The 119,993-nt window shown below is 40.9% G+C and overlaps 1 protein-coding gene, 1 long non-coding RNA gene, 1 other non-coding gene and 1 pseudogene across 13 annotated transcripts; 2 read left to right on the plus strand and 2 right to left on the minus strand.

Moving 5' to 3' along the window:
- Positions 1–44,890: 44,890 nt before the first annotated feature.
- Positions 44,891–44,997, plus strand: LOC112649569 (U6 spliceosomal RNA). Its single transcript, XR_003129630.1, has one exon. It is a non-coding gene; the product is annotated as a U6 spliceosomal RNA (small nuclear RNA).
- A 5,340-nt stretch (positions 44,998–50,337) lies between these two features.
- Positions 50,338–61,396, minus strand: LOC112649087 (uncharacterized). Its single transcript, XR_007409377.1, has 3 exons — positions 61,257–61,396; positions 60,576–60,658; positions 50,338–51,868 (listed from the first exon to the last, which is right to left on the minus strand). It is a non-coding gene; the product is annotated as an uncharacterized LOC112649087 (long non-coding RNA).
- Positions 60,926–116,792, plus strand: LOC112649057 (X-linked inhibitor of apoptosis). 11 transcript variants are annotated; one of them, XM_049107495.1, is made up of 10 exons: positions 60,948–61,079; positions 79,842–80,001; positions 80,705–80,778; positions 83,676–83,824; positions 92,500–93,408; positions 94,470–94,569; positions 95,572–95,638; positions 96,731–96,773; positions 102,804–103,004; positions 112,066–116,792. In XM_049107495.1, the coding sequence occupies exons 5-10, from the start codon at positions 92,532–92,534 to the stop codon at positions 112,257–112,259; spliced, it is 1,482 nt and encodes a 493-aa protein (XP_048963452.1). In that variant the 5' UTR covers positions 60,948–61,079; positions 79,842–80,001; positions 80,705–80,778; positions 83,676–83,824; positions 92,500–92,531; the 3' UTR covers positions 112,260–116,792. The 11 variants fall into 11 exon arrangements, with proteins under 11 accessions (XP_025286912.1, XP_048963452.1, XP_048963453.1 ...); XM_049107493.1 differs by lacking the exon at positions 60,948–61,079 and adding an exon at positions 61,348–61,473; XM_049107496.1 differs by lacking the exon at positions 79,842–80,001 and having other exon boundaries at positions 60,966–61,079.
- On the minus strand, positions 86,033–90,061 carry LOC112649086 (partitioning defective 6 homolog beta-like; annotated as a pseudogene).
- Positions 116,793–119,993: the final 3,201 nt, after the last annotated feature.

Consider the following 119,993-nt stretch of genomic DNA (forward strand, 5'->3'; position numbering starts at 1 on the left):
CTTCTCCCTCTGACCCTCCTCTCACCCCCTGCTTGGGCTGGTGCTCTCTCTATCTCAAATAAATAAAATCTAAAATTTTTTAAATTTAAAAATCTTAAAAAATAAAATCAGAATTGCTATAAATTCATAAATCAATTTAGGAGTGATGAATACCTTCACAAAATCCAATCTCTTGATGTCTCTCTGGAAAAAATTAGTTTCCTTTATATAGGTTTTACACAATTTCTTCATTAATATAGTATTTATGGAGCCCTTTAATGTGCTAGGCACTGTTTTAAGATGCTGGACATAAAAAATAAAGTTTCTGTTTTTGTGGAGCTTACAATCTTGTGGGAGAAAAAAATCAGCACTTTAAAAAACAAAAATATAATATGACAATTGGTTACAAGTACTCTAAAGAAAATAAAGCTAGGGGTGCCTGGGTGCCTCAGTCAGTTAAGCATCCAACTCTTATTTTTTTAAAGATTTTATCTATTTATTCATGAGAGACACAGAGAGAGAGGCAGAGACACACACAGAGGGAGGAGAAGCAGGCTCTATGCATGGAGCCCGATGTGGGACTCGATCCTGGGAATCTGGGATCAGGCCCTGAGCCAAAGGTAGACCTCAACCACTGAGCCAGTCAGGCGTCCTGAAATCAAGCCCTGCCTCAGGCTCTATGCTCAGCAGGGAATCTGCTTGAGATTATCTCTCTCTTCCCCTCCTCCTCCACTCCTCCCACCCTGTGTGTGTGTGCACCTCTCTCTCTCTAAAATAAATAAATCTTAAAAAAAGAAAAGGAAAGAAAACTGGATAAGAGGATAGAGAATAAAGGGAAAGGAATGTTATTTTATATATAGTGGTCAGGAAAGGCCTATCTGATAGGTGAAACTTGATCAGAAACTTTTTTTTTTATCAGAAACTTAACAGAGGTAAACAAACCAGCCATGTGAATATCAAGGCATTACATGAAGTAAGTACAAAGCCCTAAGGTACAAGCATGATTGGTTTGTTGAGGAACAGCAAGGAAGCTGATGTGACTGAAGTGCAGGTTTTAATATCTGAGTGGTAACTAAGGGCCAGGTTATATAAGTTCTTACAGGTCGTGGGAAGGATTTTGCATTTTATTCTGAGTGGAATTAAAAGCCACTGGGAGGGGATCCCTGGGTGGCACAGCGGTTTGGCTCCTGCCTTTGGCCCAGGGCACAATCCTGGAGACCCGGGATCGAATCCCACGTCGGGCTCCCGGTGCATGGAGCCTGCTTCTCCCTCTGCCTGTGTCTCTGCCTCTCTCTCTCTCTCTCTCTCTCTGTGACTATCATAAATAAATAAAAATTTTAAAAAATTAAAAAAAATAAAAGCCACTGGGAGGTTTTGTTTTTATTTTGATTCTTAGAAAAGATTTTATTTATTTTAAATATATATATATATATATAGAGAGAGAGAGAGAGAGCAAGAAAAAGAGAGAGTGCCCATACGGGGAGGAGCAGAGGGCTACGGAGAGAAGTAGACTCTCTGCTACTACTCTCTCCTCTGGTAGGGAGCCCAACTTGGGGCTTGATCCAGGACACTGGGATCATGACCTGAGCTGAAGGCAGACGTTTAACTGAACCGCCCAGGTGCACTTTGACTTCAAATTATCTTTATAAATAATTTTCAAATGTGACACCCAACACATAATTAAAGGTAATCAGATCCATAGTGAGAGGCAACACACAATGAACAAGAACCATCAGAAACAATAGACAATAGAAACAGACTCACTAGGATGCTAGATAGTGAGAAAAGCCTTACTCAAACATTTCTCAAGGAACTAGAAATTAGAAAAGCTATAGTACAGTTTTGAAAACAAACCAACTAGAAATTATAGAAGTGAAAATTATAACCAAAATTAAGATCTTGGTAGATAGTTTTCAGAATAGACTAAACACAGGTAAAAACAATCAATTATCCAGAAGAGAAACTAAAAGGAAATTCTTCAAATGGATCTATTTTTCTCAACTGCAGACCAAGGAGCCAGAAGATAATGGAAAGAAATCTTTAAAGTATTAAAAGAAAGTGACTGTCATAAAATCCAAAAAAGAAAAGAAAAAGAAAGTGACTGCTAACTTAGTTGTACCAATTCTTTTTTTTATGTTTTTTATTATTTATTTATGATAATCACAGAGAGAGAGAGAGGCAGAGACATAGGCAGAGGGAGAAGCAGGCTCCATGCACCGGGAGCCCGACGTGGGATTCGATCCCGGGTCTCCAGGATCGCGCCCTGGGCCAAAGGCAGGCGCCAAACCGCTGCGCCACCCAGGGATCCCCAGTTGTACCAATTCTATACAGGTGAAAATATCTTTCAAAATTGAAGCAAAGGGCAGCCCGGGTGGTTCAGTGGTATGATCCTGTGTGTCTCTCTCTCTGTGTCTCTCATGAATAAATAAATAAATAAAATCTTTTTTAAAAATTGAAGCAAAATATGGGAAACATAAAAAGAGCAACGCAGCTTTGTTTATAACTGCCAAACCTTGGAAGCAACCAAGATATCCTTCAAAAAGTGAACAGAAAAATAAACCGTGGTATATGCAGACAATGGAATATTATTCAGTGCTAAAAAATGAAATGAGCTATCAAGTCATAGAAAAGACATGGAAGAATCTTTTTATTATTATTATTTTTTAAAGATTTTATTTATTTATTCATGAGAGAGAGACAGACAGACAGACACAGGCAGAGGGAGAAGCAGGTTCTACGCAGGGAGCCCAATGTGGGACCCGATCCTGGGACTCGAGGATCACACCCTGGGCTGAAGGTGGCACTTAACCACTGAGCCACCCGGGCTGCCCTGGAAGAATCTTATATATATATTATTAAGTGAAAGAAACCAATCTGAAAAGGCTACATACTGTATGAACCTAACTATATATATGACATTCTGGAAAAGGCAATACTATGGAGATAGTAAAAAGATCAGTGGTTGCCAGGGTGCTTGAGGGAGGGAGGGATGAATAGGTGGAACACAGGATTTTTAGGGCAGTGAACTATTCTTTTGTCTGTGTGTGTGAGTGTGTGTGATCTCTACACCCAACTTGGGGCTTGAATTCCTGACCCCAAGATCAAGAGTTGCATGCTCTTCCAAATGAGCCAGCCACGTCTCCCTAGGGCAGTGAACTATTCTATATAATATATAATGGAGGATACGTGTCATTCATTACACATTTGTCAAAAACCATAGAATACACAACACAAAGGGAATCCCTAACATAAACTATAGCCTGCTACAACATAGGTGAGCCTTGAAGACACTATGCCAAGAGAAAGAAGTCAGTCACAAAGGGCTGCATGTTATATGGTTCCATTTAATGAAATGTCAGACAGGAATTGTGAAGAAGAGGGGCACCTGGGTGGCTTAGTCAGTTAGGCATCTGACTCTTGGTTTCAGCTCACGTCACGATCTGAGGGTCGTGAGATTGAGCCACATATCAGGCTCTACACTCGGCAGGGAGTCTGCTTGAGATTCTCTCTCTCTCTCTCTCTCTCTCTTTCCCTCTGCCCCTTCCCCTACTCATGTGCTCTCTCTCTCTCTCTCAAATAAATAAATAAAGTATTTAAAAAGGAATTGTGGGGCAGCCCCGGTGGCTCAGCGGTTTAGTGCCGCCTTCAGCCTGGGGTGTGATCCTGGAGACCCAGGATCGAGTCCCATGTCGGGTTCCCTGTACGGAGTCTACTTCTCTCTCTCTCTCTCTCTCTCTCTGTCATGAATAAATAAATAAAATCTTTAAAAATAAAAAAATTAAAAATAAAAAGGAATTGTGAGGAAAAGAGGAGTCTTCTTCGGGGTACCAGCAATGGTAAAATATAACATTACTTAGAGTTCATTTTCAGGAGAAAGTCACAGTCTGACTAAATAAATACTAAGAACAGGTTTGAGACCTGGTAGATCTGAACACTAAGAGTCAAAAGGAAGGCGCCTCAAAACTGCACTGAACAAAAGGCTTAAGAAAGAAGAAGGCAGTAACTTGGAAGGGAGAAGTATCTATTGGAGAAATGGCATCACAGAATCACAAGTTCAAATGACCCCCCCACCAGCACCATTTATTAAAGAAACTGTACTTCATCATATCAACAGAAGAGGGTGCTCTTGAACCAATAAACCAAATAAGGCCTTCAAACTCCTTTCCGCCTATGGCATCAACTATTATTGCTGAACCAGGAACTCCCAGCACAGTTTATAATGATTTAAAAAAAGGAATCTAACATCTGCACAAAGCTACTATAAGAAAATTCATGGGTTTAATATATTAAACAAGCAATTACAGATATGAAAGAATACTATGAATCAGAAATTCAAAAACTCAGACACAAACAGGAACATGTGAAGTGCGTGCTAACTGAACTCAAGGAAAAAAAAATGAAGAAAAAGACAAAATCATCTCAGAAGACCAAATTACAAAGTAGCCAAAAGAGAATGGATATGATTGACTAATACAGGAAAGAAAGAATGACAATGGAAAAGAGCCTATCGAACCAAAACAAAATAAAGGTAAAGAGGAAACTGCTAGATATATCTGGAATCTCTTGAAAAATCAAATAATGAAGAGAACTAATATTATTAAATTAAAATCTTAACACAACTTTCTAGAATAAAAGAGCACCTGATAAATATTTAAAGAGCACATTTTAGGGGCACCTGGCTGGCTCAGTCAGTAGAATGTGTGACTATTGCTCTTGTGTTGTAAGTTTGAGCCCCGCAATGGGTGTAGAGATTACTTAAAAATAAAATCTTTAAAAAAAATAAAAGATAAAGAGCCCATTCTATAATTGGGAAAATTGACCATCAACTCAGAGATGCAATCTAATAAAATGGACATTAGTGATTTAAAAATCCTTTAGATCTACAGGCAAAAGGAAGAAAAAACTGAAAACAAGTGACCTACAAAAAAGAAAATTGAGGGATCCCTGGGTGGCGCAGCGGTTTGGTACCTGCCTTTGGCCCAGGGCGTGATCCTGGAGACCCGGGATCGAATCCTACGTCGGGCTCCTGGTGCATGGAGCCTGCTTCTCCCTCTGCCTATGTCTCTGCCTCTCTCTCTCTCTCTATGTGACTATCATAAATAAAAAAAATTTTAAAAATTAAGAAAAACGAAAATTGAGTGGCATCAAACTACTTGATAGGATCATATAAAGTAATAATACTTTGAAGAATGCTCTCTGACAAAGTAGAAATACAACCCAAAAAGGGAATGAAGGAGAAACGTAGAAGTAACTCAACGATCGCAATACATGCCATAGGTGAAAGTCAAAGGATATCATTTTTTAAGATGTTTTTTTAATTTGAGAGAGAGAGCAAGCACACAAGGGGGCAGGGAAAGGCAGAGGGAGAGGGAGAGGGAGAATCTCAAGCAGGCTCCGCGCCCAGCTCCATGCAGGGCTCAACTTGGGGCTCAGTCTCACTACTCTGAGATCATGACCTGAGCCCAAACCAAGAGTTGGACACTCAACCAACTGAGCCACACAGGCACTCCTCAAAGAATATCATTTGAAGCTAGCAAACCAAATAGCAGAAACCTAAGTGTGAGGGAAATAGGGACTAAGAGTTGAGATCCTTAGCGATTCCAATATAGACTACCTCATCTATCTTGGTTGATGGCTTCACCTAAGCCTCCTTATGCTCTGACCCTTGAGGTAGCTCTTAAAGTATTTCAAGTATCCAACAGGTTCCATGCTAGACAAGCCACTCTCTCCCTTCTCTCCCACCAGCCCAGGCCATTCATTACATAACACTCCTCAATTCTGTTTTGTAATCTTACGGTGACACTCCCTCTCTCTCACATTCTCAGCCCACAAAAAAAGAATTTTTACCTTCCTGCTTGCCAGCTGCCCCACTTCTAGCCAGAAAATACAGCTTCCTTTCAATCTGCCAAAGGGCTTCCAGCTCAGCTTTATTTACACAGATTTGCACAACACATTTGTCTGTAGGGGCAGCATCCGACTTCCATCAGAGCCAGATATTGAAAGGTTACTCTCTATTCCAGAAGACTGTTGAAATGTAAAGTTGTTTTTTTTTTTAAATTCCAAGCTGAGGGACGCCTGGGTGGCTCAGTGGTTGGGTGTCTGCCTTTGGCTCAGGTCATGATCCCGGGGTCCCGGGATCGAGTCCCACGTCGGGCTCCCTGCATGGAGCCTGCTTCTCCCTCTGCCTGTGTCTCTGCCTCTCTCTGTGTGTGTCTCTCATGAATAAATAAATAAAATCTTTGAGAAAAATTACAAGCTGTAGCCGTTTTCTTTAGGGCAAACCCAGTTGCTTGCTAATCAAGGCATCAAAGAGAAGACAGGAGGTAGGTCAGAAAAAAACATGAAAGATGATGCTCGTTTTTTTGAGGTCAATTTTTCTTGTCATATTAAGGCAATATCCATTTATTCCTGCTTCAGTAAGGTTTTATAAAATATTATCCTAAGGATACATTGAATTCTCTCAGATGTCTTTTTGAGCATATATCAAGAAGATCATTTGTTTTCTACTTTTCCCCTATTAATATAATAAATATTATAATATTAATATATTTCATCATACTGAAGCATCTTTGCATTTCTTTTTTAAAAACCTTTTATTTGCTTATTTGAAAAAGAGTGAGAGAGAGAGAACATGAGAGGAGGGAGGGTCAGAAGAAGCAGACTCCTTGTTGAGCGGGGAACCCGATTCAGGGCTCAATCCTGGCTCTCTGGGATCATGACCTGAACTGAAGGCAGACACTTAACTGACTGAGCCATCCAGGTGCTCCAATCTTCACATTTCTTTTTTTTTAATTAATTAATTTATTTATTAATTTATTTATTTACTTATTTATTTATTCCTGAGAGACACAGAGAGAGAGGCAGAGATACAGGCAGAGGGAGAAGCAGGCTCCTTGCGGGGAGCCCGATGCGGGACTTGATCCCAGGACCCCGGGATCACGACCTGAGCCAAAGGCAGACGCTCAACCACTGAGCTACTCAGGCATCCCAATCTTCACATTTCTAAGGTAAATTCCATGCGGTCATGGTAAATATGTGATGGCATTCTTTTGTTAGTATCAGAGTTCTTTCAGCAGTATTTTAAATGATATTTCATCAAATTTATTTTGAACCATCCCTTTTTCTCGATCAATTTTTTTTCCTTCTAAATAATCTTCTTTCAAGAGCAGCACTCATATGCATACCACAGCCCAGCAACCATATATGGTCCCTGCGCAGTCCAGGATTCCTAGCCTAACATAAAGGAGCCCTCATATAGCCCACAGTCCTTAACCATAGTAGTCATTGAGGTGAGGGATGGGGCCCTCTGTCTAGTTCACAACCCTTATACAGACTTCCACTTCCAAAATCATTGAGCAGACAATCTTCTAACACATATCAGACCAGTAGGATTTCTCCTGTCCATATCAGTACTACTTTTAACATAATAGGACCTACTTAATATTCTCTCTCCCTTGCCTTCTCTCTCTCTCTCTCTCTCTCTCTCCCTTTCAAAAAATAAAAGAAATTCTCCTTGTCAGAAAATACAGGGCAGCCCAGGTGGCTCAGCGGTTTAGCGCCGCCTTCAGCCCGGGGTGTGATCCTAGAGACCCGGGATCAGGTCCCACATTGGGCTCCCTGCATGGAGCCTGCTTCTGCCTGTGTCTGTGTGTGTGTGTGTGTGTGTGTGTGTGTGTGTGTGTGTGTCTCATGAGTAAATAAATAAAATCTTAAAAAAAAAAGAAAAGAAAATACAATAAGGTGAAAAGACAAGTCACAGAATGGAGTAGATATTTGCAATAAATCCAGTAGAAAAAATGGCTGTTTTCCAAAATGAATAAAGAATTCCTACAAATCAAAGACAGCAGAATAGGAAAATAGGCTAGAGACTTGGGTAGTCACTCCACAAAATTGTAAATCCAACTAGATAATAAACATATGAAAATTTGCTTAACCTCATCAGTAATCAGAGAAATGCAAATTAAAACCACAATATGACGCTATTGCATACCCACTTGATTGGTGAAGATTAAAAGCCTGACACTAACAATGGCTGACAAGAACATGAGACTGTAAATTGTTGCAATCATTTTTGAAAATTATCTGATATTATTTACTAAATTTGAAGATATACATATTTCATGAGTGAGCAATTCCATACAGGTATATATTTGGCAGAAATACCTTACCAGGTACCCTATAATATACAATATAATATATGTATGTATATGTTTAATAGAAGCTATCCTTCAAAAGTAGAATAAATAAGACATGCCATGTTCATTCAATGTACTATTATATAAGAATGAAAACAAACTATAGATACAAACAAAAACAGTGTAAAAAAACTTATGGTGTAGAATTGAGTTGTTGGTTCTTGTTTGGTCACCTACACGAGTGAGATTTGTATCACGGCTTACAGGGGCAGAAATAAAGTTAAGGTGCCTTTCTTCTTTTTAAGATTTATTTATCAGGTTGCCTGGGTGGCTCAGCAGTTGAGCACCTGCCTTTGGTTCAGGGTGTGATCCTGGAGTCCCATGATCAAGTCCCACGTCAGGCTTCCTGCATGGAGCCTGCTTCTCCCTGTGCCTGTGTCTCTGCCTCTCTCTCTCTCTTTCTCGAATAAATAAATAAAATCTATAAATAAATAAATCAGTAAGTAAAATCTAAAAAAAAAGAAAAAATAAGATTTATTTATTTATTCTAGAGAGACAGAGAGAGAACACGAGAGAGAGAGTTGGGGGAGGAGCAGAGAGAGAGAATCTATAAGCTGACTCTCTGCTGAGCACAGAGTCCAATGTGGGGCTCAGTTCACAACCCAGGAGATTATGATTAAACTGAATGATGCTTAACCGGCTGATCCACCCAGACAGCCCAAGAGAATTTCTTAATTTTAACGCACTTAAAATTATAGTTTGTTCCTGGACTCTCTGTTCTGTTCCACTGGCTTACTTCTCTTTGTGTTCATATCACACTATTAATCAATATAGTTTTACAAAATGAGTCTTTCTTGATATCTGCCAAAACAATTCCTCCCACCCTGCTCTCCAACAGTGCCTTGGCTATCCTTGGCCCTGTGGATTTCCATGTATGTTTTTGAAGCAGCTTGTCAAATTCCACAAAGAAACCTGCTGGGATTTTAGTTGTAATCTACAGATTACATTGCATCTATAGATCATTACATTGAATCTATAGATCATTTTACTTTTTTTATGATAGGCACACAGTGAGAGAGAGAGAGAGCGAGAGAGAGAGAGGCAGAGACACAGGCAGAGGGAGAAGCAGGCTCCATGCACCGGGAGCCCGACGTGGGATTCGATCCCGGGTCTCCAGGATCGTGCCCCGGGCCAAAGGCAGGCGCTAAACCGCTGCGCCACCCAGGGATCCCCCATTTTACTTTTTTACAATTGTTAGTTCATTCTCTGGGTAAAATGTGAAACCACCCCCTCCCCCCACACACAAAAAGTAGGCAGGAAGAGACCCAGGGAAGAGAGCACTCCAGATTGGTGGGTGGCAGTCTTCATAAGCAAGGGAGTTTCCATATGAGGCTTGTTTTGGGTAGTCATGTCCTTTCAATGACTTTCTTCTGACAACAATATTTAGTCTTCTATTCCTTGAACACAGTATATCTCTTCATTGGTTTAGGTCTTATTTTTTAATGATCCACCTACTTATTTTGGAGAGAGAGAAAGAGAAAGAGAGAGTGGGTATGGGACTGGGGAGGGGCAGAGGAAAGAGAGAGAGAATCTCAAGCAGAGCCCCTGCCAAGCGCAGAGCCTCATTCTGGGCTTGATCCCACAACCTTGAGTTCACTATCTGAGCCAAAATCAAGAGTTGGATGTCCAATTGACTGAGCCACCCAGGCACCCTTGTTTAGGTCTTCAAATTTTTGTTTTGTTTTGTTTTTTTACAGAGAGAAAGATTGACAAAGCACAAGCAGGGGGAACGGCACAGGGAGAGGGAGAAGCAGACTCCCTGCTGAGCTGGGAGCCCAACATGGGGCTCGATCCCAGGACCCTGGGGTCATGACCTGAGCCGAAGGCAGCCACTTAACCAACTGAGCCACCCAGGCACCCCTTCTTTAATGTTTTTAAATAAGGTTTTATATTTTTATTCATAGAGGATGTAAACTTCCTATATTTGTTTCAAGACTTTTCCAACATTTTATTATGAAATTTTTCAAAAGCACGGAAAAGGTGAGAGAATATTACAGTGAACACCCCATATACCCACCACCTTGATTTTTACCATTAACATTTCACTATACTTGCTTTATCATGTATAATTCATGTCCCTAACCCTCTATCCATCCATTAATCCATGTCATTCTTGGTGTATTTCAAACTAAATTGTAGGCATCAGTGTAGAGGCAACTTTTAGGCAACAGGCTTGAGGAATGGAAACATAATCAGGAAAAAGGGCCCACAGTGACCACTGAGCTGAATGCAAACGGGCTCATTAAGCCACCCACCTCAAGATAGTCAGTCATAGGCCTTAACTGACCAATTACAATCAGGCACAATTCCTGAAGTTACCAAAAAAAAAAAAAAAAAAAGGGGTGGGATTTCATATCTGCCCATACTCCCTCAATCAGCCCTATAACCACAGTCCCTCACCAAAGCCTTGCAGTTTCTGCTTTGCTGTCCTGCCCATCATTCCCTTGTGGTATATTCAATAAACTTCTCTTTTGTTCTGCCCTGGGTGAATTATTTCACCATTATGCCACCAGCCTCCACCCTGTTGGGTTGCCCCATGTTTGGTGTCCACCTGCCATCTGATCAGAAGACTCCACATTTGGTGACCTCCATGGTTGGTACACTTAATCCTAAATTCCTTAACATGATATTTCAAGTTTTTTTTTTAAATGACACTGCTGGCATATTGTATCCTTTTTTGTTTTGTTTCCATTTTTCTATTTGTTGTCATTATGTGGGAAAAATTAAATTTTATATATGGATCTTTTATCCAGCATCCTTGGTGAACAGTCCCATTAATTCTCATCATTGATCTATTATGTACTTTTAGAACATTTACATACATAGTCAGGTCATGTGCATATAATAAAAATTCTGGTTTATCCTCTCGAAACCTTATACCATTTTCCCCTTGCTGCACTGCACAGGACTTCCACCATAATGTTAAAGAGAAATGGTGATGATACTGGCGTCTCTGTTATGTTCATGATCGCAAAAGAAAAGCTTTTGATTATTCACTATTAAATATAATGCTGGCTTTAAATTTTTTCAAGATCTTTATCAAATTAAGAACATTCTCATATATTCTTTTTTTTTTAAAAAAAAGATCTTATTTATTTATTCATGAAAGACACATAGAGAGAGGCAGAGACATAGGCAGAGGGAGAAGCAAGCTCCATGCAGGGAGCCCGATGTGGGACTCAATCCCAGGACCCCAGGATCATGCCCTGAGCCAAAGGCAGACACTTAACTGCTGAGCCACCCAGGAATCCCTATTCTCATCTATTCTTGTTTTGCCATTAGTTTTTATGAATGGATATTAATTTAAAAAATATATTTTATTTTTAAGTAATCTCTACACCTGATGTGGAGCTCAAACTTACAACCCTGAGACCAAGAGTCACATGTTCCACTGAGTGAGTCAGCTAGGCACCCCTGAATGGATACTGAAATTTTTATGTTTTTTCTGCTTCTTCTGAGGTTACAAGATTTTCCATTTTAATATGTTGATATGGGATAGCTGAAGCAAACCTGAAAAAGAAAGCAAAACGGAGGCAACACAGTTCCAAATTTCAAGCTCTATTACAAAGCTGCAGTCATCAAGACAGTGTGGGTACTGGCACCAACACAGACACATAGATCAATGGAACAGAATAGAAAACCCAGAAATGGACCTACAACCATATAGTCAATGAATCTTCGACAAAGCAGGGAAGAATATCCAATGGAAAAAAGACAGTCTCGTCAACAAATGCTGTTGGGAAAAGTGAACAGCAACATGTGGAAGAATGAAACTGGACCACTGTCTTACACCATACACAAAAACAGATTCAAAATGGATAAAAGATCTAAACATAAGACAGGAATCCATCAAAATCCTAAAGGACAACACAGGCAGCAACCTCTTTGACCTCGGCCACAGCAACTTCTTGCTAGACACGTCACCAGAGGCAAGGGAAACAAAAGCAAAAATGAACTACTGGAACTTCATCAAGATAAAAAGCTTCTGCACAGCAAAGGAAACAATCAACAAACTAAAGGGCAGCCTAGGGCATGGGAGAAAATATTTGCAAATGACCTATCTGATAAAGGGTTAGTATACAAAAATCTATGAAGAATTTATCAAGCTCAACAGCCAAAATACAAATAATCCAGTTAAGAAATGGGCAGAAGACATGAATAGACATTTTTCCAGAGAAGATATCCAGATGGCTAACAGACACATGAAAAGATGCTCGACATCACTCATTATCAGGGAAATACAAATCAAAACCATGATGACATACCACCTCACAACTGTCAGAATGGCTAAAATTAACAACACAAGAAACAACAAATGTTAATGAGGATGAGGAGAAAGGGGAATCCTCTTGTACTGTTAGTGGGAATGCAAACTGGTGCAGCCACTCTGGAAAACAATATGGAGGTTTCTCAAAAAGTTAAAAATACAACTACTCTCTAATCCAGCAATTACACTACTAGGTACTTACACAAAGGATACAAAAATACAGATTCAAAGGAGTACATGTACCTGGATGTTTATAGCAGCATTATCAACAATAGCCAAACTATGAAAAGAGCCCAAATGTCCATCGACTGATGAATGGATAAAGAATAAATGGTATATGTATACAGTCGAATATTATTCAGTCATCAAAAGGAATGAAATCTTGCCATTTGCAACAATGTGGGTGGAGTTAGAGTGGATTATGCTAAGCAAAATAAGTCAGAGACAGACAAATACCATATGATTTCACCCATATGTGGAATTTAAGAAACAAAAGAGATGAACATATGGCAAGTGGTGGGGAAAGAGAGGGAGGGAACAAGCCATAAGAGACTTTTAAGGATAGAGAACAAACTGAGGGTTGATAGAGGGACTTGGGTGGGAAGGGCTAAATGGGCGATGGGTATTTTTTTTTAAAGATTTTATTTATTTATTCATGAGAGACACAGAGAGAGAGGCAGAGACACAGGCAGAGGGAGAAGCAGGCTCCATGCAGAGAGCTCAATCCGGAACTCGATCCTGGGACCGTGGGATCACACCCAGAGCCAAAGGCAGATGCTCAACTGCTGAGCCACCCAGGTGTCCCTGGGTGATGGGTATTAAGGAGGGCACTTGTCATATTGAGCACTGGGATGAATCACTAACCTGTGTTCCTGGAAAAATATTATACTATATGTTAAGTAACTAGAATTTAAATAAAAATTGGAAAAAGAAAAAAATATGTCAATATGGCCAACTAAAACAATTGCTTCTTTAATGTCAAAATATCTTTGCCTTTCTGGGCAAAGACTCAACCTATTGAAGATATATGATCCTTTCCTCCATATATTGCTGGACTTGGTTTCCTAAAATTTGGTTTAGGAGTTTTGCATCTATGTTGATGAATGGAATTGGCCTATCATTTTGCCTCTCTCAAACTCCTTGTTGTGCTGGTACCAAGGTTATCGGAGCCTCATAAAATAAGTTGGGCAATATCCTATTTCTAATCTCTGGAAGAGATTGGAGCTATTCTTCAAATGTTTAGTAGAACTCAATTGTGAAGCACTCTAGGCCTGAAACTTTAATATTATTTGAGCTTTCTATTTTCTTTCTGCATTAACTTTGATAAGTTGTACTTTCAGAGAATTAATCCATTTTATTTAAATGTAAAATGTCTGACATATGGGGCATCTGGATGGCTGTCAGTTCAGCATCTAACTCTTGGTTTCCACTCAGGTTCTGATCTCAGGGTCAAGAGACTGAGCCTCTTTTCTGGTTCCACACTCAGCGTGGAGTCTGCTTGAGATTCTCCCTCTCCATCTCCTGCTCTCTCTCTCTCTCTCTCTCTCTCAAATCTTTAAAAAATGTCTGATACAAAGCTGGTCATGAAAATTCTCATTACCTAAATACCTCCTAGATCTTCAGCTAACAAAATGCCTACAACGTTAGTAGCTCTTTTGATGGTTTAAAACATTTTTTCATAGACTTTGTCCACCTTTTTTACTGGCCTTTAGAAGGAGGGTTGTTCTGAATTACCTGGTCTGCTATTACCTGATATAGAAGACCTTAGGCAGTTCTTGGTTTAGGGTTTCACACGTGCATTTCAAAGCTGTCCATACAGTCAGGTTGATGGGAAGATCGAGAGTGGTACCCTGGGTCCTCCTTATTTCCTAATTTGGTGCTTCCCAGACTCGTCGTGGTACAGTTGCAGCAAAATTTAACTGAGTAAATTTGAAGAGCAAATTGGCTTTATTCAACAATTCAGGAATCAGGCAGCAACACATCAAACAAGTAGAAAGGCACTATACAACGGAGTTGAACAAAACAGGCTTTTAGGGGCAGAAACAAGGAAGTTATTGAAAAGAAAAGAAAAGAAAAGAAAAGAAAAGAAAAGAAAAGAAAAGAAAAGAAAAAAGAAAAGAAAGGATCATCTCAGGCAAGATCACATTCCCTTAGGAAGAAGCACAGGGGGTCTTATCATGAAGATTACTTCACTTGTGCTGATTAGGAAATTCCAGATTGACTGGTTAAAGGTCACGTTAAGTCTTGCAATTAGTTCTTGGTTTGCAAGTGACTCCATTTTAGACCTTTTTTTTTTAACAGTCCTTCTAGAAACTGATTTTTTAGGGCACACTGTGGCTCATGACAGATGATTAGCTTAGGGGCTAGTCCTTGCTTGGCTGTCCTGAGAACTGAGGACTGAGGAGGGCAACACCTCAGGATCCCTAGAACCCACAAAGGGGCATACCTGTGTTAAGTTGTAAATAATTAGGAAACTCTTCCTGAATTCTTCCCTCCTTTCTCCTCCACAGCTCACGGTTCTCCCTCTTTTTTTTTTTTAAGATTTTATTTATTCATGAGAGACAAGCGCTAGAGAGAAAGCACAAGCTAAGGAGGGGCAGAGGGAGAAACAGATTCCCCACTGAGCAGAAAGCCCAATGCGGGGCTCCATCCCAGGACCCTGGGATCATGACCTGAGTGGAAGGCAGATGCTTAACTGACTGAGCCATTGAGGTACCCCGGTTCTCCCCTTTTAAGTTGTGTCCCATTCATAAGTCAATCCCTTACTCCCATCCTCATACCCCCATCTTTGTGATATATGTTCTCTCTCCACAGGATAATGAAGTCCCTGCTCCCCCAAGCTCTTCTTTAGCCCTGAAAAATCAGGCCTCTGGCTTCCACTGGTTATTAGTGGGTTTAATGAATAAGATCACTACATTTCCTTACTACTTACAGCCCATTGACAAGTCCTTAAAACAGGAAGAGTGACATTCCTCTAGGGACTCAACTGCCTGGATGTTGACACTTTGCTAAGGGCAACAGCCAATCTTAAATCTTAGCCCAACCCTCCAGGATCCTGTGAGTCTACTTTAAACATATAGACATTCCTTTGGAGCTCCCTTTGTCTCCCCCCCTTCCCACGTTAGGAATCATCCTCCAAGCATATGGTCCACTGATACACATCTGAAGGGTCTCATGACTAAGGGTTTACTAAACAATAATATATGACCTTTCTTAAGATAGCTAACCCCCTCAGGATCCTGGAAACTTTGTTTCCAAAATACCTTGGAGGCTTGTTCTGTCCCTAACCACCTCCCAACTTGCAAGCCACTCCTCATAATTCCAATGCAGCTCTTTCTGCGCACGGGTCCTGTCCTTGTGCTTTAATAAAACCACCTTTTTGCACCAAAAACGTCTCAAGAATACTTTCTTGGCTGTCGGCTTTGAACTCTAATATCTTTCCTACACGTCAGTTGGGACAAATCATACGGCCCACAAAGCCTCAAATGTTTGTTATGTGGCCTTTTACAGAAAAAGTTTGCCAACCCCTGTGCTAGAGGACTGTTCTTCTCATTAGTTCAGCTTGTCTAGGAGAATAACAGCCTAAAAGTAACATTAAATTTAGTCTGTGGCCTGAATCCTCTCAACAACCCTTTGACACAGGTTGACACTCTCATCACATCTTGCAGATGTGGAGGGACACTTACACACACAGGTGGAGAGACACAGCAAGTGAGTGCCCCAACCACGATGTGACCTGGGTGGGCTGGCCCTAGGGACTGGCTCCTAACTACTACAGAGGACTGTGTCCTTTGTAGAGCAGAGCTAGGAATGCGAACTTTATCTGGTCTCCCAACTGCTATATCCTGATTCTAGAGCCCCATGAGGCAGTTAGCCTGTGGCTAGACTGAAGAAACTCCCAGAACACCACTGAGAGCCTAGTAGACAGATAATTGCACTATTCTTGGCATCGTCTGCTTTCCTGGATCATGTGCAGCCCTGCCCCCACCAGAACCGTACCCTCCACACAGAGCAAAGGACAAAGACTTTCATAGGTAGCGTCCTACCATTCACGAACAAATTCAAGCATTTTCTTACATATGTTTCAGCATTTCAGTTACTAAGTAATAAAATACAGCCCCAGCTGGAGCTCCCTCTGTACTTCTCTTGGATCTCTACCTTCCCTCTCTGCAGGTAGCTGCAGTACTGATATTGGGAGTTTTTCTCTTCCATGCACGCCAGAACTCTTGACTAGCCCGCCTTTTTAAGAATTTCATCATCCAGCCTGGGCAAGAAATACTAGTTCTTCGGGTTCACAGACTCCAACCATTTTCATCCCTCCTCTGATGAGGTAGGTATCTTTGAACCTGGTTGTTTGGAGTCCAGTGTCTTTGTTCTCAATGATCCTAATCATGGGTGTGGTTGCCTGGCAAGGGGTAGGGGTGGAGGTAAACAGACGTGGAGTGATGACTGAGTTATTAGTCTGACATAAATAAGGGCTTCCCATCTCATTCTGTTACATCCCCTTGCCCAAACTCACAGGGCTAAGACAAGAAATTCTTGCTATGAGGGCCTTTGCTGAAATAGTGTTCCAGAATGTGTGCTGAACTGGGCAAGGTTACCCAGAGCAGATGAAAACATCTTTGCCAAAGGGATGAGGGAGGGAGGAGGGAGGCTAGAAGTCACAACTATGGTGTCTCTCCCAATCGGATGGGGGCCCCACAATGTGGGGCAACCCGATGGGGTGGAAGCCATTGGCACCAAGGCTGAACAAGAGATAGAAGTTTATTGACTACACTGCAAGGGAACAAAGCAGAGATTGCCTACATGGAGGCAGTGGGTGGGGGCTGTATTTTAAGGGATAAGGTGAAGAGGTAGGGAGATGTTTGGGATTTTCCCTTTTTGGTAATTGCGTCTGTTCGTTCATAGCCCATTGGTCAGTAAGGGCCTATGGATATTTTGAGGTGGATGGGCCTGTCCGGATTCAGCCAGGGGTTTGGAGACCCATGGGCCCTTTTGCCTTGATCGAGTTTCCATGGCTCAAGCCTGTGGTCTAAAAGCAGCCTCTACAACAACTAGGAAAAGGTGACAAGCATTAGCTTCCAAAGATGAGCTTCAGTTTTGCATTAGAAAGGCAGATCATGAGATGGTAAGATTAGGAAATAAAATATAAGAGAGGTGGAGTCAAACACTTCAAGACCCAGGCTGTAATGAGAAGAGAGTATTAAGGACCTTGCTCCTGGGGCACCTGGGCAGCTCAGCTGGTTAAGTGTCTGTCTTTGGTTCAGGTCATGAGCCCAGGGTCCTGGGATGGAACTCCATATCGGGCTCCCTGCTCAGCGGGGAACCTGCTTCTCCCCCGCGCCCCACCCCCTGAGAGGCCCCCTGCTTGTGCATTCTTGCTCTCTTTCTCCCTCAAGTAAATAAATAAAATCTTTAAAAAAAAAAAGAATGGGATGCGCACTGGGTGTTATACTATTTGGCAAATTGAATTGAAATAAAATATTAAAAAATAAAACTTAAAAAAAAAAAGGACCTGTGCTCCTCATGCCTTATTGATTTGCTCCTCCAGATCCACTCCCCTCTCTGTTCCACACTCACCTATATACATACATCGGTGAGCTCTACTGCCCTGGCTTCCAGTTGGCTTTGGCCAATGGGGATGACTGGCAAGAAATTGCAGGAATGGAGAACAAAGTTGAGATACCTACTTCTATGACTTGTTCCCTGGGAGGTTTCTGTAGGCTGGCCGGTTATTTCCCTCACCTGAAGAACATAGTTCCTCCCATCAGGTAACCCTTGCCACAAGGCCCTTGTGCTCTCCCCAACACAGGCTCAAGAAATCACTCTTTCCCTCTGCTGCTTTAGGTATAAGAATGTTAACAATCTTGCTAACCGCAGGTTTTGGAAAATCACTTGTGGATTCTTGACATACTACCCAAATTTTGCAAATAGTTACTTTATTAAATACTTCTTTCAAAAAATTTGAGTGTGCCATCTGTTCCCGCTGGTCAGTGATACAGGGCTCATTTCTTATGTTACTGAGAAAATTGCTGACAAATTACTTCTATTACTTCTATTAATGACAAACCAACAGCTTTAACTTTCAATCTAAGGAGGAGATATAGAGAAAGAGTCTAACCGATACTTTTGTAAAACCACAAAAGGTATACACCCAAACTTCCTAAAGAAATAATTTCTAGGAACATTGAGTCTTAAGCCTGGGAAATCTGTTTTTTTTTTTTAAAGATTTTATTTATTTATTCATGAGAGACAGAGACAGAGAGAGAGAGAGAAAAAGAGGCAGAGACACAGGCAGAAGGAGAAGCAGGCTCCATGCAGGGAGCCCGACGTGGGACTCGATCCCGGGACTCCAGGATCACGCCCTGGGCTGAAGGCAGACGCTAAACCGCTGAGCTACCCGGGCTGCTCTGGTTTTTTGTGTTTTTTTTTTTTTAATTTTTAAAAAGATTTTATTTATTTGTCAGAGAGATAGTGAGAGAGTACAAGCCGGGAGAGCACCCGGCAGAGGGAGAGGAGAAGCAGGCTCCCCGCTGAGCAGGGAGCCCAACTTGGGGCTGGATCCCAGGGTCTTGGGATCACAACCTGAGCCGAAGGCAGATGCTTTACTGACTGAGCCATCCAGATGTCCCTGTTGTATCTTTTTAAATTTTTTATTGTTATTTTTACTTTTTAAAGATTTTATTTATTTATTCATGAGAGGCACACACAGAGAGAGAGAGAGAGAGAGAGAGAGAGAGAGAGGCAGAGACACAGGCATAGGGAGAAGCAGGCTCCATGCCAGGAGCCTGATGTGGGACTCGATCCCGGGACTCCAGGATCACGCCCTGGGCTGAAGGTGGCGCTAAACCGCTGCGCCACCCAGGCTGCCCCATATCTTTTTTTTAATGTTGAGTTTTACAAGGGTAATCTTTGATATACTTGTCTAATATCTATCTTCCCTACTACACTGTAAACTCCATGACACCAGAGACATACTTGTTTTGTTCACTACTGTGTCCTCAGTGACCAGGTCAGTATCCCTCAAACAATAGATATTCAATACATTTTTTCAATTGAATGAGTGAGTGAATTATGCTTAAAAAGGTTTTTTTGAATTATGTTTTTTTTTTTTGAAGATAGTCAGAAAGCAGTAGTAAAAACAATTAACCATCGTGGAATACTGATGAGTCATTCTCTTAATTAGAGGCAGATATAATGAGGCAGGCACTTGTTTGGATAGTTTCTTCAGTGAATCATGTGACTTCTTTGTGTGTTATAATCATATCTTATGAAGGTGGTGTGGGAATGTTCATACATTTTTCAGGGTGTCTGCTCAATTACAGAGATAACAGGAAATGGTAAATTTCAACATAGCCCGCACAAAAATGTTTGGGCATTGCTTTCAGAAAGCCTTAATATATTCAGAACTGAGGAATCCATAACACATTGCTCTAAGGAGATATGCTTGTGATATCAAATGAGTCTCAGAAAGAAAGAGGCAATTACATCAAGAGATCTACACCACTGTGGAAAACAGTATGGAGGTTCCTCAAAAAATTAAAAATAGAACTATCCTATGATCCAGCAATCCCACTTCTGGGTATTTATCCAAAGAAAATGAAAACATGAATTCAAAAAGATATATGCACTCCCTATATTCACTGCAGCATGATTTACAATAGATAAGATGTGGAAACAACCTAAGTGTCCATAGATGGATAAATGGTTAAAAAAGATGTGATACAGGGACCCCTGAGTGGCTCAGCAGTTGGGCATCTGCCTTTGGCTCAGGGAGTGATCCAGATCTGGGGATCGAGTCCTGCATGGGGCTCCCTGAGGGGGGGCCTGCTTCTCCCTCTGCCTATGTCTCTGCCTGTCTCTGTGTGTCTCTCATGAATAAATAAATAAAATCTTGAAAAAAAAAGGTGTGATACCTATATATAATGGAATAGTGCTCAACCATAAAAAAGAATGAGATCTTGTCATTTGCAACAACATGGATGGACTTCAAGGGTATTATGCTAAGTGAAATAAGTCAGACAAAGAAAGACAAATACTGTAATGATTTCACTTACATATGGAATCTAAAAAACAAAACAAATGAGGAAAACAAAACACTCTGAAACAGAGGACAGATTGGTGATGGCCAGAAAGGAGGGGAGAGGAGGGTGGATAAAAAGGGTGAAGTAGATTGAGAGGTACAAACTTCCAGTTATGAAATAAATGTCACAGGAATGTAATATACAACATGATGATTATAGTCAATAATATTGTATTGCATATTTGAAACTTGTCAAGAGAGTGAATCTTGAAAGTTTTCATCATTAAAAAAAAAGTTTGTATGACTATGTAAGGTAACCAGACTTAGGCAGTGATCATTTTGCAATGTATACAAATATCAAATCATATTGTACACTTGAAACTAACATGTTATATGTAAATTTTACTGTAAAAAAAGAAATACCACAAAAAAAGATATATTAACTGCAAGAAAAAGAAGCCTATAAGTGCTTTGATAGGAGAACCAGCAGAGACTTCTTTTTTTTATTTTTCTTTTTCTTTAAGATTTATTTATTTATTTATTCATGAGAGACACAGAGAGAGAGGCAGAGATACAGGCAGAGGGAGAAGCAGGCTCCCTGCGGGGAGCCTGATGCAGGACTCGATCCCAGGATGCCAGGATCATAACCTGAGCCAAAGGCAGACGCTCAACCACTGAGCCTCCCAGGTGCCCCCAGCAGGGACTTCTTAACTTGCCTGAACTCTTAACCTAAATATCACCCAGGAAACAACCCTCATCAGCACAACCTTTGTGGGGCATTCATTTGCAAATACTTATGTTCAATCATCAAACATGCATTGCATACCTTCTATATATCCAGTCCTGTGAAGGTACCCACTCACTACCAGGCCCTGGCAATGGTGATTAAGTCTGGGGCACTTGACTGGCTCAGTCCATGAAACATGTGGCTCTTGATCTCGGGTCATGAGTTCAAGCCCGACGATGGGGGCAGATTGCTTAAAAAAGAAAAAGACATAGTCCAGGTCTGTGATTACTCACAGACCAGAGGAGCCACAATCACAATATAATATGACACATACTCTAATAAAGGTACTGTTGTTTTGTTTTTAAACTTTTTATTTGGAGATTTCAAGCTTAGGGCAAGGTGCTAGAGTAAGAATAGTATCAAGGACACCTTTTGTTGGTTTGAAACCTTGGGAATTTTCTGGGTGAAATCTAAAACTGGACCCTGGACACAGAGGGCTGTAAGACACCAAAGAAAAAGGCAGATCACTCTAGATTGGTAGGTGGCAGGTTTACTAAGCAAGAGAGCTTACATGCAAGCTATATCTTGGATGGCTATGAGATGAATAAATCTCTGTACCCACCCACTAAATCTTAAAAGTTAAGAGGCCTTGGGGTTCTCAGGTCATGAGCTCAGGATTATGGGATTGAGCCCTGCCTTGGGCTCTACACTCAGTGCAGTATTCTTGTCCCTCTCCTTTTGCTCCTCCCCCCACTTGTGCTTGCTCTCTCTCTCTCTCTCTCTCTCTCAAATAAATAAATAAAATCCTTTTTAAAAAGTATGTATAGGGGCCTTAATGGGGTTCAGTTGCATGTATACTTTAGATGGTCTCAACAACACCTTATTCTCTCAAGGCTATGTCCTTGCAACAGCTTCCTCTATGAGAACTGTGGGCAGAACATAAATTCCAAGGACAGGAGAGAGGTAAGGAGTTTCCAACTGCCTGATTCTAGCTCATTCTAGCTCAGGGTGCATCAATCAGGTCATACCTTCTCAAAGACCTCCTCCAGCACCTTTACTCAGATTCATGTATGTTAATTTTTCCCCCAAGTGCTTTATAATTTCCATGCTTTATCTACCTATATTTTCCCCTGAACTATTTAAGAGTATTATATATCATTGCCCTTCACCCCTGTATACTTCAGTTTGTGAACCAACATCTTGTCTCTTTAGCTTCCTTTAGTCTGGAACATTTCCCCAGACTTTGTCTTTTTTTTAAGATTTTATTTATTTATTCATGAGAGACACACAGAGAGAAGCAGAGACATGAGCAGAGGAAGCAGGCTCCATGCAGGAAGCCTGATGCGGGACTCAATCCCGGGATTCTGGGATCACGCCCTGAGCCAAAGGCAGATGCTCAACCGCTTAGCCACCCAGGCGTTCCGACTTTGTCTTTTTTGTTAAGATTTTTATTTTATTTATTATTTTAAGGATTTATTTATTTACTTAAGAGAGGATAGGGAAGAGGGGCAGAGCGAGATGGAGAGAGGGAATTTCAAGCAGACTGAACCCTGAGATCATGACCAGAGCTGAAATCAAGAGTCAGATGCTCAACTGACTGAACCACCCAGGCACCCCTTAAGATTTTTTTTAAGTAATCTCTACACCCAACAAGGGCTCAAAATCATAATCCCAAGATCAAGAGTTGAATGCTCTACCAACTGAGCCAGCCAGTTGCCCCCATTCTTTTCTTTTATGACATAGACATTTTTGAAAAATACATCCCCCCTTTATTTTTTTTTATTTTTTATTTTAAAAATCTTTTAAATATTTTATTTATTTATTCATGAGAGATACAGAGAGAGGCAGAGACATAGGCAGAAGGAGGGGCAGGCTCTCCAGAGTGAACCTAATGTGGGACTCGATCCCAGGACCCTGGGATCATGCCCCGAGCCAAAGGCAGATGCTCAACCATTGAGCCACCCAGGTGTCCCACATCCCCTCCTTTAAAAAAAATATTTCTCGGGGTGCCTGGGTGGCTCAATCAGTTGGGCACCTGACTTCAGTTTGGGTCATAATCCCAGGGTCCCGAGATTGAGACCTGTATCAGACTCTCTGCTCAGCAGGGAGTCTATCTCTTCCTATTTCCCTCTCCGTCCCGCTCATGCTCTCTCTCACTTTGTATCTCAAATAAATAAATAAAATATTTTTTAAAAAAATATTTCTCATTTTGTGTTTGTCTAATATTTCCTCATGACTACATTGAAATTATGTTTTGTTTTAAACCTCTATACCCAATATGGGGTTAGAACTCATAATCCTGAGATCAAGAGTCCCATGCTCTCCTGACTGAGCTAGCCAGGCACCCTCCAATTTAATTATTTTTAAGTATAGAGTTCAGTGGCATTAAATACATTCACATTGTACAACTAACACCATCATCCACTCTCCAGAACTTTTGCATCTTCCCAAACTGAAACTCTGTACCCATTAAACAGTAACTCTTCATTCCTCCTTTGTCCTAGTCCCTGATAACTACTGTTCAATTTTCTTTCTCTGTGAATTGGAATACTCTAGGTACATCATAGAAGTGGAATCATACGCTATTTGACCTTTCTGTGTTCCAGTATTCTTGACTGGAATCTTCCATAGGCAGTGTCTCTTTCTCACGCTTTTACCATTGGAGGCACATGATGTTCATCTGTCCTTCATCAGTGATGTTAATGTTTCTTAAAAGAGAGAGAGAGCATGTGCAAGTAGGGTGGGGAGTGCAGAGGGAGAGGGAAACAGAGAATCTTAAGCAGACTCTGTGTCTATCGCAGACACCGGGCTCTGTCTCACGACCCTGAGATCATGGCCTGAGCTGAAATCAAGAGTCAGATGCTTAACTGACTGAGCCACCCAGGTGCCCCAATGATGTTAATTTTAATCACCTAGTTAAGGGTTTGTCACATTTCTCTGCTGTATAATTCTTTTTTTCTTCCTTGAAACTAATAAGCAATTCTATAGGGGGGACATCTTAAAACAATGAAAAGACCCTGCTCCCCATAAAAAATTCTCCTGGATTGATTGATTGATTGATTGACTGATTGATTGATTTATAAGTAAGTAAGTAAGCTCTATGTCCAGCATGGTGCTTCAACTCACGAACCTAAGATCAAGAGTTCATTTTCTACTGACTGAGCCAACCAGGTGCCCCAAAAAACTCCTTCTGGATTTAGCACCTTTGATGATTCTTGCCTGATCCAAGCTTTACTAAGGTAGTTACAAAACATTGACTTTCTACTCCAGAATTCTTTTTACATTAATCAGTGGGCACATGGTTGACATTCTACTTTAAACAAGAGCCTACCCTCCTCCCTTATTGATGGATGGATGGATGGATGGATGGATGGATGGATGGATGGATGGATAATAACCCATCCATCCAGGTAGATGGAGAAGCAGGCTCCATGCAGGGAGCCCGATGCGGGACTCCATCCCGGATCCTGGGATCACACCCTGAGCCAAAGGCAGACACCCAACCGCTGAGCCACACAGGCATCCCAGTCTTGTTTTCTGGTTTGTCTTGTGTGTCTTTTTAAAAAGATGAATAGGTATATGAATGCTTGTGAAATTTTTCCTTCTTTCCAGAACAAATGGGAGACTACTATACATACTCTATTTCACTTTGCTTCATATTATGTAATAGGGTTATTTTCAAGGGCTGCCAATGTCAGGACTAGGGTGAGGTAGGTAAGGCACGTAGGGCGTAAAATTTAAGGAGATGCCAGTGACTTCCACCTAGAGGAGTTTGACAGGTAACTAGGAATAAAGCCATAAATGAAGAATGAACTCATTTGGGACAAGGGGAAGAGAAAGCACAAAAACAAGGAAGCTCAAAAGATCATGGCAAGAAGTACAATGTACCTGCAGTATAGGGTGTTTGCTGGGGAGGGCCTGGATATGGGACAAGGCTGATAAAACAGGTTAAGATCGGGTTATAAAATGCCTTAGTGCTAAGAGCCTGGACTGGACTTTACCCTATAGGCAACAAGAAACCCATGAAGATTTTATTTCATGCTCTTGATTGCTTTATCCATTCCATCATTAAATTCCATGTACTCCTGCACTGGCTTCCTTTAAAGGGTTTTATTTTATTTATTTATTTTTAAAGATTATTTATTTATTTGTTTGTTTATTTGAGAGAGAGAGAGCACACAAGCAAGGGGGGCAGCAGAGGAAGAGGGAAAAGCAGACTGCCCCTTGAGCATGGAGCTTGGGGTGGGGTTCGATCTCAGGACCCCAGGATCATGACCTGAGCTGAAGGCAGACAGACACCCAACTGACTAAACCACCCAGCTGCCCCTCCATTGAAGGGTTTTAATCAGAGGAGTAACATGATTACAGTTTTCTTTTAGTGAAATGGAACTGGCAACATTATATAAACCAGACTGGTAGAATGGGTGCTAAGAAAAGTGAACCTGAGGCAGGTGAGGAGGCTCATCAAGTGAGATGCAGGAAGACTGAACAAGAAGAGATAAGTGTTTATGAGATAGAATTAGTAAGACTTGGGTGGGTATAAACATTTCAGTCTAAAATGGAACTGGAGTGGCTCCTGGCAGCCTCATTCGGTAGAGCATGTGACTCTTGATCTTGTGGTTGTGAGTTTGAGCCCCATGTTGGGTGTAGAGATTACTTTAAAATCTTTAAAAAAATTATTTAGGGGTGCCTGGCTGGCTCATTTGGAGGAGCATGCAACTCTTGATCTCAGGGTTGTGACTTCAAGCTCCATGTGGGGTGTAGAGACTACTTAGATAAATAAAACTTAAAAAGTTATTTTTAATCTTTAAATAAAAATAAAATAAAATGGAACTGAAGGGGGTGACTGGCTGGCTCAGTCAGTAGTGCATGTGATTCTTAATCTCTGGGTCTTGAGTTTTAAACTCCATTGAGTGGGGACACCTGGGTGGCTCAGTGGTTGAGCATCTGCCTTTGGCTCAGGTCGTGACCCGAGTTCCGGGATTGAGTCCCACATTGGGCTCCCTGAGAGGAGCCTGATTCTCCCTCTGCCTGTGTTTCTGCCTCTCTGTGTGTCTCTCATGAATAAATAAAATCTTAAAAAAAAAACTCTTTGGGTGTAGAGGTCACTAAAAAGAAATTAAAAATTTAAATGAATGAATGAATTAAATGGAACTGGAAGATACAAAATGGAGAATCTCATGGATGCAGACTTTGAAGAATGAAACTTAAGAACTGAGAGACCAGTTTTCCATAAATAACTGATTTACAGGAAGACTGAGACTTACCTCCTGACCAATGAACACCCATCAGGAATCTCTCCCCATTCTCAAGCCAAAGAACTTATTGCTTTGACAGGAGCTGGACTTCCCCTTCTTTGCTCTCTGCCCGTGAATACAGCCCACCCCAAGCCCTCGATGGTCTAGCATGAGTTTTCTGAATTGCAAAACCTCTGCTATTCCTGAATAAAATCAATTTCTGGTAATGCCAGCCTGCCTCAGTTTACCACTTTATTTAGGTTAACAGTACTGACTATAGGTAGAAGATGGAGAAGCAAGAAAAGCCCCAGAGGACTTTCCAGTTTCTGGCTTGAAGGACCAGATGAGCAGAGGTGCCATTCAATAGAGTACGGAAAATGGTATGTTTGAGGGAAAAGATAAGCTCAGTGTTAGATATGCTGGATTAGAGTTGGCAAAAAGATACGCGACTAGAGGTTTTCAGGAAAACATTCTGAAATAATGTCTTAGTGAAAGTTGCGCAGCCTCCTTCTTCTGACTTCTTTTGTCTTCAGAGTCAAGATAAAACCAGGCACTTTAGGTAAAATATTTGTTTTACCAAGTGATGTCTGGGAGTCCTCAGGAGGTGTATCTAATGTCCTCACAAACATATTTCTCAGCTATAGTTAACATCTAGCACCCACCATTCTCACATGCTTCAGCCCTCTCAGTGATATCCATTGCTCAATAAAACACCTTCAGAGTCCCTCGTGCTTGCCACCGCTACCAGCATCCACTGTCAAAGTATAATCATGTTCTCAGGGTCCTGGGATAGGCTACGAAGGGCTCCTGGCTCAGTGGGAGTATGGTCTCCCTCTCCCTCTGCCCCCCCCCCCCCCGCCATTCCTCCCCTGTGTTCCTCCTCTGCTGGTGCACACACTCAAGCATGCTCTCTCGTTCAACTACATAAAATCTTTTTAAAAGATTTGAGAGAGAGAGACAGACAGAGAAAGCAAGAGAAAGAGCACAAGCAGGGAGGAGAGAGAGAAACAAGCTCTGCTGAGCAGGGAGTTGGAGGACATGGAGCTCGATTCCAGAACCCTGGGATCATGACCTGAGCCTAAGGCAGATGTTTAACCAACTGAGCCAGCCAGGTACCCCATTCAAATAAATAACATCTTTTAGGGATCCCTGGGTGGCTCAGCGGTTGAGTGCTTGCCTTCGGCCCAGGGCATGATCCTGGAGACCCGGGATCGAGTCCCACGTCGGGCTCCCGGTGCATGGAGCCTGCTTGTCTCTCTGCCTATGTCTCTGCCCCTCTCCCTGTGTGTCTCTCGTGAATGAATAAATAAAATCTAAAATTTCATTTATTTATATAATATTTATATATTTAAAATTTATATAAATAAAATTTAAAAATACTTATTTAAAAAAATTTTATTTAAAGATAAAATCTTAAAAAAATCTTTAAAAAAAGATTTTATTTATTTATTCATGAGAGACACACACACAGAGAGGTAGAGACATAGGCAGAGAGACAAGCAGGCTCCATGCAGGGAGCCTGATGTGGGACTCGATCCCTGGACTCCAGGATCACGCCCTGGGCTGAAGGCAGGCACTCAACCGCTGAGTCACCCAGGCGTCCCAATAAATAAAATCTTAAAAAAAAATAACATCTTTTTAAAAATATGACTTATACTAAATACAAAGTTAGCACCTATGCCAATTTTATTTAATTCATTAACAAAGAAACAGCAGTATGGTAAATTGGTTCAAAGGAGAATTTGAAGAAAAGTGCATATGGGCACTAAAAGAGAGAATTTTAGAATAAGATTACTAAATTAGATACAAAACTAGTTAATGGACTGTAGGGAAATACAATCGTTACCTTCAGTGCTGTTTTTTTCTACTAGACAGAATTACTTGCATCTCTACAAACAAAAATCCACAAGTTCACAGAGACTTCACAAAGACTTGGCCTTAATCAGTAGTCAATAGAAGGGGAAACAAAATGCATTTCCCTAGAGAGTTAAATCCTCTTCAGGCAGACCTGTTAGACAAGGCTTCAATATGACATGGAAAGGACACCCTTTGCCTTATTTCCAGATTTCACATAATTTTTCTTACCACCACCTGTGGTAAGAATTTTTCTTCACCATCTGTGAAGATTGTAGCCTAAACTGCTGAAATTGCAAATCATCGAGGCATCAGGGGAGTGTTCCCTCCCACGCTATCACACTTCATTTAGGAACCAGACCCATCAGCTTTTGCCATTAGCCTCTTTCTGTATATAGGGCTCAAATCTGTGTCTCTGAGGCTGGGCAGGAAAACCAACACCCAAGAAAAAAGAGGCACCATCTTCTTTATTTTCATATTTCCCCCGGTGCCCATGAAAACCTCCTTTACACAGGTGCCCTGTGCAATTTGATACTGATGCAAATAAATAGCTCTGTGTTGCCTCCCCTCCAAGTTATGAGACATGCACGGACATGGTTGAACTCCAGCCATGGGAACAATTAACACAAACTAGGAGACCCACTGTAGTCACTGTAGATGATTACTGTCATTCCTGAGGTCGTGGAGGATGCCATATAGCTGGCTGGGGACCAATGTAGGCAGAGGAAATACGCAGTACTCACACTGCCCCACTAAGGACTAAAATGACATCCTGATGTATCACATTCCCTCTGATTCCGATAAGATCAGTCATGCCCATGAAGTCTGTACTTGAGAGCACCCGATCCACCGTGACACAAACCAGAAAGTCAGGAGTGAATGGTAACTCTGCACCATCCTCTTTGTTTAGGGTCTGGGAGTCCCAGCAAAGCCTGGCCTCCATACCTCACTTCTTCACTCAAAGCCCAAGAGCCTGGTATGAAAGAATATCTTTTGCACCCCTACTTCAGATTTGTATTCGCCTTTTTTTCTAGTACCCAAGCCCATGGCCCTGACAACATGTGCTCTCACTTAATGGGGAGGAGAACCCCAGGCTGATGGAAATGGCACTATCTTGGCCCCAGGTCCAGGGTGGCTCCTTGCGCAGCTTGGATGAGGCAGGGTCCTAGTAAGAAACATTTGGCACACTCAAAGGATTTATCCGACATGAGTTGAAGGAAGATGTAGGCAGGAATAAGGGAAGCCACAAGGGATGGCAAGGTGTTCTGGGACTAGCAACAGAGAGGAATCATTACTACCCCTTGACCAGAAGAGGCAAAGAGAGGGAAGTAACACCAGAGCCTCATGAGGAAAAGAGCTGTGGAAGAGGGTGGTCTCAAAGCAGTTGCGGCCATTGAGGAATGCTGCCCTTTCCAGAACCATGGCTGGACAGGAAGGGAACAGAAAGAAGAAACACTCCGACTTCTCTCTCTTCCTACCCTCTAATCTCATGTCAGTGCCTGCCGCTGGCCAAATCCAACTAGAAGCCAGAGGGTAAGAAGGCCCATGTGACACAAACCATCCAAGGGTTAGCCTCCTGGGGCATAGGACACAACAGGAAAAGGTGGAGAATGGATTTGGGGAGCGGGTAAGAAGATCCATGGAAAATAGCCAGCACTTCTTTCTTGTAGGCAGAGCTCTTGGTATGCTAGTTCACCCTGTCTGTCACATACTTATAGGGTGGGCTAGGGACTGTCCTCCATGCTCTTCCAGCAATGCTGCTGGCAGGAAGCTAAGATGAATCTTAGGGTCCAGTTTTTATTTTTATTTTATTTATTTTTTTAAAGATTTTATTTATTTATTCACGATAGACAGAGAGAGAGAAAGGCAGAGACACAGGCAGAGGGAGAAGCAGGCTCCATGCAGGGAGCCCGACACGGGACTCGATCCTGGGACTCCAGGATCGCGCCCTGGGCTGAAGGCAGGTGCTAAACCGCTGAGCCACCCAGGGATCCCCAGGGTCCAGTTTTTAGAAGATATTGTGAAGTAGTGGGTTAAGTGAAATATTTACCCAGGGTTGCAAGGTGACAGCAGAGACAATGGGAAAATCCCAATGGTAAAGGAGGAGGGAGGGAGGGAGGGAGGGAGGGAAGGAAGGAAGGAAGGAAGGAAGGAAGGAAGGAAGGAAGGAAGGAAGGGAAATTTTAAAAGGAAGGAAAGAAAGAAGCAAAATGGAGGAAAGGAAGAAAGGGAGGAAGAAGGACTAAGAGTAGATAGGGAATCGAGAGAGGGAGGCAAGGGGAGAGGGAAGGTAGGAAAAACATGCCAAGTGTCAGTTCTGAGAAGAGAGACAGGCTATGAAATGGGAAGGCTTCCTTTGTGACAGGAATCCTAATGAAGACATAAAGGGCAGTACAGAGAAGTAATCAAAAGCACAGGCTTTGGAATTAGACAGATCTTGGGTCTCTCTCATAGGTCTAGATGTCACAGTGCCTCGTGTCTAGATGGCACGTTACAGTTCTTTCACACCACACTGGTGTGGCTTAGTTCCACAATCACCCTGCTGCCCCCAGTCTCCACACAAGAAGTAGGCCAAACCTACTTCAGGCTGCTAGTGGTGACAATGGGGCTGGCTTGCTACTAAGGATCCAGACACCCACCATGACAGTGCTTACAAATGAGACCAATATGATACAGCAGCAAGTAAGGGTGAGCGTCGTCGGCAAAGGCTGTCTCACAGAAAGCAGTCTGCAGAGGCCAGGTGAGAGCTCCAGTCATCCCCTGTAAGGGCCAGGGCAGGACGCACTTTCTCTCTCGGATCTGGAACCACAGAATTTTGACCCCAGAGCCCTGGATGGGAGTAAAGTGTGTAGCATGAAGCCTGCATGCAAATAATACATCTCACTATTTTTTTTAAAAAAGATTTTATTTATCTATTCATGAGAGACACACAGAGAGGGGCAGAGACATAGGCAGAGGGAGAAGCAGGCTCCATGCAGGGAGCCTGATGTGGGACTCGATCCTGGGACCCCAGGATCACTATCTGAGCCAAAGGCAGAGGCCCAACTACTGAGCCACCCAGGCACCCCTTGCACCTCACTATTATTAAAAAAATAAATGCTCTGGGGCACCTGGGTGGCTCAGTCAGTTAAGCATCTGCCTTCTGCTCAGGTCATGATCCTGGGGTCCTGGGATGGAGCCCTGCATCAGGCTCTCTGCTCTGCGGGGAGTCTGCTTCTCCCTCTCCCTCTGCCTGTGCCCCTCCCTGCCATTCATGCTCTTTCTCAAATAAATAATCTTTAAAAATAAAATAAGATGGCAAATTACATGTGATATGAACTTATTCTCAATTAAAAATAAATAAGCAAAACAATGCTGACTCTGTAGTAAAAACTGCCTGGGAATTCCTGGGACCCGTGGTCGCAGAGCCACACTAGTAATCATCGTGTTTTATACTGTGGAAAAACAGTTCAGGACCATTTCAAGCTTGTTGCATGTCTCATATGCAGCTTGCACATAAGGCTTGGCCCTTACAGAACGTTAATACGTGCATTCACCCTCACAGCACCGCTGCCAAACACAGTGACCCCAAACCAGAGCTGACATCAACTCCTTTAGGATAAGCCCTCCAGAAGAGCGACCAACCCGTGTCCCCTCCAGGCAGTCCTCCTCTGGCAAACTCAACACAGGCCCATGGTCCTACAGGCACATCCTCACGGGGCTGCAGCTTAGACCGCTGCCCCCTTCATTTCCTGCGCTCTAAAGAGCAGGGGGGAGGGAGCCCTACTTGAGATTGGCTCCTTCCAATGCCACCAAGGGTGAGTAACTGTCCCAGTTTGCCTGGGGCTCTGTCCTGGTTTGCAAACTCAAAGTGTCACTTCTTTGGAAATCTCCAGTCCCAGGAAAGTTGAGACAGCTGGTCACCTGGATGCTACCCCCCCCCCCTTGCGTCCATGATGGCATCACCGTCATAGTGTGGTTGTGTGCCTCCATTACTATGGAAAGTGCTCTGCTCTGCATACAGGAAGGGGTCTGGCTCTCCTCACTCCCAAAAGCCATCAGAGCCCTGCACTTGACCTGAAACTGTAGGGCCACTACTTGTTCTGTTGCAGCTGGGTTCTCTCTACAAGCTGCTCATGCAACCTCCCTCTCTTCTGCCTGCCAAATTATCTTTACTAACAGCAGGAATTCAAGGGCTCTTCATGCCTCTTATGATGGCTAAGTCTGCACAGACGCCTCTCAGCTGATTCAACACACATTTACTGAGCCCTTATGGGGGTTATTAGAGGTGGCCCTTGCTGCCACTTGCTGGGAGCAGGCCTGATTTGACGGCCCCTCCCACCTTCTGCAACAGCTGCCCTCCCACAACCCGGCAACATGCAGGCTTCCTGCCTGTTCCTGGGAGCTAAGGATTCTGTGCACAGGCCCTAGCTGCCCCCTTGCTTCCAAACACACAGCTTTCCAGCTCCAGAGGCACACAGTTTTCTCAAGTGCTGGTTCAGAACCAGGTTCTGCACCTCGAACAGGAGACCCATGCGGGAGTGACAGAGGGTTTCTGCCTGTGAGGACCTAAGCTCTACAAGGGGAGGGATGCTGCCCCGCAGAATGTAAGGTTGCACTGTGCTAGAGAGTCAAGTCCAGGTACTATGGGTGGGATCAGCCAGGGTTTCTTGGAGAGGGGACACCCGAAGGAGACTCACAGGTCGCCTGGAAGTTGTGCAAAGAAGTGGGCATTTGGGGGGATCTTCGGGGGCCTAGAGATCAGCATCCATGGGGACATGGGATGGCACGAGTAGTGTGTGGAAAGGTAGGGAGATGCAGGAATAAAATCCAGGGATCTGAGAGAGGAGAGACTTTCACTGAGGAAGCTAGAACCCAGTATCTGATCTCCCAACCAGGTCCAGGAGGTGAGGGCTCGACAAGCAACCCTTGGGTGTGGTAATTGAGCCATGATGGCAGAGGCCAGCTTACAGGGGTGGAGGAATGAATGGGAAGTGAGGAGTAGAGACAGGGCTACAGAATGCTCCTGTAAAAGCTCAGCTCTGGGGAGCCTGGGTGGTTCAGTGATTGAGCGTCCAACTCTTGGTTTCAGCTCAGGTCTTGATCTCAGGATCTTGACATTGAGCCCTGCGTGGGGCTCTGCACTGTGCAGAGTCTACTTGAGATTCTCCCTCCCACTCATGCTCACTCACTCTCTCAAATAAATAAATCTTTAAAAGATAAATAAATAAATAAATAAATAAATAAATAAATAAATAAATAAATAAATAACAGTTCAGCTCTGACATGAATAGAAAGAGAAGTAGAGAGAGGTGGCTTGGGGCAGCCCGGGTGGTTCAGCGGTTTAGCGCCGCCTTCAGCCCAGGGCCTGATCCTGGAGACCAGAGATCTAGTCCCACGTTGGGCTCCCTGCTTGGAGCCTGCTTCTCCCTCTGCCTGTGTCTCTGCCTCTCTCTCTCTCTCTCTCTCTCCCTCTGTCTCATGAATAAATGAATAAAATCTTTTAAAAAGGGGGGGGCTGGCTTGGTGTTGAGGATGGAAGAGAGAGATACAGTGGGTTATAAGAGGGATTTTGGGGAAGGGCCCAGTAGAAAAGGAGTGAATGAAGAACGAAGAGATAGAAGAGAGGGTTCTGGATGGGGGCTGGGTCCAGGCATGCTGCTAGGGGGTAAGGGTGAGGTCTCAGGTTGAATGAAGTCTCTCATTCATTATCTTGAGCAACTAAGGACACTGCTTCCCTGTCCTAAGGGTGGCAAGTGTACAGATCCTCAGGAAAGATTGTCCTGTGCCTTGCTGGGTATGGGGACAGGGAAGATACTGTCCTGAAGGCAATTGTTTCAGCTGGTGCTGGAACCAGTATCACAGTTTATTCTCCTAAGCCAGTGAGGGCATGGGATATGGCTTGGGGCTGTGTCATGGTTTGTGAGCACTGGGCAAGGATCTATGTCCAGGTCTGACTGGGGAGGCCCTTCTTGTATCCTGAGCAATGGTTCAGGTATGACCCATGTTCTGATGCTTCCTGGTGTGTCAAATTGGGGAGGTCTGGACTTAGTCCTATACTCTCCGAGGTTGCATTGTCTGTACCAAGCAGTCACCTATCCAGGCCCTAACCTAGGCAGGAGACTATGCTCGGTATGCAGATCAGTGGTCTGATCATCCCATCTGTCCAGTGGCTTGTTGAGCAGAGATGTGTTCACAAGCTCTGTTTTTGGCTGAGGCTGTCTGTTGGTTCACCAAGGTGGTAGAGGTCCCAGTTTGGTCTGAGCTATCTCCTCTTGTGTGAGGCACTGATGTAGGGAGAAAGAAATGGCCTTTCCTTGGGCAGTGGAGTGACCTAGTGGAGTGGTTGGTACTGGGAGGATGAAAGTATGTGTCCTAGACCTGGTGGTAGCTGAGGAGTGGGGTTCTTCATGTGGGCAGAGTGATGATCTAAATTTAAGTGTTTATCTTTGTGGGGGCTTTGTCCAGGTGTGCCAAGTCCTGGTGTAACCACAAAGCGTGGTCTGGGAAGAGACTGTCTTCTGGTCTTCTGGCATATGGAGGAGTGGCGTGGGCGAAGGCTCTGTTCTGGGTTGGCGCTACCTCATGGTGGGCCATGTGGTTTGGTATGACTATCCGCACCCATCTGAGATGGGCTGTATGGTGGTGTGGTGGGGTAGAGCCATGTAATGGCTCAGTTCTTCACAGGGGCTCATTCCTTCTTTGGTGAATAGATATATAGTCCCCTCCCATATGAATCCTCCTACTATGCTAAGTAATGATATGGGAGTTTGATGGTCTAGTTCAGATTGTGGTTTTGATATTTATAATGGTACAGGTATAGGATCTTATCCAAGTGAGGGCTGTTCCCTGATGAGCGAGGTGTGAACATAGTCCTCAGTCTTGATCAACAAGGACTTTCTGGTATGGTGTTCAATGGTGGTATATATTACCCCTTTTCTGTGCAAGGCTTTTTCTCTCGGTTTGCTGAGAAGCATTTGCAATATAAACCCTAGTCTTGTTGGGGAAAGCCTCCTAGTGTGATGAGTGATGGAATGACTCTGGATTATTATTCTGGGTGTGGAGCTCCTGATGGCCGAATGAATGATGGGATAAGTGTGTTCCCTGGTCTTTGCTTTGTACACTCTGTAGAATACTGAGATCCGGGGGAAGGTACAGATAAGTCTTGGTCTTTGTGCTATCCTTCCCATAATGTGCTAAAGCAAGTATGTGTATGGACTTGCTAATGAGCTGTGTGGCTCTTATTCTTGCTTGGGTTCGAATCTGTTCACTGCTGTGCTACACACCAGTATAAGTATGGGTTCTGGCCTGATACAGGACTATTTCATGGAAAACTTTAAAGATGTGTGGGTTCTCAGATAAGAGCTATCTCCTGACTTACCAAGGACTGTGTGGGTATGAGCCAAGAGCAGTGATCTGAGCAGGACACTGTCAACGTATGTTGAAGATTGGAATGGCCTTAGGAGATATGGCTGTCTCCATGTGTTTAGAGGTCAGATGTGCACAAACAGCAGCCCATGTGTGAGCTTTCACTTAGGCTTTATGAGTATTGCTAGGGATATTTACTACATGAGCTGTCTGGCAAGCTGTATTGAGCTGTATTGACTAGTGGTGAGACAGAGGGTAAGGTTGGTTCTAAAGAGTGTTTTTTAAAGATATTTATTTATTCATGAGAGACAGAGAGAGAGAGGCAGAGACACAGGCAGAGGGAGAAGCAGGTTCCCCGCAGGGAGCCCAACGTGGGGCTTGATCCCAGGACCCCAGGATCACGCCCTGAGCCGAAGGCAGATGCTCAACCGCTGAGCCACCCAAGGACCCCCCCCCCCACAAAGAGTTTAAACGGCGTTCTATGTGTCAGCCTTGGTTTCAGTTTGAGTAAGGGTAGACTGTTTTTTAAGCAGTGGTGTAGCTATGGACCCAGCTCCGGGAAAGGGCTATACTCTAATATACTGAATGGTGGCAGGATATGCGTCCCTGTCTGGGTGGGTGCCACACATCCCATCAGCAGTACAACTGAGCTGCCCATTTCCGTGCTCTGAACTTCTGCTGAAATAGCATAACCTTCTCCTCCATAGAGAAGGCTCATTCTGAAGCAGCTCTGGTTTCTAGACACAATACTGTACTCTGACCACATAGGTCACATCAATAACTTCAACTTGCAGGATAGGGAGCCCTCCCAGAAATCATTCTACCCTGATACTAAGAAATCTGGGTAACAAACAAATAGTAAAGACCTTTCCTTTCACCATTATTATTAATTCTGCCTTTCTTCCTGAGGTTCTCTACCAGTCACCCCTTGCCATCCCCAGTGGTAGTCTCAGAAACCCAGAATACATTTGCTGTCCTGGTAATAACAGCACAGCCTTGAGAGAGTACATTTCTCCTTTGTACTAGGTTGAACAGTGTCCCCCAAATTCATGACCATTCAAACCTGTGCATGTGACCTTATTTGGAAATAGGGTCTTTGCAGATGTCATCAAATTCAGATAAAGTCATACTGGATTAGAGTAGGCACTACATCCAACATGACTGGTGTCTTTATAAGAAGAGGAAATCTGGGACAAAGACACACAGAGACACACAGAAAGGAGAGTGCCATGTGAAGACAGAGATTGAAATGATGTGTCTATAAGCCAGGGAATGCCAAGGATTGCTGGCAACCCACAAAAGCTAAGAAGGGGCAAGGAAGGCATCTTGCCTAGAGCCTTTGGAGGGAGCAAGGCCCTGCTGACACCTTGATTTCAGGCTTCCAGCCTCCAGAATTGTGAGAGAATAAACTTCTATAGTTTTAAGTGACCCAGTTCATGGTAATTTGTTAGAGCAGCCATAGGAAACTCATATACCTTGCTTCTACTTCCTTTCTTTTTGTACAGGCCCTGCTTAAATGCTGAGGATTTCTTTTTATTTCTCTGGAATGTTCCTCTTTGGGGGCATGTGGGTAGCTCAGTCAGTTAGGCATCTGGCTGAGTTTTGGCTCAGGTCATGATCTCAGGTCTGGTTGGGCTCCACACTCAGCAGGAAGTCTATTTGGGAGATTCTCTCTCCCTCTCCTTCCCCCTCTGCCCCTCCCCACACTCAAGTATGCACACCTTCTCTCTCTCAAATACATACATACATACATACATACATACATAAGATCTTAAAAAAAAAGAATGCACCTCTTTGGACAAGTGAGTATAATTTAGCCAACTGGATTTCATCAAACATCCATATTTATCAAGCAACTGTAACTATTAAAATACTACCAGTGTATGTTGGCAATATCTATTACCTATTGAAAATAGGACTAAGATTTTTTTCTTAGTTATGCTTTTTCTCACAGCATAACAAGTGAACTTAAAAATTTCCCACTGATTTAAAGCACAGTAACGGCGGTGCCTGCTGGTTCAGTTAGTAGAACATGCAATTCTTGATCTTGAGGTTGTAAGTTCAAGCCCCATGTTGGGTGTAGAGATTACTTAAAAATAAAGTCTTTAAAGTAAAAAATAAAGGGGCACCTATGTGGCTCAGTGGCTGAGCATCTGCCTTTGGCTCAGGTCATGATCCTGGGGTCCTGGGATCGAGTCCCATATCAGGCTCTCTACAGGGATCCCGCAGGGAGCCTGCTTCTACTTCTGCCTATGTCTGCCTCTCTGTGTGTCTCTCATGAATAAATACATAAAATCTTTAAAAAATAAAATAAATGAATAAAATAAATTAAAGCAACATCTTTTATTCTGAGAGACAGAGAAATAAAAACAACCAGGGGAATGTTTTGTGTCAATCCTGCTTACTCAGTTTTTTCATCTTATTAGTTTTGTGAGTACAATTTTAATCCAATTCTTAAAAAATATTTCATTCATATATTCATGAGAGACACACAGAGAGAGAGGCAGAGAGAGACACAGGCAGAGGGAGAAGCAGGCTCCATGCAGGGAGCCCGACGAGGGACTCGATCCCGGGTCTCCAGGATCAGGCCCTGGGCCGAAGGCAGCACTACACCGCTAAGCCACCTGGGCTGCCCTAATCCACCTTTTATAAATAAGTTCACTTCATATTTTAGAGATTTATTGTGTTATTATTTAGAATTAAGATTCTAACACTCACATATTTGGACTCTAGGTACTATATTTGATGGAGGGAAACCAAATATACTGCATTATTGTTCCATTGCCTCCCCTTCTTGTTTAGAGTTGTCTGCTATCTTACCCAACACTCTCCCTCTTTTGTTTCATCCCATCATCAAATACTCCAAAAACATGGCTTTTACTATCCTCAGCTCCCCCATTCATCTCCTTTTGTGGGTCCCCTTCCCATCCCAATTTCCCTATTCTTTCTTCCTACCTACTAAGTATTATTAAAGAAACTCTAAATCATACTGGCTGGTGGTTGCAGAGATAAAAATACAAAGTCGGGTTCTCTAGCCTCCATAATGGGTCATAATGAATGGCCCTTAAGGTCCAACTCAGGAAAGGTATAATCTGGGCACCTGGGTGGCTCAGTGGTTGAGCATCTGCCTTTGGCTCAGGTCATGATCCCAGAGTCCTGGGATGGAGTCCTGCATCGGGCTCCTTGCATGGAGCCTGCTTCTCCCTCTGCCTCTGTCTCTGCCTCTCTCTCTCTTTGTGTCTCTCATGAATAGATAAATTTAAAAATCTTTAAAAAATAAAATAAATTTTTTAAAAAGGAAAGGTATAACCTCTGGGTCTAAGGCAATGCCCTAGCTAGCAAATAGTTTTCCAAGATCTGTGCCACTTAAACTCTACTGGTTAAGGTTACACCATGTGATGACCTTTAGTAGCCTGCTGCTCTCTCCTTGCTTAGATCCCAGCTCCTATCTGTGCACTCATCCATTGCTGAGTGCAGCCTCATTGTACAACACCTACCCAATTCCATGCCATGTCCCCAGTTGAAACTCTGCCCAACTCCTGTCAGTTGCCTTGACTACTTCTAGTGCCCAACCAGGACTTTGACTTCTCCACAAGGAGCTCTTTAAAACTCCAATTTAGGGGGCGCGTGGGTGGCTCAGTCAGGGGTAAGCATATGCCTTTGGCTCAGGTCATGATCCCGGGGTCCTGGGATTGAGCCCCACTGTGCAGGGAGCCTGCTTCTCCCTCTCTCTGCCACTCCCCCTGCTTTTGCTCTCTCTGTCAAATAAATAAATAAAATCTTTAAAGAAGAAAAGAAAAAGAAAAAAATAAGACTCCAATTTAGGGGCACCTGGCTGGCTCAGTTGGAAGAACACACAACAACTCTTGATCTCGGGTTTATGAGTTTGAGCCCCACATTGGGTGTAGAGGTTACTAAAAAATAAGTAAACTTTTAAAAATTAAAAAAATAAAACTCCAATTTATTGAGCCACATATGCTAAATGCTTCACATCCACTATCTCGTTTAATGTTCACAAGCATAGGAGATAGGAATTACCCCCTCACTTTCAGCCAATGACCATGGTTTCTGCTGTACTGGAAATAATGAGGACATCAACATACACTTCCTTAATTACCTTCGTCACCTCAAAATCTATCTGGATCTTCAGATGCTTCACTTCCTTTATTCCCATTATGGAAACACGTCAATTGGGCATAGACAGAAATAGAAGGGCATCTGAGAGACAGACATGGTTGATCTATGGTCTCAAGGAACACAGACCTTAATGAATTCCATGAGGATCAAGAACTGTCTAAAAGGAAATACCATGAGGGGCACCTGGGTGGTTGGTTAAAGGTCTAGCTATTGATTTCAGTTCAGGTCATAATCTCGGGGTTGTGAGATCGAGCCCCACACTCAGCAGGGTTTGTTCCTCTCCCTCTGCCCCTCCCCTCATTCTCTCTCTCTCTCTCAAATAAATAATTAATCTTGAAAAAAGAAAGGGAGTCCCCAGAGCTGCCAAACATTTTAGAAAGCTGTCATCCAAAGAGATGTTGAAATCAGAAGACAAGGAACCTACTCAAGTTTGGGGCCTAAGAGTATAGCATTTCTTGTGGGGCAGCTTACTGACTGGATTTCTTTTTTTTTTTTTTTTAAAGATTTCATTTATTTATTCATGAGAAACAGAGAGAGAGAAAGAGAAAGAGAGGGGCAGAGACATAGGCAGAGGGAGAAGCAGGCTCCACATGGGACTCCATCCTGGGACTTCAGGATCACACCCTGGGCCAAAGGCAGGCACCAAACTGCTGAGCCACCCAGGGATCCCCCTGGATTTCTTCTTTACGTGGGGTCAGCCAATGTGTAGAGGCTTTCATTTTCAGCGTTTTCAAGGCACTACTCACCTTCTGCTCCCTGTCTTTTCTACCTGCCAAGGTTAATTACTCAGATGGCTTTGGTTTTATCTCTGCAACCACCATGTCTATTCTGAATGCTCCCTGATGAGTTTCAAAATAATGACTCCAAACGTTCCAGTCTCCCACCAAAACCAAGGGTCTCAGCTTGCCTTAGCTTAGAGGAAAGCTACTACTAGTCTTCTCTATATTCTATCATATCTGGCCACTACCGAAGATGAAGCCCCTCTGATCATTTATCGTGTCCCTTTTTCTCTACACTTCTCTGTGCTTTCTCACCCACCCAAATTCCCACTGTGCCTCTCCCTCCCAGACCTTTCCACTTGGCCCTAGAGAATTCTCATTCAAAGATAGACAAACTCTCTTTCATGGAAACTCTCCTATTTTCTGGCCTTAAACGAAACATGGTTCTCCCCTGAAGACAACACTTCCCCTGCATCTTCACATATCACAGGACCTAGAGACAGGGTTGGCATTCTCCTACTACTTCACCACTACTTCTACGCCATAACGCTTTCAACACTGCTTCCTTGGGGTTCATATCATCCATTCATTTTCTCTTCATTGTGGTCATCTAACAACCTACTGGTTAGTCTCTCTCTTTCTCTCTCTGTCATTCAGTGAGGTTTGCCACTTGATTCACAGTCTTTCTCTCTAACAAATTGGCCATCATCCTAGACATCTTCAGTGTTCCTATCAACAAACATTCATCTTGGACCCCTAATGTCCAGGTAAAGAAGTCGAAGAAGGCAGCATTTGAACAGCCTCAGCTGAATGAAACTTGTGGGTTTTTTTCTGGTGCTTTCTCAATATGAAATGGCTGCATTTGAAAAGGAACTCAGCCTTGTGGTGTCCAGGATAGAGTCTAGGATGATTGTAGGTGAGTAGAGTTTCAATAGATTTGAATTTTCCCAGAATTAGATATGGTCTCCAAGTATCTAAGATGGGGAGATTTCTGGGTAAGAGCATTTAAGCAAGAGTTGCAGCAGACTGAGTCTAGGCTTATCTGGCTGGTGGCACTGCCTTCACATCACTTCTTCTTCTTCTTTTTTTTTTTTAAGTAGGCTCCACACCCAGGATGGAGCCCAGCGTGGAGCTTGAACTCATGATCCTGAGATCAAGACCTGAGCTGAAATCAAGAGTTGGATGCTTAACCAACTAAGCCACCTAGGTGCCCCCACATCAATTCTAGTACAAAGATACTGTCTTCTGAATTAATGTTTCATGATGTTGATAAGTATAAAATATTATTTCAAGAAATATTTCCTGAGTCAGAAAGGGAGACAGAACATGAAAGACTCCTAACTCTGGGAAACGAACTAGGGGTGGGGGAAGGGGAGGTGGGCGGGGGTGGGGGTGACTGGGTGATTGGCACTGAGGTGGGCACTTGATGGGATGAGCACTGGGTGTTATTCTATATGTTGGCAAATTGAACACCAATAAAAAATTAAAAAATTAAAAAAAAAAAGAAATATTTCCTGAGAACCTACTATGAGGCAAGCACTGTCCCAGGAGCTGAGTAAAGAAAAAAAAAATCCCTTACCTATTGCTTAAATCAGTTCACAGCCATTTAACATAAATAATCCATACATCAAGTCAAAATAATGATATTTCAAGAGGGTTGTTTTGTGTATTAAATTAGATGATTCATACCATGCTAACAGCTCAATAAATGTAAGTAACTGGTAAAGGGGTAGGGCTATTAAAAACTCCTCTGCACCTCCCAAATGTAACCACCAGGTGTCAGGCTCCCCTAGCTAAACCCTACCAGGTCAAGGGTGACCAGGTCATCTACCCTCTCCAAACACCAGAGGAGGAAGAAGAGGACCTTGAGGCGACTCTTTGCCTCTCCCCATACTCCTGATCTGAGCTACTTAGGTGCAGACATCTCTTAGTACTGATTGTAGGTGAGAACGTGTGTTCCTACAGAGTGAGCCCAGTCCTAAGCATTCTGCTGTCTCATTAGGCACCACAATTTGGAAATGACCAAGAACCGGTCAAGGAGAAGCAGAAAAGGGACATTCAAGGCAAAGAGGAGCAAGGCAAGGCAGATTCAGGAAAAGGCCAGGGAGAGAATGAAGTAGGACTAGGAAAGAAGACACTGAAAGAGAGAGAAAGATAAAACTTCTCTTCCTCAGCCACCTCTCCAGGGCCTCACCCAAAGCTTTTCGAGAGCCCTCTCATTTAAGCCTCGAGCAACCTGAAACCCCCACCTCCCGGGCTCCTGCCACACGTCAAATCCCTTTTTAATCCTTGTAATCCCACTGATTCTCTAGCTGGCTTTCTCTCGGATACATTTCAGAGAGGAGCTTTAGAGTCCCTGGCAAAGAACTCCTCATTTTTTTTTTAGCCCATGTAATTTCTACTTTGTATCTGAGCTGCCATATTTTCCCAGACTTCCTTTTTCTCATTAGAAACTATATTTCCATTTTTTGAAAGATGCCTTTTTACCCCCTTACAATAGCCTCTTTGACTTTGCCAACTAACCCAGCTGCATATTTTATTTCCCAAGTGCCTAGTATTTTTGATCATTGGCATACATTTTTCTCAGGCTTCCAATACGTTATGTTGAAAATAGTCCACAGGCTTCCTGTGGGTTATTGACTTTTTGAATGTTAGTCCTAATTTTTCCTAATGTCTTGTAACGTGTGGCATACCCAAACAGGAATGGGCCTTGTTCAGACACCATCCTGAAGTAGAAGTGTTGACGTAGTGTGCTCTCTCTGGACAGAAACCTCGCTGCAATCATTATTTAGACCCAACTACCAGTTAAGAGTTCTTTCCTTAACACAGAGATCTTTGCTCAGGAATTTCTAAAGAAAGCCCAAAGAATTAATTGAGGAAAGGTAGCCTACGCTCCAGAAAGAACCAAGTAATAAAAAGTAAAGTATACTGCAATTAACATAGAAGCCAAACTTGTAAACTGCCACTAATATCTTCTCTCCCTTGGCAAAGTGTGGCAAAGGGAAGTGAGTCTATTTCTAGGACAACATATAGATTCTAGGAACTAACCTAAGATATCCAGTTATCTAAAAAATCTGAACTTGGATTTCTTCCAAATCATGATCAATCCAGGTCAGTGCCAGATCATGCAAGAGGGGCCTGAGTCCTTGCATTCACCCAAGGCCACCGCTACTGTTTCTATCCATTGTTGGCAGAGAAATAGCCTTATGTAGATGGCTCTTCCGTGGTGACATTGCACACATCCACACAGCCAAAGGCTTGAACTACCTGAGTTTTGGCGGAATGCCTTGTGATCCTCCTGAAACACAAGAGCACAGGAGGTCTCTAAGGAGGTCATCTTCCACTCACATCCCTATCTTCCCTGGGAGGCTGTCATGAGACAGTTTCTCATCACCTTGGTGGTTCTGATGGGATATGAAGCTCTCTGTCCTATGCCTTCGGAATAGAGCTGCAGAATATAAAACCCCTTAGTGGCAGCCTAGAATGGACTCCTTGGCAATGTTGGAACACCGTTGTTTCCTTGTCCTTTTTAGCGTGTGGAACAAGGATCGTGGGGAGCAGGCACCTTAGACTTGTTCTTTTTTTTTTTTTTTTTTTTGCTGTCTACTTAAGTAATCAAATGTCTAAGTCTAGAAATGACTTGCTGTCTCTTTAACCAGCCAAAGCAGTCAGGCCTTGGCCTTGCCTTTCTCATGTGTAAGCTTGACAGGCCTTGAGCCCTTCTACACAACCAGCTGTGATTACATCCAAAGCATGAGGCTACAGGTGATTCCATTGACAAAGCCTGCATTCTTTTACCCAGTGGAAGCTGCTGCTGTTTATGATACTAAGTGAGGAGCCGAGAAACTAATTGCCTCCCCTTCTTTAAAATGTTGCGAATCCAGAGGCACCTGGGTGGCTCAGTTGGTTAAGCATCTGCTTTTGGCTCAGCTTGGATCATGATCCCAGAAAACCCACAGCACGCGCCCTGCTCAGTGGGGCGTCTGCTTCTCCCTCTGCCCCTCCCCCTGCTCATGCTTGCGCTCTCTCTTTCTCTCGCTCTCTCTCACTGTCTCTCAAATAAATAAAATATTTTAAAAAGATGTTGCAAATCCAAATTTAAGGACATTCTACAAAGCGATTTGCCTAGGCTCCTCAAAAGCCAATGTTCCGAAAGGCACAAAGAAAGGCTGTGGAACTTTACCAGAGACTAAATGAAGTGACAACTAAATACAATCTGTGACATTTGAGCAGATTCTAAATGGAGTTTTAAACACCTCTAAAAGACATTATTACAATAATTAGAGATATTTGAATATGGATTATAAATCAGATAATAACGTTATAATAAATGTTACAATGTCTTGAGTGGAATCACTGTATGTGGTTATGTAGAAGGATGCTTTTGCTTTAGGAAACACTTGCTGTGCTCGCTTCGGCAGTACACATATTAAAATTGGAATGATACAGAGAAGATTAGCATGGCCCCTGCACAAGGATGACATGCAAGTTCATGAAGCGTTCCATATTTCTCAAGGTCTTTACGTAGGAAATACATGAAGTATTCAGAGATTATGTGCAATTTACTCTCAAATGATTCAGGAAGAAAAGAACGTATATTTACAAGAGATAAAGCAAATGTGGCAACATGCTTACAATTGATAAAGGGTATATAGGTATTTATTGTATTCTTAAACTTAATATTTTAAATATTTCAAAAAATTAGGGGAGGAACTATGTTGCAAAGAACATTCTTGCACATATTTTATTGGGCACACAAAACTCTAGGTTATACACTAGAAGTAGAATTTCTAAGTCATAAAATATGAACATCTTTAGCTCTACTAGATATTGCTAAATTACTAAGGTGGTCATACCAGTTTATTCTTCCACCACGTCTCACCACATCTTCACACAACACTGTCAGTTCTCATTTCTGCCAATCTGGGGGGTGCAAGGTAGTATCTCATTACTGCTTTTTTTCCTGACATTTTATTATGAAAAATTTAAACATAAAGTTTAAAAAATTATGCAGTGAATTCAGGTAGTTGTTACATGAGCATTTTGTCATATTTGCTTTATCACACATCTACCCATCCCTTCATCCATAATTTAATTCATCATATTGTTAAATATTTTGAAGTAAATTGAAAACATCTTTACACTTCACTTCTAAACACTTCAGCATGCATATCATTAAAAAGAGTTCAACATTTGCTTACAGATTTTTTAAAAGATTTTTATTTGTTTATTTATTTATTTGACAGAGAACACAAGCAGGGGGAGCCGCAGGCAGAGGGAGAGGGAGAAGCAGACTCCCCACTGAGCCAGAAGCCCCATGCACTGTTGGATCCCAGGGCCCTCAGATTATGACTTGAACCAAGGCAGATGCTTAACTGACTGAGCTGCCCAGGTGCCCCTGCTTACAGATTTTTTAAAAAAGATTTTATTTATTTATTCATGAGAGACACAGAGAGAGAGACAGAGACAGAGACACAGGCAGAGGGACAAGCAGGCCCCATCAGGGTCTCCAGTATCACGCCCTGAGCTGAAGGCGGCACTAAACCGCTGAGCCACCGAGGCTGACCTGCTTACAGATTTTTAAGGTAAAATGTATACACGGTGGAATGCCCAAACCTTGAGTATATATTCGCTGAGTTTTAGCAAATGCATACACCCATGTAACCCAAACCTGTACAAAAATATAGAACATTACCATAACCCCCTTAGAAAGTTCCATAATTACCCTCCAGGTCAAGCCCTGCTCCAACTTCCACCAGGTAACCACTGCTCTGATTTGTTTTTCCATGATAGGTTTTTCCAGGATAGATTAGTTTTGTCTCTTCTAGATATAATATGTACTTTTTGGGGGGACAATTTCTTTCACTCAGCACGTTTTTGAGATTAATACAGATGGTTGCCTCTATCACTAGTTTGTTCCTTTTTACCACTGAGTAGAATTCCATTGCATGAACATGGCACAGTTTATCCATTTTTCTGGTGATAGACATCTACTCTCTTTTCAGTTTGCGGCTATTATGAATAAGGCTGTTATGAACATTCTTGTCCAAATGTTTTTGTGGATATATGTTTTCATCTCTCTTGGGTTTTTATTGTTTTAACTGCATGTCTCTGATTACTAGTGAAATTGAACATATTTTTTTAAGTTTATTTAAGTACTCTACACTCAATGTGGGTCTCGAACTCACCACCCCGAGATCAAGAATCTTATGCTTTTGACTGAGCCAGCCAGGCACCCCAAACGTATTTTCCTATTAGCCATATTTTACTGTATATATTATCTACTTTTATCTTTTGTTCATTTTTCTGCGAAGCTGTCTTTAATCTTTTTTTCCTTAACAAACAGCTTTCAGGACACCTGGGTGGTTCAGTCAGTTGAGCATCTGACTTTTGGTTTTGGCCCAGGTTGTGATCTCATGAATCAAGAGATAGAGCCCCGCATCAGGCTCTCCACACAGTGGGGAGTCAGCGTGAGATACTATCTCTCCTTGTCCTTCACCCCCCCTCCCCCCAAGCACACACTTTCTCTCAAATAAATAAATAAATCTTTTTTGGAAAAAACAGCTTTTGGGAGACCTGGGTGGTTCAGTAGTGGAGCGTCTGCCTTTGGCCCAGGGCATGATCCTGGAGTCCTGGGATCGAGTCCCACATCAGGCTCCCTGCATGGAGCCTGCTTCTCCCTCTGCCTGTGTCTCTGCCTCTCTCTCTGTGTGTCTCTCATGAATAAATACATAAAATCTTAAAAAAATAAATAAAAACTTAAAAGCAGCTTTTTTTTTTAGAGTTTTATTTAAGTCACCTCTACACCCAACGTGGGGCTCTAATTCATAACCCCAAGATCAAGAATCACATGCTCTTCTGAAGGAGCCAGCCACCCACCCCAAGAAGTACCTCTTTTTATTCTGGATGCTAATTATATATCTCTTATGTGTTGTAAATATCTTGTCTCTCCTGTTTATGGTGTCTATTCTTATTTAGAAGTATTAATTTTTGACTCAAATTAACTAATTTTTTTCTTTTAGAGTTGTACTTTATGCCTTGTCTAGGACAGTGATCATTGGTTTAGGGTACATATTCCCTGAAGGTATGTGAAGATTTTTAAGGTGTTTAAGAGTATGGATGGCTTTATTATTTTTTTTAATTTTTTTATTTTTTTATGGATGGCTTTAAAGGAATTGATTTCTAGATCCTCAATTGCCATATAGATTCTTTCCTGAAAGTGAAATATTTCAGTATGCCTGTGTGATGGCCTCTTTCTGGGTCTACTTTTCCTTTCATAAATGCCTGTATCCTTTTTCCCCAGTCTGAATCTTAGTGTTGTTCATACCCCTAAGTATAAAACCTCTGGTGAGCCAAATAAAGGGCAAATCAAAATATTTGTGTTAACAGTGTACACACTGTATTTATATGGAATTATAGAATAAGGAAAATGAATTCCCAGTGAAAATAGAACAGTGGTTGCTTCTGGGGTGGGAATGAAGAATGACTACTTCAAACAAAGAAATACAAGAGCAAATAACATGCATATTGAAGTTTTCAGGACTGAAGTATACTAATGTCTGAAACTTATTTTAAAATGCATAAAAACATTAAGATGGGTCACTGGATGGTATGGGGGCCCAGGGCAAGTTGCCCCAAGATGGGCCACTTTGGCAAAGATTATTTCGAGTTAAAAGAAATCAAAACCTAGGAGATACAGGAAAAGCTCTCTGCCTCCCCCACAATAGCCTAAATTTACATTGGAAAGCAGAGCCTGTACCAGGAAGAGAGCTATGAACAGAGACTCCCCTTTACATAAGGAACTTACCTGCATACTAGGACAACCTTGTTTTTCCAAACATCCCCTTTCACCTTCCTGCTAATGGCCTTCTTTGTAGCCTCAGACCTCTCCTTAGTTCCTATAAACTTCATATTGCCTCACTGTCTTTGTAGCCTCAGACCTCACTGTCTTTGGAATTTCCAGGTCTGTAGATTTATTATATGTATGCCTATAAATTTTGGTTTTCTCCTGTCAGGCTGTCTCATGACAATCTAAGTTCATTTAGAAGGATCACAGTGGGGCAGCCCGGTGGCTCAGCGGTTTAGCTCAGCCCAGGGCCTGATCCTGGAGACCTGGGATCGAGTCCCATGTTGGGGTCCCTGCATGGAGCCTGCTTCTCCCTCTGCCTGTGTCTCTGCCTCTCTCTCTCTCTCTGTCTCTCATGAATAAATAGGTAAAATCCTTAAAATTTTTTTTTTAAATATAGAAGGATCATAGGGCAAAGGTAGGTCTTGCACCTCAACAATGAATAGAGGGATGGGTAAATGGAAAAAGAGGTATTAAAATGAACATAGCAAAATGCTAATTGTAGAATCTAGGTGTCAAGGACATGGACATTTATGTACAATTCTATCAATTTATTTACTTGTTTAAAACAAGTAGATGGGGCAGCCTGGGTGGCTCAGCGGTTTAAGCACCTGCCTTTGGCCCAGGGTGTGATCCTAGGGTTCCCGGATCGAGTCCCATGTCAGGCTCCCTGCATGGAGCCTGCTTCTCCCTCTGCCTGTGTCTCTGCCTCTCTCTCTATCATGATAAATAAATAAAATATTAAAAAAAAAATAAAACAAGTAGATGCTGAGGAAGATTCCTCTAGTCAAAGTCTTGTGTCTTTTTCTGCTTCTGTGAGACAGGTCCATGAGAACAAAGCAATGAGAGCTGTGGTAAATACTGAAGGTGTCAGTGCCTTGTTTCATCCAGGCAACAAATTCATGGCAGGGCTCTGCCTATCTAGCTTAGAATTCAGAATTGAGATCACTGTTACAAGGAATGCATTAACACATTTTTATTTGAATTGAAAAATAAAAAAGTCAGACTTTATTTTTCTTTTTTTTTAATTTTTATTTATTTATTTATTTATGATAGTTACAGAGAGAGAGAGGCAGAGACACAGGCAGAGGGAGAAGCAGGCTCAATGCACTGGGAGCCCGATGTGGGATTCGATCCTGGGTCTCCAGGATCGCGCGCTGGGCCAAAGGCAGGCGCTAAACCGCTGCGCCACCCAGGGATCCCAAAAAGTCAGATTTTAAAAAACAAAGTAAGAGACGCCTGGGTGGTTCAGTGGTTGAGCATCTGCCTTTGGCCCAGAGTGTGATTCCGGCCGGGATCCTGGGATCGAGTCCTGCATCGGGCTCCCTGCATGGAGCCTGCTTCTCCCTCTGCCTGTGTCTCTGCCTCTCTCTCTCTCCCTCTGTGACTGTCATAAATAAATTAAAAAAAATATTAAAAAAAATAAAAAAATAAAAAAATAAAAAGTCTCATTTGACTTTTTTTTTTTTGGATGAATAGGACTGACTGCCAGTTAGATTATGTAGCGGGCATTTCTATTAATTGAATAAACTGAGGCCCCTGAGTGGCTCAGTCAGGGGTAAGCATCTGCCTTTGACTCAAGTCATGATCCCAGGGTCCTGAGATAGAGTCCCACATTTGGCTCCCTGCTCAGCAAGGAGTCTGCTTCTCCTTCTGCCTGCCACTCCCCCTACTTGTGCATTCTCTTCTCTCTGTTAAATAAATAAGATCTTTAAAAAATATATATACATATATTAGTTGAATAAACTAAGATCAGTAGCTCCAAAAACATATGATGAAAATATAGTTAAAGCTCAAGATAAAATAGAAACGTTTATTTTAAAATACTATATTAAAAAAATACTATATTGACAAATATTTATTCAAATTAATAATATTTTAATTTTTCCAACCCTTTCCAAGTATATCAGGTTAAATAAGTGAAAAAGTATAGAAGTCTACTTACTAGTCATCTATAAAACCTTTTTTTGTATAATCCCTAGAAGGTAAGAAAGTGAATGATTCTAGTGAATGAGTAACAACTCCTTTTGCAAGTCAGACGGTTTGCAATTCTTTGCTTTCAACAAATTTGAAGGGAAATTTAATCAGGTAGCCAGACAATAGATCAAAAAAAGACATTTCTGATAGATCACTATATGATTTTTGGCAAACAACTCAGAAAGAGCTCATAAATAAATTTGCTATTACAATACTATTTATATTTTCAGATTCTTACATGTCTGAACAATTTTCTCAGTGTATCTATAAAAATAAAAACAGAAATAGAACTGAAACTGAACTCTTTTTTTTCTAAGATTTTATTTATTTATTCATGAGAGACACAGAGAGAGAGGCAAAGACATAGGCAGAGGGAAAAGCAGGCTCCATGCAGAGAGCCTGATGTGGGACTCGATCCCGGAACTCCGGGATCACGCCTTGAGCTGAAGGCAGATGCTCAACCGCTGAGCCACCCAGGCGTCCCAAAACTGAACTCTCATTCCAGCAACAGGTTGTATTTATCCATCCATACATGGGGAGGGGAAAAAATCCAGTTCATTCAAGGGTGAATTTACAATAAAATTTGACTTTTAGGTTTTCCATTCATTTATCAAGATGTATAAAAAATTTATGTTTTGAGCAATTTTAAAGCAATAATAACAGTTACAAATAACTCCAGCCAGAGGAATTTTTTAATAGCTAAAAATATGTTTATAGGACACTTGCTAACAAACTGTTTTATATTCCTATTTCTGCTGCAAAGAAATATGATAGGGTGATCAATAAAGTACTTTTAAGCATAAAAATATATCACATTAAGATAAAATTCTATGGGGGAAGTAGAAGTGAAAAATGAATTAAAGACAAAAATAGAAATTTTCTGGCTATTAAAGTTTATTCCTTTAATTTTCAAATGGATGACAGTGGATATCAAATGACTATGGTATTTAGATTTCATTTAAAATAATGATAGATTTGGTTTTTATGCCACCATTTATAATATATTGGAAATTACATCCTTTGTAATTATTTTAACTTATAATGAAAACATTTTTATGTCACATTAAACATGTAAAAGTGGATCCATAACTTTTCAAGATTCTTTGAGGGATATGAGAGCAAACAGCATGAAAACCGCTGGTCTATGACATCATTTCCTACCCTATGATGAAATTATACTGTCTTGTATTTCTTTTTCTTTTTAAAATTTTTTTCTTACATCAATTAACCCACTTATTATAGGTTAGCAGTGTTTCAGTTGGTGGAGCTTCTACTGGTCTTTCAACAACTTCAGTCCTCTGATGGCCGACTTTACCATGACTGCAGAAGTGGTGTGATACGCTCAGGTGCCACCAGCTACGGTTTTCATGCTGGAACCACAGTGCAAGATCCCTATAGCTTGTCTTTTCATCTTCGTTTTGCCACAGAAGGAGCAAGTGTACTTGGCTTGCTGGCTTATTTCAATCTTCTTCACCATTTTCCTGAGGGAGGAGCTGAGGTCCTGCATTTACTCACAATTCCCACCTTTTTGGTGTTTAGCCATGTTGCCGCAAACTACATCTGAGTCCAGAGAGGAAGAGACTCTCTTGTATTTTCTTTTTTTAATTTTTAATTTATTAATTAAAATATTTATTTATTTTAGAGAGAGAGGAGAAGCAGGACTGTGGGATGGGGAGGCAGACTCCCCAGGACTCTGAGGTCATGGCCTGAGCCAAAATCGAGTCAGACACCCAACTGACTGAGCCACCTAGGTGCCCCTAATTTTTTATTATTTTATTATTATTATTTATTTGTGAGAGAGCAGGAGCAGGGGAAAAGGGAGAGGGAGAAGCAGACTCTCCTGCTGATCAGGGAGCCCAACGTGGGGCTCGATCCCAGAACCCCAAGATCATGACCAGAGTCGAAGGCACACAACTCTTAAGTGACTGAGCCATCCAGGCACCCTCTCTTGTATTTTTTTTTAAGATTTTATTTATTCATGAGAGACAAAGAGAGGCAGAGACATAGGCAGAGGGAGAAGCAGGCTCCCTGTGGGGAGCCAATGTGGGACTCAATCCCAGGTCTACAGGATCACACCCCAGGCTGCAGGCAACACTAAACCACTGCGCCACCAGGGCTGCCCTGTATTTTCTTTAAAAATGTCAAAGTTTGGGTGCACCTGGGTGGCTTAATCGGCTAAGCATTTGACTTGGTTTCAGCTCAGGTTGTGAGGTCAGGGTCTGCTTCCCTCTCCCTCTGCCCTTCCCCGCTCCCCTGTGCATTCTCTCTCTCTCTCTCTCTTTTGTTAAAAAAATAATAATAATAAAAAACTTAAAATGTCAGTTTTGCCTTTTACATTTCCTGTCTCTAATCAGCCTGGAATTGGTTTCCTCAAAACATAGCCCAGATAGACACAGCACCGGAATCAGCTGGAGACTGCGCAGAAGCTTTACATTTCCCTCAAACATGGCCTAGCTTTACTGACTGAATCACCTGAGTGGGGATTATCCAAGAATTAGCAGTGTCAAAAAGCTGTTCAGGTGATTCTGGTTCACCATGAGGTGTGGGAACCACTGGTTTATGAGGCCAAATAATTTAATGTGCCATGCAAGCTGTCAGGGACTGGACTATATTCCCCCCCAAATTCATGTTGGGGTCCTAACCCATGGGACCTCAGAATGTGACTGCATTTGGAGATAAGGCTTTTGAAGAGGTAATTAAGTTAAAATGAGGTGATTAGGGTGTGCTCTAATCCAATATGACAGATGTCTTTATTGAGGAGCGATTAGGACACAGAACCAAGAGGGAAGACCATGTAAAGACAGAGAGAAGACAGCCATCGGCAAGCCTAGAGGACAGATCTTAGACGTGAACCTGCCAACACCCTGATCTCAGACTTTAAGCCTCCAGAACTGGGACAGCCCGGGTGGCTCGGCGGTTTAGCGCCGCCTTCAGCCCAGAGCCTGATCCTGGAGACCTGGGATCAAGTCCCACATCGGGCTTCCTGCATGGAGCCTGCTTCTCCCTCTGCCTGTGTCTCTGCCTCTCTCTCTCTCTGTCTCTCATGAATAAATAAATAAAATCTTAAAAAAAGAAAAAGTTTTAAAAAAGCCTCCAGAACTATGAGAAAATAAATTTCCATCATGTAGGCCACCCAGCCTGTGGTATCCTGTTATAGCAGCTCGAGTAGACTGGATTTTATCTGGGCTACCTCCCTAGAGCCTCAGGTCTCTTTTCAGGCTCCATCCAACCCCCCCATCACCACTTATCTACACCTCTGCCTTACTAGTTTTTTTTTTAAGATTTATTTTTATTTATTTATGATAGAGAGAGAGAGGCAGAGACACGGGCAGAGGGAGAAGCAGGCTCCATGCACCGGGAGCCCGACGTGGGACTTGATCCCAACACTCCAGGATCGTGCCCTGGGCCAAAGGCAGGCGCGAAACCGCTGAGCCACCCAGGGATCCCCCGCCTTACTAGTTTTGAGACCTTGGGCAACCCAACCTATCTGTCCTCAGTTTTCTTACTTGTAAAATGGGGATAATAACATTACCTCCCTAGAGTTGCAGGATGATTAAATGCGATCATCTATGTAACGCACTGAACACAATGTAAACATAAAAAACAATAAATGTTAGCGGCTCCGCCCATACCATAAGGCATTCACTGCCATTCTCCAATTGCATGTTGTTTTGTTCCCCCTCCATGAGTCAGCACATCTGTTCACATGTCTGCTTAGAATGCCTTTCTCCCACTGTGTCAGCTAGCTAACTCTTGGTTGTCCTTCAAGACTGAAATCCCTGTAGAGCCAGCTCTGATTCACTCTTCTCCCTCCCCCTCTTCTGGAGCTCTCCTCTAGATTCCCACTGCACCCTGTGCTTGCCCCTACCAAGTGAGATGCCATTGCAGGGGTTTAGGCAGAGGAGTGACCTGATCTGGCTTGAGTACCTACCATATGCCAGGCATCATTTTAGGTTCTGAGTCAAGACAAGAATAAAAAGAACACTTAACTTATAGGGTGACTGGGATCCCTCGGTGGCGCACCGGTTTGGGGCCTGCCTTTGGCCCAGGGCGCGATCCTGGAGACCCGGGATCGAATCCCACGTCGGCCTCCCGGTGCATGGAGCCTGCTTCTCCCTCTGCCTATGTCTCTGCCTCTCTCTCTCTCTCTCTCTGTGACTATCATAAATAAATTAAAAAAATTTAAAAAAAAAAAAACTTATAGGGTGACTGAGAGGATTAGGAGAGACAAAATATGCCAAGCACTGAAGACAGTGCGGCTGATGGTAAACTCTTTGTAAATGCCAACAATTATTATCTATCTCCATCCAGGACACTTCCTCGCATCTATTGACATCTGTGGCTTTGGGCTCATAGTCTTCCTCCCTAAACACAAATCCCACTAGCATCCTGGGTGATGACCCCTCCAACACACTAGCACCTCTCCTGGACCTCAATTCCTGTAGCTTTTACCTCCACCCTACTCCAGACACACCGTGACCTCGATATTGTTGTCGGACTTTTGCAGACTGAATACATGGTGTACAACCATAGGAATAGATTAAAAATCCCAGGTCAAATTTTCTATTAGCTTGAGAGTGCGCTCTTTGGTCCCTACCCCAAACAAGCAACAAGTCTCTTCTGTATGACTGAGTCCTGGAAGATAAAGAAAAAAGAGAAAGGGAGGGCTGGCTGGAGGTGCTAGTTTTATGGGCACCAGATAAGGGCAAGCACCTTTACGACTGCTCAAAGAGAGGAAATTATAATTGCAGTCTTTCTGGCAGCAAGGAGGGAGAGGTTAGCAATCAAGACACCCAAGCAAAAGTCAGGAGACTGAGGGGCAGGTGCTGCTGATAGACACTATTCAGCATGAACGACCTTCACAGAGGCTGTTCTCCGTTGATGAGTCAAGAGTAATCCTATGCAGGCGTGTACCCCTTCCTGCCAGAAGGTATATAGCTCTGAGGGCAATGTCTGGAAGTCAGGGCTCACCCCGCCTTCCTTCACCCAAAACAACTCTGCTCTTAAATTAGTTGGGCTTTCACTTTACAACTGTATTTGCATAAAGGGTTATAGTGTTAAACCTTGGCTGTTCTTCTCAGCAGATATCTACATATGTTATTTTCCACAGAATCCACCTGCCATCGAGGTGTGGCAACCATTCTCAAAATTCTTCTCTCCTTATCTACATCTCATCACTTTTAGCCTCTACAGATTTGTTCTTTTTCCTATTCAAGGTTAATGCCACTACTCATGCTTGATTCCATCTCTTATTTCTGCTGGGTCTTTATGCTATCAGTTTTCCTTTCTCCACATTAAATTGCCGTTTGGAGTATTTGGCAATGGCTTGACATTGGCAATTCCATATAGTTCAAGCTAACATGCCTTTATTCTTTTCCTCTCTAAATAATCCTCCTCAACCAAAAACAATTACAACAAAGCATCCTTATACAGACAAGAGTAACCTCTTTGTAGATTGTGTTTTTCTAACTTCAAACTTCCGTGTGTCCAGTCATATAAAACCTAAATATCATACCCCAGCTATGTCTGCTTTTGCTGTTCACATTTCCCAACTGACAATTCACCTAACAAGTATTTAGCAAGGGTCTGGCATGTTTATGAAATTTTTAAAAAGATTTTTATTTATTTATTCATGAGAGACAGAGAGAGGCAGAGGCAAAGGGAGAAGCAGGCTCCATGCAGGGAGCCTGATGTGGGACTCAATCCCAGGACTGAGGGATCATGACCAGAGCAGAAGGCAGATGCTCAACTGCTGAGCCACCCAGGAGTCCCTGTTTATGAAATTTTTATTCACTCATTCAACAAATATCTTCTAAGTATCTACACTGCCAGACATTGTTCTAAGTACTTGGGACAGATCAGTGAATGAAATAAAAATTCCTGTCCTCTTGGAGCTTATAGTCTAGTACGGGTTGGAAGGAGGAGACATATAATAAACAAACACGGGGCACCTGGGCAGCTCAGTGGTTGAACATCTTCCTTTGGCTCAGGTCATGATCCCGGGGTCCTGGGATCAAGTCCTGCATCAGGCTCTCCACAGGGAGCCTGCTTCTCCGTCTGCCTATGTCTCTTTCTCTCTGTGTCTTTCGTGAATAAAGAATAAAATAAAATCTTGGGACGCCTGGGTGGCTTAGTGGTTTAGCCCAGGGCATGATCTTGGAGTCCCATGTCAGGAGCCTGCTTCTCCCTTTGCTTGTGTCTCTGCCTCTCTTTCTCTGTGTCTCTCTCATAAATAAATAAATAAAATCTTAAAAAGGGAAAAGGATACTCCTTAAAAAAAAGAAATAAAATCTTTAAAAAGAAACAAACACGATAAAGAAAATAACCATATAGCATGCTACAAATAGATACCATGGCGGGGAGGTAGAGCAGGGAAGGGAGATTGAGAGTGTTATGAGAGAAGTTGTAATTTCAATATGGTAGTCATGGTGGGCCTTATTGAGAAGGTGACAATTAAGCAAAGACTTGAAGGAGCTGAAGGACAAGCCATGGATATATTTGGGGGAAGTGTTCCAGGCAGAGTGAACAGCAAGTGCAAAGGCCCTGAGACAGGAAAACTAAAGGAACAAGGGGTAAGAATAGTAAGAGATGAAGACATTGAGGTATGAAGGACTCTGATTGTGTAGAGCCCTTGTATTAGTTATTTACTGTTGGGTAACAAATTGCCCTAAAATTTAGCTACTTAAGGGGTACCTGGCTGGCTCAGTTGGTGGAACATATGACTCTTGATCTCAGGGTCATGAGTTTGAGTCTCACAATGGGTGTGGAAATTACATATAAAAATAAAAACAAGTAAGTAAAATTTAGCTATTTAAAACAGCAATACACAGGAATTCAGGAGGGTTTTGGCTGGGTGTTCCTGGCTTTGGGTTTCAAGAGGTTGCAGTCATTGGAAGTGTGGGTCTGAAGAATCCTCTTCCAAGGTGGCTCACTCATGTGGTTGACAAGTTGGTGTTTTGGCTGGGTGTTCCTGGCTTTGGGTTTCAAGAGGTTGCAGTCATTGGAAGTGTGGGTCTGAAGAATCCTCTTCCAAGGTGGCTCACTCATGTGGTTGACAAGTTGGTGTTGAGAAGAAGGGGCAGCCTCAGTTTTTCCTTGTGTGGGCCTCTCATGATACTTGAGTATCCCCGTGACATACCAGCTGGCTTCCTACAGAGCAACCAATCCAAGACAGAGCAAGGCAGAAATCACAATGCCTTTTAGGACCTAGGCTTTTAAATCATATGCTATCACTTCCACAGCATTCTATTAGTTTACACGAGTCAGCTCTAGTTCATTGTAGCCAAGGGCATGAAGAGCAAGAAGTGAAGATCACTAGAGATCGTGTTGGTGGCTGGCCACGAAAGCCTTTGTAGGCCATTATACATCTTTGACTTTTTTCTGAGTGAAATGGAGAGCCACTGAAGGGATTTGAGCAGATAAATGACAATGATCTGGCTTATTAGGACAACTCTGGCTGCTGTGTAAATACACTGGAGACAGGCAAGGAGGAGGTAAGCTGGAAGACCAGAGAGGAAGCTAAAGTATAAGAGAGAGACAGACTAGGGTCATAGTGGTGTTAATGAGAATTGGTGATACTGTGGATATATTTTGAAAATTGAGATGGACAGGATTTGCTGAGAATTGGATAAGGGATGGAGGGGGTGGATTAAAGATGACTCCAAGAGTTTTGGAGGAATCACAAAAAAGAGTTAAGACACACATTTTACCATAAATGAACTTAAAATATAGGTGAGATAAGACATGTACACAAACAGCTATACAACATGGCAGAAAGCACTGTGTTTCATAACAAAGGCATAAATTCAAGTGCCAAGTGAGATGAAAAAGTTCTGGAGGTGGATGTTGAAGGTACTCAATGCCACTGATCTGTATACTTAAAAAATGGCTCAAATGGTAAATTGTATGTAATATACTCTCTTTTTTATAATGATCTGTATGCCCAACAACAGGGCTGGAACTCACAACCTGAGATCAAGAGTCGCATTTTCCACTGAGCCAGCCAAACACCCCTATGTTATACACATTTAATTACAGCTTTTAAAAGGTGCTAACAAAACTAAAAACAAAAATTCAAGTGCCAAGAGAGTTCAGAGGAGGAAGAAGGAATCAGAGAAGGCTTTGAGTAAGGGCAGTCCTTCTTCCTAGGCACAGGGAGCTATTTGAGTAAGTGAATGGAAGGCCGGAAAGCTGGGAAAGGGCAGTAACTGTACTTCTATGGTTAGCAGTTCTGTTTTGTTAGAAGATACGTCGTTTGTACTAAAACTGCAGTTGATGACTGATGTCAGCCTTCAGTGACCGGCTCAAGTGACCTCAAGGAAGAATCAAAAACAGGAAGAACCGGAAAACCAATTAAGCAGAGACACGCAAGCAATATTTTTAAACAATTAGATATGATAGAAACGTAACGTATTAAGATGACCTCAGGGTCTTTCTCGTCTCTACGTGGAAATCAATAAACGGTAACTTTTACAACCGTAACAAATTATACCTTTTGATGCGCAAGTATTTGGACAGCTGCTTGCAAGCAGGCATACCCTTTGCCCCTTTTGTATATATAATCCCGGGGAGCTACGAGGCCTTGGAGCCAGTCTTTAGAGCAATCCGGAAGCCTGTTTTCCCAGGCTATCATTCTGAGTAAGACAACGGATAAAGCATTTACTAACCTACTTTAAGGATGGTTTTCTTTCAGTTGACAGTACGGAGCCCAAGGGAAAAGTGAACAGAAAGCTAAGGAGTTTTAACATAATCTGGGAAAGTAGTGTTGAAGGGTTTAGGTCACATTGCCTTGTGCAGTCGGTACTGCAGGGTACCAGTCCTAGGGATAGAGAGGCAAGTCAGGAGACCAAGTAATGGTCAGGCACATCTGGAATCAGAAGATCTAGGTTTGGGGATCCCTGGGTGGCGCAGCGGTTTGGCGCCTGCCTTTGGTCCAGGGCGCGATCCTGGAGACCCGGGATCGAATCCCACGTCGGGCTCCCGGTGCATGGAGCCTGCTTCTCCCTCTGCCTGTCTCTCTTTCTCTCCCTCTCTCTGTGACTATCATAAATAAATAAAAAATTAAAAAAAAAAGAAGATCTAGGTTTGAATCACTGTTCCAGCTCCCACACATACCAGCAGTGTGACTTTGGGCAAGCCATCTAAACTCTCTAAACCTCAGTTTCTTCATTTGTAAAATGGAAATAATGGTAGTTACATATTTCATAAGATTGCTGTGAGAATTATTTTTTTAAAGATCATTATTTATTCATGAGACACACACACACACAGAGAGAGAGAGAGAGAGAGGCAGAGACATAGGCAGAGGGAGAGACAGGCTGTCTGCCAGGAGCCCGATGTGGTGCTCAATCCCAGGACCCCAGGATCACGACCTGAGCCAAAGGCAGATGCTCAACCACTGAACCACCCAGGTGTCCCAATTTTTTTTTTAAGATTTTTATTTATTTATTAATGAGACACACAGAGTGAGAGGCAGAGACATAGGCAGAGGGAGAAGCAGGCTCCATGCAGGAAGCCTGATGTGGGACTCAATCCCAGGACTCCGGGATCACCCCTGAGCCAAAGGCAGACGCTCAACTGCTGAGCCACCCAGGTGTCCCTGCTGTGAGAATTTAATAACTGTTTGCTTGCAATTACTATTACCCAATGTCAGATGTGGGATTCTCAGAGCTATGACAGTAAAAGAGGATTGGAGGGGTAATATTTAGCAAAAGCCTAAGAACCAAAGAGAAGTCTCTTCTCTCCTCTCTTCAAGTTCCCTTCTCAAGAAGGGAAGCATCATTTGAGGATGCAGGTGATACTTAGAATCTTCCTCTTGATATGAAACACTCTCATTCAGAATCTCTCATGTCACTACACTAGCGTATAAGGGAGCCTAAGTCTGTGAAACAAAATTCATTTGGCAACCTTACAGCATATTTGAAATAAATCCAGGATATGATCAGCATATTATGTCCCAGATTTCCGGTTTCCCTGCCTCCTGCCCTCTTTCCTATTCATTTTCCCTTTATCTCTCAATCCCCATCCTGTTCCAACTGAATGTCCTTTCCGTTTTATCCTTTCCATCTAGGGCACGGACCGTATTCTAATCTCAATTCCCTCATTTATTAGCTGCATGCTAATGGAGGGCCTTTTTTTTGTGTATATATATATATACATATATTTCTTTTTTTGGAGTTCGATTTGCCAACCTATAGCATAATACCCAGTGCTCATCCCGTCAAGTGCCCCGTCACCCCCACCCCCCGCCCACCTCCCTTTCCACTACCTGTTGTTCGTTTCCCAGAGTTAGGAGTCTCTCATGTTCTCTCTCCCATGGAGGGACTTTTCTTCTCTGGGCCTCAATAGCCTCTGTAAAATGGGTTTAATGAGAGAGGGCCTATCTTACAGGGTTGTCAAAATCACAACAAAGAACGCAATCTATGCCTCACACAGTGCTTGGTCGGTAGTGAGAACTCAACTGGTTCGCTCTCTTTCCATCCGTAACTTTACCTCTACCCCCTGCTGCTCAACACCAAAGCCCAGCAGGTAACAGCCGTGGGAAAAAACACCTCGAGGTGGAAGAGGAAACCTTCGAGCTGGGGGCGGGGACTGCGAGGTACCCACTGCGCAGGCGCGCCCGCTGGGTCAGGTTCTGGCTTCCAGCCGGGGGTGGGGGTTGGGGGGAGGGCTTCGATCGTCCGGGCTGCCCCCTTCCGGCCCAGGGAAGTGGCGGGACCTTGGCTGCGCCCTGGGAGGGCTCAGCACTAATCCAGGACGCCGGGGCCCAAGGGTAAGTTCGAAAATGGCGGAGGGGGAAGAAGGAGGGGCCTTACAGGGCGGGAGGCTGGCCCCGGGCGGGGACGGTAGAAAGGAGCTTGCGGCGGCGCGGGGGGGCCCTTGGCGCGGCCGGGGCCTGAGACTGACCGACCGCGGCCGGAGTCTGTGTGAGGCCCTGTCGTGGACGCACCTCGGGTTCCCCGGCTCGGGGCTCCTCCGGGCGACGGGCGGGCTGCTGGGTGCGCCTGAGGGAGACGGAGAGACTTCCGTTTCCTTCTAGGCTGGGGCCCGGCCGCAAAGCGGAGTTGGCATTTCCAGATTGGGGCTCGGGCCGCCCCTCCTCCAGGACCCTCCCCTCCGGACCGCGCAGGGCGCCGCGGGCGATCCGGGCTGGCTCTCCTGGCGCGGTGGGTACTGCCTGTACGGGCTTCCTCCTCCTCCTCCTCCTCCTCCTCCTCTTCCTCCTCCTCCCCCCCTCCCCGCGGGCCCCGGCGCTGCGGGGAGGGGCGGGAAGGCCGCCCCTGTGCGGCGCGGGTGGCCCAGCCGGAGCTCCTTGCCGAGGTTCCCGGGAGCACAGAAAGAAGGCGTGGGTGGGGGCGTGGGTGGCTGCCTGGCTTCGGGCTTGCCCGGTGCCTTCTTAAACCCGGGAACCTCTAAGGTAAATCGAGTCAACTTTTTTTTTTTTTAATGATCAAAGGGACCGCCCCTCCCACCCCCCAATTTGGTGCGTGTGGCAGGTATGGAGCTGGGTGGAGTGTGCCTGGCGAGGGCACGTGAAGCAGAAAGAATAGGAGCCAAAGAGCTTCCGGAAGAGGAAATTAGCTAGTAATTCTTTCCAATCTTTGCTGTCCTAGTCACTTCCCCAGTATATTCTGTGAGTAAAACAAAATTCAGTCTAACTTTCAGTTTCATTATTTTAACTCCATAATACACTTAATTGTTTTTGATAGGAAGGGGGTGGTTATTGCTGAAACTAAACAGCCCCTTCCACCTCCAAAAAAAGAAAAAGGTCAATCAGAGCTTCGTAAAGATCTGTCCGATTTTAATAATCTGCTACTTTGCCTTCAAATGTAATTATATTACTAGGTCTCTCACCCTATGCCTTATTCTCATTGATGCATAGAAATATACTTTTGTAAGACTAGAGGTTGCTGTACTGTTCTTTTTTCCCCTTTTTTTCACTTCGAATTTCTTACAACCAGTTCAAGAGAACACGATTACAGACAGCCATCTTAGAACTTTAACATTTTAGAGTTGGAAGCGATCTTAGTCCAATCCTCTTATTTTGCAAAAGCAGAAACTAAGGCACAAGAAGATTCGTGGCTTGCCTAAGACTACTCAACTACTTAGATTAGAACCCAGCTTGTCTGGCTCTTCGCTCACTGCTCTTTCTGAGCAACTGCTGTGCATAGCCTCCAAGCAAGAAAATTAAATGTTCAACTCACCGCACACTTGAAGCCTATACTACTTTGTATCATACAACTGTGCAACTACCTTCTATGTATTTAACATGTTTATCGAAACCAATGCTTGAGATATTTTCTCCCGTCATTCAAGAAGTGGCAACAGTTTAGGTTAATAAGATTTATGCACACATGCACATATGCATATTTGAATATGCTCAGAGAATTTCTGGAAGGATACACCAGAAAAGTGTGAACAGTGCCTACTTAATAGAGGGATGGAGAAGAATATGATGCTTTTTAATTTGCACTTCACATATGGCCTAATGTACTGTTTAAATTTTTACCATAAACAAGTATTGATTTTAGAATTAAAAATAGCTTTTAAAATTCACACACCTACATGTATATCAACATAAGTATTTATCAATGGTATGTAAATACATATATGCATTTACATATCATTGGTTTGTATTGTAAAATCCACTGTGGCTTCTGTCAACCCAGCTGGCAAAGCAGGCCTGATTATCAGATGCTCACATTTCTTATTTTCTCTTATGGCACCTAGTATAAGATGGTAAAGAGAATATATGTTATTAATCTTTATAGAATTTTAGAAAATGTGCTAAACTTTTTATTATCAAATAATATAGCAAGTCATAACATTCAAGATACACAGTTTGATGCAATGAAAAAATCTGAATGTAGAATCTTTGTGGATAAGAATCATTTTTAAAAATTAAGATTGGAAGGGTCCCTGGTGATAAGTACTTCAACTCTTTTCTTTTTATGTGATAAGTACTTCAACTCTTTTCTTTTTATGAATAGGCTAACTAGGACTCAAAAGAGAAAAAGTGAATTACCCAAGATTATATATCTAATTATTAGCAGAGCTTGGACTAAGGTCTAGGTCCTAGTCCAGTACCCTTTGTGCTACGTTTGTACTTTATTGCTTTATAGTGCATTCAGTGACTCCCAACTAGGCAGGAAAAGTAATCCTGGCTATAGGTTAGGACCATTTCAGTAGATAATAATATTGTTAGTAACATCCCAATTAATTTGTATACTGCTTGAAATATTTGACTAACATAAATATTCCCCTTACATTTGGTCATAAACATTAATTTGTTTCATAAATTCTTTGTTTATATTGTAAATGCCTACCCCAAGTATGAGATTATGATATTTTACTGTTTTTGTTTGTTCTAATACTTAAAAGTCTGGTAGCTAGTGCTAAGGTGAGGCGGGAAAAGTTATGCTCTATAAAAAAGACATTTTATTGAGTGCCTACTATACGGCAGAGATTATACTATGTGGTGTAGGGTTTGAAAGACAAATATGGCAAAGTAGATGTCCTTGTTCTCCTGAGGCTGGGAGATTATCATAAGCTGTCAAATCTCAAGCTTTATCTGTGTTCTAATCTGGTAATAGTATTATAACTAGTAATCTGTAGCACTGTTTAAGGTCATCGTGAATAAATTTAAGGAAACAAAAACAGTAGTGGTCAAATAAATTGATATTGAACACAGTCTTTTTTTTTTTTTGACTTAAGGGAAAACAGACATTTATTTCTCACAAAATTTAAGTCTCAGGCTTCCAGCTCTTTACCAGTTCTTCCAGTACAATTCCTGGTGAACAGATACTATTTTTGTCTTAGAGGTCATGTGGTACAGTGGGAAGAGCCCTGGATTTGATGCCTGGGTTCTTGTCTTAGCTTTGTTTCCAATTAGCTCTGAGATTGTGAGCAAGTCATTTAAACACCTCCATGCCTACATATTTCTATTTTTTCATGACTTTTTATGAATTAAATATCCCATTTAATTCAAAACATTATTTTGGAGTATTTTAAGTTACAAAATATTTTTTTAGAAGGTTATGAAATTCAGAATAGTATAACAGAATAAGTATAATTCACATTCTTTTATAAAAATGTTTTATTTATTTAATTCTTATTTATTTGTGATAGTCACACAGAGAGAGAGAGAGAGAGAGAGAGAGAGAGGCAGAGACACAGGCAGAGAGGGAGAAGCAGGCTCCATGCACCGGGAGCCCGACGTGGGATTCGATCCCAGGTCCCCAGGATCGCGCCCTGGGCCAAAGGCAGGCGCCAAACCACTGCGCCACCCAGGGATCCCCACATTCTTTTATATTTACTTTTATCATTTAGGTTCATATTGTACGTAGATTGCTGTAATCCTTTTTTCTCATTCATTCTATATCGAACATTTCCTATGTCATGAAGTCTTTTAAAATGTAGGTTTTATTTATCTTGCATATTCTTTTTTTAAAGATTTATTTATTTGAGAGGGACAGAGAAAGCATGACTGAGGGGAGGGACAGAAAGAGGAGACAAAGAGACTCCGTGCTGAGTGATTACCCGGATGTGGGAGCTCAATTCCAGGACCCCTGAGATATGACCCGAGTAGAAGTCAGGTGCCCTGGAAGAGGGAGTCTTAAGCAGACTCTGTGCTGAGCAGGGAGCCTGGTGTGCCCGATCTCACAACCCTGAGATCACAACCTGAACCAAGAGTTGGACACTTCTCTCACTGCCACCCAAGCACCCCATATGCTGCATATTATTCTATGCCCTGGTTCCTTCATTTTATAAAGTAACAGGCTTGGGTTAGTTGATTCCAAAGATTCAAAATCCATTGTGATAGTTTTTTATAACTGATTATCTCAGATTCTATCAAGTAAAAAAAATTCCCACATGACCATCCAAAATCTGTTTCGAATAAATGTTGCAAATAAAATGATAAAAAGAATAAGGTGGAGATATAAACCTTAATTTGTGGATTATACTTACATTTATTTTTTCCCGCCTTTATGATTTGAATGCTTTATTTTAAAATTTCACATGCTAAGTATTTGAATTTCAATTTTTTTGGAGATGTGAATGAGATCTGTGTCACTACTGTCTTGAAAGCTGGCCTGTTTTATTTGTAGGGTGGATGTAGAGTAAATTGAAGAGGGAAAAACTGGGCTTCTGGGGTTTAACATTCTAGGATTACCATAGCATAGAAGAGAGAAAATTAGTGGAAGCTAAGAAGGGTTCAATAACTTGCTCAAGGTCCAAATAGCTAATAAGTTGCAGGGGTAGGATTTGAATTCAGATTTCTTTGATTGCAGTAGTCCTGCTTTTCTTTCATTGCGTGCTATTTTCAGAAGATCTCTTAGACGGGTTTTTGATGGTATTGCTTTGATCAAAATTGATTAAGGAGCTAAGTTGAAAAATACTGAGATAGCACTTAGAAATACGGTTTTCAGTTTGAGACAATCCAAACAACACACCTTGAGCACCTTCTGGTTTGAGCCAAGTTCTTTTTTTGTTTTTAAGATTTTATTTATTTATTCATGAGAGACACAGAGAGGTAGAGACATAGGCAGAGGGAGAAGCAGTCTCCATGCAGGGAGCCCGATGTGGGACTCGATCCCAGGACCCCGGGATCACGCCCTGGGCCAAACGCAGACACTCAACTGCTGAGCCACCCAGGCGTCCTGAGCCAAGTTCTAACATAACTGTATTAACAGTGGCTGGCATGTATAAGTAGGTGCCTGGTAAAAAAAAAAATATTGACTGAGGGGCACCTGGGTGGTGCAGTTGGTTGAGCATCCAACTTTTGGTTTTGGCTCAGGTTGTGGGATTGAGCCCCACGTTGGGCTCTATGCTCATGTGGAGTCTGCTTAAGTTTCTCTCTCCCTCTCCCTTTGCCCCTCTTTCCCCCCCCCAACCTGTCTGTCTCAAATAAATCTTTTAAGAAAATTGTTGACTGAATGCCTCTACTTGTTATAGAGGAATGTATTAGATGAAGAAGGAAAAACTAAAACATCTAGGGCCTTCCAGATAATTCCAAATAAAGGACTTCCTCTACTTTGAGAAATTAACCAAAGCAGTTGTTGATTACTGTATCTACCATAAAAACTTGAGGCCAAACATATGAGTTAATGTTTTATGTGCCCTGATTATACTTAATAGTAGGTTGTCCTTTTTGTGATAAAAGGATATTTTATGTAATTTTGTAGGACTTGGCATGGACTTTTATTGTTAACTATGGTATCATTGTAGCTCTAATATTTTGATACGTTTTGGATTTTTTTTTAATTTTTATTTATTTATGATAGTCACAGAGAGAGAGAGAGGCAGAGACACAGGCAGAGGGAGAAGCAGGCTCCATGCACCGGGAGACCCAACGTGGGATTTGATCTCGGGTCTCCAGGATCGCGCCCTGGGCCAAAGGCAGGCGTCAAACCGCTGCGCCACCCAGGGAGCCCCATTTTGGAATTTAATTTGGTATATTGGTATCCAATCTTTGTTAAGTATACATGTGATTCACTTACCACGTGATCTGCTTTAAAAAAATTTTTTTTAAGATTTATTCATGAGAGAGAGAGAGAGAGAGAGGCAAAGACACAGGCAGAGGGAGAAGCAGGCTCCCCACAGGGAGCCCGATGTGGGACTCGATCCCTGATCAAGCCCTGAGCTGAAGTCAGACACTCAATCACTGAGCCACCCAGGCGCCCCCCCCCACCCCCAAAAAAAGTCTGTCTCTAGGAGGAGGGGCAGTCGCAGTGGGAGGGGGAGAAGTAGTCTCCCTGCTGAGCAGGAAGCCTGTGGGCTCGAGATCACAGAACCATGAGATCATGACCTGAGCCACCCAGGTGCCCCCATGATCTGCTTTTATTTTAATTTAATTTAATTTTATTTTATTTTAAGATTTTATTTATTTGTTTATTCATGATAATCACAGAGAGAGAGAGAGAGAGAGAGAGGGGCAGGCAGCGACACAGGCAGAGGGAGAAGCAGGCTCCATGCAGGGAGCCCGACGTGGGATTCGATCCCAGGTCTCCAGGATCGCGCCCTGGGCCAAAGGCAGGTGCCAAACCACTGCGCCACCCAGGGATCCCATGATCTGCTTTTATAATGTATTTTTAAGGATATGGGTTGTGGTGAAAACTGAGGTTTACCTGTACGGACTGGGAACAGCTTGAACTCAGATGATCAGAGGTTGAATTGCATGAGTTAAGGCTGATTTCCTAAACTGGGCAAAGCTGGTACCACTGTACATTCCCTGGAATCTATAAATACTGACATGTGGTTTGAACTTTTATATTTACCCTTATGACAATTTTGTTGGCCTCACAACACAGGCCTTTCATATATATAATCACATACTGGTATGTGATATTTTACTTTTCAATGACTCCTGCTAATTTTTCAAGCCTTGAAAGGGCAAGGAGCTGACATTTTTTGCTACCTCACCAGACTAACTCTTCTGCCAGTAATTCTTAAAGTAATTTCCTTAGACCTATATTGGTCATAATCACCGGGTTTGACTTTTGACTGTCATTTACCGTATGATCTTTGATGAGTAACAGAAAACCACAGTTTCCCCATATTTCAAATAGGGGCTATGATATGTTGCTTAGGTTAAATTAAATACCACATGTGAAAACATCCTAATTGTAAATCACATATGTATTTTAGTTATTAGAGGTAACATGGTGAAAAAAAAGGATAGGCTGTGGAATCACGCAAGCTCACGTTGAATTTTTGACCTACTACTAAATGGGATGACATTTTTTAGTTTCAATTCAGCATGTTGTAGTAGGTTAGAATATTTATATGTAGCTAAAATGATTGCATGGAGGAAAATTAAAATTATTTGTAGATAGTTTAGAACACGGGGGCACTCATTAAATATGTGGTACTGTTTTAATTTGGCCCGGAGTCACTTATTATGGCAATTTCCTTTACTTGGTGTCATTTTAATTCAAACCCAGACAGAAGACAAACCTAAATGTATATATGCAGCAGAGTGGCTTTCATGTAGAACTACCTATTTTTACTAGAGAAAAAGAAAAGTTGTTGGCTTTTATCAAGAACTTGTTTCAGCACTTGAGATCTCAACATGATCATGGAAGACTACTTAATTCTGAGAAATATCTAGGGTAGGTATTACCCATTCACTGAGTCATCTATTAAAGAACTTTGGTTGGGGATCCCTGGGTGGCTCAGCGGTTTAGCATCTGCCTTCAGCTCAGGGCCTGATCCTGGAGAAAAAAAAATATATTTTTTTAAAAAGAAAGAACTTTGGCATGGCACTTGGAGAACCATCTGATTTTTAAGTACTGCAATCCCCATCACTCTGTCAGGATAAGTTATCTGGGTAAGTATCAAATAGAATAAGTTCCAGTTCTGTGCTACTCATTAGCTCTATGGTCTTAGTCAAATCATTTAACATCCTTATGCTTTTGTTTGCTTATCTTCAAAATGGAAGAGTGATTTCTATTATTCTGTCAGCACAAATACAGTCAGTTATGGTGAACATGTTTTGCTTGTGGGTGTCTACAAAATATAATGATTCTACTTTACGTGTACTTGATTCAAAACTGCCCTTTTGTAAAAATTAGGGAAATTTTAAAAATTTTATTTTCATGAGAGACAGAGAGGCAGAGACGTAGGCAGAGGGTGAAGCAGGCTCCATGCAGAAAGCCCGATGTGGGACTTGAACCCAGGACCCCAGGGTTACACCCTGAGCCGAAGGCAGATGCTCAACCTCTGAGCCACCCACGCATCCCTAAATAGGGAAATTTTTAAGTAAAGATTACAGGCAACTCTTCTTACCAGGCCCCAAATTAATTGATTATTTTTATAAGGCAGTAAGTGAATAGTTCAGAACTCCAGCAATAGGCATCCCTTAGACGTTTCAACATAGTCCTTTCACTTTCAAGTCAAGTCAACAATAAGTAGCAATCAGATATTACCTGTGTTTCTCAGCCCTCTCTGCTGGTGATTTACTGCCACTGAGCAGAGGACCAAACAACATTTATTCATGGTCATCCACTGTGGACATGACTTAATTACTGCTTTTATTTCTGGGAGTTGACCTGTATCTCTTTTTCTTAACCTAAATGATTGAGTGTTGACATCAATTTACAATTTCGTCTTTCTCGTTGTGGTGGCTAGGAGTTAGTAATCTAACAGTAATATTACAAATCAGCAAGCTGGCAAAAATTCTCACCATAGGCAAAATCATAACGACCAAGAATATATCCTTCCCTCTGCAAGTTATAAGAATGATCTTTTGTGAATTAAAAGTCAAAACCTTGCAATACCTGGCCTTGCTATTGATAGTTTACTGTGCTAGTGTGTTCACAGATGAAGAAAGCATTGTCACCTGGCATATAGCCAAATAAAACCCCCAATCTGCTGGGCAGGATTGTACAAGGGACCTGACTAATCAAGAGCCCAACTGCTTTTTTTCTTTTGATTAGAATCTAATATATTTACTGTATAAAATTTAGAAAATTAAGAAAAGTACAAAGAAGAAAATAAAACTCAATAATCCTACTGCCGGGAGATAACCACAGAATTTTGATGTATAATTTAGCCTGTCTTTATATATCTGTATTTTTTGTAATTAGGATTTTACTGCACAGTATTTTATTTTTTTAAAAGGTTTTATTTATTCATTAGAGACACAGAGACACAGGTAGGTGGGAGACACGGTAGAGGGAGAAACGGGCTCCATGCAGGGAGCCCCACATGGGACTTGGTCCCAGGACTCCAGGATCACGCCCTGGGCAGAAGGTGGCGCTAAACCGCTGAGCCACTTGGGCTGCCCAACTTCACAGTATTTTATAATCAGCTTTTTTCATTTAATACAATAGCATGAACATATGTCTATGTCCTTTAGTATTCTTCTACAACCGAGTTTGTAATGAATGCCTGGTATCCACATTACCAAAGTGTTGTCCTCATTTGTTGGACATTGAATTTTTTTGTTTATAAATACCACTGTATTGAATATCCTTATATATACATTTTTTAAAAATCCCTAATCATTTCCTTAAAGTTGATTCTTACAACTAGAATAAGTGGTTCAAAAAGTAATCATATATTTAAGTTTTTATTTATTTATCTTTAAGATTTTAGAACATATTGCCACATTATCCTCTAGGAAAGGTGTACTAATTTTTTTAAAATTTTAATTCCAGGGTAGTTAACACACAGTGTTTTATTTGTTTCAGATGTACTCTATAGTGATTCAACAATTCCATATATTATTCATTGCTCATCAAGATAAGTGTACTCTTTTTTTTTTAAAGATTTTATTTAAGAGAGCACAAGTGGGGGATGGGGGTGGGGCAGAAAGAGAAGCAGACTCCCCACTGAGCAGGGAGACCAACATGGGGCTCCATCCCAGGACTCCGAGATCATGACATGAGCCAAAGGCAGGTGCCCCAAGATAAGTGTACTCTTAATCCCCTTTACTTGTTTCACCCATCCCCCCACCACAAAAGGTATACCAATTTGTAGTTTCACCGGCAAGAGTGTCTGTTACCCCATACCTTCCCTACTGCTAAATTTTTGTTATTGGCATCTTTTTCTTCTGGATATGTAAGTGCATTCAAGCTTTTTCTTAACACTATTACTGGTCAAAACCAAGATAGGTAATAGGAGGTGGTGAAGGACACACTCCTGTTCAAATCATTCAATGTTGCCACTAAAAGCAAATAATGACAAACAGATTTTAGAGAGAAGGACTTTTTGCTCTTCCATAATAATAATAAAAAATTTTTATAGTAGTAAAAAATTGTTAGCTTTCTAAATGTCCATAGATGAAGGTGCATAGCTGTGTATAGACTGTTTTAACATTTATATTTTTAAAAATACTCATACATGCTTGTATATTCATAGACCATCTCTGGAGGAATACACAAACTGATAAGAGTGATTGCTACTTGGAATATGTTGGGGGGGGGATTTTTTTTTTTAATTTTCTAGGTTCCTTGGCTGGTAAACTGTTAAAAGACAGATTTAATAGAATAATTACAGACATATAAGAGCCCCATAAGAACATGAGACCCACAGGCAGACAGGCTGTTGAGGTTTATATGCCATTCTAAGCTAAGGAGAAAGGGGGTGGGGGTCTAAGTCTTCAAAGCGAAGGAAGAGTTTACAGGAAGATGAGCAGATGTTTGATAAATATTTGCCAGACCATACAGAGACAATGGAAAGCAAAGGAATTTGATCTCTAGGCCCTACAGAGCTTCCCCTAGCTTACCACACCTAGCTCATATTCTTTGTAGTTATCTCAGGTGATAGTTTTCTTCCCAGACAGGCCCTCCATCTAAATTCTTTAGGCAGTTAAGGAGAAGGTAAAAGCTTTTCCTGAGTTTTTTACTCACTTCAGTTTAAAGTAATCCATGTGCCCTGGGTGCCTGGCCAACTCAGTTGGTAGAGCATGCAACTTTTGATTTGTGGGTCATGAGTTCAAGCCCCACATTGGTGGTAGAGTTTACTAAAAAAAAAAAAATAATAATAATAAGGGGCACCTGACCGGCTCATTCAGAAGAGCATGCAACTTGATCTTGGAGTCATGAGTTGGAGCCTCCAGTTGGGTGTAGAGATTATAATCAATCAGTAATAATAGCAATAAAAATTTTGAAAAGTAATTTTCATTCCAAAGTGACTCACTTTGGGAAGGCTTATTCTGAAACCCTTTAGTCCTGCCTTTGAAACTTGTGCATGAAGTTTCACAGCCCAGAGGTTGAGTTGGTACATTGCTCCATCTCACTCAACCCTCTCTTAGTCCTGAGAATAGGCCAGTTCTGTTACATAGTTGTGTCTCATTTCAGGAGATGGTGATGCACTTGTGCTCCCAAAGTTAGGGCTATGGTGCAAACAATCTGGTATTTAATAAGAGAAATTTCTATGGAAATGAAAGAAAAAGGTTAATTAGAGCAGATTATAGTCCTAGTTTCTTAGTTCTGAAGGTAGCCAGGTGAGAGGATTTCTAGATGTCCTGCTTAAAGCAACTTCAGATGGAGTGAGGGCAGGCAGTGGCATTCTGAAAGATTTTCCTGGTTTGTAGTGGGATATATTTGGAAATGTTAGTTTGGAAAGTTGTAGCTAAATATTGGAGGAAACTTCTGAATTCAGGATCAGCCGTTTATAGGTGGAACCTCAAAGATAATAGCACCAGAATTTGAGACTTTTCTTAAAAAGATTTATTTAGAGAAAGAACATGAGTTTCGGGAGGGGCAGAGGGAGAAAATCTCCAAGCTGATTCCCTGCTGAGCACCCAGCCCAACTCAGGGCTCAATCCCACGACCCATGAGATCATGACCTGAGCCAAAACCAAGAGTCTGATGTTTAACCTGACTGAGCTACCTAGGTGCCCCAATAGCACTAGAATTTGATATTCATAATAGTTGTTACTGAAACATCCTTTTTCTCTCTACAATCACCCCCATTTTTATCAAAGATAATCACAGTATAACCAATTTATTTGCAAATCCAGTCTAGTTCCAATAAACTTGGCCTGATTATTTATACAAGTGTAACAAGAATACTGATTCATCATATAGGCTCTTTTAATCTGCTTTGTTGGAACTTTATTTTATTTTTTTAAAGATTTTATTTATTATTCATGAGAGACAGAGAGAGAGGCAGAGACACAGGCAGAGGGAGAAGCAGGCTCCATGCAGGGAGCCCAATGTGGGACTCAATCCCGGGTCTACAGGATCACGCCCTGGGCTGAAGGCAAGCGCTAAACCGCTGAGCCACCCAGGCTGCCTTGTTGGAACTTTAAATAAGGAATCTCAGGTTGGACTTTTTAAAAGCCCCTTGAGGCTAGAAAGCCAAGCCAAAGACTGGCCATCAGGCTTAACTTGTGATACTTCTAGATTTGGGTTAATTCCTCTTTTCAAGGTTCACAGAATATCATAAGGTTCCTGTACCTGCCAGAAGGTGGCCTTCCTTATTTACCTGGTAAGGCTACCAGGAACCCTGTTAAGCAAGTTACCAGGCTGATTTTTCCAAGGGGCTTTATTGCCTCTGTAAAGTCAACCTTCGGTTCTTTTTTTTTTTTTTTTTAATTTTTATTTATTTGTGATAGTCACAGAGAGAGAATGAGGCAGAGACACAGGCAGAGGGAGAAGCAGGCTCCATGCACCGGGAGCCCGACGTGGGATTCGATCCCGGGTCTCCAGGATCGCGCCCTGGGCCAAAGGCAGGCGCCAAACCGCTGCGCCACCCAGGGATCCCCAACCTTCGGTTCTTAAAGCTGTCTAGGCATATCTGAGTGTATGCATGTCTCTCTCAGACATAGCATTCTAGTCAAAGCCTTGGTACTATAACTAGTGTTTCCATTTGTATCCTGTTATAAGGAAAACAGATTATTTTTTAAAGATTTTACTTATTTATTTGAGAGAGCACAAGCAGGTGAGAGGAGGAACAGAGGGAGAGAGAGAAGCAGGCTCCCCACTGAGCAGGGAGCCTGACATAGGGCTCCATCCCAGGACTCTGAGATCATGACGAGCTGAAGGCAGATGCTTGACTGAGCCACCCAGGTGCCCCAAGGAGAACAGATTCTTATAGAACCTATGCAAATAACTATATTGCCACGAAAATAAGAATACTTACTATGTATCCAAATTCTGGATGGATCAGGTAGAAAAAGATGTATGTTTCAATTCTGCTCACAAAGGTATAATTTACCAAATTGCTTATAGTCCTAGTTAGCTTAAGAAGAAAGGTTTCCTGGGGTGCCTGGGTAGCTTAGTTGGTTAAGCGTCCAACTCTTGGTTTCAGTTCAGGTCATGATCTCAGGGTCCTGAGATCAAGCCCCATGTCAGGCTCTGTGCTCAGCATAGAGTCCACTTGAGATTCTTTCCCTCTCCCTCACCCAGCTCATGCCTGAGCACTCTCCTTGGAATAAATAAATAAAATAAAATATTTTAAAAAACAGTTTCCATATATTTTAGAAAATAAAATATGAAGGAACTACTGATAGAAACAAAAAGTTATAAAGAATTCTAATCATTCTCTTTAGTTCTTTACAGTACTATGTAATTATTACTTGTTCTGCTTGGATCCAGGTTTTACATTCATTCTGAAAATTTTTTTTTAAGATTTTTAAATTTATGGGCAGCCCGGGTGGCTCAGTGATTTAGCGCCGCCTTCAGCTCAGGCCTGCCTGATCCTGGAGACTCGGGATCGAGTCCCACGTCAGGCTCCCTGTATGGAGCCTGCTTCTCCCTCTGCCTGTGTCTCTGCCTGTGTGTCTGCCTCTCTCTCTCTCTCTCTCTCTCTCTCTCTCTCTCTCTCTCTCTCTCATTCTGTGTGTGTGTCTCTCATGAATAAATAAAATCTTTAAAAAAAGATTTTTTTATTTATCAGCATATGAGCGCAAGTGGGGGGGGGCAAAGGGAGAGGGAGAAGCAGACTCCCCACTGAGAAGGGAGTCTGAAGCAGGATCCTGAGATCATGACCCGAGCCAAAAGCAGATGCTTAACTCACTGAGCCAACCAGGTGCCCCCCCCCCCCCCGTTCTGAAAATTCTTACCCAGTTTAGCTTTATAATCTTAATTATCAGAAACCTTTATTCTAGAGTACCTGTCAAGAGTCCTTCCTATAAGGCTCCATTCCAGGTGTGGAGAATTTAGAATTTTTTTCTTAAGATCTTATTTTATTTACTGTTTAAAATATTTTATTATTTATCCATGAGAGACACAGGCAGAGGGAGAAGCAGGCTCCACGCAGGGAGCCTGATGTGGGACTCAACCCCAGGACTCCAAGACCACACCCTGGGCTGAAGGCAGGTGCTAAACCGCTGAGCTACCCAGGAATCCCTTAAAATTTTATTTTTAAGTAATCTTTGTACCCAACTTGGGGCTCAAACCTACAACCCTGAGATCAAGATTTGTGTGCTCCACTGACTTAGCCAGCCAGGCACCCCCAGATTTTTAGAAATTTCATGTAATTTCTGGAACACTTAGGTTTAAGAAAATTTATCAGTTGACAGTGCTTCCTGTGTAATTTAACATACCAGATAAGCCTAATTAGTTAACATCTCTTTTTATAAGGAGAGGGCAAATCCTTTGAGAGGTCCAAGGAGCCCTTTGGAAAAATCCCCAAACTGGTTTGAGGTAAAAAAAAAAAAAAAAGACTTTGTAATTTGATTTTTGAGAGCTTTGTCAAAAATACCAAAATATCTGATTAAATAGGATCAGAGATCATTATGAAACATTACTTATCTATTTAATCAGAGTGACAAAAGATTTTAAGAGCAAATACAAAAGGCTATAGTTGTGAGCAAAACTAACAGGCTGATAAGAACAGAAAATTATTTTAATAAAACACAATCTTTGCGTCCTAGGACAATTACTTAAAAGATAAAAACTTTTCAGTCTCTTACCTTAGCAGACCAATTGTCCAAGAAAACATTGTCCTTTTAGTAAATGAAAAAAAATTAAGTTTTAATTTTACATAGGTATACTATCAGTATTCAAGTTTATTTAAAAAACCCTTTAATAACAACTCAGTTTAAACCAGCTTGATTATACAAGGTGGAATTTTTCTCTTTCTCTGTTCTCAACTTTTTATTTGTCCTTTCTTTTCACCTTTCCCATTTTGAAATAACCAGTTTTATTTCAGAACAAATTTGCTTTCTTTTCCTGTAACACAAATGCATCTCCATATCTCATGAACTTTTTTAGCCAAAAACACAACCTGCTTTTTTTTCCAGTTAAACTAAGTAGTAAGCAACTGTGAACTGTTATGCTAGTATTCTTTTAAGATTTTATTTATTTGAAAGAGGGGCTGAGAGAGAGAGAGAGAGAAACAGGGGAGGAGCAGAGGAAGAGAGAGAAGCAGACTCCCCGCTGAGCAGGGAGCCTGACTCGGGCTCCATTCCAGCACCCTGAGATCATGACCTGAGCCAAAGGTAGATGCTTAACCAACTGATCACCCACTTTCTTTAGACTGGCAAATTTATGAGTATGTTCATAATTCCTAGAAGCATATGCTTCTTCATTTTATAATCTTTTAATGTGGCATAAGACATGTTTACTAATCGCCCATATTTATCTTTAGTCTATCTGTAATAGGAAGCCAAAGTTAGATAAAAATCTATGTTCTGTAATGTTTTATTATTTTGTCTTATTTGGAAATTAGATAGTCAATAAATTTCCATCACTTAACTTTGCAAATCTCTAAAGTTACCAAAAAGATTTTAGAAGCTATTTTTAAGTAGATGTACCATAAATTATAGTTATTGCTAAAAAATTAACCTAGAAGCTCTTACCCCAGTTATATCTCACCTCTATCTAAATCATTTGCTCTTGACAATTATGTTTAGACTACTCACAAAAGCTTCATGAGACATTAGACAGCCATCATCTCAAGCTATTTTTCTTGCTGACAAATTTTGTAAGAGATAACATAAACTTACTTGACTAAGTAAACCCAGGCAGAATAGAAGTTGAATGATTGCATTATATTCAGTGTTGATAATTCAAGACCTGCCTATTTAATTTTTTAAAGATTTATTAGAGAGTGCATGCACATGACGGAAGGGGGAGGAAGAGAGTCTCAAGCAGACTCCTGTTTTAAACTCATGAACTTCAGTTGGCTTCAGTACTGAATATTTTTCCAAGTAAATGAACCTGAGAAGCATTGAAGTTAGTTTCTGTTATAGTTCTAAGAACTCTAGGGGTACTTAATTTATAAGCACTTAAAATTAAGCCAGTTAAACAGAGCTCTTTTACAAACTAACTTTAGTAATACCATTTAGAGATGGAAAATGCCACCCATCTACAATACGTTCATAAACATACAGACAGATACAAGTAGAGACCTTGTAGTTTGTTCTAAATTTTAACCATGAGCGGGGTGTCTGGCTGGCTCAGTCAATAGAGCATGTGACTCTTGATTTTGGGATTGTGAGTTCAAGACCCACATTGGGCATTTTAGCCATGAGATGAGTATGATAATGCAAAACTCACTAGTTTATAGAAGAACAGTTAGGGAGTGCCTGGGTGGCTCAGTCGGTTAAGTGTCAACTTTTTGGTTTTGGCTCAGGTAATGTTCTCAGTCATGAGATCAAGTCCGGCACCAGGCTCTGCTCAGAGCAGAGTCTGCCTGAGATTCTTTCCCCTCGCTTGCATGCACGTACCCTCTCTCTCTTAAAAAAACAAAAAACAAAGATCAGATAAGTTGAGTTTACTTGAATAGAAACTTTTTTGCTGATATTTATGGAGAAGACTTAAAGATTTGTATTTGTCCTTGACAAGTAATATTCCAGGAGGCTGTAGTCTAGAGTTTGGGCACAAAAGCCTTTTTAGCAGTTTGTATTTTAAAAATGCCTTGTCCCTCCCCCTTTCTTTCCATACCACTCTTAGGAATTGGGGATAGTGTAGGTAAGAGTTTACACTTACATCTCAAGGGCCTAAGGAAAGAGTGCAGGCTCCTTCAAGAAAGGTTTTGGTTTCTTGAGGCCGATATTACATGCCTTGTGAGATAAATAGGGGAGGTTTGGGGAATGGCAAATAGGAAGAGAGGAACTTTGAATTGCCTCTAGAGTTGCATTTCTAGTTTTGCAAAGATTTGTAAGCTAAGGACAGGTGCTCAAAGAATTGGGTTGCAACTTTAATGGCCTCACAGGTTGATCCACTCATCAATCCTTTTACAAGAGCTTTAGAGGATTTTTCTTTTCCTCTGGGTACATAGTTTTATTTTAACTTGGGGTAGGAGGCCATAAAAAACGTTCCTGTCAGGCTCTGAATATTAGCTTCCAATCTGGCCAATCTCCCACCGCAAAGCTACGTAAGCTCTTCGCCCATCATAGGGCTTTATCTCGTGACCCTGAGATCAAGAGTCATGCTCTACCAACTAAACCAGCCAGGCATCCCAGGAAAAAATATTCTAAATATCTTGTCAGTTTTTAGCCAAATAAACAGCAAGTATTTTCAGAGTTGAATTCAGTAAAGTTTCTATAAGGCCTTTTAATAAAGGCCTCCTTTCTGAGTGTACAGTTCAATCTTGAATTCACCTTAAGGGGAAAAACCTCCCTATCAGCCCCTGAACATTGCCTTCAATTGATATTAGTAGGAGGGCCTTGGAGAAATTCCAGGTGGTAGGGAGGTTTCCAGGGGGTGGCCTGGCTTGTCTGATAACCTAATCATGGGTGGAAAGAATACCACTTAGCAGCCAAACAGGATCCCTCTGAGTGGGGTTATAAATGGCCATTCATCTTTATAATTTCTCTTTAAATTTGGTAGGCTCCTCTGAAAGTAGAGGTAAAAGGGCTTTATAATTTAAAAGATCTGCTGCCTTCCAGAGGACATGAATTCTTTGGTACATCGCATAGCAAGGCTGGAAGCTGGAGGAACCTAATTATAGAACCTAGCAAAATAAGCCTTATGTCTGAGACTTACTGTCCATCCTGGCTGCTTCTGTTAAATTTATTTTCTGACTTTATATGAGTAACCTGTCTACCCTGGGGCTTAGAGATCATGCTGGCATGCTCCCTGTAAATCTTGTAGGGAAAGGGAAACTGAAAAAAGCAACTAGGTATTTTAAGGGATTTTCTGGGGGAAGGTGAAGGAGCTTTGGGGGCTAAAGAAATTTGCTGAGGAGATGGGCTAGATTTTAAGGGGAATTCATATTGGGGACTTTAATTTTTCCTCTAATTTCTATTCTTACATCTTGTTAAGGGAGTCTAAGACTAGTTCTGTGTCTTTGTGTCTACTTTTTAGTTTAGTCTTTCCATAGGTACCATTAAGATAATCGTTTAGGATGAGAGCTTTCTAAAATTTTTTTTCAAATATAGAACTTTCATTTCAGAAAAAAGAGCTATCATCTGGCCATTGACAGGTAGCATCTGTTTTTTCAAAAAACTTATTTCTTTGGGAGAGAGCATCCACACGTGAAGGAGGAGGGGCAGAGGGAGAGGAGAGAAAATCTTGAGCAGACTCCCTGCTGCTCACGGAACCCAACAGGGGCTCCATCTCATGACCCTGAGATCATGACCTGAACCGAAATCAAGAGCCAGATGCTTAACTGACTCAATCACCCAGGCGCCCCAACAAGTAGTATCTATTAATGTCAATAGCAGTTCAAATCAAAAAGCTTTTTATGGCTTAACCAACCATGCAAGAGACATCCCACGAGAGTGCAAAAGATGCAGTCCTTATAAGATCCTGAAAGTTCACTCCCAAAGATAGTCTAAGAAAGTAAAGCGCTCTGTTGTTATAGGCTGTAAGAATGGTGTAGTAAAACAGTGTCTCTGGGATGCCTGGGTGGCTCAGTGGTTGAGTGTCCGCCTTTGACTCAGGGCGTGATGCTGGGGTCCTGGGATCGAGTCCCACATGGGGCTCCCTGCAGGGAGTCTGCTTCTCCCTCTGCCTGTGTCTTTGCCTCTCTCTCTGTCTGTGTCTCTCAAGAATAAATAAATGAAATCTTAAAAAAAAGAAATTTAAATAAAATAAAAGTGTCTCTATTTTCCCACAAGAAGACCTCCAGTCCCAGACCCACTAATCTGATACCTGCCAGGCACTACTAGAATGGTTTTTTTTTTTTCCAGCACTGACAAAACAAAGAAGGTTGAGAGACAAAAGCCTCTTATGCACTGGGACCCCTTATGACAGACTCCCCTGACAGCTGGTACAGTTGGATGAAAAGCTTGCTGCTTGTGACTTCATGTCTCAGAAGCCCAGTCTATTTGGCCAACAAGATGCACACTGGTATGGCAGAGACAAGAAAGAATATTCTCATTGGTCACACAACCATGTTGTCAAGACATAGAACAAGACAAAGGAAAACCTCATCCAACTTTTTGTGTATGGATGTTAACAGCTTGAGCTAAGCCTTGGGTCTCTTGGAGCCAGACTAATACCTAAGAGGGATATGCCATTGTGTGGGGATCATGTGATGGTTTACAGAGGAACTTGCATGGAAATTTTTTTGAGTTTGGCAGGTGACCTAGTATATATCTAACTTGTTCTGTGACCAACTTATTCTAATACAGGAGTCTTTGGATTAGGTGGCCAGTGCTCTAATAGCACTTAAATGCTTGACCCATGCCTTCCAATCTTGTGGCTTTGGCTTCCAAGATGTTTCTTAGCAACAGCCTTTACCTCATGTGTTCATTAACCCACAGCAAAGTTTGTCTAAACAGACACCAGTCTGGTGAGAACCATGAACTCACCAATCAGTGAGGCTGGCTTGAACAGCAGGCTCATAGAGCCTATGCCTGAGTTCTACGCTATGGTCTTCCTTCTTATGACAACACAACAGAGACAGAAAGAGTAACCATCCCTGGGAGGACAAGGATCAATAAAAATCAAGAGTACTTTAAAAAAAAATCAAGTACTCAGATCTTTACCAGAGGTGCTATATCTAAGGAATGAGTTTCACAAATATTTTTTCCTGCTAATCTAAATTTAGAAAAGAAAAAAAAGGACTCTCACCACTCTCATTTCTGCTGGACCCTTCAGGCAGAGATCCAGAAGACGGACATGGTAAGAATTCTTACCTTCTGCCAAGGCCTATCAGAGGTACCAAGATATCTCAGCTCCAGTAGTCCTGGAGCAGGCAGTGATCAGCCAGTAAAGTTGCTCCTGCCTGGCTCACCAACTGTTGGGGAGAAAACCTTTTTACTCTACTCTTTTAGATTCTTTGGCTGGTAAATTGATATAAGACAGATTAACAGGGGAAAAACAAATTTACCGAAGTACATACAGACACCATGTAAGAATGTGAGAGCCACAGGCAGTCAGGTGGTTGAGGCTTATTTGTCATCCTGCGCTAAGGAGAAGGGCGGTAGGTGTCTGAGGAATACCATTTATGAGAAGATGGGAAGAGCAAATGTTTGATAAACAAATGTTTGCCAGGCCATACAGAGACAGTGGGACACAGAGAGGAATTTGATCTCTAGGCCCTGCAGAGCTTCCCCTGGTTGGCGTAAGCACACCAAGTCCCTATCTTTGTAGTTATTTCTGATGTTGGTTCTCTTCCTGGACCAGGCCACTATCTAAATTCCTTTAGGCAATTAAGGGGAAGGTAGAAACTTAAACCAGAGGTTTAAGGTACAAGGTGGCATGAATGAGGTGACTTCTTGAATTGTTTGATCATGTGTGTTTCTCTTATTTTATTTATTTTTTTGTTTCTCTCTTTTTAAAAATATACATCTAAAATTAGTGTTCAGAAATATGTGAGGTTATGATATATTTGTATAGTCATGTTCTAGTCATCCATTTAAAAAAATGTTCTCATCTTGATAAAGATTGATGTGGGAAGATGCGTTTATGATATATTATTAAATGGAAAAAAGTTATAAAATACCATGTTTAATAAATCCCCTCTAGAAATATTTATAATGTGCATGTGCACATGCACATAGAAAAGGTTCTGAAAGAATAAATAGACTAAAGGACACAGCCTGGGTAGTAAGATTTTTTTTTTAATTCCTCTCTTAAAAAGGGAAACATTTGGGGTGCCTGGGTGGCTCAGTCGGTTAAGCATCTGCCTTGGGATCAGGTCATGATATCTGGGTCCTGGGATGGGGCTCACTTCCCCTCCACACTCAGCAGGGAGTGTACTCCTCTCTTTCCCTCCCTCTGTCTTTCCCCCTGCCTGTGCTTCCCCCCCCCAAATAAATTAATAAAATCTTTAAAAAAATAAAAAAGGAAAACATTTGTTTGTATATCCATCTTGAGATTTTTTTTTCCTGCCCTGATTTTAGCAAAGGTTTTGATCTAGGCTCTAAATAAGTATAAATAGTATTAATTATGTCATGGATCTACAGTTTGGACTGTAGATGGTTTATTTTTTAATCAAAGGCTACTGATTAGCAAGCTCTGTAAATTGCTTAAGTTCTGAACAGTTTCCAATGAAATTAAAGAGGGAGTAATAGTAATAGTGATTTTGAACCTTTTTATTACCCTTCAGTGAATTATTGAGCCCCAGACCTGTATATTCCTCATGCAAAACATTCTTTTGGGGAACACAGCTGCATAATTTGTTAAAAGGTGAGGGAATACCTTACTGTGTGTCCATTCTGAACAACTGTACCTGTGGAGTTAATTATTATAAATAATTCGGCAAAGACTGGAGATATGTGCTCAAAATTTAAGTATTACTATGATTTTATAAATCAAGTATAGAACATGTAATTGATACTCTCTTTGTTGAGTCTCAGTCTGCCCTTGCAGGTGTTAACAGAAGCAGGTTTCATGATCAAGCATATATTATATATATAGCAGTGTTCATAAGTTTATGTTATTGACTGAGCTTATGAACTAAGGGCTCATTAATGCCATTTAATTATTTGAATGGCTCTAAGAGTGCTTGGTTTTAGGGAATAAACTTTTGATTTGATTGAATATAATTGACCTCAAAAATGTTTTGTTGACCATTTAATTTAAAGTTAAAAGAGGAGTACCTGGCTGGCTCAGTCAGAAGAGCATGTGACTATTTATTTATTTATTTATTTATTTATTAAGATTTTATTTATTTATTCATGAGAGAGAAAGAGAGGGAGAGAGAAGCAAGCTCCACGCAGGGAGGCTGATGTGGGATTTGATCCTGGGACCCAGGATCACGCCCTGGGCCAAAGGCAGGCGCTAAACCACTGAGCCACTCAGGGATCCCCGAGCATGTGACTCTTGATCCCAGGGTCGTGAGTTCAAGCCCCACATTTGGTGTAGAGATTACTTAATTAAAAATTAAATTAAAATATGCTTCATGGTTTGAATAACCCCACTAGTATAAACAAAAAATTTGACAAAATTTGAATTTTTATGTAAATATAGCATAAAGACTTAACTTTAAAAATGATACACCCTTTTTGTTCAGGGCATATCATTTTTAGAAGTAAGCTTCTTAATATTATGATAAATTTACATAGATACTACAAGTTTGTAAATCAAAATGCTATTTCTAAACAGGGAACTAACTGGCTGATACTTGAAGGTAATTAAAAGAGGGATTGGCCTCCTTTGGGTCAGTGAGAATGTTCCTTATTTTACAAGATCTCGGAGCTGGATCTTCTGTAGGGAGAAAAGGTGACTAATGAGATAAATTTGAAATTATGATTGTGTTTTATGGTGAACACATAAAAATTTTTATTGTTACTATGAAAAATTTTATGAATCCTATAATATTTTTGAAATGTGATTTTAAAAAAGTTTTTATTTAAGTAATCTCTATACCAAAGGTGGGGCTCGAACTCATCACCCCGAGATCAAGATTCAGATGCTTCTCCTACTAAGCCAGCCAGGTTCTTCTAAAATGTGATTTTAGGATAAGTTTTATCACTGAAGAATTACATTGTTTGCATAGTATGTATGTGTTTTCTGTATTGTTCATATTTCCTAGGCATGTATTTTTTTAAAAGAAGATTTTATTTATTCATTAGAGATACAGAGAGAGGCAGAGACACAGGCAGAGGGAGAAGCAGGCTCCATGCAGGGAGCCCTACGCAGGACCCGATCCCGGGTCTCCAGGATCCTGCCCTGGACCGAAGGTGGTGCTAAACCGCTGAGCCACCCGGGCTGCCCCTCCTAGGCATGTATTAACAATTTTTAGTGCTTATGGTGATCTCAAATGTCCAGGGGAGACAGTGGGTGGGATGTGGCATGACAACAACAGTAACCTAATGGAGGTGGTTCAGCATGTGTTCTTTTACCCAACATTTATTAAGCACTACTGCATGTCATGCATTGCCTTAGGCATTGGGAATACAGATGTGATAAGACACAGTCCTTGCCAAAAAGACCTTCATTATAACAATGTACTACATATATATACACATACAAATATGCATGCAGAAATTATTAAATCTTGTTCTAGCACAACTTGGGTCATCAGCCAATTGTGTATAAGATATAGTGGTGGCACAAAGAGTAATCATTCAGGGGTATAAATTTGTATTAATTTGCAGAGTTTCATCACTGTGGCACACATATGAAATTGCTTACTTACATTTATTTATTTAAGAGAGCGAGAAAAAGAGTGTGAGTGGGGGGCAGGGAGAGGGAGAAGCAGGCTCCTCGCTGAGCAGGGAGCCCGCCACAGGGCTGTATCCCAGGATGCTAAGACCATACTTAAATACATTTCTGAATAGTGTTCTGATATCAAATCTCACAAAAGAATACTTCGCTGCATGGGATTTTTTCTACTGCTTTAACATTAGAGGTTCTTTGTTTTAAATTAATCAGGCTTTATTTCATTTTTTTCTTTTGCCATTTAGAGAATATGTCCTTCAGAATGTAGTCATTTGATTCTTCCATTGTTGTAATAGCACACAGTAGTTTCTTTTTTTTCACACAGTAGTTTCTAAAGGCATATTTAGGGGTGCCTCGGTGGTACAGTTGATTAAATGGGTTGTGATCTCGGGGTTGTAAGGTCCAGCCTGGTGTTGAGCCTGCATCAGGATCTGCACTGAGCAAAGAGTCTGCTTAAGACTCTGTGTCACCCCTGCCCCCTCAAATAAATAAATAAATCTTTTAAATAAATAAATAAATGAAGGTGCTCATAGTATACCTACCATAAAATTAATTAATAGGGGTGCCTGGCTGGCTCAGTCAGAAGAGCATGTGACTCTTGGAGTCCTGCGTTTGAGCCCCACATTGGGCATAGAAATTACTTAATAAGTAGCTTTGGGGGGAATTATCCATAAATTATAGGGAACTTATGTGCTTTATAATATTCTTTTTTTTGCTTCATAATATTCTTAATTTCTATATACATGAATACTGTAGTGGTTGTGCACAGTGTACAATGATAAATACCAGAGAAGTCAGGCAAAGAATGAAACTTGGCAGCTTTACTCTTATTTGTTCTAAGTGGATATGCAAAAAATAATCTAATGAAAATAATATAGATAACCTTTGTCAGTAATAAATATCATGACTTTCTCCCAAAGTGTAGTCAATGATCCTAGAATATTATTACCCTACTGTAGAAGATCCAAAATCTTTGTATAAAAAAGTACACAAATCTGTCCTATGTGTAAAGATCTATAAGTATTCAAAATAATTCACACTACTTGAATACATTGAGTTCAAAAGCACACTAACATACATATATGTAGACATGTATAACAAAAGGAATGCTTTGCAATGAGAGAAAGAAGATAAGAATTAAGAGAGTCTCCTGTTACCAGAGCCAGTACAGTTAACTGCACTTCATAACTAATTATGCCTATTTGGAACTAGTTTATAAATACTTAAGCTATGAGATCAACAAAGTGAATGTTAAAAACACAGAATTTTGTAATTTAGGAACATAGCTTCAGTGCTTCATAATATGGAATGAAGTTCCTAAAGATAGCCAGTTGGTTTGATTTTTTAGAAGTTAGGAAAAAATGAATTTCAGAAAATTATTTGTAATAATTAGGAACGGTAGAACATTAAGAAATATAATATTGAGAATTTAAGAACTGAGGTCCTCAGTATCAAAAGCGATAGGAATCAGACTTCACATTAGAATTTAAAGAATGTAGTTGAAAGAAAAATTAACTAGAATCTTTGTAACAGGTTAAATAACCACTTCCAATAGAAGTGATTTAGTCCTCTCAGTAACCAATTGCAGTTACTCCCCAATTCCTCTCCTGCGCCAGCTGTAGGCATCCATCTATTTTCTGTTTCTATTTATTTTGATAAAATTTTAAACTTGCAACACTGTTGTTTCTCAGGCTTCTTCTAGGTCATGGACTCTGGGGTTTTAAAATTCTTCAACTAGCCATATTTACAAGTCCTGTGACATCTTCATTCAGAAAACATTCGAATGAGGATTCCATGATAGGATTGTTCCATATTCTGAGAGTTTTTGATCTAGTACATGTGTTTCAAGTTCTTTTTGTGCCACTTGCTACTTAAACTCACTTCATTAGAAGGAATAAAACCATTTTGTCCAGACTCAAAACTTAAGTTTGTTCTATGTGTGTTAACCATTCCAGCCTTTCTGGTAGTGAGAATAGCTTTAAGAATTTTTTGTAGCATACTATTATATTCAATAATAATGTCATCTTCATCACTGTCTTCATCCTTTGGTCAGTATTTGGTTTAATTTGCTGTGGATAGCCAAGAAAACTATCATCAGTAGATTTGCTAGAGCTGCAGGAAGTCCTACTGTTTCCTAACATTCTGGTTTATTGGTCTCACTGTGATGATGAGATTTGCAACTGTTTACAATCATCATGTCTATTACTTGACTGAAACTCTTTCTGAAGTTTCTATGCCATTAACTTCTAGAACTTCATTACATGTGTCTGGGTGACTCAGTTGGTTAAGCGTCTGCCTTTGGCTCAGGTCATGATCCCAGGGTCCTGGGATCGAGTCCCACTCCGGGCTCCCTGCTCAGCGGGGAGCCTGCTTCTCCCTCTCTCTCTGCCCTTCCTCTCTGCTCGTCCCCCCTCCCAATAATAAATAAATAAAACCTTTTTAAAAATAAAATAAAACTTCATCATTAATATCTGGTAACCATGTGTGTAAACCAGATCTGGAATAAGCCAGGATGTAAAGATACCTGGGACTTACATAAGCCATGTGGTGTCTCCCTTGGGCTTTCTGAAACCATCCTGGCTATAGAGTCCAAGAGAATTTTCAGTGCTGTGTTTGTAAAGATAAACTAACCCTATGGTGCGTTTCTGGGAGAATATTCATGTCTGTAATAGAAGATGCAGGTTTAAAGTCTCGGGGCATACCAATGACTGGATGTGGCTTTTTCCTATGGTTGACAACACAGTGCATTGACTAAAACATTTTCCTTCTTTGTTAGCATGTCTGTACCAAAGACACTGTTATCTGCTTCTTCCTTCTTTTGTATAAAAATCATAAGCAATGGGTTGTCTGTTGAAACACCTTTGTGATAATTATCATTATTTATAGGTAGTAAGTCTCCCTAGAAGTCTGTATAGCATAATAAGTTGTCAATAATGGGTATCTTATGAACATGTAATAATCCATAAAAATCCTCAGAATGTCCAAGTTTTGCTTTTTCTAGCAAAAACCAGTGAGAAACCTGCTCTTCACCCCCCAAAAAGTGCCAGGTTCCTCTCTGGAATGCCAGGTGGGCGCATGTACACTCTCAGCTGCAGCCCAGGAATCCATAGCTCCCCAAACACACCTATAGAGGTAGCTTGGATCTCAGTACTCAGCTCCACTGAGCTCCATAAGGACTCCACAGGGCAGCAAGGAGTGGTCTGGCAGTGCAGCAGGTAGAGGCACAGTTCCCTCCCTCCTCTCTGCAGGGCTCCAGTGGAGGAGGTTGAGGTGGGGCAGTTATTAGTCCATCCACCTCCCCATAATTGGGTTCCTGACCTGGGCCTGGGCTCCTGGTCCAGGCTGACACTTCCAACCCAAGAGACTGTAAGTGAAAATATTAAAGACATTTTGGAGGAAAAAAAGACATTTGGGAGAAAAGGATCACCTGTATTCCTGCCACCCTAAATAATTTATCCATTTAATAAATATTACCTTACAGTAAATAAGAGGGGATGTGCCTGGCCAGCTCGGTTGGTGGAGCATGCAGTTCTTGACCTCAGGGTCAGGAGTTCAAGCCCCACATTGGGGGTAGAGTTTACTTTAAAAAAATTGCAAGTCTTATTGACGAGTATATGTTTTCATGCAGTGGCAGTCTAATGTACATCTTCTGTCCTTTTCCCCATTAAAATAACCTTTATTCTGTGTATTTGACAACTTAAGTAATAAAAGCCTGGGAGAAATAGAAGCTTTTGTATTGTGTGCAGATGCCAGTAGGTGGATTTTATGTGTATGTTTTACTGTCCCCTCTAACACCCCACATTTCCACATTATCGCTAGATTAGCAATCAGTCTATCTTTGGCACTTGCTCGTGGCTATCTTTGCCTAGTTGACTATACTAAATACATATGTATGCTGTGTATCTATGTATATGTACATGTATGTGTATTTTTTTGGTATGCGTATATTTGAAACACATCTTACTACTTTGAAATCTTCCATGCCCCTCATATAAACATGTAGGGCTGCTCGCAGATTCTTTCTGTGCCAGTGTTGGCTTCCATAGTACCATTTTTCCCAACCACGGTTCCCTTCAAGATTACTAACTACCTAGCTCCTTTAATGTCAGAGCTTTCTTTGACATCTTTCTCTGTGTGCTTTCTTACCTTTCTGCTTACCCAATACAAAACCCGAGTATGCTTTCACAAAGAAGCCTTAAATTATCTCAGCATACTTTATTGTACTTTGACCTTTTCATATCCAAAGCCTTTTCATCACCCTTCTCCAATATCTGTACCCCATTTTCTTCTCTATTCACAAATCCTGTGCTCCATATATAGTTATTTTCTAAATATCTCTCCCACCTTCATTTCACTTAAATCCTTTTTTAAAAAGAATTCTCTCTCATGCCTTTCATTTGGTGCCTTCCACCAATCCCAAGGTTTCTATCTATTGTCATTTTTCTCCCTTTCACCCTTAACCTCTGTGGTAATTCTGCTTTCACACTCTTTGACAAAAGCTCACACTCTGATAATGTATATGTAGTGTTCAGTTGAGTGCTTCTGAATAAATACCTGCTTTTCAAAAACAGTGAAATCTAAACTATTAGCATGGAAATAACCCCTGGGAAGATGAGGTCTCCACTTGAAAGCTTCAGATAGAGATTCTCCTGCCATTATTGAATGATGGAGTTTTATGTAATATTATCTGAAATGGGGTGACTACTTGAACCATACAAAATGTCCACTATTGTGAAATGAGAATAGATCCTTGATTTTATACTTCTATTTTGATTCACCTGAGAAATAAAACTTACCACCTCAGAGAAGGTAATTTCCATATGTTTTGGATTATATTGAGCATTAATTCTGCAGGGTCATTATAGACTTAGAAATGTTTTGTCCGGGATCCCTGGGTGGCGCAGCGGTTTAGTGCCTGCCTTTGGCCCGGGGCACGATCCTGGAGACCCGGGATTGAATCCCACATCGGGCTCCCGGTGCATGGAGCCTGCTTCTCCCTCTGCCTATGTCTCTGCCTCTCTCTCTCTGTGTGTGTGTGACTATCATAAATAAAAATTTAAAAAATTAAAAAAAAAAAAAAGAAATGTTTTGTCCTGGGGCGGCCTGGATGGCTCAGTGGTTTAGCGTCGCCTTCAGCCCAGGGCGTGATCCTGGAGTCCTGGGATTGAGTCCCACATCGGGCTCACTGCATGAAGCCTGCTTTCCCTCTGCCTGTGTCTCTCTCTGTCTCTCTCTGTCTGTCTCTCTCTGTGTCTCTCATTCATAAATAAAATCTTTAAAAAAGAAATGTTTTGTCCTGGGCGTCTGGGTGGCTCAGTTGGTTAAGTGTCTGCCTTCAGCTCAGGTTGTGATCCCAGGGTTCTGGGATGGAGTCCCGCATCAGGTTCCCTGCTCAGCAGGGAGTCTGCTTCTCTCTCCACCTTTCCCCCCTCCACTGCTCGTGCTCTTTCTCTCTCAAATTAATTTAATTTAATTTAAAAATCTTTTTTAAAAAAACTGTTTTGTCCTGCCTTCTTGTTCATGCCCAAGTGCCTTCCCATGGTGGGAGGAATCTACAAGGCACCCCAACCTCAACTGCACTGCTGTTGATTGTTGTAACTGTTCATCCTTGTATTGGGTTAAAATCTGCTGGCTATAGTTATATTCATTGACTCAGCTTCACTCAAGCTACACTGAATTTGGATCCCTTTTCTATATAATGGCCGCTACAGCTACAGCTCTCTACCCACAATTTTTTCCCTTTGAGATAAACACTCAGCTCTTCTACCTGTTCCTCATTGGACACCATTTTCGTCATCCCGGATTGCTCTCTATAGATAGGATGCTTTGTTAATGTTCTTTCTGAAGTGTTTTCAGTACTGAAGATAATATTCAATGTGTAACTGAATTGGATCTGGGCCTTGTACATCTGGACATTAATGCAGCCTGGAGTTGCTTTAAGTTTCTTTTTTAGTAGCCATGTAATGTTGGCTCATAATGAATTTTTTTTTTAATTTATGATAGTTACACAGAGAAAGAGAGAGAGGCAGAGACATAGGCAGAGGGAGAAGCAGGCTCCATGCACTGGGAGCCCGACGTGGGATTCGATCCCAGGTCTCCAGGATCGCGCCCTGAGCCAAAGGCAGGCACTAAACTGCTGCGCCACCTGGGGATCCCCCATAATGAATTTTTTAAAAAATTTTTATTTATTTATTTGAGAGAGAGAGAGATCACCGGTGGGTGGAGGAAGGAAGGGGCAGAGGGAGAAGCAAACTCCCAGCAGAGCAGGAAGCACAAAGCAGGGCTCAATCCCAGGACCCTGGGATCATGACCTGAGCTGAAGGCAGATGCTCAACCGACTGAGCCACCCAGGCACTCCATGAATTTTTTTAAGTAAGCTCTGTGCTGAACATGGGGCTTGAACTCACGACCCCAAGATCAAGAGTCTCATGCTTTACCAACTGAGCCAGCCAGACACCCCTCATAATGGAATTTTTAATTAACTAAAATCCCAAGATTTTATTTTTTTTATTTTTTTTTTAAATTTTTATTTATTTATGATAGTCACAGAGAGAGAGAGAGAGAGGCGCAGAGACACAGGCAGAGGGAGAAGCAGGCTCCATGCACCGGGAGCCCGATGTGGGATTCGATCCCGGGTCTCCAGGATCGCGCCCTGGGCCAAAGGCAGGCGCCAAACCGCTGCGCCACCCAGGGATCCCCCAAGATTTTAATCTAGAGGTTTGGCTTCACATGACTTCTTTCCAAACCAAGTTTCCATTTTCCTTTAGTTGTGCCACAGGTTTCTAAAGTCAGAATGTAATGTTTAATATCCCTATTAAATTTCATCTCAGCCTATGAGACAGCCTTGGTTATTATCATCCAGTTTATGCTCATTGAACAAGGGGTCTTGAAGCTAGTGTCAAAATGTTTTCAGACATCTGGGAAACAATAATGAAAAGTCATGGAGACTATCTTCCAAAAATAGTTCTATGCAGATATATCTCTGCTCTTGCGGTATATATGAATTACTACCATTGTAAATTGACAAGACCAGGAAAGACTGAAGTTTATTGCCACCCTGCAAGACTTGTGTTGAACATTATTACACTGAAATGATGTTCCAAGACATATTGTGCTAACATAATGCCAGGGCTGCTAATTCTTCCCAAGAAATCAATTAATTGACATATGAAGTAGAGGCAGAATTATCATGACCATTCTTTTTCTTTTTTTTTTTTTTTGCCAAACATATACTGAGCACACACAGTATTAGGAATAGTGCGAGATTCTAGAGAATCAGGTTTGCCTGGGGCAACCCTGATTTATCCCTGTTGTCCTAGTGTAATTATTAGTAGCATCATTTTTCACTTTCCAAAGTGTCCAGGTTTGGAGGATAAATTATCTGGCCACCCTTCTCATAACCCACCTAGTTCCTTTAGTATTTTATTTCGGTTATATGTTACACAGCTATAATGTGGCAATTTTAATGAGGCTGCAGTAGTACTTCTCTTCCATTTGAACAGATCATTTTTCGACCATGGGAAGTTGATAGCAAAACTTACTGCAATTAAGGTCTATACATACTTACTATCTTTCCTGAGCTACCCTCTAGAGGGCAGTAATATATACATCCGAAATGATCCAATTCCCACAGAAAATGGACTACAGGAGTCCCATTTTCATATGCATGAAAATCAGAAACACTCAAGTGCTCTTAAACACTCGATGCTCATATTGGAACCAGTGTTGTGAGTAAAACTCAAATACCTTTTGCTAAGCAGAAAAGTAAAGAAATAATAAAAATTAATTCATTAACATTCTGAACATTTTTTTTAAATTGAAAAACTGAACTTTGATGGCTTGAATATATAATGATCTATTATAACAATTATGCATAGAGTTTAATAATCTGCATAATTTATGCTTTTGTTTTTCCTAATTAATAATTTTACATGGTTAATAATTTTAATATATTCTGTATCACAGTTTCCATATTTACATAAAGTAATCAATTAAAGAACAGTTTTATTCTACCTGCTTGAATATTACTTTCCTCCAGAAAATGAAAATGCTGGTTTTTACTTTATAAAGCTTGAATCATATAATGCAGAGCTCTAGTATTTGGAATTAGAATGTTTTTTTTAGAGATTGTGTAATTAATTTTATGTCATCAGGTAATTTGTTAGCTCCTAATATCAAAATTATATTGCCTGTGTTTCAGATTTTGAATTTTCTAATGTAATGTTCTCTTTTCAGAAAAGGTGGACAAGTCCTATTTTCAAGAGAAGATGACTTTTAACAGTTTTGAAGGAGCTAAAACTTGTGTACCTGCAGGCATCAATAAGGATGAAGAATTTGTAGAAGAGTTTAATAGATTAAAAACTTTTGCTAATTTTCCAAGTAGCAGTCCTGTTTCAGCATCAACGTTAGCACGAGCTGGTTTTCTGTATACTGGTGAAGGAGATACTGTGCGGTGCTTTAGTTGTCATGCATCAATAGATAGATGGCAATATGGAGACTCAGCAGTTGGAAGACACAGGAAAGTATCCCCAAATTGCAGATTTATCAATGGCTTTTATTTTGAAAACACTGCTGCACAACCTACAAATCCAGGTATCCAAAATGGTCAATATAATGCAGAAAACTATCTGAGAAACAGAGATCATTTTGTTTTAGACAGACCATCTGAGACTCATGCAGATTATCTTTTGAGAACTGGACAGGTCGTAGATATATCAGACACCACATACCCGGAGAACCCTGCCATGTATAGTGAAGAAGCTAGATTAAACTCATTTCAGAACTGGCCAGACTATGTCCACTTGACCCCAAGAGAGTTAGCTAGTGCTGGATTCTACTACACAGGTATTGACGATCAAGTGCAGTGCTTTTGTTGTGGTGGAAAACTGAAAAATTGGGAACCGTGTGATAATGCATGGTCAGAACACAGGCGACACTTTCCTAATTGCTTCTTTGTTCTGGGCCGGAATGTTAATATTCGAAGTGAATCTGATGTTGCGAGTACTGATAGGAACGTCCCAAATTCAACAAGTATTCCAGAAAATCCAGCCATGGCAGATTATGAAGCACGGATCGTTACTTTTCGGATGTGGATGTGTTCAATTAACAAGGAGCAACTTGCAAGAGCTGGATTTTATTCTTTAGGTAAACTTTATTATAAAACCAGGCTAATAAATAACTTTCCAACTATCCCAGTCCCCCTAAAAAGTGGATTCCTTTAGCCCCCTGAACTGGTAAATAAAGGCTGGCATGATTAATCTGTGAACCTTTATGTTGAATTTGCAGTGTAACTACTACATTTATGTGAAAAAGGACTACTATATTGTGAGTTATATTTATCTTTGTTTTTTTGGAGAAGGATTACATGCAAAAGATGATAGATCTCCCAGATAGAAGAATGGGTCTGACAGTAATATAAACTATAATTTATTGAGCACCTACTGTATGTGCTCAGTACATGTATCACATGCATTCTTTCTATACCTCATAAAAAGAGTTAACATTAGAGAGTTTAGTTTGGCTGATATTAAAATTGATACCTGCCTTTTGTACATAGAGTTTATATTTGAAAGCTGCCCTGTATGCCTTTTTGCTTCAAATAAGCACTTCTCTTTTTTTTTTTTTTTTTTTTAAATAAGCACTTCTCAAATGGACTACTGTAAACTTGTCAGGAAGGGCCCTTAGTGTGATGACTTCCAGGAATATTCAGAAAAGTTATACCATCATATATCTGACCCATTAGCTTTAGGATTGAGTAGTGCCAAAATACAAAATATTAGTTATTTCAATATTTTATTCACATAGTATCCTGTAGCAATTTTGAAGGTTTGTTTAGTGTCATGTAGCTATAACCCTAGAGAAACTTACTTTGTAATTTTGTTAACCTGAGCCTTATTGTTAAAGTTTCACAGTTTGAAAAAGTGTAGTATTGGTAGACCCAAATGATAACAATTTTAATTTTTCACATAAAAATTGGTCAATTTATTTTGTCTTCTGTAAAATACCTCAAATTGAATCAGTGAATTTAGTGTGTATTCCCTCCTCAAACAGTCATGGCTGTTATTTAAATGTGAATTTGAATGTCGTCTTTGAAGCTGAGATTCTCATGTAATTTAAAATGGTTAATTTCATGGTGTTAAAGGGGCATTTTTGCATAGGCTTCTAATTGCACAAATACATGTATTTTTACTTGTGTCTCTTCTTAGGGGATGGTGATAAAGTAAAATGCTTTCACTGTGGAGGAGGACTAACTGATTGGAAGCCCAGTGAAGACCCTTGGGAACAACATGCTAAGTGGTTTCCAGGGTAAGGTATTTAAATGTTTATTTAGGAACAGGCAAGTTAGACACTTTGCAGTCGGAAAATCTTGAATAACTTTTCACCTAACTATTTTTGCCTTCACTATGGCTTGCAATTCACACCAAGTTTATAAAAATGGGGTCACCTACTTTATAGAAAAAAAAAGGCCCTAAGCCTTCTCTGGTGACCAAAGCATTCATTGCTTATATGTTATATATATGACATTCAAATTATTCTATTTCTAAACACTAATTAGGAATATATAGTTTTGTTGTTAGAAGTAGGCTCTTTCACAATGACCACGGGAGAGCCCTTGTTGCCAAGGATTTTTTCCTTGGAACCCATCACATCCCCTAGCAAATTTTACTGTATCTCTCTGATTATAAGACACACAATTGTTCACATTTTCAAATTTTTGAAATGATACATCTGGTGGTGGGTCATAATTTAATTGGCAGCGGTGGTACATAAAATAATCATCCTTCTTATAATCAGTGGCATCTTAGAATGATAATAACATACTCTGTCTCTTTGTCATCTTGTTTCTTTAAAAATATTCATACATATAAGTGATGTAAAATTTTTGACCTACAAACTAGTACAATTTAAAACTTCAGAGCGATTGTTTGAAAATAAATCTTAAGCTTAAAAAGCCTTAAAAGGAAAGGTTGAAAGCCTAAGGAGTTCCTTCAGAGTGTGTAGTTGGTTAATCCTCTAAACAAAATTAAACTATTTAAAAAATTAAATCTTAAATTTAATAACTTGGTTTAAGGTTGGAAGTTCTCAAGTTGTTATTTTTTGCCTAAGATTACCAAAGAGTAGTATAACAAAGGAACGTATTTCTTTAACTTTGAAATGACAGTTGGTAGAGATTAAATAACATTTCATTTTGCAGCTTCTTAGAAATACCAAAAAGGAAGTTAATGGAATTAAGATAATGGAGATATCTGTATTTATACTTTACTGATTTATCAGCTACCAAAGTTTAACCTTCTTTTAATTGTTTAGGTGTAAATATCTGTTAGAAGAGAAGGGACAAGAATATATAAACAATATTCATTTAACCCATTCAGTGGTAAGTCACATATTGTAGAATATAAAATATTATTTAATTTGTTTTGCAATGATTTCTTGGTGTAAAATTCACAGTATAGTATCTTAAATTAATAATGTATGGTGGGCTTTAAAGGGGAGATCTTGAAGAATGCTTGTTATTTCTTTTTTTTTTAATTTTTTTATTTATTTATGATAGTCACACAGAGAGAGGGAGAGAGAGGCAGAGACACAGGCAGAGGGAGAAGCAGGCTCCACGCAGGGAGCCCGACGTGGGATTCGATCCTGAGTCTCCAGGATCGTGCCCTGGGCCAAAGGCAGGCGCCAAACCGCTGCGCCACCCAGGGATCCCGAATGCTTGTTATTTCTTAACCTGAAGTAGCTTTGTGAAAGAGGAATCCCCATAAGCTGATTGATTTAACTCACTGTAAATAAAAATGGGTTTGAAGAACTAAAATACTTAATCCCTCAACTTTCTGAAATTAGACTTTTGTATAATGTGTTTTATACTCATAAATAATTGTGAACTTTCCAAAGGCAATATTTTAAATCTCAGAAGCGTGTCTAAATTGATGGCAGCCTGGGATGGCTAAGGTATTGGTACCATGTGGGAAGAGCCATGGACTAGAATGGGAAGCCAGAGTTGTCATTTATGGCTCTACCATGAGCTCCCTTGCCTCAATCGAGTTGTTTAAACTCCCTGAGACTCAGTGCCCTGTCTATAGAGTGAGTGGATTGTGTTAGATGATCTTTTAACTTCCTTCTAGTGGGGATCCCTGAGTGGCTCGGTGGTTTAGCACCTGCCTTCAGCCCAGGGCGTGATCCTGGAGTCCTGGGATCGAGTCCCACATCAGGCTCCCTGCATGGAGCCTGCTTCTCTCCCTGTGCCTGTGTCTCTGCCTCTCTTTCTGTGTGTCTCATGTATAAATTTTAAAAATCTTAAAAAAAAAAAACCTTCCTTCTAGCTTCATCAGGTTATGCCTCTTGCAAACATTCATATGTTGAATTGGAATAAAGCCAATTTATAAATTCATGATTAGTGTAACTTTTCAAATTGAGGTAATCATCTTCTACCAAAAAGAATTCTAACTTATAGTCCATATTTCTATTTCAGCTAAGAACTGCTGAAAGAACACGGTCATTAACTGAAAGAATTGGTAAGTATGTACATTAAAATAAATATACTTTTAATTTCATTAGCAGTTTATTACAGTTGTTTTTTTATAGGGTAGAGACATAAGCTTATTTTTTCAAGATAATCAAAGTAGATTTATTTGAGATGAGATTGCTATAAATTTAAGGATTAGGAAGTGCCTATAAATTTAAGTCAGTTATAGGTAGCTGGGTGGCTCAGTGGTTGAGCCATCTGCCTTTGGCTCAGGTAATGATCCCAGGGTCCTGGGATCGAGTCCCACATTAGGCTCCCTACAGGGAACCTGCTTCTCCCTCTGCCTATGTCTCTGCCCCTTTCTCTGTCTCTCATGAATAAATAAATAAAATCTTTTTAAAAATTTTAAGTCAGGGCAGCCCAGGTGGCTCAGTGGTTTAGCACGGCCTTCAGCCCAGGGCGTGATCCTGGAGACCCAGGATCGAGTCCCATGTCAGGCTCCCTGCATGGAGCCTGCTTCTCCCTCTGCCTGTGTCTCTGCCTCTGTCTCTCTTCTCTCTCTCTGTGTCTCTCATGAATAAATAAATAAAATCTTTAAAAAAATTTTTAAGTCAGATATTTATATAGTAAGAACATTCATGTGACTCATGTAACACTGTACATTAATTGTACTGGAAAAATTTAAATTATACTAAATTATATTATAAGTTATATAATTATATACATTACATAAAATGATACTAATTATAGTAAAGTAAAAATAAAATTTTAAGAAAGGACATTCCTATGGCGGTTGTGCAGTTAGCTTTTCCAAGCTTAGGAGGAGCAGCTATAGGCTGTCCATTGCCATTTCTGTTAAAATCCCCAAAGGAAGAGAGATAAGTGTATTTTTGTCCCAGGTACTTCTTGAGTTAGCCAGGACCATGAATCCAGTGCTGTACTAATGTGCCATCACCATGGTCGGCCCTACCTGCTTCCTTATCCCATGCCATTCTTGAGCCTCCCCCAGTTTCTTCACAGAGGGGCATGGTTCAGTTTATCTTCTCTTACCTTATAGAAAGGTAGAGATTTTTATCCCAAAGATTATTTACTCATCATAAACATCTTTAAAAGCCAGAAAGATACCAGGATGCCTGGGTGGCTCAGCGGTTGAGCATCTGCCTTCAGCTCAGGGTGTGATCCCGGAGTTCCGGGATGGAGTCCCACATCGGGCTCTTTGCATGGAGCCTGCTTCTCCCTCTGCCTATGTCTCTGCCTTCTCTCTGTGTCTCTCATGAATAAGTAAATAAAATCTTTTTTTTAAAAATCCAGAAAGATACTATGTTAAGCAAAGATGATATTGTTATCTCCACTTTTCAGATGCTGAAACAGAGACCAGGAGGTTAAGTGACCCGCCCACAGTTACATTTACAAATCATTAGTGGAACTGGGACTATTAACGGGGTCTTCTGAAATCTGCATCACACTGTGGATCTCATTTCCAGCTTAGGCATCATGTTTCAAAAATAGTAGAAAGTGTAATTTAGAATATGTCTGCTGATTCCCCATTCCTTATACCATCATCTTTTTGGTATCTTAAGGGTTACAAGACAAGAGAAAACTATAAGTATTCATAAATATACTTAAGAAGGAGAGCCACTTTGATAATATTTGATACAGATTTTGAAATGGGCATAAATAATAAAGTTTAAGAAATCATTTATTGGGATGCCTGGGTTACTCAGTGGTTGAGCATTTGCCTTCAGCTCAGGGCATGATCCTGGGTTCCGGGATTGAGTCCACATTGGGCTCCCTGCAGGAAACCTGCTTCTCCCTCTGCCTGTGTCTCCCCCCCACCCCCACCCCGTTCTCTCATGAATAAATAAATAAGTCTTTAAAAAAATTGAGATATGAAAAGAAACAATAATAAAATAAAATTGAGATGTGTAATTCATGTAGCAAAAATTTCACCCTTATAAACTGTACATTTTAGTGGTTTTTAGTAAATTCACAAGGTTGTGGAACAAACCATCACTGCCATTTAATTCCAGAACATTATTATAATCCCAAAAAAGAAACCCTGTATCCATTAGCAGCCACTCCCCATTGCTGCCCCTTCCCCCTCAGCCTCCAGACAACTACTCATCTACTTCTATCTCTCTGGATGTACCTATTCTAGACATTTCATATGAATGGAATCATAATATGTGGCTTTGAAGTTCATCCATGTTGTGGTACTTATACATGATTACTTCATTCTTTTTTTATGGTAGAAAAAGTTTCCTTAGTGTAGATAATACCATGTTCTGTTTATCTACTCATCAGTTGGTAGACATTTGGGTCTCCAGTTTTTGGCTCTTATGAATGATATTGATGCTGCTATGAACATTTGTGTGCAAATTTTTGCGTGGACATAGGTTTTTAATTTGCCTGAGTATATATTTCAGCATGGAATTGCTGGGTCATGTAGTAACTCTACATTTAACTTTTGATAAATGGCCAGTTTTCCAATGCGGCTGTACTATTTTACGTTCCCACTAGCAGTATATAAGGATTCCAGTTTGTTTTTCCATATCCTTGTTAACACTTGTTATTGTATATGTTTTTTAAAAATTTTATTTCTTTATTTGAGAGAGAGTGCGCATGCAGAGGGAGAGGGAGAAGCAGGCTCCTGGCTGAGCAGGGAGCCCAATGGCGGGGCTCAATTCCAGGACCCCGGGATCATGACCTGAGCCTAAGGCAGATGCTCAGCCAACTGAGCCACGTAGGCACCCCTTGTATGTTTTTTTTTTATAGCCATCCTAGTGGATGTGAAGTGGTATCCTATTGTGGTTTTGATTTGCATTTCCCTGATGGTTAATGATGTCGGGCATCCTTTCATGTGCTTATTGGCCATTTGTATGTCTTTGGAGAAATGTCTCTTCATCGCCTTTCCCCGTTTTTTAGTTGGGTTATTCATTTTTTTGTTATTGAGTTGTAAGTGTTTTTTATATATTCTAATATTTTTACAGTTACGTACCTTGTCGGATATATGATTTGTAAATATTTTCACTCGTTCTTTTCACTTTCTTGCTGATATACTTTGAAGTATATAAATTTTTAATTTTGATGAAATCCAATTTATCTTATTTTTTGTTGCTTATTCTTTCAGGGCTATATCTAAGAAACCATTGCCTAATCCAAGGTCATCTATGTTTTCTTCTAATAATTTTATTACTTTTTAATCTTTTTAAAAAAGTTTTATTTATTTGACAGGGAGATAGCGAGAGAACAGACAGTGGGAGCAGGCAGAGGGAGAGTGAGACACAGGCTCCCTGCCAAACATGGAGCCAATTGTGGGGCCTGATCCCAGGACCCTAAGATCATGACCTGAGCCAAAGGCAGGTGCTTACCCAACTGAGCCACCCAGGCACCCCAAGTTTTATGGTTTTATCTCTTACATTCAGGTCTTTGATCCATTTCAAGTTCATTTTTGTATGTGTGTAAAGTGGGGGCCCTTCTAATTATTTTTTATATGGATATCCTGTTGCCCATGCTTTTGATTTTCAGCAAAGTAAGCTTGAGATACCTGCAGGGTATCCAAGTAGGTGGGTCTTAAAACCTGGAACTCATAAATAAGGGTAAAATTGTGGTAGTGGGGCAAGTATCCAGAGAGATTGTTAAAAAGGGGATCATTGAGGTAATGGAAGGGAACCACCAGTGTCTAATCAGGTGAGCAGAAGGAGCCAGCAAAACAAGCTGGGAAAAAAAACAAGTAGAACCACGAAAGAGTGATGTCCAGCTGACCTCTGGACATCTCCACCTGGAAATCTTAAAAGCAGCTCAAATTCAGCATTTCTAAAAATCACTCAGACTGAATCCAGGCTTGTTCTTTGCACGCCCCCCCCCCCAACATTCGTTAATAGTTTAATAGTTCACAAGGTCGCCCAGTAATTTGAGCCATTTTAAGCTCTTTGCTTTCCTTAATCCCTCTACATTTAATTAACCACCAGGTCTGATGAATTCAGCCTTTTTAATATTGTCTAAAATCCACTGGTTCTGCCCTACTTTCTGCCCTTATTTCTCATTCAGATTCTTTAGTAGTCTCATAAATGGTCTTTTATCTGTATTATAACCATACAACAGTGTTCTCTTTATCAAACAGAAATCTTGGGATCCCTGGGTGGTGCAGCGGTTTGGCGCCTGCCTTTGGCCCAGGGCGTGATCCTGGAGACCCGGGATCAAGTCCCACATTGGGCTCCCGGTGCATGGAGCCTGCTTCTCCCTCTGCCTGTGTCTCTGCCTCTCTCTCTCTCTCTCTCTCTCTCTCTCTCTGTGTGACTATCATAAATAAATAAATTTAAAAAAAATCTTAAGGTACTTTCCTACTTTTGTTACTTACTATGTAATATTTCTTATAATCAAATCCCTTTCCAGCTCCTCTTTTTAAAAAAAATTATTGAAGTATAATACATATACAATAAAATGCTTAAAATACACTTAAGTATTCAACTCAATGAATTTTTACATGCATTTATTTGTGTAGTCATCAGCCAAATCAAGATATAGAACAGGGGCATCTGGGTGGCTCAGTTGGCCAAGCGTCTGCCTTCAACTCCTGTCATGATCCTGGGATTGAGCCCCACCCCCTCCCTGCTCAGCTGGGAGTCTGATTCTCCCTTTGCCCCTCCTCTGCTAGTGTGCTTTCTCTCTCTCTCTCTCTCTTTCAAATAAATAAATAAAATCTTTTTAAAAAAATAACATTTCTGCCAGGCCAGAAACTCCTTCAGGCCCTTTTCCCAATCAATATCTGTCCCTGATTTATGTTCTGACTAACCATAGATTAGATTTGAACATCTTAGAAATGTAATCATACAGTGTATTCTTTTGTCTCTGGTCCATCATTACGATGACATTTTGTTCATCAGATCTGTGAGACTTATCTATGTTTCTGTGGCAATAGTTCGTTTTTCTGCTTGCTCTGTAGTGTTTCAATATCCCAATTTACTTATCCATTCCCCTGGTGATAGATGTTTGAGTTATTTCCTATTTGAGGCTGTTATACATGACACTGCTGTGAATATTCTTGTGCATGTTTTTGATGAACCTTTGTCCTTATTTTTGATACTTGAGAATAGAATTGATGAATCAGAGAATGTAAGTCTCCTCTTTATCAGTTCCCTACATAACCTGTATTTCTACTTTGAGTACCATTAAAGTGAGTTTCTATTCATTTTATTGTCACTCCCCTGGGCTGCAGAAACTAAGTCTCAGAGATGGGAAACTCACACATTCAGGGTCAGAGACTGGGACTTCCCCCTATTTCCTGTGATTTTTCCAGAATAATTGCTAGTGACTTGAGAAAGACATCCACTCTTTACATACTTAGGTTAGTTGTGAATACAACTGATTTGAAAAAAAGTTCTGGGGATCCCTGGGTGGCGCAGTGGTTTAGCGCCTGCCTTTGGCCCAGGGCGCGATCCTGGAGACCCGGGATCAATTCCCACATCGGGCTCCCGGTGCATGGAGCCTGCTTCTCCCTCTGCCTCTGTCTCTGCCTCTCTCTCTCTCTCTCTGTGACTATCATAAATAAATAAATTAAAAAAAAAAAAAGTTCTGGGTTTTGAAGTGCTTAACTTTTTCTTACTGGTTTTACCTAATCTTGCACTATTTCTTCAGCCTTTAGAGCAATTAATCTCAATAGTACTATAAAATAGAGGTGCCTGGGTGGCTCAGTGGTTGAGTATCTGCCTTTGCCTCAGGGCCTGACCCCAGGGTCCTGGGATCGAGTCCCATATCAGGCTCCAGGGAGCCTGCTTCTCCCTCTGCCTGTGTTTCTGCCTCTCTCTCTGTATCTTGTGAATAAATAAATAAAATCTTTAAAAAAAATAGTACTATAAAATAATACTGTATTTGCGATGATTAAGATTCTGAAAGAATCTTCAGTGCTTAAATATTTCAAAATCTTCTTCCCAAAGTTGCTTTCATTTGCTGGTTTGTTTTTTGTTTTTCTACTTGCTGTTTACCTTTTTCTTTTTAACTGTACTTTGCTGTTGAGTTGTGTTAATGAAAATAATTGTTTAAACTCTGTGTTCTTTTTCTTCACCAATTTTCATTTCAGAGGATGCCATCTTCCAAAATCCTATGTTACAAGAAGCTATACGAATGGGATTCAGTTTCAAGGACATTAAGAAAATAATGGAGGAAAAAATTCAGACATCTGGGAGCAACTATGTATCACTTGAGGCTCTGGTTTCAGATCTAGTGAGTGCTCAGAAAGACCATACACAAGATGAATCAAGCCAGACTTCATTGCAAAAAGGTATACATGGCTATTTTTAAAAAGCAAGAAACACTTAACAGTACTTCATTACAGATAGTATTTTATATGACTTGGTGGCCCATTCACTTTTTCCTTCTCACATGTCTCTTAGAATAAACATTTTTAAAAAGTTTTTGTTAAGGGCAACCCTCTCGGGCGCCTTCCCTCTTTGGGAGCTTTGTATTCTATCATTAAGTAAACTTTATTATTGCTCAATAAACCTTGCTTTGCTGCCCACCAAAAAGAAATAAAACTTTTTGTTAATAGGGGTGCCTGGGTGGCTCAGTTGGTTAAGCGTTTGCCTTTGGCTCAGGTTGTGATCTCAGGGTCCTTGAATTGAGCCCCACTTTGGGCTCCCTGCTCAGTGGGAAGTCTGCTTCTCCTTCAACCTCTCCCACTCATGCTCGTGCTCTCTCTTTCTCTCTCTCTCTCTCTCTCTCTCCCCCTCTTAAATAAATAAATAAAATCTTCATTTAAAAAACAATTTTTGTGGGGGATCCCTGGGTGGATCAGCGGTTTGGCGCCTGCCTTCGGCCTAGGGCATGATCCTGGAGTCCCGGGATCGAGTCCCACATCAGGTTCCTTTTATGGAGCCTGCCTCTCCCTCTGCCTGTGTCTCTGCCTCTCTGTCTCTCTCTGTGTCTCTCATGAATAAATGAATAAAATTTAAAAAAATATTGTTGTTAATAAAAAATTCAAAAATACTCAAAAGTGAATAAAACAGTACAATGAACCCTCATGATAAACCAGATTCAATAATGATCAACAATTTTCCAATTAATTTCATTTCTTTCCCCAACTTTTTTTGCTATGGTATTTAAAAGAAAATTCCAGGCATCCTATATATCATTTACCTCTAAATACTTTAATATAAATCTAACAGATAAGGATTTTTCTTTTTTTTTTTTATTTTTCTTAACATAATCTAACACACATACTGTGTGTTAAGCAGTTACTTAAACTGTGCTCAGACTACTCTAACAGAATACCATAGACTTAAACAACAGACATTTATTTCTCACATTTCTGGGGGCCGAGAAGTCCAGGATCAAGGTGCCGGCAGGTATGGTTCCTAATGAAAACTCTTCCAGGCTAGCAGATAGCTGCCTTCTCTTTGTGTCCTCACATGGCCGAGAGAGAGAGAGAGAGAGAGAGAGAGAGCACACTCTGGTCTCTCTTCCTCTTATAAATACATGGATTCCATTGGATATCTGGCTGGCTCAGTCAGTAGAGCATGTGACTCTTGATCTTGGGGTCGCGAGTTTGAGCCTCACATTGGGGATAGAATTTACTTTAAAAATAAATATGGGGGCACCTTGCTGGCTCAGTCGGTAAAGCATGCAACTCTTGATCTTGGAGTTATGAGTTTGAGCTCCATGTTGGGTGTAGAGATTACTTTAAAAATAAAATCTTTGGGATCCCTGGGTGGCGCAGCGGTTTAGCGCCTGCCTTTGGCCCAGGGCGCGATTCTGGAGACCTGGGATCGAATCTCACGTTGGGCTCCCGGTGCATGGAGCCTGCTTCTCCCTCTGCCTATGTCTCTGCCTCTCTCTCTCTCTCTCTCTCTGTGACTATCATAAATAAATAAAAATTAAAAAATAAATAAATAAAAATAAAATCTTTAAGATAAAAATAAAAAATATATACATACATAAATAGAAAGAAAAAAAAGATACTGATTCCATAATGAGCAATTCTACCCTTATGACCTCATCTAAATTTAATTACCTCCCAAATGGCCCATCTGTGAGCACCATCACATTGGGAGTTTAGGACTTCAATATGAATTTGGGGGGGATATATTTATTCTATGACATACTGTTACCACACTTAACAGTATTTCCAGTAATACCGTAATATCATTTTAAAATCAGTTGGTTTTAATTTTCCCCATTGTCTTAAAACATTCTTAACAGTTGATTTGTTCTAAACGGGATCTAAGTAAGATCCATTGGTTTATTGATTTAATTTTATTTTTGTCATGATTTATTTGTTTATTTTAGAGAGCACATAGTGGGGAAGGGACAGAGGAAGAGGAGAGAGAGAATCTCAGGCAGACTTCCCATTGAGCACAGAGTCCATTGCTCCATTGCAGGGCTTGATCCCATGACCCTGAATCATGACCTAAGCCAAAATCAAGGATCAGATAGGTGCCTGGGTGGCTCAGTCAGTTGAGCCTCCAGCTCTTGGTTTAGGCTCAGGTCATCATCTCATGTGGGATCAGGCTCGTGCATTGGGCTCTGTGCTCAATGGGGAGTCTGCAAGTCACCCAGGCACCCCTGATTTATTTATTTAACATGTGGATTTGTATTTTAATTTAGATAAAGAACAATGAAGGCTGTTACCATTGTGTGTGGAATCTATAAGTTTTGTAGCTGAAACAGATTTTAGAGTGTTCTGTAACTTTTCATGTGATGTAAACCTGTAAGAGCATCATATTACTAAATAGAGCTTGGATGAGTGGAACCCTGATATACTTTAAATCATATATAGAAACTGTATTAAACTTTTTCTTTAAGTAGGCTCCATGCCCAAGGGGGGGTTTGGACTCACAACCCTGAGATGAGGAGTCCCATGGTCTACCGACTAAGCCAGCCAGGTACCCCTAAAAAGTGTATTAAATAATGTGCAAGAGAAGCATATAAAGTCCTTTTAGGAAAAAAAGATAAAAAATACAAGTTCCTTCTTTAGGGATGAAAGCAACTATAGTATTTGATGGCAACACCAAAGGTTAAAGAAAAGGTTTCAAACTGTGAATACATTTTGGGTACTAATGTACGTTGTTATAGTCGTTCTCTGAGCTCTTGACCACCTCTCCCAAAAGTTGAAAATTCTCCCAGTGCTAATAAACCTAAAAGTTTACTATTTAGTTTTACATTAAAGACCCTTTTGGGGCACCTGGCTAGCTCACTTGGAGAAGCATGCAACTCTTGATCTTGGGGTTGTGAGTTCAAGCCCCATGTTGAGCATAGAGCTTACTTAAAAAAAATTAAAAGATGAATAGACCCTTTTGATCTTTGTTATTTCAAACACTTCTAAAACAGTCACATCAGTCACAAAACAATATAACATTCATGATTCTTAAATTACGTCAGTTGATGTAAAACATTCAGCAGAAAGCTTACTACTCTTTTCCTATGTGTACATTTATTTAAAACCTGTTAATAGCTTCTCTTGTCTTAGTGATGATAAAATGCACCACTGACTTGGTCATCTTTCTACTGCAATAGAAATACAAGTGATTGTATCATTTTCCCCTGCATCTTAACCATGACTCAAGTTTGACAAATATAGGTGTTAGTTTTTATACCTGAAGGTGTTGTTAGCAACAGGATGATTTAGTGAGTTGCAATAGGGAGAGAACAAGGGACAGAGTGCTTTAGGGAATGCATGTTTTCTATCCAGCAGGAGTCGATGAAGGTTCCTATTATCATTGAGACTACAAGCTAGGATGGTGTGGAATGGAGGGCCTAAGCAAAGGGCAGCTCTCAGAAGCAGGAGTTGCAATTCTATCAGTTGACCTCTTGTTGGTCTCACTAAATTGAGAGGAAAGTTAATTGATACAGGTTATCTTCTCACACAGGGCTGCTTCCTATTCCTCTTTCCAAGGGCTGATGAGTAAAGATTGGCACTAAGACTCATTTAATTCTATACAAAATAGAAGGTGGGCCTAATTGAGGTAAACCAGGTGGAGATTATTAGAAACACTACGGTGTTACTGTTGCTTACTGAGAAATCCTAGGTTCAGTACTAGCTTTAATCCCAATGTTTATTTGACAGAATACCCCAGTAAATCATCTTCTAAAAGTAGTACCAAATATTATCTTTCTTTTTAAATGTCACATAATATGCTGCGGCACCTGCATGGCTCAGTCAGTTAAACATCTGACTCTTGATTTCAACTCAGGTTGTGATCTCAGGGTAATGGGATCGAGCCCCGCAATGGGCTTTATGCTCAGCGGGGAGTCTGCTTGAGTTTCTCTTTCCCTCTCCCTTTGCCCCCCACCTTTCACATGCTATCTCTCGCAAATAAATAAATATTAAAAAAAGATGAGGTGCATAGGTGGCACAGTTGGTTAAGCGTTCAACTCTTGATTTCAGCTCAGGTCATGATCTTAGGGTCGTGGGATTGAGCCCTGTGTTGATCTCCATGCTCAGTGTGGGGTCTGCTTGTCCCTCTCCCTCTGCTCCTCTGCCTACTTGCATGCTCTCTCTCTTTCTCTCTAATTAATTAATTAGTAGAAAGGGAAAGGTGCTATAGTAAAGGATGTAGAATCCAATATTTGCCCTAAGGTTTGAGTGAAATAATTGTCAGAGGTAAAGTATTGGTCTCAGGGGGTAAAATCTAATTCCACAGCCTCACCATGTCAAGTAAGTGGCTGTACATAAGGCTGAAATAAGGTAGAAAAACTTGATAACAGTTGTTTGGTAGGCCTGACATTTCGTTCCACTGTGGTCTGTAAAATGGAATCACAAACCATCAGAACCAAAATGAACCTGAAAGATCATATAAGAACTTTCATTACTTCAGTAAGAAAACTGAAGTATAGGGATCCCTGGGTGGCGCAGCGGTTTGGCGCCTGCCTTTGGCGCCAGGGCGCGATCCTGGAGACCCGGGATCGAATCCCACATCGGGCTCCCGGTACATGGAGCCTGCTTCTCTCTCTGCCTGTGTCTCTGCCCCTCTCTCTCTCTCTCTCTGTGTGACTATCATAAATAAATAAAAATAAAAAAAAAACCCTGAAGTATAGATGTGCTGTAGGCAAAGATCACTCAGATAGTTGGGAAGAAAAATCAGGTTTCCTGACATGTGGTCCAGTGTTCCTCTTAAAAAATGTTTTATGTGTACAGTTTTATGTGTACAGTAGTGTTAAGTACATTTACATTGTTGTGCAACCAGTCTCCACAACTCTCTTTATCTTCAGAACTGAAACTGTCCCCATTAAACAACACCTCCTCGTTGCCCCTCCCCCGAGCCCCTGACAACCACCATTCTTTCTCTCTATAAATTTCAACTTTTCTAGGTAACTGATCAGTCTAGTGTTCGTTTTTACTCATTAGAGTCACATCCACAAGTAATGTGTAAATTTCTTAATTGTTTTCCTCTTTTTTTGGGGGGGAGAGAATGAATATGTACTTGAGTCTGACTTTTTGGTTACATGCTTTCCTATAATTTAAATCAGTTTACAGTGCCATCCCTTTACTTCCATTGTTACCTCTGCCCCAACTGCCTTTTCCCTGTCTGTGTACCTAGTCTCATTCCCCATTCCACTCCCAGTTCCCTAAATCCATCTTGTGAACTCATCCTTCAAGGCTCCACATAGAATTCATTCTTTCCAGCTTTCCCCAGTACCCATAGCTGAGTTCGGAGCTTTCTATTCTTTACTTGCCCTGCTGTTAGAGCATTCATAACATTATTTTAGAATGGTTCTTTTCTGTCCCGCACATCAGACCAAGCTTGAGGACAGATAGATGCATTATCTTATCTCTGATGCATTCCATGTTTTTTTTTAAATTTTTTATTGGTGTTCAATTTACTAACATACAGAATAACCCCCAGTGCCCGTCACCCATTCACTCCCACCCCCCGCCCTCCTCCCCTTCCACCACCCCTAGTTCGTTTCCCAGAGTTAGCAGTCTTTACGTTCTGTCTCCCTTTCTGATATTTCCCACACATTTCTTCTCCCTTCCCTTATATTCCCTTTCACTATTATTTATATTCCCCAAATGAATGAGAACATATAATGTTTGTCCTTCTCCGACTGACTTACTTCACTCAGCATAATACCCTCCAGTTCCATCCACGTTGAAGCAAATGGTGGGTATTTGTCATTTCTAATAGCTGAGTAATATTCCATTGTATACATAAACCACATCTTCCTTATCCATTCATCTTTTGTTGGACACCGAGGCTCCTTCCACAGTTTGGCTATCGTGGCCATTGCTGCTATAAACATCGGAGTGCAGGTGCATTCCATGTTTGAGCTTACAGTTTTGACTATGCCCATGAGGTTGCTTTTTAAGAAGAAAGAGATTAAATAATACTTTCTCTCCACCCTTGGTCAGGAATACCTCTCCAGAGCACAAATCTCCTCTTCTCTCTCTCCAGGTTAATACCCTGTACTGGCCACCAGTGCCTCAGGATCAAGTCCAAACTCCTTTACATGGGTTGCCAAATCCTCATGGTCGGAACCCTGCTAACCTTCTGTCGCCTCCCATCCTGCTGTGTCCCTCCCCAAGCCTTACCCTTGCACTCATAGGCCTGCTTCTGCCTCTCCCCTTAGAGCCTGCTTGTGCTATTTTCTCTTCTCCCACTGCCTCTGTCCCCCAGAGACCCCTCTCCATCTTTCCTGGTTAACTCCTCCTCATCCTTGAGGACCCAGTTTAAGTATAATTTCCTTCTGTTTCTGTGTGCACGCACAACTCAAACCCTTCCTGTGTTCTCCATAACACACTAAATTACCTTTATCGTTACACTCTAATATAATTTCCTGTCTATTTGTGTTTCCTACTTGTTTATGCACGATTAGGGACCTGGGGCCTATATATTTGTTAATTGTATCTCCAGTTCCTAGAACTTAGTTAAGTATTCAGTAAATATTTGTTGAATAAAAGTCAACCACTGTTCCCAAACTTGTTTTGAAAACAGTGTTCCCCAGATGTTAAAAAGGGATGCCATGAAAAAGGACCAAAAAAACAAAAAAAAAAAGAAAGAAAGAAAAAGAAAGAGGAACTCTGTAGTTAAATAGGGACATGCATTGTGACTTTCTAAGAGGGGACATACACTGTACTGTATTGACCTGTACTTTACAGCACTGGTTGCCAAATACCAGTGTGTGCCATCTCAGAAATTATTGCTGTTGTTGTTGCTGTATAAAACCATATCTTCTTTATTTTGCATACTGTAATTTCAGAACAACAACAACAACAACAAAAAACAACCCTAGAAATTTTAGATTTAGTGAGTGGGACCTAGTCATTTATCATTTAAAAGAATGCCTCAAGTGCGCCTGAGTTGCTCAATCATTTAAGCACCTGTCTCCTGGTTTGGGCTCTGGTCATGATCTCATGGCTCAGCAGTTAGTCTGCTGAGATTTTCTTCTGGGATCCCTGGATGACTCAAGCAGTGGAGTATCTGCCTTCAGCTAAGAGCATGATCCTGGAGTCCCGGGATTGAGTCCTGTCTCGGGCTCCCTGCATGGAGCTTGCTTCTCCCTCTGCCTGTGTCTCTCATGAATAAATAGATAAAATCTAAAAAAAAAAAAAAGATTCTCTTCTGCTGCCCCTCTTTCTTACATAGATAAATAAATCTTTTTTAAAAATGCCCCAAGTGATTCCCATGTGAGACCAGATTTGGAAACCACTGGCCTACAAAGATTGTTAAAATATATAATGCCTCTGGAATAGTGCCTGGCACATAGTAGTAAGTGCTGTGTTACTGTTAACTGCTGCCATTGTTGATGATGTTGTCATTATACTTTTGTTTTTTTAAGCAGGCTCCACACCCAGAGTGGAGCTCAACACAGGGCTTGAACTCACAACCCTGAGATCAAGAGTCAGGTGCTTAACTGACTGAACTGCCCAGGCGCCCTTGTTATTAGAGTTCTTTTTCACCACGAAACACACTTCTGTGATATGTTTGTTAACACGTCACAAAACCTAGTTTGAGAAAGGCTGAATTAAGCAAGTGCTTTAGTGCCACCTATATGCTAATGTCACCCAAATCTCTGTCTCTAGCCTTAACTACTTCTGACCTCAAGACGTGACTGTCCAATGACATTTACATATAGATGCCCTGCAAACACCTCAAAAACAACTTGAGGGCAGCCCGGGTGGCTCAGCAGTTTAGTGCCACCATCAGCCTAGGGTGTGATCCTGGAGACCCAGGATCGAGACCCACGTCAGGCTCCCTGCATGGAGTCTGCTTCTCCCTCTGCCTGTGTCTCTCCCTCTCTTTTTCTCTGTGTCTCTCATGAATAAATAAATAAAATCTTAAAAAGAAAACTTGAAAATGCCAAACCAGTACCTCCTATATTTCTTTTTGGCATCACCATCCTCTTGTCAGCCACTAGAAATCTTAAAATCAACTCTTGTTTCCCTCACCTCTCACATCTAATCAGTCCCCAAATCCTAGTAGTCCCGCCTCAGAAGTGTCCCTCAGATCCATCCCTCTGTATCTGGAGTAAGCCATGCCCTTCCCATATGTCACTTCTTTTACCTAATCCTTGCTTCTCAGCCTGGTAAGTTGCTGGCCATGTTTGTTTATTTACTTATCTATTTATTTTAAAGATTATTTACTTATTCATGAGAGAGACACAGAGAGGCAGAGACACAGGCAGAGGGAGAAGCAGACTCCATGCAGGGAGCCCGATGTGGGACTCGATCCCAGAAGTCCAGGATCACACCCTGAGCTGAAGGCAGTTGCACAACCACTTGAGCCACCCAGGCTGCCCAGAAGAGAATCTTCAAGCAGACTAACCACTGAGCCATCCAGGCGTCCCCTGTTGGCCATGTTTAAATGTCACTCCTAGGGACGCCTGGGTGGCTCAGTGGTTGCGCGACGGCCTTCGGCCCAGGGTGACATCCTGGGATCCCGGATCAAGACCCACATCGGGCTCCTTGCATGGAGCCTGCTTCTCCCTCTGCCTGTGTCTCTGCCTCTCTCTCTGTGTCTCTCTCATGAATAACTAAATAAAAGCTTATAAATAAATAAATGTCACTCCTCCACTTCCCCTGGCCCCCTGCCCTGCAGCTGCCAGCCTGTGAAGCCTTCCCCAACTCATCTGAACAGAAGAACTTGTTCTCTCAACTCATCCCCGAGCACTTTGTACATAACTTTATGATAACACTTATCACTTTGTACTTTGTGCTTCCCCCACAGCCTCAGCTCACGCCCTCCTCTCTAGCCTGCAAGCTACTGAAGAGCAGGTGTCACGTGTGACTCATCCTGTCTCCCAGGCCTTGATTAGCACCTGGCACATAGTAGGGGTTCTCGTTGTTTCAATGCATTTCAACAACTAAGAAAGTCTAAAATTAACACATTTCTTTTCTCTTTGTGCAGAGATTAGTGCTGAAGAGCAGCTCAGACTCCTGCAAGAGGAAAAGCTTTGCAAAATCTGTATGGATAGAAATATTGCTGTGGTTTTCATTCCTTGCGGACATCTGGTCACTTGTAAACAATGTGCTGAAGCAGTTGACAAATGTCCCATGTGCTATACAGTCATTACTTTCAAGCAAAAAATTTTTATGTCTTAATCTCACTCTACAGTTAGGCGCATTATGTTCTTCTCGTTACCCTGATTGAGTGTGTGATGTGAACCGACTTTAATTAGCATCGAATGCCATTAGCATTTGCTACCAAGTAGACAAAATGTAAACTACAGTGCTCTTGTTTGTAATCTAAAATTTGAATTTCTGGATTTGGGGGGACATTAGCGATGTTATATATCTTTTTTTTTACTCAATTGAAATCTAGACTAAGAAGCATCATATTGTAATTGATCACAATGTGTATTTGTATTTGTACTACACTAACTTAGTTTCTAAGTGTGAGTTAACTGAATTTTTCATCCTTTTCATATAGGCTTAACAAATGGAGCATTCTGTGTAAACGTGGAGATTAGAATTAATCTCCCCAATCTCATAATTTGTTTTGTGTGAAAAGGAATGAACTGTTCCACACTGGTGGAAAGATACCGATTATTTTTAGATGTTTGTTTTTGTGTTTTAGGATTTTGTCCATTCTCTTAAAATTATACACATGTGCTTCGGTGGGTGATTTTTAAAAATGATTTTGCCATTGTTAAAAGGGTATTAATGGAGTACCATGATGGTACTCTATCATGACATCATGGAAAGATGTCAAAGATACATTGAGTATAAACTGAAGTGGCAAAACACTGTGTATAGAATGAGCCAGATGAAAGTGTGTGTGTTTTCTGTATGTATAGAACAAAATATTTGGAAAAATAAAGCATCAGACTGTTAAATGTGGTTTCTCTTGAGGGGGGTGGGGGGGTCAGTCCCAGAGGGGATTTGCAGGGGCCTTTCACTTTCTACTTTTTTCATTTTGTTCTGTTTAGATTTTTTATAAGTATATATTACTTTTGTAATCAGAATTTTTAGAAAGTATTTTACTGATTTAAAGGCTTAGGCATGTTCAAACGCCTGCAAAACTACTTATTGCTCAGCTTTAGTTTTTCTAATCCAAGAAGGCAGAGCAGTTAACCTTTTTGGTGCCAATGTGAAATTTAAATGTTTTTATGTATTTCCTGCTTTGTGGATGAAAAGTATTTCTGAGTGGTAGTTTTCTGACAGGTAGACCATGTCTTCTCTTGTTTCAAAATAAATATTCCTGATTTTGTAAAATGAAATATAAAATATGTCTCAGATCTTCCAATTAATTAGTAAGGATTCATCCTTAATCCTTGCTAGTTTAAGCCTGCCTAAGTCACTTTACTAAAAGATCTTTGTTAACCCAGTATTTTAAACATCTGTCAGCTTATGTAGGAAAAAGTAGAAGCATGTTTGTATACTGCTTGTAGTTATAGTGACAGCTTTCCATGTTAAGATTCTCATATCTTGTACCTTAAAGTTTCATGTGCGTTTTTACTGTTAGGATAATTAAGATGTACATAGGACAAAATGTCAAGTCTTTACCTAAATTGTTTCCTTGACTAGTAATAGTAGTAGATACTTCTTAAATAAATGTTCTCTCAAGATCCTTAAAATCTCTTGGAAATTATAAAATACTGACAAAACAAGAATACTTGTTTAAGTATTAAAAAGGAAATAAAACTTGAATAAGAGTCAATATAGATTAAAAAAAACCAAAACAGTTTAAAAGTGCTTCGTAGAACACCCAGGGTTTACTTACAAGATTCTTAAAACGACCCATTATAGAGGTGAGTGAGGCATTGTACTGTGGAGAAATGTTTTGAGAGTGAAACTAAAAATTCTATTTTCATTGTATTTTCTAAGAGAGTATTGTCATGTTCTCCTCACCTCTGTTGATGATATTTTAAGTGATAGTCATTTAAAGCATTGCAAATTTAAATGAGAATTTTTGAAATTAAATGACTGCCCAGTTTTTTGTGTAAACTCTCAGTTTTTTACCTTTGCACTTCCACTAAATGTTCATTAAATTAAATTTTACATACATAGTCTAAGCTTTGGATTTAAATTACAAGGGGGGAAATGTGTTAAAGGTTTTTATTTTTATTTTTTAATTTTTTTTTGTTGTTGTTGTTTTTAAGGTTTTTAAGGTTGTTTAAAGGTTTTTAATGTGTTTTCCAGAACACGTCAGCTCCCAGTCAGTTAGTTAGTTCAATCTAGTTGTTGGCCAAGGACTGAATTGTTTTAACATAAGGCTTTTCCTGTTCTGGGAGCTTCAGTTCATTAAAACTCTTCTTTTAAAACTTGTATGTTTGGAGTTAAGAAAGACCTTTTTTCTCCCCATGAGTTGTGAAATGTAATGCATGAAGCTGATGTGGCTAACAAGTTTATTTTAAGAATTGTTTAGAAATGCTGTTGCTTCAGGTTCTGAAATCACTCAGCACTCCAACTTCTAATCACATTTTTTTTTTAAGACTTACCAATGTTTGTCTGTGTTCTCACTATAAAAAGCACTGGATCCTTTCCATTTAGTTGTGCAAAAAATGATTACTTGCAAGGTCAAAAATATAACGAGATCCAAATCTGTGCCTCCCTCTTTCCCAAAATAGTTCTCCGTATCTACATGTAGACATTCCTTTTCTGTTAGAAAGTTCACTCTAAAGATTTTGAAGTCACCGCCTATTTTATACTACATTTTAGTCATGCAATGAGTCAAGTTGTTTGGTAATAAGTAGTCATCTTTATTCATAATAATTTGGTGTGTTGATCAAAAGCCTAGTTTTAATTTTTTTGAAAAATAGGTTTCATGTTTATAAAGCATAAACTCCCAATTTATTAATCAACGGCTTTGTATTGCCTTTCCTGCTAGGTTTGGGTTTTTGGTTTTGTTTTTTTCCCCCCTTTGGTTAGGAGCTAAGACGGGGTAGGGCAGGTGTAATGGGTGTATATAATGTGATTTGGCCCTGCTTTGATCTTTTTTGTTGTTACATTATTTAAATTTTGGTAGGGTTTTTTTTCCCCCCGTTTTCAGTTTAGTGGATAAAATTGGTGTTTTGAACTCTCTGAATGGAGACTACCACCACAGCATTAGGTGCACGTATTGTACTCTTTAGGCCCAAATCATAATTTCCTGATCACCCAGGTGTTGAATATGAGGGGAAAGTGTGGCGGAGCGGGAGGAACAGGGTAGGCTTTTCATTCCCATTAGAGAAATTAAAAAACAAGAGGGGATATTTGACAGATGTAGTTATTTTTAGCCAAGTCTGCTTTAAAAAAGAGCTGTTTCTTCATCTCTAAAATAAGAATAATACCTATGTTATGAAATCATGAGAGTTCAGGGAGAACCCCGTATATAAAATACCATTCCTGGGACACCTGGGTGGCTCAGTTGAGCAACTGCCTTCGGCCCAGGGTATGACCCTGGAGACCCGAGATCGAGTCCCACGTCGGGCTCCCTGCATGGAGCCTGCTTCTCCCTCTGCCTGTCTCTGCCTCTCTCTGTGTGTTTCTCATGAATAAATAAATAAAATCTTAAAAAAATACCATTCCCTTCCCAGCACTCTCTCACCCTTCATGGGTTTGCCTTGACTGGAAATTTGGGCAAAAACTTAGATGATGACTCTTTTCAGTGACCCTTACTCATCTTTTTTGGTGTTTCTCCTAGTTAAGATGTAAACTATAAGAAATAGGTCAGGTCTTTGAAAATATTTAAGTTCCTTTTTTAAAACTTTGAGAAAAAAACCCCTATTCTTATCAAATTCAGGTGAGCTTTCCTAATAGAAACAATTGGCTTATTCCCACTTTCATAATCAGTGTCAATTTGACTCTTAGCACAATGTGAATTTCACTAACGCATACTAGAATCCTAGAGTGTCAGAGCTAGAAGTGACCTTAGAGAGTATCTGATTCTTTTCCCTCGTTCTACAGGTGAGACAACTGTGGCTCAAAGGTGAAGTGATTTATTCAAAGCTGTCTAGCTAATTAGTGGCAGCCCAGACTGGGACATAGTTTGAAGGTGAAAAACTTCGAGTTACCTCCCCTGGGAGGTCTCAAATGTTTATTTTTTCAACTATTCTTTCTTTTATACCATAACTTTCACTACATATTAAATGACACTTTATGACTAATACAGTAGGACAATCTTAAATACATATATCTTCAAATTGTACAATACTACGTTAATGTTTTGGGTGGTAAGATTCTATTTTGAAGACTAAAGTTTGCAGATGTGCATATAGATTTTTTTGACATTTCCTACGTTGTTATTGTGTATCATTAATGCAACATTTAAAATTACTGTGTAAGTATATTTTGTCATTTTCTCTATGCTTAGTAAAAAATTTGACTTTTCAAGTTGATGTAATAAAGGCTTTAATGTAATTTTTGTTAGATTTTGCATTTTTTTCATTACTGTTATAGTTTATCTAACCGGACAGAATGACGAATACTATGTCATTGTATTAGTGTTGTGAATAATCATGTGAAATGTTTTGAGATAGAGTGCTATATTTGTGAATATAATTTTATGACTTTTTTTGTTTAGTAGAAACCTTTCCATCAGTATGGAAAACAAAGAAAATTGCTTTCCACCGTATAATCTGGCAGTCATCATAGATTAAAGCTTATTTTTCTGTGAATAAAACTTATTCAATAAAGTACTATTCTTTAAGATGATATCTTACTATTTGTTTTTATTGTACTTTCTCAGAAAAAAAAAACAAAATAGCCCTCTGAAAAATACTAAAATGAAACCTAAATATATTTTCTGCCATTGGGCCAGACATGAGGGAACACATCAAGTCATGTCCTGTTACAAAAGACAGTGGGACCCCTGGGTAGTTAAGCATCTGCCATGGGCTCAGGTCATGATCCCAGAGTCCTGGGATGGAGGCCCACATTGGGCTCCTTGATCAGCGGGGAGTCTGCTTCTCCCTCTGCCCCTGCCCCTGCTCCTCGAGCTCTCTCCCTCCCCTCTAGTCACTCTCTTAAATAAATCTTTTAAAAAATAAAAAAGACATCTGTTTTCATATTAATTTATAGAATTCTGTACATGCAAAAAATTATATAAGTGCCTGTTTTTAAAATGTACGAAAAGATGAACTATAATAACACCCTCTCCCCACAAAGATTGGCCTGTTTCTCCTAAGAGATAATACGGTTACCATAACAAATCTTGAGCAAGCAATTTAAATGCAGTCTACCTTTCTTCTTACATGTCAACTACACTTTCAATGAATATTGATAAAGATGTGAATATTCAAAGCTTTCTCTTAGAGTTCAAGCCCCAGAGAAGGCACCAAAAAATTTTTTTTAAACATTTTATTTATTCGTAAAACAGGCAGAGGGAGAAGCAGGCTCCCTGCGGGGAGCCTGATGCAGGACTGAATCCCAGGATGGCGGGGGGAACCTGAGCAGAAGGCAGATATGCTCAACCACTGAGCCACCCAGATGCCCCTCCCCCAAATTTGTTTTAATAGCTTTCTCATGGGGCACCTGGGTGGCTTAGTCGGTTAAGCATCTGCCTTCTGCTCAGGTCATGATCCTGGAGTCCCAGGATCAAGCCAGGCATCAAGCACCCCACTCAGCGGTGAGCCTGCTTTTCCCTCTGAGCCTCCCTGACTCATACACTCTTGCTCACTCTCTCAAATAAATAAATAAAACCTTAAGGGAAAAAAAAAGCTTTCCCTTACGGAAAATCTCAAACTGACACTATAGCTAACCCCATGGTGTTCTACATTCAGCTTTAATAAATAATATTTTGCCCATCTTGTTTGATCTGGCATCTCCCCCCTTCCCTCCCCCTTTTTGCTTGATTATTCTAGAACAGGTCCTAGACATCGTGTCATTTCTCCTGTAATTACCTTGTTATGTTCCTATACCAGATTAGAACATTTTTTACAAAAATTGGATTTTTGGGATGCCTGAGTGGCTCAGCAGTTGAGCATCCGCCTTCAGCCGAGGGCGTGATCCTGGAGACCCGGGATCGAGTCCCACGTCGGGCTCCCTGCATGGAGCCTGCTTCTCCCTCTGCCTGTGTCTCTAACTCTCTCTGTGTGTCTCTCATGAATAGTCTTTTTAAAAAATTGAATTTTAACTCCCCACTAAATTTTAATGGACATCTAAGAATTAAAGTCAACTTTATTCCCCTTCTCCCCCATTTGAAGATTAGGGTAAATAAACCCCTCAGAACTGGTATTTAAAAATACTTTCAAACTATGTTCTTGGGTGGCTCAATCAGTGAAGCATGTGACTCCTGATTTTGAGCTTGTGAGTTTGAGCCCCATGTTGGGTGTAGAGATTACTTAAAATCTTTACCAAAAAAACCCAAAGCATTAAAAAAAAGTATGTTCTCACTGTGTCACTTGTAGTTAGCTTATAGATTATATAATAAATGTGGCACTTATTAGAAGTTAGTAGGCTCGGGGCACCTGGCTGGGTCAGTCAGGAGAGCATGTGACTCTTGATCCGGAGGTCATGAATTCAAGCTTCGTATTGGGCATAGAGTTTATATAATTAAAGAAATGGAGGCACCTGGGTGGCTCAGTTGGTTAAGCATCTGACTTTGGCTTGGGTCATGATCTCATGGTTCTGGGATCGAGCCCCAAGTAGGGCTCTGTGCCCAGGTAGGCGTCTGCTTCTCCCTCTCCCTTTGCCCCTCCTCCCTGCTCATACTCTCTCAAATAAATAAAATCTAAAAAAAATTATATACATATATACATGAGTAGGCTAACTGCATGGTGAATGGATACTTTGTTCTCAAAGTGTGGCAGGGGTCAGCCACATCTGCATCATGTAGGAACTTGTTGGAAATGCAAATTATTGCGCGCCATCTCAAACCTACTGAATCAGAAACTCTGGGGCTTGACCCAGCAATCTGTAATAGACCCTCTTAGTGGTTTCAATGCAGGCAAAAGCTTGAAAACCCCTGGAGTATGGTAAGGGGTCTGAATCCAGAAAGAGCTAAATAGCTGAAACCTATAAATCAAATTGATACAGCTCTCTGCAAATGACTGTCCTCACTTATCTTTTCCTTATAACTTACTGCTGATCCAGTCCTGTATTTTCTCCTGTTACCAAAACATGAAGACCTAAAATACAACATCCTGAAAGTCTCTTCTGATTCTACTTTTCAACAAAATTTTCATAGAGCACTCTTTGAATTTTATGAGTATAAATCTTAAGCCTTTCAGTGCTAAATTCAGAATAGCCTCACGTTAAACTATCCTCCAACCAAGCAGTGAAAGAGTTAAATATTTGAAGATGCACTCATAAGCATCATTGTGACAGCAATCAGTTGAAATTGTACAGAACAGACTTGCACTTCTAGAAAGAGCCAAAAGCTTCAGTGAAATGTGAGCAGTTAATCTGCAATGATAGAATGTAAGAGTTGGAAGTCTCTCTAATTCATAATAACTAGCAATTCTGATTTTTTTTCTGCAGTGGTGTCATGTATCTAAAGGCCTTCAGAGTGGCATAAATCCACACTTATAGGTCACTGTTGGTCTCAAACTGTAACCAAAAGTAAAATCTTAAGGCCAGATGAAAGTCCATGATTTTCTTTTCTGTTCTATTCCTGCAAACTGCTAATTTGCTTATAACAAATACATAAACTAGGGATCCCTGGGTGGCGCAGCGGTTTGGCGCCTGCCTTTGGTCCAGGGCGCGATCCTGGAGACCCGGGATCGAATCCCACGTCGGGCTCCCGGTGCATGGAGCCTGCTTCTCCCTCTGCCTGTGTCTCTGCCTCTCTCTCTCTCTCTCTCTCTGTGTGACTATCATAAATAAAATAATAATAATAAAAATTTAAAAAAAAAACAAAAAACAAATACATAAACTGGCCATTTGGCTTTGTATAGATTTGGTATGCTCAGATGC

The sequence above is a fragment of the Canis lupus genome, chromosome X, assembly GCF_003254725.2.
Source record: "Canis lupus dingo isolate Sandy chromosome X, ASM325472v2, whole genome shotgun sequence".
NCBI lineage: Eukaryota > Metazoa > Chordata > Mammalia > Carnivora > Canidae > Canis > Canis lupus.

What these genes read in the sequence shown, in the direction of transcription:
- LOC112649057 (XM_025431127.3), top strand. Translation starts at nt 92,532, where the DNA reads ATGACTTTTAACAGTTTTGAAGGAGCTAAAACTTGTGTACCTGCAGGC. An exon ending in CATGCTAAGTGGTTTCCAGG is followed by an intron (nt 94,570 to 95,571) that starts GTAAGGTATTTA and finishes TTAATTGTTTAG; the next exon opens with GTGTAAATATCTGTTAGAAG. An exon ending in TTCATTTAACCCATTCAGTG is followed by an intron (nt 95,639 to 96,730) that starts GTAAGTCACATA and finishes TTTCTATTTCAG; the next exon opens with CTAAGAACTGCTGAAAGAAC.